General features: G+C 34.7%; 13 protein-coding genes, 2 long non-coding RNA genes and 1 other non-coding gene across 25 annotated transcripts in view; 8 read left to right on the plus strand and 8 right to left on the minus strand.

The window, feature by feature from the left end:
• LOC108996326 (probable inactive ATP-dependent zinc metalloprotease FTSHI 4, chloroplastic) overlaps positions 1-8,142 on the plus strand; it is a 14,453-nt gene extending 6,311 nt beyond the window's left edge. Inside the window, exons 5-18 of one of the 3 annotated variants that reach the window (XR_001996997.2) lie at positions 1,422-1,553; positions 2,298-2,372; positions 2,448-2,573; positions 3,138-3,247; positions 3,330-3,408; positions 3,511-3,648; positions 3,731-3,842; positions 5,038-5,201; positions 5,315-5,420; positions 5,863-5,939; positions 6,738-6,881; positions 6,967-7,130; positions 7,641-7,684; positions 7,801-8,142. Coding sequence is in view for 2 of the 3 variants with exons in the window: in XM_035692738.1 (XP_035548631.1) it covers positions 1,422-1,553; positions 2,298-2,372; positions 2,448-2,573; positions 3,138-3,247; positions 3,330-3,408; positions 3,511-3,648; positions 3,731-3,842; positions 5,038-5,201; positions 5,315-5,420; positions 5,863-5,939; positions 6,738-6,881; positions 6,967-7,110 (1,407 nt within the window). In the remaining variant the exon portion in view is untranslated. Of the gene's footprint in view, positions 1-1,421; positions 1,554-2,297; positions 2,373-2,447; positions 2,574-3,137; positions 3,248-3,329; positions 3,409-3,510; positions 3,649-3,730; positions 3,843-5,037; positions 5,202-5,314; positions 5,421-5,862; positions 5,940-6,737; positions 6,882-6,966; positions 7,131-7,616 lie in introns of all 3 variants that reach the window. The other 2 variants (XM_035692738.1, XM_018972159.2) reach the window with 2 other exon arrangements.
• A 498-nt stretch (positions 8,143-8,640) lies between these two features.
• Positions 8,641-11,632, minus strand: LOC108996102. Its single transcript, XM_018971877.2, has 5 exons — positions 11,071-11,632; positions 10,195-10,696; positions 9,900-10,101; positions 9,276-9,779; positions 8,641-9,176 (listed from the first exon to the last, which is right to left on the minus strand). Exons 1-5 carry the CDS (start codon positions 11,429-11,431, stop codon positions 8,742-8,744), a joined length of 2,004 nt encoding a protein of 667 aa, XP_018827422.1. The 5' UTR covers positions 11,432-11,632; the 3' UTR covers positions 8,641-8,741.
• Positions 11,633-25,221: 13,589 nt separating this feature from the next.
• Positions 25,222-29,406, minus strand: LOC108996348 (protein starmaker). Of its 4 annotated transcripts, none has more exons than XM_035683147.1 (3): positions 29,006-29,406; positions 26,252-26,545; positions 25,222-26,131 (listed from the first exon to the last, which is right to left on the minus strand). In XM_035683147.1, the coding sequence occupies exons 1-3, from the start codon at positions 29,270-29,272 to the stop codon at positions 25,619-25,621; spliced, it is 1,074 nt and encodes a 357-aa protein (XP_035539040.1). In that variant the 5' UTR covers positions 29,273-29,406; the 3' UTR covers positions 25,222-25,618. The 4 variants fall into 4 exon arrangements, with proteins under 4 accessions (XP_035539040.1, XP_018827745.2, XP_018827746.2 ...); XM_018972200.2 differs by having other exon boundaries at positions 25,222-25,735; positions 25,856-26,545; XM_018972201.2 differs by having other exon boundaries at positions 25,222-25,723; positions 25,844-26,545.
• A 12,889-nt stretch (positions 29,407-42,295) lies between these two features.
• Positions 42,296-44,394, plus strand: LOC108996204. Its single transcript, XR_004801295.1, has 3 exons — positions 42,296-43,652; positions 44,028-44,218; positions 44,296-44,394. It is a non-coding gene; the product is annotated as an uncharacterized LOC108996204 (long non-coding RNA).
• A 777-nt stretch (positions 44,395-45,171) lies between these two features.
• Positions 45,172-46,188, minus strand: LOC108996205. Its single transcript, XM_035682852.1, has one exon. The coding sequence runs from the start codon at positions 45,985-45,987 to the stop codon at positions 45,394-45,396; it is 594 nt and encodes a 197-aa protein (XP_035538745.1). The 5' UTR covers positions 45,988-46,188; the 3' UTR covers positions 45,172-45,393.
• A 6,084-nt stretch (positions 46,189-52,272) lies between these two features.
• LOC108996329 (trihelix transcription factor GT-2-like) lies at positions 52,273-54,879 on the minus strand. Its single transcript, XM_018972167.2, has 2 exons — positions 54,412-54,879; positions 52,273-54,002 (listed from the first exon to the last, which is right to left on the minus strand). The coding sequence occupies exons 1-2, from the start codon at positions 54,672-54,674 to the stop codon at positions 52,679-52,681; spliced, it is 1,587 nt and encodes a 528-aa protein (XP_018827712.1). The 5' UTR covers positions 54,675-54,879; the 3' UTR covers positions 52,273-52,678.
• Positions 54,880-69,545: 14,666 nt separating this feature from the next.
• LOC108996079 (fibrillin protein 5 homolog) lies at positions 69,546-71,259 on the plus strand. The gene is made up of 7 exons (XM_018971842.2): positions 69,546-69,906; positions 70,012-70,127; positions 70,272-70,394; positions 70,482-70,580; positions 70,670-70,714; positions 70,821-70,894; positions 70,989-71,259. Exons 1-7 carry the CDS (start codon positions 69,657-69,659, stop codon positions 71,074-71,076), a joined length of 795 nt encoding a protein of 264 aa, XP_018827387.1. The 5' UTR covers positions 69,546-69,656; the 3' UTR covers positions 71,077-71,259.
• Positions 71,260-74,279: 3,020 nt separating this feature from the next.
• LOC108996378 (receptor-like protein EIX2) lies at positions 74,280-77,776 on the plus strand. Its single transcript, XM_018972248.2, has 2 exons — positions 74,280-77,416; positions 77,581-77,776. The coding sequence occupies exons 1-2, from the start codon at positions 74,349-74,351 to the stop codon at positions 77,582-77,584; spliced, it is 3,072 nt and encodes a 1,023-aa protein (XP_018827793.1). The 5' UTR covers positions 74,280-74,348; the 3' UTR covers positions 77,585-77,776.
• An 865-nt stretch (positions 77,777-78,641) lies between these two features.
• On the plus strand, positions 78,642-83,907 carry LOC108996301 (50S ribosomal protein L15). Of its 2 annotated transcripts, none has more exons than XM_035689200.1 (4): positions 78,642-79,275; positions 81,871-81,954; positions 82,031-82,120; positions 83,219-83,293. In XM_035689200.1, exons 1-4 carry the CDS (start codon positions 78,886-78,888, stop codon positions 83,255-83,257), a joined length of 603 nt encoding a protein of 200 aa, XP_035545093.1. In that variant the 5' UTR covers positions 78,642-78,885; the 3' UTR covers positions 83,258-83,293. The 2 variants fall into 2 exon arrangements, with proteins under 2 accessions (XP_035545093.1, XP_018827665.1); XM_018972120.2 differs by having other exon boundaries at positions 78,650-79,275; positions 83,267-83,907.
• Positions 83,908-85,100: 1,193 nt separating this feature from the next.
• LOC108996302 (NAC domain-containing protein 82-like) lies at positions 85,101-88,438 on the plus strand. Of its 4 annotated transcripts, none has more exons than XR_004801310.1 (3): positions 85,101-86,165; positions 86,265-86,539; positions 87,639-88,438. XR_004801310.1 is itself a non-coding variant. In XM_035689202.1 (2 exons), exons 1-2 carry the CDS (start codon positions 85,994-85,996, stop codon positions 87,906-87,908), a joined length of 462 nt encoding a protein of 153 aa, XP_035545095.1. In that variant the 5' UTR covers positions 85,125-85,993; the 3' UTR covers positions 87,909-88,438. The 4 variants fall into 4 exon arrangements, 1 of the variants encoding a protein (XP_035545095.1); XR_004801311.1 differs by lacking the exon at positions 86,265-86,539 and having other exon boundaries at positions 85,126-86,165; positions 87,639-88,191; positions 88,348-88,438; XR_004801309.1 differs by lacking the exon at positions 86,265-86,539 and having other exon boundaries at positions 85,115-86,165.
• Positions 88,439-93,202: 4,764 nt separating this feature from the next.
• On the plus strand, positions 93,203-93,310 carry LOC118344423. Its single transcript, XR_004798198.1, has one exon. It is a non-coding gene; the product is annotated as a U6 spliceosomal RNA (small nuclear RNA).
• Positions 93,311-96,146: 2,836 nt separating this feature from the next.
• Positions 96,147-100,587, plus strand: LOC108996366 (carbamoyl-phosphate synthase small chain, chloroplastic). Its single transcript, XM_018972232.2, has 10 exons — positions 96,147-96,459; positions 97,275-97,407; positions 97,706-97,794; positions 97,875-97,935; positions 98,026-98,093; positions 98,266-98,394; positions 98,485-98,594; positions 98,680-99,027; positions 99,226-99,391; positions 100,328-100,587. The coding sequence occupies exons 1-10, from the start codon at positions 96,318-96,320 to the stop codon at positions 100,375-100,377; spliced, it is 1,296 nt and encodes a 431-aa protein (XP_018827777.1). The 5' UTR covers positions 96,147-96,317; the 3' UTR covers positions 100,378-100,587.
• A 383-nt stretch (positions 100,588-100,970) lies between these two features.
• Positions 100,971-104,211, minus strand: LOC108996239 (cation/H(+) antiporter 15-like). Its single transcript, XM_018972008.2, has 3 exons — positions 103,713-104,211; positions 102,496-103,491; positions 100,971-102,438 (listed from the first exon to the last, which is right to left on the minus strand). Exons 1-3 carry the CDS (start codon positions 103,935-103,937, stop codon positions 101,215-101,217), a joined length of 2,445 nt encoding a protein of 814 aa, XP_018827553.1. The 5' UTR covers positions 103,938-104,211; the 3' UTR covers positions 100,971-101,214.
• Positions 104,212-107,275: 3,064 nt separating this feature from the next.
• On the minus strand, positions 107,276-110,349 carry LOC108996275 (actin-7). The gene is made up of 5 exons (XM_018972062.2): positions 110,110-110,349; positions 109,055-109,125; positions 108,582-108,975; positions 107,884-108,497; positions 107,276-107,790 (listed from the first exon to the last, which is right to left on the minus strand). Exons 2-5 carry the CDS (start codon positions 109,112-109,114, stop codon positions 107,725-107,727), a joined length of 1,134 nt encoding a protein of 377 aa, XP_018827607.1. The 5' UTR covers positions 109,115-109,125; positions 110,110-110,349; the 3' UTR covers positions 107,276-107,724.
• A 9,456-nt stretch (positions 110,350-119,805) lies between these two features.
• Positions 119,806-120,904, minus strand: LOC108996186. The gene is made up of 2 exons (XR_001996962.2): positions 120,776-120,904; positions 119,806-120,207 (listed from the first exon to the last, which is right to left on the minus strand). It is a non-coding gene; the product is annotated as an uncharacterized LOC108996186 (long non-coding RNA).
• Positions 120,905-124,973: 4,069 nt separating this feature from the next.
• Positions 124,974-125,978, minus strand: LOC108996199 (RING-H2 finger protein ATL78). The gene has a single exon (XM_018971969.2). It carries the CDS (start codon positions 125,924-125,926, stop codon positions 125,228-125,230), a length of 699 nt encoding a protein of 232 aa, XP_018827514.1. The 5' UTR covers positions 125,927-125,978; the 3' UTR covers positions 124,974-125,227.
• Positions 125,979-142,788: the final 16,810 nt, after the last annotated feature.

Raw genomic sequence — 142,788 nt, forward strand, 5'->3', positions numbered from 1 at the left:
ACTCTAATGAGTTTAAAAACTATTTTATTAGTTTTAAATTTTTTTTGTATTTATAAATTTTAATTTACAATTTAAATTATGTTATAATTTGGGTTTAAAAAATATTTTTGGACCCATAAATAACTTTTAAACCGAATGGGCCATGGGGCAGTATTGACTTGGGCGGGGCGGATGAGGTGTTTGACCTTGCCCTCGGCATCGGGGCAGAGGGCCTTGCCCGCCTCCAGGGGGCGGGGTGCAGGGTTGAAAAGCTTGCCCCCCGCATGGTGCGGGGCGGGGTGTGGGGAAGGGTCCACCCCGTCTCGCACCATGCGGGTATCACTCCTAACCTCTCTCACCTTCCATCTGAAATGAATTCGCATCGCGCTTCATCATCCTTTGGTCCCAAATCACAACATCATCTCCTAAAATATCAAGGTTCCTCTCACTTCGTCATCTCCGGCATCATCTCCCAAAACATGTAGATTTGATGTAGGTTTGTGCTGGAGAAATCAAAGGAGTGGTTTCTTGAGAAAATCTTATCGCCGGAGGGAGGATAGACGTCGAAGTGCCCTCAGAGGAGTCGCTTGAGCCCGACGGTATTGTCTGTGGTGGTGGAGACATAGATCCGACGGACGACGGTCCGAGAGATCTCCTTGAAGATTCTGAATCTTGTCGCCAGAGGGAGGACTGACGTCGGAGTGCCCTTAGAGGAGTTGGCAGAGCCCGTCAGTCTTGTCTGTGTCGGGGAGGCCTTGGTATGACGGTCGACGATGCCTCTGAGAAATCTCCTCAACGTCTTTGTGGAATTTGAGAAATTCTAGGTCGCCGGAGGGCGGACCGACGCTGGAAGTGCCCTCAGCAGAGACGCCGAAGTCCATTGGCCTTGTCTATGGCTGTGGTAGGGTGTCTTAGGTGAAGGGTGACAGCGGGGTTAGCCTTAAGGTTTTCTCTCTTACTCTGGCTTAAGATATTAAACCAAAAATATTTTGAAAGTAAATCTTTATTTTGCAGCCAAGAACATGGCAATAGATATTGGTCTCCCTAATGTGAACAGGAAATAAATAGTTCTAAAATTGTGTATAGAATGATAAATATATCAGTGGGCATATGCTTTATTCTTATCTTGAGTTAGTTTGCAATGATTCGAAATTCATGTTAGGTTCCTTTGATTGGCTGATATGCTTCCATGAAGCATAATTTGCCTTCCTCTCTTGTTAGATTTGCTCCAATCTTCTCTATATTATTGTGATTCTTAGCTCCTTCACCTAAACTATTGGTTGCATCTGCTATTTATTTATTTTTATGGTCATTGAAATGAGCATTTACCAACCTGCATGCTAACTGCACTCATCATCCTTATTTTGGTTGAGTTTTTTTTTTTTTTTTTCTCCTACTGTTCGAGTTTGAACAAGAATTGGCTGACTGATTAGCTTTTCCAGATGTTTGTTGGTGTGGCAGCATCCCGTGTTAAGGATCTTTTTGCTAGTGCCAGATCATTTGCACCTTCCATTATTTTTATTGATGAGATAGATGCTATTGGTAGCAAGCGTGGTGGACCTGATATTGGTGGGGTAAGATAATTTAATTTAATTTAAGCACATGTTTACTGAACGTCACCAATTCGTAGTTGTGTTTTCTACTATGTTTTCTTTAATGCTGTTCCAAATATAAAACTAAATGTATAGTTGCTTGTGTGAATATCCTTGCTTTGTATTTAATTTTTTATGCATATTCTTCTTTGCTCTGGAAATTCTGGGTCATGGTTGGCTTGAGAGGGGTCTGTCCTTGCAAATGTATTGTAACACTAGGCCTCGTTTGTTTTTAGAGATGAGATGAGTTGAAATTAAAGTTAAAAAGTTGAATAAAATATTGTTAGAATATATTTGTTAATATTATTTTTGTTTTGAGATTTGAAAAGTTGAATTATTTATTTTATTTTGTGTGGGAATTTGGGAAAGTTGTAATGATGAGATGAGAGGTTTTCAAAGTTTTGGGTTTTAGTCTTGAAAGCAAACCAGGCCAATAAATCCTCAACTCCTGGGAGGGCTTGATTTACATCCACAATAGATATAATATGCTGGAATTTTAAGCCATATAAATAGGCTTCTTTTCCAAGTACAGAGAAAGCTACTTGAATCTTTCTCAATGGCTACGTCATTATATGAAGCTATGTTAGTGGAAAATCCAGATTTGAGTTTTGTGTATGCCATATCATGTTAACTTCAGAATGTACTAATGGTTTTGCCTATGCCTGCTCTTATTTTTCATAGTCTGCCTTCATATCCTTGCATGTGTAATTTGCTTTGTACGTATAGGGTGGTGCAGAGAGGGAACAGGGCCTGCTTCAGATACTGACTGAGTTGGATGGATTTAAAGTTTCCACATCACAGGTATGCTTTTGTATCTTCTCCTGGAATGGAAAGAAGAGATTATCTGGTTTTGACTGCCATATTCTGCATTGTCAGGTGCTGGTCATAGGTGCAACGAATAGATTGGATATTCTTGATCCTGCTCTCTTGAGGAAGGGTCGTTTTGACAAGATCATAAGAGTTGGTTTGCCATCAAAAGATGGTAGATTGGCCATATTGAAGGTATTTTTGCTCAATATGTTTATTCCATTGTTGGAGTGAAGAACACAACTGTTGCAAAACTGGAGTTTTTAACAGCAGGAAAAAAACAAAAGAAATTAAAATTCTAGCTTTCTTGATATTTCGTAGCAGTGGCATCAATCCCATCCTAAAACTGTCCATGCCGGCCAGTATCACTCATTATAATTTATATAGACTGGGACTACAAAAATTATGTGTGTTGGTTGTAGATACATACATAAATATATACATATTTATTAGCTAGAAAGATAAATAAGTAAAGAACAAATGGGTAATGTATGAACCTCTTACAATCAGAACTTCAATTGATAATGATGACTTGATACATCTTACTTGCTTTATATGTTTGAATGGATTATTTATCAATAAAATGTTGTTTACCAATAAAAAAAATTGTTTGAATGGGTTATCTTTTATCTTTGTTGTATTACAGTTGGTTTAAGTTACTTTTTGAGTAATACATTAACAAAGAAAGAGCTGTGCAGTAGAGTGGTCTGGTGCCCCGTTTGTTGTTTGTTTACTTAATTTATATTTTGTGCAACACAGGTGCATGCTAGAAATAAGTATTTTCGTTCTGAGGGAGAAAAGGAAGCTCTCCTTCAGGAGATTGCAGATCTTACAGATGATTTTACTGGGGCAGAGTTGCAGAATATACTGTGATAAATTCTTAGTCCATCTATCCATTCTCAATTCAACGCTATAACGTAGAATCTGACACTTTCTTCAATTGAATGACAGGAACGAAGCTGGAATATTGACTGCCCGTAAGGATTTAGATTACATTGGACGAGAAGAGCTGCTAGAGGCTTTGAAAAGGGTTTGTTGTGCCTCCCTATCTCTTACTGGGAAAGATTAAGCCCTTTTGCTTGGACATGTAATTAATGCATTTTCACTTCTCTGTATATTTAACGAGTTGCAGCAAAAGGGCACATTTGAAACAGGCCAAGAAGATAGTAGAGAAATTCCAGAGGAATTAAAACTGAGATTGGCATACAGAGAAGCAGCAGTTGCTGTTCTTGCATGCTACTTCCCAGATTCCTATCGGCCTTTCACTGAGGTCATTTTCATGTCATCTCATTTGGTCAGAGGTTCCCCATCTTGATAGAGTTTAAACTAAAGTTTGCAAATGGCTTTTGCAGACAGATATAAAATCCATCCGTAGCCAGCCAAATATGCAGTATGCTGAAATTTCAGGAAGAGTTTTCTTAAGAAAATCAGATTATGTGAACTCAATTGTGCGTGCATGTGCTCGTAAGTAACAAAATATTACCTTGTTTTGCATAATCATCTTCGATAGCTCCCTGCAGCTTTTGTTTTTCTTGCTCATTATTTCTGAGATTTTGTTCCAAATATGTTGCATGCTTCTTTTTCCTTTTATTTAATAGAGTAAATTGATGTATTATCTTGAGTATGGCTTCAGTTGAGTTCAAAGAAGTATGAACTTGTATTTGATGGAGAAGAGAACTATGTTCTAAACGATTTAAATCTTGGAAAATTTGTTGATTATCAAATTCTTTCATGAAAAACCTATGCATCCCTTTGGGGGTATTTCAATACATTTAAGGAATGCGGTGAATGTAGTTGGGTGACAAATATGTTCACTGAAATTGGTTTTTTCCCCCTTTGGGGAGGGTTTAGGATGATTCTCTCCAAAATTCCGTTGACTACTACCGCGTGATTGACAGCTGTAGTGCATGCTGGGTGGACTTTCTCCTCCATGTGGCTAGATAATGAGTTAATTGGGACGTATTGAGAGTGGGAAACAAATTTGGAAGAGGAAGCATTAAAGGGCTTTGTCAGAAGTCAGAATCCCACCAACATTATTCTGAATTCAACCCATGACATGTCAGAAGCCTATAGGTCTTTGGCCATCCGAACTCACATGTGTTGGAAGCTGACATGTCAAGTTGGGTCGAGATTCCAGGTCGATCTTGAGCACCCCTTTTCACACATGTTTTACTAGGTTTGATTTTATAAACCATTGGAAAGAGGTTCAAAAATTTCACAGTAAGCGTACAAACTGTATTTTACGTTACTATATTGCCAACTTTTTGGGGTATAGATTGTATGAAGTTTTGCTTTTGGATTGCATAGTTATTGATTTACTAGTGCACATAGCAAGTCTATGGCACCTGTATAGTGAATTTACTATTTAGGCCTGAAGAATTTTAACCTCAAATGTAGTTACTGCATCATGTGCAGAAAAACTACGCGCATGTTCAATTAATTTTATGGATTCCTTAAATGGTTTGCCATCAGATCATATTCTTAGCAGGTGTTTCTATGTGATTTAACCAATCCTGATTACTGAGGAAGAGTGATTCACTGAATATGCTATTCATATGTTTATTTCGATTTTCTTACTTAACAAAAAAAAAAAAAAAAAAATTTCGATTTTGGTTTCTAGTAAATGTGATTATTTCTCACTGATGGCGCCAATGTTTAGCAAGAGTAATTGAGGAGGAGATGTTTGGGGTTGACAATGTGTGTTGGATCTCTGGAAAGGCTACATTAGAAGCTTCAAAGCGCACGGAATTCTTGATTCTACAGACAGGAATGACAGCATTTGGGAAAGCATACTACAGGAATCAAGGTGATCTTGTGCCAAATGTACGTTGAAAGATCAACTCATAAAACTCCAATTGTGTGTGTGTATTATTTTTGGAACAAGAGCTTTTCTGGAGTACATATGTAATATCAGTTACTTTTCATCACTATAACAGCTTGCTGCCAAACTTGAAGCACTTAGAGATGAATACATGCGTTATGCCGTGGAAAAATGCTCTTCTGTCTTGAGAGAATACCATTCAGCCGTAGAGACAATCACAGGTCATGTTAATTTCTGTTTCGTTTATTAGTTAATTGAACAATGCCTTGCATTTGGTTGTCAGTTGAACTTGTTAAATTATCAGTTGTTCCAAAATCCTGAGTTAATAGGAAGGGGTGAATTCAATGTTTAATTATATTCTAGCACTCCCCTTGTACCTGAGTCAGAACTTTCCCTAAATAAGTATGCTTAGTACGTGGAATATTCAACTAAAATGGATATAAAGTATGGAATCAAAATTCGAACTCAGGCCCATTGCTCTTATCTATTTTGAATGATCAATTATCCAAAAAACTTAAGTTAATTAAAAGTGGTGAATGTGATCATTTAGTTATACTATGAGAAAATTGTAGCCATTTGTGTAGTTAAGCTCAAATATTCGATTGAATTTCAGTTTAATGTTATAGTTGGTGCTGATAGGCTGCGTGTTTTCATGTTGGGCAGATGTTTTACTTGAGAAGGGAGAGATTAAAGCTGGAGAAATTTGGGACATATATAATAGGGCTCCACGAATACCACAGGTATTTCTTGAGTTCAGGAAAAGATTACTGATTGTCACATTGTGCTGGTCTTCATCACATCCAAGTAGAATTCATGTTTAGTACATTCAGTATTCGTACATTTAATGTTATTCTGTGGTATAGATGTCAAGTTTATAATTTTTGTAATCCTTGCTGCCTTAACTACTCTGCGATAATCTATTATCAATCACTCTATGTCGGTTGCTTTAGGATCCTAGGATTTTAAAAAATCTCCCAACTATCAGAACTTCTATTGTGATTTTTTTGTATAGTTTTTCATGGTCAGGGCTAGTAAGAGGTGTGGTATATTACATATATGAAGTGAGAAGCAATGACAATTTATTTGTTACAGATTTTCTCTGTAAGTTTTTGTATGGTTTATGGTTGCATATTCAGTTACTAGTTGCAGGTGGACGGTGAAGTTTTGGGGATATTTTTTCTGTGGAAAAAGTTGAGCATAAAAGCTATGTATTTGGTCCAAAATTAAAAACAACCCCTCAAAAAAAAAAAAAAAAAAACTTATGTATATATAATATGTGCGCACACAGAAACCATGGAGACATGGCCATTGACAGGTATGCATCAAATAACATGGTCGCAGTTATTTTCAGACTAGAGCAATGATTGTTACTTTAGAGGCAGTTTTGCATTTTAATTCTTTGAACCTGCTGTGGGCTTGCTATGGCAATGATGCCGCCTTAGATTATTCTTCTAACTGCATACATTATACGGTTTTGTATTTTTGGGTCAAAATATGTGAAAGTTCCTGAGGTCAAAACTCCTTTGCTACATGTTCAGCCAGCTGTGAATCCGGCTGATGAATATGGAGCTCTAATTTATGCTGGACGATGGGGAATCCATGGGATTACACTGCCTGGAAGGGTTACATTTGCACCTGGAAATGTTGGATATTCAACCTTTGGTGCTCCCCGCCCAATGGAGGTATGTGAAAATGTATACTCGAGTTCTATGTTTTCATACGTTATCATAGTGCCAGCTTGTAACACTCATTTCAATCTTTGCGCAGACCCAAGTCATTAATGATGAAACTTGGAAGCTAATAGATGGTATCTGGGATAAAAGGGTCGAGGAAATAAGAGCTGAAGCCTCAATGGATGTCGAAGAAGACAAAGAAAACCCACAACTTTTGATGGCCAGCCATTTCCTTTGAAAGCGAACAATTTTTTCCTGGTTTGTATGCAAATTCTTCTTGTGTAAATTTTAGTTTTGTTAATCACTACCCCCACCATCCCAATTTAACATGATGTCTGAAAATTCATGTTCACGTTCAAAAAATGGAAGATCTTCAATTTACATTTTCTTGAAAACCAAACAAGATTTTTATTGAACTCATCTAGCCTCTAATATATGCTTAACTCACTATATTTTTACGTTTTTGTGAAGTGTCTCATGTTGAACCAAGATAAGTTGGGATGAAGAGGGTACCCTTAGCTTTTTTATTTTTGTTTTCTTGAGGGTAGGGGCACAGTCCTACATTTTAATTTTGGACTTTGCGCAAAGCCAAAGGTGTAGTTGCCACTGACTAGGGTGTGAAAGAGCCCCGGGCTCCTTTTCCTCGAGGGGATATGTAATGAAGGGAAACAAAGATAAAGCTTCTTCCTCACTTATTATTATTATTATTTTGATAGGTAGTTTTAATGCGTTTATTAACCATAGGTTGCCACCCTCTTTCGTGCACAGGGGGCGACCAGCCTACAACACTCCCAACTCAGAGAGTGAATGAGGTAGTTGAGCCTGCATTTCCTCGCCCTCTCTCTTTGAGCAAGTCAGTGCAGTTTTCATCAGTTTAAAAGCTTATATTTCTGTGTTCTTGTTTGGCTGGTGTCTGTTATTCAATAAGGGTATCGCAAATTGTCTTTAGACATGAAAAGGTCTTGAAGATTGTTTCATCCTCAGAGATTCGGGCTAGAGGCCGTGGCAGTGTGGCGCAACCAAGCCGGTTGAATTCCTTAAAAAAGTCTCACTTTTGTTATTCTATCATATTATATATCACTTCGGTCCGCTGTCAGCCATGATTTTTTTTTTTTTTTTCCTTTTACTTTCCTTTTATTCTTTGTTGGGGGGCGCACTAGATTTTCATTTATTATTTTTTTTTTCTGATTTTGAAGCCAATTAGTTTATGGCGATATCAATTGACACCAATTCCAGTAACTTCTAAATCAGGCGGTCTGTTACATACACACGTTTCCTTTTATATTTTGCATATTCTTCCTCATTGAGTCTACCATTTAGGTCTCGTTTGATACGAAAACGGTTTTATCTTATTTTATCTCATCATTATAATTTTTTTAAATTCTCACACAATATAATAAATAATTCAACTTTTTTAAATTTTAAAATAATAATAATATTAAAAAATAATATTTTAATAATATTTTATTTAATTTTTATAATTATCTCATCTCATCTCATTATCTAAACGGGACTTTAAGATTAGTTTTGGTGTTAGAATTATAATTTTTTTTTAAAAAAAAAATGGGGACATCCAAAAGCTTTCTTAAGTTATGCATTAGAAATAATATCATTGAATAATTCTACATACAATCGTACAAATTTTGCGTAATCGTTTTGAAAAAAATTGAGATCACTATTAAAAATTTAATTTTTTTATGTAGATTTTATGTTTTATTCATATTTATAAAAGAGATTATACGATAGTTGTACAAATTATAATTGTAAATATATTTTCTACGTTTTAGTGCCGAATAAAACTTCAGCAGTGAAACAAAGAATAGTAATAATGAAATTACCACAAGCATTAATCGAGAATGGGGAAAATGACTAGACTCGAAAGAGAATGAGGTTGACATCTATGTCCTCAGGAACTCTACGCTGAGAGGGGAACTTGGGGAGGAGACTGGCAATATGCTTAGCCGCTTCTAAATATGCTGTATACTTATCTATGTTCTTTGCTTGCTTAGCTCCTACATCCTCGAACGCTTTTGAATTGCGATGTTCTTGATTTGCTACATCCATGGCACTGGCCAACGGCAATACGTGTACATTGCATTTGTTTTCCTCCACGAGTAGTTCCTCGAGTGCTTTCTTCTTAAAAGCCCAGTTTCCTGTTCTAAAATTGAAGTAGTACAATGGAAGGAAACGTTGCCCATAAATAGCCACAAATTCCACTGCAGCTAAAATAAATTCAAATTCTTCCTCGGACATGTAGTAGGGAAGGCTGATCCTAGTCCATCCGGGTTTTAATCCAACATAACCCTGTCGAACAAAAAATGAGAAAAAATCAGCTCAAAACACAGGTTTTCTGCATGATATTTTTCAGAGCTCCATGGCAGGAACAATTTAAGAACCATTTACCTTGAGAAAGGCAGCTCTGAGGGCAAGTGAGTGGGACTCATCGATCTCAAGCAGAACGTGACCATAGGGTCCAGCACAAGCGCACCCACCTCGAGCCTGGATGCCAAAAAGGTCATTCAAGAGAGCTGCAACGAATGGTCCATGAAGAGGCTTGTCTCTCTTGTTCCCCGTCTCTCTCCACATGTATAGCTGCTCCTCCCATCTCTCTTTGCTGTCAATATTACACCCATTTTTTAGGCCAGCCGAGGAGGAATTGGTGGTACTGTAAACAAGGAAAGACAAGATAGCTTGTCTCTTGGTGCTTGTATTTCCTAGAACGCATATGTTCTGATTTGGGAGAAGCCTCTTAAGCGCTCTCTCTATATTGGTTTGCTCCAGTTTTTCAATCTCCTCGTAACCTATGTATTCCTTAATCCAGAAAGCCAAGGCTGCTCTAACTGTTTGGATTATTTGAGGAGTGCCACCATTTTCCCTTTCTTCAATGTCCTCCAAATATAACGTGTCCTGCAAAACATGTACTAGATTAACAAGTGAATATAGTAGGACTTTAAAAGTAAACCACCATCTCATGAAGTTTCCTCAGCATCTTTTTGCTCGGATCTTCCATGGATATATATAATTTACCTTTTCGTTGAAGCCGTTGACATAAATCACAGTTCCACCTCCACAAGTCGATGGTGGAGAAGATTTTAGCATATAAAGTGCCTTGCTCATCAGAAGGATGCCGGGCGATCCTGGTCCCCCAAGAAACTTATGTGGACTAAGGAAAATTGCATCGTAGCCATCAAGCTCCCCGGATCTCATGTCAATCTCCACATAAGGCCCGCTGAAAACATTGAAATTTTAGGCCAAGAAAGTCGGCATCTTGATGCGGTAAAGAAACATTTGAAAAATAAACTTATACACAAATCTTACGTACCTTGCTGCAAAATCAAAGCATGCAAAACCTCCATATTGGTGAAGAAGTTCAGCAATTGCTCGGGTGTCTGAATAAATTCCAGTCACGTTACTACAAGCAGAAAAAGAACCCAAAATTGGCCTGTTTGCAGACTGATATTGCTCAAGTTGCAGTCTTAGAGTCTCCATGTCTAATGAACCATTGGAATCTAAACCAATCTCTATTACTTCAGCCAAGCTTTGCCTCCAAGAAAGAAGGTTCGAGTGGTGCTCATAAGGCCCAACAAAAACCACCCACCTTTCTCCATTTCCAAGGCATTTTAGTAGCCTCTCTCTCAACGTCGATGGCACGGCAATGCCCATTACTTCTTGAAGCCTTTTAATAGCTGCGGTCGTGCCCGAGCCACAGAACAAGAGCACATCGTCTTCTCCACCACCTAAGCATTTCTTGATGTACTTCGTTGCTTCATGCACTGTTTTTGTCGTCCGGTGCCCCACATAACTGTCACTCGTGTGCGTGTTCCCTACACATCATGAGGAGGGGGGGAAGTTTTACCAGCATATTCCCAATGCTTGAAACAAAACATTTAACCAGAAAGCGAAATTAAGGAACTAATTAAAGAAATGCAACGGTTGATAGATAACGATGGATTCACCCATTTTCTTTCACATGAAGAAGTCACGAAGGCGATGAGATTCAAGTCAAACATGAACAAATTAAAATAATATTATCTCGAATAGAAATGACGGACTTGGAAGCAGCTAGCAAGCTAAAAGTTGACTACTTCAAACCTTTTTTTTATTTCCATTAGCCAATTTACGAATTTGAGCAACAAATCAATTAGATCCTAATCAAAGGAATGATAATGATTAAAAAAAAATAATAATGCTAATTTACCATAGGAAGGAAGGACATTGTTGATGAGGAAATACTCGATGTATCGAAGAGATCGACCCGAGGCAGTGTGATCAGCATAGGTGAGTCTTCTTTTCCCGAATGGAGAATCTATTTCTGCATCGCCCCCGATGATTTGAGAGCGCAGCCAGGATAGTTTTCTATCCGCCGATTCGTTCCTTGGCAGACCCATCTCCAGAGTCCTGGAGGCAGCTTGAGAGCCGTGGCAAAGATCACCGGGAGGCCGAGAAGTACTGCTCGGTTTAAGTGCGCTTCCGGTGCTCCCATTACCAGTTTTGCTATGGTTATGGTTCATATTTTGAGCACTAAGAGCTTCTCTCAACATGAGTTTCTCAAATTCCATGGTTTAATTAGGAAGATGAAAAAGAAACAAATTGAAGAAGAAAGTGAAGATGCAGTACTACTAGATGACGAAGATCAGAAGAAGATTAATTAACACAAAGTTTCTTTCATGGAGGGAGGATATGGAGGGAATTTAAATAGAAAATTAAAGAAAGCGATGACTTCCAATGGGTTGTTGCTAAAAGTGGTTTGTCTTCAAAATCAAGTGGCTCCAAAAACGTAGTGGATACAATTAACTCCGGCGACTGAGTAATGAAAATTTGAAATGCATGGTACCAGACCAGGATCGAGGGAGTTGCGAAAGCTATTAATAAGACATTGTATTTGACCGGCCGCCTGTCTATTGGCTCTTTGCCATTGGCTAGATGGCATGGCGTATGACGCATACGGACCTAGAATACCAAAAAGTATGGGCGTGTTCTGTTCTATTTCCACGTACACCCAAGTCAGGTGCATGTTGTCGGATGGATTACCACCGATCCATTCTTTCTGAAAAATGGTATTACTATTCGTCATTTTGGATAAAAAATTAAGTTTCAATTTACTTCAAAATTTAAAATTGATACTGATAAAATTTGAAATTTTTATTTTCTGAAAAAACAAAATATTTGAATTTCCTACAACAGAAAATCAAATTAAAAAAGATTTCAAAACAACTCTCTAATACTTTGTTTCAATAAAAAATCAGTGGTTTTCATTAAAAACTGATTGATAATATTTGTTCTGATCTTCCAAATGCCTTTTGGCATAGGAAGAAACATGTTGTTTCTTTACTTTATATTAAAGATTTTTGTGAGAAAAACATTCCAACTAAAACTCGACATATTCAAATGAATAGTGAGATTTTAGAATTTTGTAAAAATGAAATCAATGATTTGTTTTCTAAACAAATTATTAGGCCTATTAAATCTCCTTGGTCTTGTGTTACTTTTTAATGTCTAGAAAAATGCAGAAATTGAGTGAGGGACACCTCGCCTAGTTACTTACTACAAATCTTTAAACAAAATCTTAGAATGGATTAAATATCCTATCCCCAACAAGAATGACTTAATTCATAGGTTATTTGATGCAGTTGCCTTCTCCAAGTTTGACCTAAAGTTAGGATTTTGACAAATCCAGATTAATGAGTCAGATAAGTATAAGACTGTTTTTACTATCTATTTGGACACTACGAGTGGAATGTGATGCATTTTGATCTTAAAAATGATCCTAGTGAATTCTAAAATATTATGAATGATATCTTCAATTCATTCACTCATTTCAACATTGTTTACATTGATGATGTTCTCAAAATTTTCAAGTCTATTGATGAACACTGAAAATATTTGCAATCGTTTCTGGATATCATTAGACTAAATGGTCTTGTTGTTTCTGCTAAAAAGATTAAATTGTTTCAAACCAAGTCCTTGGTTATAATATTTCTGAAAGTAAATTCGGCCCATCAACAAGGTTATCCAATTTCTTGATGTTGTTCTTGATAAAACTCAGTTCCAGAGATTCCTTGGTTCTCTCAATTATGTTATCGAATTCTATCAAAATATGAGGAAACAATATAGCCCACTACACAATAATCCTCCTTCTTGGCCCGAAATTCATAATACTCTTGTTAAACAAATTAAGGCACATGTAAAGACTCTTCTGTGTCTTGGTATCCCTACTTCTGGTTCTTTTAAAATCGTTGATACAGATACCTCTGACATTGGTTATAGTGGCATTCTGAAACAAATTGTTTTACCAGGCTAATTCGAACAAAATTGTTCGATTCCATTTTGGAGTATGGAATAGTGCACAACTTAATTATAGTACTATTAAGAAAGAAATATTATCTATAGTACTATGCATTTCAAAATTTCAAAGTAATTTGTTAAACAAAGAATTCTTACTACGCATTGATTGCAAAAGTGTTAAATATGTTTTAGAAAAAGATTTTGAAATATTACATCAAAACATATTTTTGCCCGATTACAAGCTATATTAAGTGTTTTTGACTTTTGATAATTCAATTCTTGATTTTTTTACTCGTGAATTCTTGCAGCAACCATGAGCAAAAAGAAAGATAGAGGAAATATAATTGCTCCACCTCCACCAATTCCTGATCTCAAGCTCATTAAAAATGAGTCTGCTTCCCCACTAGAGATTGCTAATAGGTTTACTACTTTTGGGAGTATCCCTACTGTTAAATCTGCTCCATTTGCTTCAGCTATTGCTACCCCTTATGACCTATATGTTAAACCAATGTCTTTTGCTAAATCCACTCAGTATTCCTCTGCTTCGAAAACTGAGTATATTAAATTTTTTTTTTTCCCAAAATCCGTTTTATATTAAATCTAATCGATCGATATATACAGACCCCTTCAAAATAGCTTCCAGCTATTTTCCTTTGCTCTAGGTTTTTACTAGATTCCTGAGAATCCGGCCAAAAACCTCTAGTATTATTTTAGTATTCTGCTCAAAACAGAATACATTGTTATTAAACTCATTTATGATAAAATTGATAAATCAAAATTGATTTATCACAATACTTACATTTTGAACATTATTATTGAATAAGACTGAGATACTCACTCATTTACTTCAAAAAGACTTATAAATTCTTAAATTATTTATTGCTATTATGATTACATTGATGCCTGGTCCAAATTCATGTTGTTTCAGACTACAACATGTGTCACTTCTAATTTCTTAATTTTGATAAGAAATTTAAAGGCAAATTTTCCATTTGGTTCTTAAAATGGTGGAACCAGTTTGGCCCCATTCCTAAAGTTTTTCCTGAACAATTTCAGACATCTATTAAAGGTTTTGCTAATGCAATTGTTTTAAAATTGGATGTCCCTTGGATTCTAAAATGGAGTTATGAGAGAAATTGTGACATGTTGGTTCAATACTTTTCTTTGTCAAATGGTGAGATAGATATCCAGACTGCTCCAGATCTTAAAAATACTGAGAAAATCCCTGTTATTGTTCATCAATCGACATTACCTGGATACCCACTGATCCAAGCGACCACTATTACTGAGAATACTAAATAGAGAGAAAAAGTTGTTGCTTCCTCTTCTGTAACTATTAAATTTGATAAATCAGAAAAGTCTAAAAAGAATAATATTCTTGAAGGGCTTAATAAAAAAGATTTGATTTATTTGTTAAAGAAATCCATTGAAAAAGACAATTTTGATGAAGCTAATAAGTTGGAAGCATCATCCGAAATTTCAGTTGCTGACCTATACAACAATATATTTAGACATGATTCAGAAGATACCTTAAGGTTATCTGAAGATGAATTATTCGTTGGCACAAACTGACAAGAACTGTTGAAGGCGGTACGTCCTAAAGACTAATTGGCCTCCTCACTTGATTCGACATGGGTTGAAGAGAGACTACCATCCTTTTTAAGACTAATTAGTCTCCAACTATTAGATTCATGCTACTTTCAGTGCTTAGAAATGACTCTCCAGCAATTTACGCTGAGAAAGCCATTTCCTATTTTCTATTCACTATTCACTTTATCGCTTTAATAATTGTAATTGGTGCCCTCTTTATCTATAAAATAGGAAACCTTGATTCAGAAGAAGATCACTGGTTTTAGGATTCATTTCTTTCGGAATAGCTTCTTCTTCCTTTACTACCTATTTCTCCTTTCTCCCTTTCATACTATCCGGATTTCTCCAGAAAATCCTTACACGTTTTGTTAAAATTTATATTTGTAAATTATTTTCATCATGAATAAATATTGTTACTCTTATTAAGTGTTTTCCATTTATTTTTATTATTAATAAGTTTCAATTATCTGGTCCTATCCAGTCATCTGGTCCTGCTTTCAATTTATTTTTATTATTACTAGTTCCAATTATCTGGTCCTGTTATTTTCATTATTCACCAGTTCTAAATATTTGGTTCTGCATTATTTTCTTACTTTCTGCATTACTTTCATTTTCCACTACTTCCAATTATCTACTATCTAGTCCTATTCAGTCATCTGTTCTTATTTCTATATTTGTGCTACTAGTTCCGCCCCTCCTATATGCTGCTCAGGAGTATTCTCCCGACCCTTACCAAAATAATGGTATGCATATATATATATATATATATATAGATATATATATAATGCATCTCCTATTAAAAAAAAAAAAATAATATGCATCTCAATCGAAGGCGAACTAGCGAAAACACCTTGGGCCGACCGCCAACATCAGTAATTAATAACACGAATGTACATAGTTTGCATGGAACCAGATCAGGCAACCCTCGTTAATTAATGACGAATAGCATTACCAAATTAAGGACTGACTGAGATAAGTCATGAAGTGGATTGACAATGAAAGAGACTATCTATAAGAGGGTGGTGCACTGTCCCACCTAAGTTTGCCTACTTGTTGCTACTCGTGTAAATTGTCCTTTCTATTTTAAAAAATAAAAAAATATCAATATATTAATAATTATTTTTTTAATTATTAAATAAAAATAAATATTAAAAAATAAAATAAAATACATAAACGATCAAATTAAAGAGACATAGAATCATTTTCCAATATAAGAAGTCTCACATAATCTGTTCAAAGAGCAGTGCTACTCGCATTAAAAAATGTGTACCGATGAGTGCAAATTTTTTCTTATTTTTTTTTAAATATTTTTTAAATCACTTTAAATTTAAAATATAAAATAAAATTTACAAAATTATTAAAAGAAAAAATTCATTAACCATCAAATAAAAAAATAAAATAAAAATAAAAACACAATTCGGTACCCATTTTTATGTGAGACTAGTGTTTCTCTCGGTCAAAATCACATAAAATTTCCACGTGATTTTAGTAGCTCTGATATATTTATAAGTTGTGCAAGGCCACATATTTTTTTTCAAAAGGAATAGGATTCATAATTAAAAAATTAATTTTTTTTTATATAAATTTTATATTTATTTATTTTTTTTAAAAAAAATGCGTGGAGTTACCACAAATAGAAAAAAAAATTACATGGATGACGAATGTATTTTGAGACAAACATTGTTTTATTACTTTTACTTTTAAGAACAAAGACAGATATCACTCTGCATGTCACGTTATAATGAATTATATTTTGAGTTTTATTATTCATCATTTTCACACATTATATAATATATATATTTTTTTAAAATATTTTTATTTTATTTTATTCTTCTTAAATTTATTAAATTCTTCTATTCATTATTCATATATTACACATTTAATAAGAGAAAAAAAATGTAATATATAGTGTATATATAGAGATATAAATAAAAAATTTCTTTATATTTTTACCACTTCCGACTTCCGAGCCTTGGTTTTAGAGCGTTTCTGTTGGCAACAATTACAGTTAAGAACCTCATGTAGATTAAAATAAAGAGAGCAAATTGTAGCACTGTCCCAATATATATATATATATATATATATATTGGTCCTACTCATAATTTAGAAGGTCCTGAAAGTTGAATTAATAAACAGGGGGAGGTTGTAGTCGTAGACACGCCGCCCCTCGTAAGTTTACTTTTAAACGCGTGAATCAGTTGGCCCCTCTCCCAGTAATTGCATGCGATGCAAGTTTTTGTACATAGAAAACATGTTGGACGTACGTTTCCTAACTTTTTTTTTTTTAAAGCAACCTTTCCTAACTTGTAAACTTGGAAAGCATACGCATGCATGCATGTTATATGTTTAATTCCTTGCCTTCTATTATTTGGAGGTGACAGGTGTGGGTCTATCAATTCCCAACATATATTCGGATTCTAAAAAAGTCTTCTCACTTCCTTCATAATGGAAGGTTGAGGTGGAGTTGTGGGAACCATAAAAGATTCTAATAGAATTGAGGGGAGAATGTAACAGAGTGGTAGAGGAGTATGGTGGGGAGTGGTAGATGAGTATGGTGGGGACACGGAGGAGGCGGATTATGGGGCAGCGTTGCCACCAAAAAAGTTGTTTGTGGATAATGCAAAAGGAAGGCGAAGAAGAAGGTGCTTAGCTTAGTGAAAGAGATTAATGAAATAGAAGAGAAATGGGAGAGGCTTTGCCTAACGGAGGATAAGGGTGAGGCCATAGAAATCAATGAGAGAGTGACGGAAGAAATCATATATAAAGATGAATGTAGTCTGGTAGGGAAGGTCTATATGGAAAGGAGTAACAACAAGGAAGTGACAGAGTCCACGATGATGAAAGTATGGATAGTAAGTAAGCTAGCAAAATTTGTGGAACTTGGTAGGAATGTTTTCACCATAACATTTGTTAATCAAGTTGATAAGCAACGTGTATGGAGTGGGAGGCCATGACTATTTGACTCACATTTAATCAAGGTATGAGAAGCTGCCTAGGCTATGTTTTTCATGTGGCTGTTAATTCATGGATTCAAAGGATGTGAAGGGAAAGAGGAAGGGAATGTTCAGTATGGGACATGGCTCAGGGCTGATTAAAGAACAGGTACTATAATGAAAAAAAAAAGGGCTCTACAGATATAAATATGGGTGCAGATAGTTACCCTACAAATATAGAAGAGGGGGTGGGTGGGTGGGTATCTTAAGCTGAGGTAATAACAGCAGGTAATAAAAAGGATGAGAGAAAGAAAAACATTGAAGATGTGAGTTCTAATCTAGTAAGGGTGGACATTGAAGATGGGGGTGTGGATGAGAGTAGTGATGGGAGAGGTAAGAGTGTTGAAAAGCTAGCTATGAATTTTAAGCTATTAGATACTGTGAAAGAAAAAGAAATATTAATAGAGGTAAGGAGAGGAAGGATAGAAGAAGAGGAAGTGGCAAGAAGTAAGGGGATTATGCCCATTGAGATAAAGAAGTTAATGGAAGTCCCAGGGTCAACTGTTAAGGGGAGTAAAGAGAAATGTCTAAGGCAAAGGGCAAATAGAAGAAAAGAGCTAGATATAAAGGGGAGGGTATAGGCAGATCTGGTGGTTGTATCACTCGGGAAAGAATGAAAGATAATGAGGAGGATGAAGAGGCAGAGAGTTTGAAGTATAAAAAAGGTAGGCTGAGCAGTTATGAAAGTGTGGAAGGTTCACATCAAGTAACTACTATGAAAACTTTGAATTTGAATTATCGAGGGCTTGGGAACTCTCGGGCAGTTCAAGACCTATACCATATGGTGGATGAGTAGAAACTCGACTTAGTCTTCTTAATGGAGACTAAGTTAAGAGCTGAGAAGTGTACTAGATTGAAGAAGAGGCTCAACTGTGAAGGTTGCTTTGTGGTGAAGCCAGTTGGGAAAAGGGGTGGCTTAGCACTATTCTGGAATAGTATGGCTAACGTAGAAGTTATGAACTACACTTAGAGGCATATAAGTGCCTGGATCACAGAGGGAGAAGGGAATGAAAGGTGGGTGCTGACAGGTTTCCATGGTCAGCCTAAAACTAGCAAAATGGTAGGAGCTTGAGATTTGCTTTTAGGAGCTTGGGATTTGCTTTTAACATTAAGGCCAAGAGGCAATCAAGGGTGGTGTCTGATAGGGGATTTTAATGAAATCCTAGCTCACGATGAGAAGGTTGGTGGCAAGCCGAGATAGGAAAAATAAATGGAGGGTTTCATATCAGTACTTGAGAAGAAAAAGCTTTCAGACATAGGATGGAAAGTGAATAAATACATATGGAGCAACAAACACGAATATGAAACTTTCACAAAAGAAAGGCTGGACAGGGCAGTGGCTAACCCATGTTGGTCACAAATGTTCAGAGAGTATTGGGTGGAAGTATTAATTGGAAGAAGTTCAGATCATAGGCCAATCTCACTACTATTCACAAACTATCTTACTAATATTCACAAAATTTTCATATCATCTCACTCCTTAAACAAACCTTAATACTCTGTACAAAACATTGAGATCGAGTGACATAATTGCTACTACTATAGCATAGGGTACAACAGAGTTATGGCACTACATGCTTGGCCACATAAGTCAGAAGAGCATGAAGGAACTTTTGTCAAAGGGTAATCTATTGGAGCTGAAGTTAGTTGAAATGGACATGTGTGAGAGCTATATACTGGGAAAGCAAAAAAATACTAGTTTCTTGAAGGATGATAGAGCATGGAGATCAAGAAAGATGGAACTAGTATACACAATCTTGTGGGGGCCTTCCCCGGTGCCATTCCTTAGAGGCTCTTGATACTACCTTTTGTTCATCAACGACTATAATATGAAGGTATGAGTTTATTTCTTGAAATTAAAATCTAATTTGTTTGATGTGTTCAAGAAATGGAAAGCTCTGGTTGAGACAGAGACAGGCTTGAAGTTGAAATGCTTGAGGTCTGAAAAATGGTGGGGAATACATTTATGGAGAGTTTAAGAAGTACTGCACAGTGCACGATATCAGAATGGAGAAGACCATTCCCTAGACCCTACAACTGAACAGTGTTGTTGAGCGCATGAACATGACCATAAATGAGGCTGCACATTGGGTTACCACTGATATTCTGGGCATATGCAGTCAGCAGTGTCATTTATCTAATTAATCGGGGGCCATCAATTCTATTGGAGTGCAGACTATTTGAGGAGGTTTGGAGCCAAAAAAAGGTTAAACTTTTCATCTCAAAACTTTTGGTTGTGTTTTTTACCACAAATCCACTGCCTCGTCCCCGTCCGCCCCGCCCCAGCATGGCGGGGTGAGCAACTCTGCTCCACCCATGCGGGGGCGGGCCCTCCGCCCAGCATCTAGGGTCCCTAACGGGGGTAGGTGGCGGGGAAGGCCCTACCCCGCCCCCGCTTACATTTATATATATATATATATTATATATAAACATAAATATATATTTATATTTTATAAATTGTGTATATATAAATATATATTACAATTTGTTAGACTTGTTTACAAAATATGTACTGGTAAATTTAAAATCTACATAATTTAAAAACTAATACACTACAATTTATACAAAATATGCACTAACAAATTTAAAAATTACATAGTTTTTAAATTATAGTCATATTTTCAAAATTTAAATTTATAATTTGGGTATAGAAATGTATTTTTAATTACTTTTAGATTTAGAAATAATTTTTAAATCAAGTAAAATGTAGTATTTTTTTTTAAGTAAATGGAGGCGGGGCGGATTGGGAATCCGCCCCGCACCCCACCCACTGGGGCAGGTGACGAAGATGAAAACCCCACTCCCACCCCACCCCTCACCTCGTAGGGGGCGGGTAGTACCCCTACTTAGGAGTTTGAGGTCGTGAGCTTGGATGACCAACCAAAGGTTACAATGCAAAGTAGGGCATGAGTGACAGGGAGAGTGGGCCCAGTGTGCCCATTCTTATTATTTTGCAGTTAGATCTAGAGTCGTCCACACCCGCAGTTGTAGTTCACAAGTCTACCAAGACCATTAGACCCCCGCAATGATTCTCACCCACCTTGAATGACATTCTGCTGGCTGATGGTGGTGAGCCGCAGAGTTATGAGGAAACCTTACAAGACGAGAATTTGAGCAAGTGTGAGTCAGTCATGAAGGATGAGATGGATTCCTTGTTAGGGAATCAGACATGGGAGTTGACAGAGCTTCCAGTAGGGATGCACAACAAGTGGGTGTATCGGATGAAGACTGAACACAATGGCAATAAGAGGTACAAGACAAAACTTGTTGTAAGATTTTCAGTAGAAGAGCGGCATTGACTACTTTGAGATCTTATCTCTTGTGGTGAAAATCACGACCGTCAAGTTGGTATTGGGAATGGTGGTTACAAAAGACTTGAATCTTGAGAAGCTAAATGTGAAGATAACCTTTCTTCATGGAGATTTGGAAGAAGACTTCTATATGCACCAGCCTGGGGTGTTTGCAGTACAAAAGGAGGAGAGTTTAGTCTGCAAACTGAAGAATAGCTTGTATGGCCTTAAACAAGCTTTTAGACAGTGGTACAAGAAATTTGGCATTTTATGTGTAGTTCAAGGTACATCAGATGACAGGTAGACCACTGCTACTATGTTAGGTACTTTGAAAACTCCTATATCATTTTGTTGTTGTATGTGGATGATATGTTCATTGCAGTGTCTAGCATTGAGAAGATTAATAATCTAAAAATGCAGTTGTCAAAACAGTTTGCAATGAAGGATTTGGGAGTTACAAAGAAAATCCTTGGTATAAGGATCATTAGAGATAGAGTCAAGGGCACGTTGAGGCTTTTACAGGCAGAGTATGTGAAAAGAATGCTCTGTAGATTCAAACATGGATAAGGCCAAACCAGTGGAGACACCATTGGGCAGTCACTTCAGACTTAAAATGGATCAATCACCAAGTTAGAGGAGGAACATGAATGCATGAGTAAAGTTCCCTATGCCTAAACTATTGGTTCACTCATGTATGCTATGGTATGCACGAGACCAGATATTGCCCAAATAGTGAGAGTTGTGAGCAGGTACATGAACAACCTAGAAAGATAACATTGGGAGGTGATGAAGTGGATTTTGAGGTACTTGAGAGGCTCCTCAGAAACGTGTTTGTGCTTCACTGGAACATGTCTGAAAATACAGGGTTATGTTGATGCTGACTTAATTGGTGCCATTAACAGTAGAAAGAGTACCACATGCTTTGTATACACTTTGGGTGGTACTGCCGTGTCTTTGGGTTCTAAGCTTCAAATGATATGATTTGGTATGTTGAGTATGTTTTTGTGTCGTGTCAAAAGTTGAGTATGTTGTCGTGTCAGAAGCTTCAAATGAGATGATTTGGTTACTGAGTTTCTTGGAGGAGTTGGGTAAAAAGAATGAGAATGACACTCTCTACAGTGACAATCAGCATGCCACATTCCTTGACAAGAATCCTGCATTTCATTCCAGGACTAAACATATTTAGATTAGGTATCATTTCATTCAGTCCTTACTTGATGACTGCTAGTTGATACTTGAGAAGATTTGTGGAAGTAAGAACTCTATTGATATGTTATCAAAGGATGTTACGCTTGAGAAACAAAAGTTGTGCACAACTTCAATTGGCCTTCTAGCTTGAAGACGAGGCTATGAGGTGATGGTGATATGTTGGTCGTTCCAGTCCCCAAATGGGAGAATTGTTGAGTTTTGTCGAGCCTGGTTCATGACTTGAGCGAAGGAAGCCGAGAATTCGCTCGACTCTTGTTCAATGTAGTACTCTCGCTAAGACCAGATAGAGAGTTCACTCGAGTGTCGGTCTTCACTTGGCTTGAGCGAAGATCAGACAGTGCGTTCGCTTGACATCTCACTCGAGTGAATAACTCGATAAGTGAAAAATTATGACTTCTGCCAGGTAACCCTATGAATATGTATGTTATAAATAGTATGGTTTTTTTAGTATTGTAATTTTGCCCCATAATGTACTTTGACATTTCTAAAGAGAATAAGATCCCTTACAACTCTGTGGACATAATCACATCGCCGAACTACGTAAATATTTGTGTTATGTGATTGATTGTTTCTTTACTTTTACTTTTACTTTTATATTATCGTTTTCATAACAAAGAGTGGGCTCAAGATATTTATTCATTAATTATAGTGTCTTGTTAACACTTTTCCCTCTTCTAGTCCTCTTTATTCTTCGTCCTGTATGAGAAATTTTTGCTTTATTTGGATTTCTTCCTCAGTAGAAGAGAGAGAAAGGAAAGGAAAACCTTTTTATTTTTTATTTTAGATTTTTAAAAATTTTTCTCCTCATCATAAGTCCTCTTTAATTTTCGATTTTGTGTCAGTTATTATTATTATTTTTATCAACTCTAAGTTTTTCTACTTGTCATTTGTTTGGATACTGAGAAAATCAAATGAATTTATCGAATACATATAAAGAAACCCAAAGGAAATACCTAAAAAAAAAAAAAAAAAAATCAGAGTTTGTATACGAAATCCAAGTTCTTAATGCTACCCAAAATCTTAACATCAAATTCCTTTTTTCTTTTTTTATAAGTAACTTCACTTCTTTTTTTTTTAACACATTATTATTTTTTTCTAACACATATCATAAAACATCTTAAATTAAATTATTTCATTGCTATTTATAAATTATTTTAATATTATTTATAAATTTTTCATCTCATTTTATCTCAACATCCAAATAATACGAAATGTCAAATTAAATGCTCCCGTATTCCACACTTGTTCAGACGTTTATATGTATGTACAAGCACAGGGTCTGTTCGGTGCTCACTGATCATGTAGTCCAATTTCAACATACATGGCCCAAAAACGAATGATGTAGAATGTACACATGTTTCACGGTCAAAGTCATGACTCCCATAGACTGCCTCTTGATCCTTGCCCAGGACTCCATGATGGCCCAATGGATTCCCCCTTCCTTGTGCCCCAATGCTAAGATGATTCTCTTCTTTTAAATCTTGAAAATTTCGGTAATTATCAATCTCTTGCACAAAAAACTTGCTATGCATCCCTTTGGGTGTGTTTCAATGCATTTGACATATATCAAATAGATAAATTATATTCATCATCATTATATCATACACCTACTTCGATCTTATATATATATATATATATATATATAATATATATAAAGATATATATTTCTATTAGCAAGTATATGGCGCAAGGATGATGAGTCGAAAAATTCAATTAGTTAAATAGAAATAAAATAAAATAGATGTAGTGAGTGGTGTAGGCAGCTGGATAGCAAAGCCCATATGGGGGCTGAAATTGGTCTTTTGCCCCGTGCACACTGCCATGGGGCTTGGATGGACTATCTCTTCAAAGCACACGAATAAACAACGGAAGGTGACAACGCAAGAAATCTCTAGAGCCTTTTTCTCTCTACCAAGTACCGTCGGCATCCTTCTCTACCCAGCTCCACCCAGAGGTGGGTTTGAGCTTCGGCTCCTCTTCCCTCCTTCTGTCCGGCCAATGCCAGAGTTGTCTATAGTATTTTTTTTTTCCATTTATTTCGGTGTTTTATGTCCATAACACCAAGAAGCGCCGATCTACTGCCTACCGGCCCCCTACGACCACCACGTGCCACACTAGTAGATTCTCCAACTGCCAATATGTCGGATGGTCGAAGAAAACTGCTCAAAAGAGCAACGCGTGAGGATCACGCGCCACCATGTCAATGAGCGTCTGCAAGTGCCACGAGCGACACCACTGAGATCAGTGGCTTCGGCTCTCTCAAATGCGACCACCACTTTTCTTCCTAGAGTGTCGTGTGACCCACATGCGACACCACAGTTAGTGTTGGTCCTCTGCTAGTGTATCGACTCGTCCTCCAATTGCTATGTCCCTATGTTTATGCTTTCTCTAACCGATAATCAAGATAAAGCGGTCGTGGAAGACTCCTACTATCAGTCCATACAAACAAACTGCAGCACACAATCTCACTATGACTTTTAGTCGCAGTTTAATAGTCTGTTTATCAAACTATTCAAAAATTGCTTCAAGCGGCTTTCCTTTAGTGAAAAAATGGGTGGGAGCCAAATCTTGGCTTCATATCCCTCTTTTTTATTTTTATTTTCATTGGTGTTGCTTTTTGTTTACTTTGGGATGATTGTTAGGGACTCTCACCCTATTGAATCTTATATCATGTAACCCTTAGTTTATCTATGAAACTGCTTGCTTAGGAAAAAAAATAAAATAAAATAAAATAACGGAAGCTGACAGGTGTATTCTCCAGTTCAAGAAGTTCTACACTCGTATGTCCATGGAGATCCTATTCTCTCCTCCCTTTTTGGTCCTCACTCAATGGCACACATCAACAACCAACGTACGTAGTACTGATTTGCAAGTCCTCAAGTCTATTTGGAAGTCTCCTTCGCCTTATCTTCTCTTACGTAAGTACGAGTTCTAAATTCGTCTAACAAAAAATTTAACAGATTAGCTTGAACCCCATCTAACTTAACAAACATTATCCCCCACATTATTTTGACTACCGAATTCGCCAGCAAAAACTTAAACAGCATTCCTTTTATAGGAAGACAAGCAGACCTCTACAAAGTTATTACCCATCTATGTCTACATGCAGAAAAGATAAAACGAAAGAACCAAAAAAAAGAACAAGAAAAAAAGAAAAAGAAAACAGATGGGGAGGAAAAGAACTGAGGAAAGAAGAATGACATGTAACAAAAGGAAAAGAAACAACTCCAAACAGCGCCTCTAAATAGGTTGCCATATGCACCAATGAACTTATCTTTATTTGTGATCATGCGATCGCTAGGGCAGCCTTCCCTGTAGAATAAAGAGGCAAATGCATTGTCACCTTTCGCCTATTATCGTGCCAAGAAGACCTTTTCCATCACACATTGGCTTTTTCTTCAACACTCCCCTTCTCTTCTGTTTTCTTTTCTTCAGATGCATCATCGTTTTTTGCCTCTTTAGCTGCTTTAGTTTCAAGTGCTTCCTGTGTTTCGGCCTTCTCTTCTGTTTTCTCGTTGGTTTGGGTTTCAGCCTCATTGGCAACATCTGGGTCTTCTGTTTTCTTGTCCTCGGATGTTTCATTTGTTTTGTCCTCTGCAGCTGCCTGTGTTTCGGCCTTCTCTTCTGTTTTCTCGTTGGTTTGGGTTTCAGCCTCATTGGCAACATCTGGGTCTTCTGTTTTCTTGTCCTCGGATGTTTCATTTGTTTTGTCCTCTGCAGCTGCCTGTGTTTCGGCCTTCTCTTCTGTTTTCTCGTTGGTTTGGGTTTCAGCCTCATTGGCAACATCTGGGTCTTCTGTTTTCTTGTCCTCGGATGTTTCATTTGTTTTGTCCTCTGCAGCTGCCTGTGTTTCGGCCTTCTCTTCTGTTTTCTCGTTGGTTTGGGTTTCAGCCTCATTGGCAACATCTGGGTCTTCTGTTTTCTTGTCCTCGGATGTTTCATTTGTTTTGTCCTCTGCAGCTGCCTGTGTTTCGGCCTTCTCTTCTGTTTTCTCGTTGGTTTGGGTTTCAGCCTCCTTAGGAGCATCAGCAACATCTGGGTCTTGTGTTTTCTTGTCCTCGGATGTTTCATCAGTTTTGCCCTCTGCAGCTGGTGCCGTTTCAGTTGTTTTCTCTGTTTCGGCGGCCTTCTCGAGGGCATCATTGTCAGGGACGGCGATCTGTTCTACCAAAATTTCAGATTTCTCAACCTCCGAAAGCTTGGTCTCAGATTCATCTGTTGGTTCTTTTGTCACTGATAATTCTTCTTGTTTTAGTACTGGCTCCACTGCAGGTTTACCATCAGTTGAACCCTTCCCTTCTTCATTCTGCAAGTCAATAAAAAGACAAAAAGAATTACTCCAGAGGCTATGGAAGAAAATGTCATCAATAATCTCCTGTGATATATAATCATTAGGTCTTAAAAATTCTACAGTGCACCAATCAACAGCCAAACAAAAAAATAGAATCTAAATCATATGCCTGCAAATCAAACTATATGATTTTGAAGCTGAGGAAATAAAGATCAGAAATTCAATGGTCATCACCAACCACTTGACAAATCTCGTGCAAGGGGTCCCATTTTTATCAAATCAATAATACTCCCAACACAAACAGTACAAAATGGTCTTAAAATTAATTTGGTACATTCACCTAAACCAGGTTCAGGCCTTATTACGTCCCCACCAACTGGGCATGTCCTTGTATCATGTTTATCAACAATCATTTTCAATGCACTCAAAGTCCAGCTTTAGTACATTGAGTATGAGTTGCTGAATCTGTCTAATTTTGCCATCCAAGTTGATTTACTTATAATCTGCCTCTCCACTTATCATATGCTAATATTACTTCAAATATACCTCAAAAATGGCAAAAGAGAAATGCCACTACGCTTCACTCACTTTATCTATTGTGGTACTACAAAATGGTGTCGCTTGGCTTATTAAAATAATTGAAAAAATATATATTCAAAATAAAATAACGTCCAAAAACACAAAAAGAAGAAGATTAAAATCCGAAATTCCATCTATCCTTTTATGTTTGTACCACATTAAGATGATAAAATGAGTGGTATAAATTAGAGGGCATGGTAGCATTAAATGGAAAATTTTAAAATGAAGTACGAAGTTTGTGCGCAACTTCCCATGGTAAAATGAAACACAAATCCCCACTTTGGTTGAAGAGGAGATGAAGACACGCACAAGAAAGCTTTGAAAAGGCAGACAGATCTCATGGCTTGCCCTTCACAAAGGGTACGGCAGCATGAACCAACCGCGTAACTGCGCAGAAAATATCCAAATGGGGATCCAAAGAAGCGGGTGGGGCTCCACACTAGGACACGCTTCTTTGTCGTGAAATCAAAGATGTGATTCAATCATGAATATACCTAATATCGATTCTCTACCACTAAAAGATTCTAACCAAAGCAATCAACATGATGAAATCCGTCGCCGGCCTTGGCCTGAAATTTTTTTTTTTTTGGACTCGCGAATTTGACACAAAATCAATAAATTAATTTTTTTTTTTTAAAAAAACTGATCCGCTTAATTAAATAGATCATATTAAAGTTGACTTAAATATGAGACTTTACACAATTTAAACCAGACACATGACATTCAAAACTGATAATTTTAGTCACAAACGTAATATGCAATTAATATGAAAATAATGGATAAGGTTTGAGCGATTTGATCCATATAATTATATAATATTATTAAAATTAACTCATATACAATTGAATTTTTCTTGTCTCATCAAAATAGCGAATTACAAACAACATTTTTTTTTTTTTTAAAAGTTAACTTTGAGGGAAGAAATATTAAAAATTATATTAATTATAAAAGAAATGATTTGTACAAATCTCAAATAGACAAGTCTTATATAAGTCATTGTAAAAAAGTAGATTTCATCTAAAAAAAAATTATTCTTTATTAATGAGACTCATTGTTTTATAAAATGCTTATATAAAATTTATCTATTTAAAATTTGTATTTAGTATTATTTTAATTATAAATTGACGTGAATAAAATTAATCATGACAGCACTTGATTATTTAAATTAAAATATATTTTATAAATTAAATCCTTAAAACACGCAAATCCCACTTGGATAAGCATGGCGACAAAGAAGTCGGCAAAGCACAAAGATCAAATGGGTCAGCTTCGCCTATGGAGTATAGTTATAATGATTAATTTTCTTTTTCTGGGTATGGTAATGATTAATAAACTAGCACAAACTTCGCTGAAGTTTTCTCGAAATCAACAGCTAGCACTCTGTTTGGGACTCCAGAAAATGTTGTGGCCCATCGTGTTTTAAGATTATTACAAGGATTCGAAGATCAAAGCATGAGGAAAATATAATCTTTCAATGATCTTTCGTTTTCGTTCAGTTTATTGACAACCAAAGGGAACCAGAGAGATGAAATTCAATGACTAATCGATCGACCAGATAAAAGCATATTAAGGAACTACCTAGTTTGAAAACGCAACAACGATTTGTGTTTCTTGGACCAAGAAACTAGAGAAACAGAAACCAGACAGATCGCCAATCTTCAAAAGCTAAAATTTACAGACTTCTATGGGGCAGTTTAAGGAAAAAAAAGAAAGTTTTAAACCAAAAAAGGGAACGAAAGCGGGAGGGATTTTCACTTCCGTGACAGAAGTCAGAAGCAACAAAAAACCATTTCCAAGAACGTCAAACCAGATGAGATCAGAGATTTTTATTTCTTTATTTGCTTATTTATGGAACTTCGTGAAAAAGAAGGAAATTAAATTTGAAAACATGATTACCTCCTTGAACAAGTGGCTGAGAGAACGGCGCTTGATATCTTGGTCGTCAACTTTGTCATCATCAACAATCTCCTTGACCTTATGATCATCGTCTTCCTCCTTCTTATCAGTCTTCTCAGCCTCCTCCTCGTTAACGCTAACGACAACAACGGCCGCCTCCTTCTCGTTCTTAACCGGTTCTTCAGCTGCACCGGCTTTCTCCTCCTTCACCGGCTCCGGAGCCGACGACTCCTTCAAGACCTTCGGTTTAGTCGCACACCCTCCCATCTCTCTCTCTCTCTCTCTATAAAAAAACTCAGAACTCCTTGCTAATTTCTCTCTCTAGAGCTTGTAGAAGGCCAACAGAGAAGGCTTTTTATAAGGAAAGAATTCGGCTGTTGTGTACGAGTTCCGACATTTGTTCTGCGGCAAAGAAATAAACTTTCACAATACTAATATATATTATATATATAGTAAAATGTCATTTTTTTTGTTTGTAAATGCCATTTTCCTTTTTTATTTTGAGGGTCACAGCCACAGGCTGTTAATTTTTGGGGGTCACAGTTCTACTGACTGTTGCAATTAGTTAAAATCATACGGAGGATAAAAAAAAAAAAAACAACAAAAAAAACAAAGGGAAACTTGTTCGGATTGATTTGAGGTTTTGAGAACTGAAACATGGGAAGTGGAGATTGCCTGTTAAGAGTTTTCGACAGATTGTTTAGGTGGGTGAAAAAAACATACGGTTTGACCGAGGGACCTCTGGCTGGGGTGGTTTGGTGAGGTTGCGTGTGTGCTTTTCATTTACAGCGAGGCACGTGAATAAAGAAATGATACATGCACATACAGATTATAAATTAATATAATTTTATATAATTTGTAAAATTTATTTTATAATAAAAATATTTTTATAATCTGATATATCATATTAAAATATATTAATTTATAAATTTATTTTTATATAATTTTTTATATTTTAATTATTATTATTATTATTATTTTATGAATATGAGAAATTGGGATTGGAGGGTTGTGCACCTTTATAATGTGAGTTGGATGTTTTCTGTAAGTGGGTCCGATCCATCCTGGTTGGCATATGGTGGACTATTGGAGTTTGTAATTAGTCATGTGGACCCGCCTTGATGAACATGGGATTAGTGGTCCATTAGCCATTTAATTTAATTTTTTTTATAAACATTCCTCTTCTTTTGGTTCAATTATGTGATCCTTTCATGTATTTTTGGTTCAAGAAAATATACTTGTTAGTCTGTTTATTGATATATATATATTGAATATATTATTAATGTAAAAATGGAAAAACTTCCATATCATCTGCTATAAAAAAATATTGATATTTTGACATTTTTTATATGTCAATGACTCTAATATTATTATCTTTTTGTTCTTATTGGATTGATATTTTAATAGTTTTTGTGACTATATATATATATATATTAAATAATGTCTTATGGTCTGATGACATAAAAAAAATAAAAAATAAAAAATAGAGCCATCATGTGGATCGTTTTAAATGGGCAGGGGTTATGCAAGGAGCATTAAAATTTCATAAATGAAATGCAATACATTGAATATATATAACTTTGTAATTATCAATAATGATGTTGATAAATATGTAGAAATATGTTTGGGGTGACCATTCAAATTCAGTTTTAGGATGCTTCCAGATGCATAGATCTAAAAAAAATCCAATCACCTGCCCATTTGATGACTGTTCTTAATGACTTATTAAGAGATTATTCAACAGTCATCGCTAATATATGTTGTGACGATGATGACAGCGCAACTAAGTTGTCGAACCTAAGGCCAATGATTAAAAAAAAAATATGCTTCTTAAAATAATGGCTTTAGGATCTCGTAAAAGGGCATATTCATTTTTACCTGTAATTTTTTTGGAACAGGTCCAATTATACATACAAATTACAAGCATTTATACATATATAAATATATATATATATATATATATATAAAGTAATGCTAGGTACATTTTTTATTTGGAGACTGTAATGTAAATCTAGATAATTTTATTTTTAAAAATTTTTAAAATTAGAAAATTATTTTTCTTAAAATGATATTTTTTTTCATTTAATAAAAAATCTATACATATAGTCCTTATTTATAGACTATAAATAAAATTTCTCATATATATATATATATATATAAATATATATTGAGTTCTTAGAATGTGTGAATTGTCTGCATCTCGCATTCCCATCCTCTGTATTAATTATGAGGATTTGTACAGTTTGATGAACAAATTCGCTTAAACTTTTTTTTGTATTAACTAAAGGACAAAAAATACATCGTTACGGGGGACATTGTTAATTATCATTTTTCATGACTTGGAAAAAATGGAGAATATTCAGTGAGAGTCAGGAACAATATTGCAGAGCTGTGTTGTTTTTGGCCGGCGGAATATGCCGATATCCTATATATGCTTTGGTTTTTGGGATTATACATATAATTATGGGTGATGCTACAGTTGCTGCTAGGAGCTCCTGCTGGAATACAGTATTATTTTATATGTATTTTATTTAAATAATTTTTTATATAGATTTTTTAATATTTTAAAATATTTTAAAAAAATAAAATAAATTTAAAACATCATCAAGAAAATATTTTCTTAATTAGAAAGTAAAAAATATATATATTAAAAAATACTTTCTTAATCACGAAGTAAAATAAAAAATTATAAAAAATATTTTTTAATAATATTACGATTTTTTTTAAAAAATATATATTTAAAATAGTCATGCTACAGCTCTCGTTGGGCTTTGTTGGGCTTAACATGTACTTTTCTATGTGTATTTTTTTAATTTATTTTTTATATTTTTAAAAAATATTCAGAATAGGGTGAGAGCAAAATAAGGTGAAGGAGAGAGAGAATGGGTAAGAAGAAATGAGAAGGAAGAGAGAATGAGGCGAGCGAGCTCTTCAAACAAATTTGCCAGGGAAAGGCTGACCACATTATTTTTGAAGACTGACCGTCCAAAGACCATCTATAATCTGACATCTGATGACAGCGCATATTATTCAACTGATCGCTTACACGACTAGTTATATTTGATGGTGTTCCAATGAAATGTTTTAAAATGGTCTAAATCAAAGTGTTAATACCATCAGGTTGAGCCATCCCGATAGTTTCATCAAAAATAGGTAACCCTTCTTTATTACGCTTGACAGCGTTCTGAATGGTTTCCTTAGTGTCATTTTTATATTTTTAAAAAATAAAATAAAATAAAAATATTATTAAAAAACACTTCCTTAATCAGAAAGTAAAAAAAAAAATTATTAAAAAATATTTTCTTAATCACGAAGTAGAATAAATATTATTTTTTATATAATATTTATTCTATTTTGTGATTAAAAAAATATTTTTTAATAATATTATAATTTTTATTTTATTTTTTTAAAATATTTAAAATTATTAAAAATATCTATATAAAAAAAACTAAAAAAAAATACATATAAAAAAGTGCTAGAGCCCAACAGATCCCCAGCAGGACATCTAGCATTTTCCTATAATTAAAGAAGGTCGATAAGTGGTGGTGTCCCAATAATTACATCGTGTTGGCCATTACAATTAACCATCAATTTGTTTCTAATTTCTTTATTTTTCTCTCCGTTTGTATTCATGCTTCCACGTTCTGTACCTTTCCTTTTGCGTGTCTTATCATTACATTCACTTAATCCCAACATTTTTTGTTGGAAGTTTTTATATATCATATAATTTTCATTTTGTTTTTATTTTATTGAGGTGATATTTTCTATCAATTTTTAGATTTTTTTTTTAAAAAATAATTTAATGATAATAAAAGTATCACATTTTATATATAAAAAATAATATTTTCAGTCGCATGTATTGTGTAATTTTTTTGATAAAAATGAACAAATATATATAAAATTTATAAAAAAAAAATTAATTTTTTAATAATAAATCTCATTCTTTTTTAAAAGGAGTGCGCAATGCAACTTGCATAAGTAATATTTGTATCTAACATTACTCTAATTTATATAATAAGATTATCAAAATATTGAAACTTAAATGTGATATGTACCATTACTTTTTTTTCCCCTCGTGTAACGAGTAATTCGGAGGATTTTGGTCACTTTGTCTTCTCGCCAAGTGAGCTCTATCCTACACAGTAAATTCCATACTTTGTGTAATTTTTTACTTTTAAGTTTAGATTATCTTCGTCGACCCATCGGATATCATGCATCGATCGACCGTCTGGCCTGTGTAAAAATCGACATCAACAAATCTTATTCCTGACTATATATAAATTATGATCGATGTTTAGGAAGTCATACATATATAGGAAGAGAAATAATATTTATAATCATGAATGTATAAGCATCATATAATCACTTAAAAAAAATAAATATGAAATTTACATAAAAAAAAATTAATTTGTTAATTATGAACCTCACTTTTTTTTAAAATGACTGTACGATACCTATACATTTCACGAATGCATGTAGCATTACTCATATAGGAATATATCCATCTCTCCAGAATATAGAGATTTCGATGATTCCTCCGTTCCAACCGCGAGAGCTCTGATATTGACTTCGTCTATGGCCGGAATACTGACGGATAACGTATCTCAAATAGTGCGCGCGCATAAGGGTGTAAACTCAAACCAGAAAACCGAAAAATCGGTCCGGACCGGATCGGACCGAACCGGGCCGGTTTTACCGGTTTTGAACCGGTCCGGTCTGGAACCGGTTTTTAAAATGTAAAAACCGGCCGGTTTCGGTATTTTTTAGACCGGACCGGTTGATTAAAAAAAATAAAAAAAATATTTTTATATATAAGTTTTATACAAAATATTTTTTATATATTAAATATTAATATATATAAGTTTTATATATAATGTATAATTATAAATTTTTATGTGAAATTTTTATATATAATTATATATTCATATATGAAATAATTTCTTATTATAATTTATAAATTTTTACATAAAATATTAATACTAAATCACTAAAAGTTTTTAACTAATACTAATATATAACTTATAATTATATCAATAGTCTAATATTAATACTATTATATAATCTAATATATTAATAAAAGTATAAAACAGTTTTTTTTAAATTAATTTTTTTTTTTTAATTTTATAAAAAAAATTTTAATGACAAATTGTGAAACTTACATTTTAAAAAAACCGAAAAACCAGACTGGACCGGACCAAAAACGGGTAAAACCGGAAGTATCGATTTAGGAGGGTAACCAGTACGTAATCAGTTTTGAAAAATACAAAACTGGTACATACCGGTTCGATCCTAGATTTTACCTAAAACTAGATCGGACCAGACCGGTTATGCCCCTACGCGCGCATGATGAAATAATATTGATCATTAAAGAATAAATAAAAAGAGGGCAAAATCAATAATAATGTACACGACGTTAGAGTGCGACAGGACGACTTCCGACCAGGATCATTTATATATGTTTGCTTTGATGAACCAAGCTAACTTATGCTAGCCATGCATGTACCCTGTCTCCATTTTAGAAGCCAAAATATATAGAGATGTCTCTCCTCCAAACGTGAAAATGATCCATCACACACACACACACACACACACATATATATATATATATATATATATATATATATATACACTACAACATATATATCGTTGTTTTCCATGACTACATTTGGTGCAAAAAAACCCTAAAATATTCAGTGAGAAAATAGTATTTCCGACAAGAACCTCTCATGACTTACTCGGCAGAAATGCTTCGCCACAAAATGTATATATATATATATATATATATATATTGAGAGAATAAAAGGTATATATTAACGTATAAATAAAAGACCACTAATTTTTTCGCGCATTAATACATGCATGCATGCATGGGTTATTGTCCATCGGTTGGTCCATGCATGCATGCGATATTGTACCCTATCCGTTCAAGTTAAATATTGCAAGTGCATCATCAATCTACGTTTTAGGGCAGGTTTGGGGGCTAAAACAAAATACAAAATTCTCATCTCATCTCATCTCATCATTAAATTTTTTTTAAATTCTTATACAAAATATAATAAACAATTTAATTTTTTCAAATCCAAATACGCTTTTTTCAAATCTCAAAACAATAATAATATTAAAACTTAATATTTTAAACTTCAAAACAAAACATAAAATTCTCATCTCACCCCCCAAACCTACCCTTAATTTTCAAATTAAATGTACGACCTTATAAGATCACCCCAGCCGGCTGATAGCGTGACTTTTTTTTTTTCAAAATATATATACATCTCAAATAATATTATATATTAATTAGACAAATTTAGAATTTAGGTTTGAATAGACATAAGTACGTACGATCGACATGTGTGTTGCAACTTGCAAGTTAGCAACATTTAATAATATTGAGTATGTAATGAGCGACGTTTAATATAACTTATTCAAAGTGCTGTGAAAAAAAGATGTTTTCTCCAATGTTTTGGTTATGGATGCCATGTTCAACCATATTTTTCCACGCGAGTACTGTTTCTTTAAACAATATTTTTTAGCAGACTTTCGTGACCTGCCATCTCTGTCTCTGTATTTTTAGTTCTTACAAACTACATGAATAGCAAATGATGATACTCAGACATGCAAGTTGGCATCTCCATGACGATCTATTTCAAGTATGATGATACAGTAGAATGTGGATCCTCTTATTAAGGATTGCGTTGATCTTTAGGTTGATTAGTTTTTTCATTTTAAATGCCAAATACACGGAAATAGTGCATGATGGACAGTACTATTCACGTATTCATTCGGCACTCAACCATATTTAATTAGTCAATGTTGACGTGGCTTGTACATGATAATGTCTAATTGTTAATCTATTTTTTCTTCCGCTAAACTGTCATGTCACATAATAGTGTCATGTGTCATGGCATGACATGTTAGAGTAGACCGCTAATCGGCAAATAATTAGAGTTAATTATGGACGTGGCATGCCACTTGGCATTGTCACATAAGTTGTTAAATGATATATATACAGTATATGATAAACTGTTCACCGTGTACTAGAATTAGAAGTACCTTAATTTTCAAACTTATAAGACGTATCATGTAACACCTGAGTCTAGTACAAAGTTCATAAAAAAGTTTTTTATTTGGATTAATATGTATGAAAAGTTCACTTGAGATTTAACAAGTAATTTTAAAACAGAATACGGGCCCAAAATTTATTTTGTCAGAGTATGGATTTTATTGAGTTTGATAATTAGATTAAAATCTTTAACGAACCAAGTGGGAATTGGTCCGAAGAATTTATGGGACAAGTTGGATTATTTTATAAGTTGAGTCGAGGCTCATTAGTGATGGTTAATACTCAACGCATGAAAATATGGTTAAATCAAAAAGATTATTTGGACTATACTAACTGGCCCTGCCCATTTATTAATTCCATACACTATCCAAGATGTGGGCCTAAATACTTTGAAATGGGCCCAAAAATCCAAGTCCGTAAGAACCAAAGATTACAATCCACACCATGCACGTCTTCACGCCCATTTCCACTAGGGCTCATGGTAAGGTGTATATATATACATACGTAACCTGCATGTTGATAGTTTACCAAGTTAGTGTTGTCGCTACTTGAGTTTTCAGTGAAGCAACTCCTCCATGTAGCTGCCGCCAACCACTGCTCAAGGCTTAGCCTAGGGCACCTCCACAAGCTACCAGCCCACGTTACCGTTGACCCATACTCCTCTGCCGCATCAACCCACGTTCAATAGCTTCTCCACGCCTCTTTCCAGAGCCGCAGATAAAGCTAGCCTTCTCCTCAACCACTCGTGGTGCCATCACAGTAACCCACAAGTGGTGCCACCGCAGTTCATCACATGAAGTTCTCTATTTTTACCACACCGAAATAGAGCAGCCCCATCCTCCTAGCTTTAGATCCCATTAGATGCCACCAGCCACAGCACGGTGAAGTCCAGAAATGCCAGCCAGCCAGCCTCCCCTCACCCACATGCCAGTATTCCCGTAACCTCACATTCGACCTTTTCCCCCACTATTTTTTTTTTCGTCTCTTTTTCTTGTATCTCTCTTCCTCTCTCAGAACAACACCACCACCCATAAGGGAAGCCTTCATGAACTTAATTATGTTCGACCTCTAGGTCTACCATTGCACAACTCTGTCGCACGATTTGTTTTTCCTCTCAGTAAGCCACTGTCACTTCTATGTTCCTCCCTCTCACGTTATCTCTCTCTCTCTCTCTCTCTCTCTCTCTCTCAGTGCTCAGCCACCCAGCTCGCCAACATCTTTGCTTCACCACCCAGATCTGCCGTGTCTCCCTTCCCTCTTGGTAAGCCTTAGTCGTATCACCCTTCTGCTTGTGCTTGCCTTGTTTTCAAAATAGGAAAGATTCATTTGTCTCCCATAAAGCTTCGCATAAAATAGAGTAATTTTTATAGAATTACACATATGTCCTTTGAGTTACAAGCCAAAGCAAATTTGTTTTGAACTTGTATTTTTAAGTTGGGGGTGATTTTTCTCACTATGGGCCTCAGTTGGTTTGCAGAGAATTAATATAATATTTGAAGTGGGCCTAGTCTCACTTAATATTAGTACAAAAATTTTATTTTTCAGAAATATTTTAGAATTAATGTATTAGTTAGAGAAATTAAGTGGATATCGATGAATTTGGAAAGTAATTATATTTTAGGGTTAAGAGAATTTTAGACATTTAGGAAAAATAGGTTCTTTTAGTATTTTAGGTTGAAGTGTCGAAATACGTGTTTGATTAATAATTTACGAAAATTATGTGACTATTTTATAGGTGATGATTAATAATTACTCGGCACTGTTGTTAGAAAATTTTGAAAAAGCTAAAAAGTCAATATAAGCAAGGTTTCATATGTTAGATTTTGCATAAAAAAAATAAATTGAGGTTAATTTTAGAAAAATATGCATATTTTGTTAAATTTGAAACAATCTCAGTTATTTATTCTCTATTACATACGAAATCTGTGTAAAAAGTATTTTTGTTATGACTGGTGTAAATATGAGTTATTTTTGACATTTTTTTTCTGAACTGTGCAAAAAAACAAAAAAAAACGAATATGAATATTTGTGTATAATTATGTGAAAATGATATAATTCTGTTCACTACTCTGTCTTGATAAGATGTGGCATCTGAAAACTTTTAGTATGACATTCTGATTCTGTATATGATTTTGTTTATGCTCTACTCTGACCTTATCATGGATGTAAAACTGTGGTATCTGTTTGAGTTGGTATCAACTTTTCTATTTCCTGTGCACGCACTTTGGAAGCAAAGTGATTTTCTACATGTTCTTTCATGTGTGCACACTCGGAGCTCCGAGAATAATAAAGAGAATATTTCACATTCCGTTTCTACTCAATTTGCCGAATGGGTTAGCACAACCCTACTACGAGGGCTAAATGTGAAATTCTGTTCTGATATGATGCTCAGTTATGTTATGTCAAAGGATTTTTGAATATGAATGTTTTGATGTATCGCTCTGATATTTTGATAAAATGTTGCATAAGTCACCCATTATCTCCACAATATTCTTCGGATGATTTAATTGTTTCAGTTGAGAATCAAAATTAGAAAGCATGGGCGAGATGATTGAAGTATAGTGGATTAAGTACAAAAAGATGTTATGGTTATTGGAGAATATTATTCAGTAAATTTGTCATATTCTGATAACATGGTATGTTGAGAGGTTGATATTTATATTAAAAGTTTGTGGTATTTTTAGTTAATTATTTTGAAATAGTTGGTTTAAAACATTGAGGTTTATGTATAATTGAAAATTTGGAGCTTATATCTGGATAGTGAGATAATCTTTGACACCTTTGCTATTGAGAATTAGAGCATTGGCAATGCAAGTCTAAAGTTTAGCTAGATGTGAGAAAAAGCCTCCACATTGGACTAGCCAATGGTCCAAAGCTTAAGACTTGAGTTACAATAAATCTTGAGTCCTCTCCAAACATGGCGAGTCACTGTTCACATTGGAAAGACATATTTTATTATTTGATCTTCCTCCCTCTCTCTCTCTCTCTCTCTCTCTCTCTCTCTCTCTCTCTCTCTCTCCCTCGTTCTTCTCTCTTTCTACTGCCCAAAATCGCCCATTTCCCTCTTTTTTTCTTTCTTCTCTCGAAAGCTCCCTACATTTGATCATTCATCTTCTTCAGCCCGCAAGCACCCTTCTCTCCATCGATCGTCCACGTTGTCGTCTTCTTCCAGCCCATTGCCAATGCTAATGCTCTCACATTGTCTGTGGGTCGTAACAGGATACAGTCTGCTCAGAGTCTGATAATAGAATCAGTACTTCTGTCTTGGTGAGTCTAGAATGAAGATTCATCATAAGCTTTATCTCCTTCCAAAATTGTTTAACGTTATTTCTTCGAGCTGTAATATTGTGATTACCATATAAATCCTTCGATTTTTTCTCTTTTTGGATTTTCCTGATCTACTGGAATTTAGAAATGGCTGACTAGAGTTTTTCATGATAGAGTCAAATCAGTGCCATGAAAACGAAATTAAGTTGCAGATAATCAAAAAGCATCACATTTATCTATTGGGTTTCCTAAAGCTTTGTTTGTTTCCTGAGAAAATATTTGCTATGGAATTTTATGAGACAACTGTATTATTGGGGGTCTGTGTTTGTGTTTTTTTTTTTTTGGAAAGCAGTTCTTGGAAAAAATTTAGGGGAAAAGAATCATGCTTGTTGATAGGTCATTATTTTTTCATCTAACTCTAGAGATTGCATGATCATTCTCTTTCAATTTCCATATTGGGGAAAGACAACTTATAGTTCAAGTCTCTCTTTTCTTTTGCTTTTATGTTCTTTCTTTTGTTCTTGGTTGAGATGTACGAATTCAATTCTTGAACATTAAACATGAACTTCATTTTGGACTAAAAGAAGTTTTTTTTTTTTTTTTTTGGTGAGATTTTTTTTTTCCTTTTTGCTTTCATTTTCTCATTTCCTCTGTTTCTCCTTCGAATTCAAATTTAGGCTGTTTTTCAAATTTAGATTCAATAGTTATCCGAATAAAATTCCTTTCTCAAAATGGTATATCGTTGTGCATGTTTTTGGAGAATCTTTGCAGAGAACTTGAGTCTTTCATGTTGGAAGTGAACAAACTGAATTCCAAAAGTTCCCTCTCAATACTTGTCATCAATAAGTTATTTAGGAATATTTTTCATATTGCCATTATTTGACCCTTTGTCCAGTTTCTAACAGGTATTTCCCATTATTAGCAAGAACTGCAGCCATGAATTGCAGCAGAGACTTATGTATATGAGCCTTAATATAATAATTGTTTTTCTTCATCTTCAAGCCCCCACACTAAGAAGTATGAGACATCCTACTCCAGTGGAATCAATATGCACATATTTTTCCTTAAAACAATAAAGATAATAAATCATTTTCCTAAGTTTCTTGTTATGATTTATACATGTGAGAACTGCTTTATGTATGATTTAATTATTTCTTTATATGTGTTGAATGATTTACCGAGTGCTTTGTGGATTGTGTGGTGTCTTGTGAATTTGGACTTGAATTTGGAATCTTGTGAATTTGGACTTGAATGTGCTGGAATATTGTGAATTACTTTATATGAATTCAGAGTGTGAACATTAAACATGAAGTGAATTTGGACTAAAAGAATGTTGTTTTTTTTTTCACATGAAGTGCTCTTTTTTCACAGGTTCTTGAACATGCTAATTAAGTTGATGATCTACTTCTTTGAATTATCTCTATTTTTTTTTCTTCAAATATTATTAAAATATATGAAGTATATTTACAAAATATAAAAAAAAATTATCAAATAATATTAAAATATATGATATTATATTATTATTTTAACTTTAAAATAATTAATTGAACTCACATAATTAAAAATTAATACTATAGCTAAAAATTTACATTCCAGCCAAATTTTAAAATTGGCAATTGGCCATGCCAATGCTCTTACATACCAGTACATGTGCCAGAATAGTTTTCCACCTTCCCGTGCCCAAAGGCTAAAACCCAACTGTTTTAAATCCATAAATTAGATTGAAGAGGCCGAAGCTGAAAGGCAATGAGCGCACACAAAGTCCAATCCCATCCCTGGTAATCTCTGACTCTGTGGAGAGGAACTCCAAACAGAAAGGGTGGAACACGGTACACAGAGCGGTGAGGAGTGAGCCAACCTTTGCTGACTCCTAAGCACGGAACCGAGGCGTAGCCATGAAAATAGCCAAATCATCCTTTTACTTGAGAAGCAGCCCTACCTTCTTCATGAACATAGCCTAATAATTTCTTGCGCTATTAAAAAAATCCTTGTTTTTTTAAGCAAGTGTTTTTCTTTCTTTTTGATCGATATGCAATTTCAAATACCCAGATTGCGAAACTTGTCGATGATAAAAAAAAATTCATTGATTTCATCAGCTGCGCCAACTCATTTTTCTTCGTTTCTTTCTACACCTACTTTATGTCACAAGTGGAAGAACAAGGGGAAGTCAGTAAGTTTATTATGTTTCTTTCTTTCTATTCTGTTTCAAAGATTTTTTGTTCTGTGTGTATTAATGATGCTTGCTTATTATCCTTAATTTTCTCGGAAGTTCGTATTTTGTGTGGATATGAATGTGTTCTGTTTCTTCCATTACGTGTTTGCAGGCATGCATTTCTGTTTTACTTTTTAATTGTTTGTATACATGGAGCCGTTGCCATAATAAACTTGAATAAGAACCTCTCTTTTAGAATGGTGGGAGTTTAAATGGTTAAATCTCTTGAATTCTTAAAATGCTAAGATGGGACTTGTATCAAATTCTATTTAAATCTATGTATACCTAATTTTGAATATTTCGATCTTAATTTCCATTGAGTACCAGTGGTTTCGGTTCAAATTATTTTGTGGCCATCCATTTCGGTTTAGTATTGAATCAAGTGATAAGGGCTGATATATTCATCCATCGCCCCAAAGTCTGTCGCATTCAGTTAGATAATTTACATACCAATTGCTAAAGTATAGAATCTAGATGCCTAGCCATCTATCTCGTTATTAATTGATTGATGGTGAATACAGAAACATTCACAGATAAGGGGTGAATTAGTAGTGTCATCAAAATCCTCATTTGAGATTATTTAGCTCATCTTTAACATTACGAAGTAGGACAAAGGGCTTTGACACCAATTCTGAAGCAGGAAAGCTGCACAGTATGCTAATTATAGGTTACTTATAATAAAAAAAAAGGTAAGTATGCTAAATATTAAACCTCAGGAAAGACTGTGCCTGGGTTGAGTATATAGAGGCATTACACTTCGAATTGGGCTCAAAGAGATTTTTTTTTTATAGGTAAAAGTGAAATTATATTGATAAGAAAAGGCATAGCCCAAGTACACAGGGAGTATACATCGAATATTATGCCTAATTACCACTAAGCACTAGTGAGAGATACAAGCAAATCATGAAAATAGGAGGCAAATTAAAAATATTGAAGGGTTAGAGAGGGCTGAAAATAGGAGGCAAAGTTGCAGGATTTTCTGGACAGTGTAGGATCTAGGAAGGGGTTTGGGTTTTATGGTGGCAAAGGTAGGTGAAGTTTAGGAACTCAGTGTTTCGAATAGAGAAAGAAAAGAGGTTTGGTTTGGAGGCATAGCAAGGAAGAAATTTGAAGTTTTGGTGTCTAGCCTGTTAATGGTAACCCAGAAACTTTGTTTTCGCTTTGGAGTTGTTTGGGCGCTAATTAAATGAAGAATATTTCAGATTTTAGACAAAGAATGGTTCAGGAGTTTGTGACAGATAGAGCTATTCATAAAAATTGACTTTCAAGAAGATTGCATGTCCTCCATGAGCTGAAGGTCTTGTCTGGAAAGGGTTAGGTGGCAGCCCACAAATTGCAGTAGTGTGAAAAATGCTCCCCATTATTTACCTTTACCTTATTTGCTGTATATGGAATGAAAGCAATGATTGGATCTTTGACGACCACAAACAGTTGCTGGAGGAGCTCAAAACCCTTATCTTTTCTTTATCAATACAATCGTCCATTGGGACAGCTTCAACCGACTGTAATGGGCTAAAATTCCATGATTTTCTTGTATCTTTTTCTCCTTCTAGATAGGTGTCTGTCTTGTATCAATAAAGTTTTTGTACCTATCAGAAGAAAGGTGTCTGTCTTGCATACGTTTAGTGTACTTTGGTAGCTCCTTTTGCTCTCTTTAATAAAGATTTCTCACTTCTAACATAACAAAGAGCTGATCATATTTTTGTGAGGTGTGAGGGAGATTTGTGTACCAAAATGAAGGGTTTCAAAAGGATTTCATGTGCTCGTGGTTCTTCAGAGTTTTTGCTAAGCTGTAGGGTGACTCTTTATTGCCGTATGAAAGAAGACAGATAGTAGAACTTATTATACTTTTAGAAATTAAATCTTCAATCACTTTCTTACAACCACTGAAGTCCTGAGCAAAAAAAGGGGAATGCATTATTGATGTCATCAATTTGATAATTGAAGTTTGGCCTTTATTTCTTTGTCAGTTCTATGATTTTCCTTTAATCTTGGACAAGTTTCTTGTTTCCACAAATTTCTTCAGTTTTCAATTCAGAGTTACATCAGATATGCGGTACATCAAAAGCGTGCTGACACAAAGAGAGTTCTTAAAGACCTCTTCAAAAGTGGGTCCTCAAAGCTCTGGGTACACTTTGCCTACGTACACCTCTCCTTTGTTAAACACTACTGATTCTTTATTTGGTATTTTTGGTGGAATATCACGTTATCATAACATGGATGTATACAACTTTTAGCTTGTTGATTCTAATTCATTGAGAAACTACATTTAGAATGTGTGTTCATGTCATCAATCTGCTTGGATATTTAGTTTTTGAGTTGTAGTTATCATTCAAATTTCTTCTTGATGGTAAGTGGCATGCTTAGATTTTGCTTAAATTATTATGGCGCACTGATTTTGCTTGCTCGTTGAAATCCTTTGACACAATGAATGTCTTGGGGGCCTATGTTGACCTTAAGTTTTCCATTGTATGCATCACTAGGCCATTGAAAAAGTTAAAGTCATCTCAGAAGTGATGATGGCAATTTCACATTATAGATTTGGGTGCTTGAGGATGATGAGAGTTCATATGGGAACACACTCGTCTGCAGAGGAGAGTCATTCATATAGCTTTGATAAGAAAGGTCAATCAAAGTTCTCGCCAAGCTGAAAAAACTCACAAGAAACTAAAACGTAAGCTTCGCCCCTTTGACTTCTAATTCCCTTTTAGTTTTTTTTTTTTTTTTTACCAATAGTTGTAGTTTCTATAGGCGTATGTCGTGGAACAAACTAGTTCAGTGGTTGGGTTGAGGGCTAATGGGTTGAGGGCTAAAGTGACCAAGTAATTCTCCAATATTTCCCAATTTCAGCAGAAATCACCATTATGCATGCAAAGCCATTGGAGGGGATCATGATTGGGGGGTTGCTGATGGTAGGAGCCAGGAGGGGCGTAACCACACATTATGTAGTCACTGAATTTGCAGTTTAAATGAAGTATCCGGATTGACAGTTTTCTCTCATTATTTTTCCTTTCCACCATTACCATTGCCAAGTCTAAATTTTGACTAAAAGTTGGCTTTAACCTCTAACATCCACATTAGACTAGCCATTTCAAAATCAAAATAATAATATAATATTATATATTTTAATAATTTTTTCTAATTTTTTTTTTATATTTTACAAATGCACTCTATATATTAATTAATAATTTAATTTTTACTGTCCAAGCAAATTATTTAATTTTTAAAATTTTAAAATAAAAATAATATTAAAAAATTATTTAATTTTTAATAAAACATTTCATCTCTTTCTTATTTATATGTTACAACGAACAAACTGACATCATCCATCAGTACGCCCAGACTCGGGCTTCTAAAGTCCCGTCAGTGTCCAGCTCGAACGTTTTTACTTTCAAAATTCAAAATTTAAACGGCTTAATAGATTAAAATAACATTTTACCCTTTGATGGGTTTGTTCTGTTTTCACTTTTAATTAAAATAATAGAGTTTATTATTAAAAAATTAATTTATTTTTATATAAATTTTATATTTATTTATTTTTTTAAAACAATTGTACAATATTTACACATTTACGACTATAATCATATAATTTCATTTCTCGTGTCATAATAATAATATTTTCTAATCAACCCTTCTCTTTGGAATGAAATATCCTTACATGATGACTACTGCTGAATCAATTCAGTCAAACCCATCTATCTGCTCAGATTAAGAACATGAAATATAGCATTGAAATTGGAATCGAATCCCATCAAATAATTCCTTCCTACATGTAGAAAAGAAAAATAAGCATTCACACTCCCACAATTAGTGAAACACATCTGCCAAGACACAGAACAAGTTAAACAGCTAAAAACAGAGGAGGACGACAGAGGATGAGACCATAATCCCATAGATCAAGATCAAGAACCCAAAATGCAAAGCCCAGTTCCTCTTGAACTTACCAAAGTAACTCTCGGGAGGCTCTTGGTAATGAATCTCAAACTCATCGTCCCCAACCCCGTCGAACTGCTCGCCCCCGGTGGCGCTTATTTTCATCTTCATCTCCCTGAGCTTCTCGGTGGCCAGCCCAAGAGTGAGCTTGTGGCAGCGCCTCTGGTACTTGAACCCGTTGATGCACCTGAGGGTCTGCGCCACTGAGACGTAGAAGATGAGATGAGAGAGGGAGAGGATGGTGATGGGGATCCAGCAATGGCGGCACTGGAGGCGAGGGGACTGGGACTGGGAGAGAAAGACGATGCCCAAGAAGATGAAGAAGAGCTGGAAGAGCTTGTGAAGCTCCTTCTTTTGGAGGTCTATGGATCGCTTCTTCTCCAGGGTCTTCTCGAAGTGTAGCTGGATTATGGTGTTAAGGGCCTGGAAGGCTGTCTCTTTCGGGATTGCTTGGTGGTGTTGTTGCTGGTGATGGTTGTGGGTTTGGTGGTAGGGTTCGTACTCCGCCATTGATGGTAGAGAGAGGGAGAGAGTTCGGTGAAAGGGGCGTTTACAGCAGTTTAAAGTTCAGAATGGCAATGGAGTTTGGCTCAAATCTCGTTGCACTTTCACTCGGGATAGTAAGTGGAAGTGAAATGATGGCACTCCGGTAACTTTCTTGCCCTTTGGGCAGTGCGTACTTTGAAGGTTCAGCGGTACAAAACCAACGGTAAAAATTAAAATAGAGGTGATATGAGTCCTGTTGGTACTTCAAAGATGGTGGGTAAAATTATAATAAGTCATTTATTTTTATATTTATTATATTAGGGAAATTAAAAAACCAATACTTTTGTATTAATTGATCTATCATTAATTAATATATTAATAAATAAGTTTGGAATTCTTTAATCTTTGAATTCACATAACGGTCTTTTTTTTCCTTTTTCCCTCCCCCCCCCCCGGCGGGAAGTTTACCTATACTTTTGTTGATATACCAATACTTGGGTGTAGAATAACTATCATTAAAAAAGAAGTTTGAGAGTGTCTCACCTCAAAATATTTATGTGCGGTTTGTATAGTGAGTTGAAATGAAATAAATTAAGATAAAAGTTGAAAGTTAAATAAAATATTGTTAGAATATTATTTTTTAATATTATTATTATTTTGAGATTTAAAAAAATTAAATTATTTATTATATTTTGTATAAAAATTTAGAAAAATAGTAATAATTAAATTAGATGAAATGAAATGAAATATTTCTTGTATCCAAATGGGGCCAAGTTCTGTTTAGATATTAAGATTATCTCAGTTCATTTGTGAAAAATAGTAAAATAATTTGTAAATAGTAATGAAATAATTATGAATAATTTATTAATAGTAATGAATTGTTTATGGATAGTAATAAAATAGTCTAGAGATATCTGAGAACATTTATATTTCCTAACAGACCCTTAAAGCACTGACATTGACTTAGCCAATGAAATCTCTAATATGACTAATATCCTTTAAAATGAGGCTGCAATGGATTAGGCATCATTAAATTTAGATGATTTTGAGCTACAGTAAAATATTTTAGAAGTCATATTGGGCCGGTCACTTTAGAAAAATTATTTATTATCCCACTTGTTTATTATTTAAAAATGAGTTTATATGCCAACGGCCGCCTAATGGCACAAGACCCACATCTAATAGAGATTATGGATTCGACCCCACTCCCCCAATGTAAAAAAAAAAAAAAAAAAAAAAAAAAGTTTATATGATCCTAGATTATTTCAATTCATTTGTATGTTGAGTTTTGGGTGACTATTTTTAAAAATACAATTTTTCTAAACGGCTATAGGCTCCCGAAATGTGTCTATGCACTGGCCGGAGATTCAGTGGGATGAAGAGTGTACGGATAGAAAAACGAAAAATTAGTGAAAAGCCAAAAAAGTAACATATTAGCTAAATTTTGCATAGAGTTTTATCTAAACCAACTCATAACAAGTATCGTAATGGAGTTTCTAACTGACATTTTTTTATCTTTTCCCTCCCAAATCCCACCTCCCTTACACGTGGCCCCATTTTTTATTCTCGTGTTAATTTATGGATTTTAGGCTCCGATATTGAAAGTATTTTATTTCATTTTATAACTATAATTTTTTTAATTTTTTATATAAAATATAATAAATAATTCAATTTTTTCAAATCGTAAAATAATAATAATATTATAATAATATTTTATTCAATTCTTAACTTTTATCTTAACTTACCATCCAAACGGCACCTTAATTTTTAGTTGCCAAATCTACTTCTCAAGGTTGCCATCATCATCAAGTACACATCACATGGTTGGATCCTACGCCCAGAACTCTATTGAGAGAAAAAAGAAACCTAGGCCGCATCTTTTGCTAACGTGACCTAGGTTTCTTTTTTCTCTATGTTTTGCGATCGCGTGGTTTACCTTGCTTGGCCGCATGACGTCGGACTCTCAGCCTCTGGTGGCCCGCCCTTCCTTTGTCAATATTGTTGTGGATTCCCCGAAGCCTCTCCCTGAGGTTGCTATTCCTATGCGTCGACCTGGCTTCAAAAATGGAGAAATGTTCTTTCATTTCTCTCCAGAGGAAATCGAGCGCTCGGCCTCACCATTTTGATTTACAGTGGTTCTAAAATTCCTGAGGAAACTTCCCTCTCTGGATAGTATTCGGAAATTCATCAAGATGCGTTGGGGTTTGATGATGCAGCCAATGGTGGGCGAGATGAGCAAAGCTGCTAATGTGATGGTTCGATTGATGAATGAGGAAGACACATTCACAGGAATTTTTTGACATTGATGGTGTGCCCTATTGCATTTTTCCTTGGTCTCCTGCTTTTGATGAGAATATTGAACTAGTGAATGCTCCAGTGTGGCTATTCTTGTCAGGGTTACCCCCAAATTTTTATCACTTTTCGATGTTGAAAATCCTTACTAGGGGTTATGGAAGGTTTCTGAGGAGAGACAATGCCACTGCATGTGTCTCTCGACCGAAATGTGCTAGATGTTGTGTTGTGATGGACATCTCTCAACCGATCAGTGAGGGATTTTGGATTGGTTCCCCTGGTGAACTTGGTAGTCCATACCATGAGGTTATCTTTGAGACTCTCCCTGCATTTTGTCATCACTGTCATGTTCAGGGGCACATTGAGACCAATTGTAGGAAAACAACTAAGGCAGGAGAGGAGGGAGTTCAAGTGAATTTGAAGAGGTCTACGCCAGTATGGTCTCAGGTGGAGAGGCCTGAATTAGATCAGCAAGAGAAGCGAAATAAACGAAGGGAAGAAATTTTGAAAAGCAATAAACAGAGGCAAAGTTTAAGGGTGACTAGTGATCAAGTCTTGTATGCTTCCAATGAAGGTATCATGAGGAATTTTAGGGAAGGTCATGACTTAATAGATGGTGTTAATACTGTAGGTTTTGTTGAAAATTTTATGGAGGAGGATGAGGGGGATGTAACCCCTCGGGAAGCTTATTTGAATTTAGCTCAAAACCGGCAAACTCCACGTAGCTCCTTAAAAATGGTGGATGAAATTTTGGAATATGATGTGGCTCTGTCGGATTCTGAATGCATGTTTAAGGCTAGGAAAATTGCTCGAAAGGATTACGAGTCTGACCCGGAGATGGGGGTAAAAATACGAGAAATTTTGGAGGATGGGAACATGAAAGTTGGGGTGAGGCACGAGGTCACTACCCACTCCAAAAAATAGCGTTAATTTATGTTTAACATCCTTGCGTGGAATATTAGGGGTATGCGTACTTCTCACAATCATTTATCCCGTATCATGAAGCAGTTTAAACCACGTATTGTAGCAATTATGGAACCTTTTTTGGATGTAAAAAATATGCAGTTTTAGGCACGTCGTATGAAGCTTTTTAACTATACTTTGAATGCACATGTGGGTGGCAAAATCTGGCTTTTTTGGGATGAGGACGTTCAGTTTTCCATAGGTCTGGTTTCTAATTAGATTTTATTAGGTTGGTTCTCGTGTGGGGGTAACCGTATATTGGCTACTTTTGTTTATGCAAATTGTTTTAGGAGGATGCGGTTGGACTTATGCAAGTCTAGTTTCTAACTAGATTTTATTAGGTTGGTTATCGTGTGGGGGTAACCGTATATTGGCTACTTTTGTTTATGCAAGTTGTTTTAGGAAGATGCGGCTGGACTTATGCAAGGATATTAGCAACTTAGATAGCGACGAGCAGCCATGGTTTTTAACAGGTGATTTTAATATTATTCGGGAGGATGGCGAGAAGGTGAGAGGTGTATATCGGGCTGCTAGGGCTAAACAGGATTTTAATTCTTTATTCATGATTGTGGTTTGTTAGAGGTTCCTTTTACGTGATCTAAATTTTCTTGGTGCAATGGTCAATTGGGGCGTCGACGTATTTGGGCTAGGCTAGATCGGATTCTTGTTAATCTAGAATTAATGTGCAGATATCAGAATGCTAATATGAAGTATCTTCCTCGTACTTCATCTGATCATAGCCCTATGTGTTTTCAGTTGCTGCAGGAAAGGAGTTTCTTGGGTCCAAGATAGTTTCGATTTCAAAGAATGCAGGCTTTTCATGATGATTTTATCCCGCTAGTAGTGAGAGTATGGGACTCTAATATGAATTCTAATGCTTTGCTTAGGGTGGCCAGAAATTTATCAAAACTCAAATTTGCCCTTAAACTTTGGAATGTTTTAACTTTTGGGCTGGTGGAGAAGGAGCTTCAAATGGTTGAAGACCAACTATTTGGGTTGGAGAACGAAGTTACTAATAATTATTCTGAGAATACTGAAACTCAGCTGACTCTATTAGAAGAAAAGCATAAACAATGAGTAGATAGAGAAGAGATTTTGTAGAAGCAGAAATCGTGTGTTAAATGGTTGAAGGAGGGTGATGCGAACAAGCGGTTCTTCCATGTGAGTGTTTTGCAGAAGAAGAAAATGAACCTCCTAACTTCTTTAGTTTTACAGGATGGATCTTTTCTACAAATCTCCTGGGGAGATTCATGATGGCGTTATTAATTTCTATCAGAAGCTTTTGTCTTCCGAGCCAGTGGTTAGTGATGATAATGTTTTTTTCCCTCATTCCTAAATTGGTGTCGTAAGAGGAGAATGCGGCTCTTATTCAGCCTCCTTCTTTGGTGGAGGTTAAAGCGGCGCTTGATTCCATTTCGGATGATAGTTGTCTTGGACTTAATGGTTTTTCGACTATTTTTTTCAAAGCAGCTTGGAATATTGTTAAGATGGATGTGTGGAAGGCGGTGATGGAGTTCTTTGTTGGCTACCGTTTGCCCACTTTCTATGGTGCTACAAACTTAGTTCTTATTCCAAAAGTGGATAAACCAGATAGTTTTATTAAATTTCGGCCTATTAGCTTGTGTTGTGTGGTGTATAAAATTTTCTCCAAGATTATGGTAAATCAAATGTCTTCTATCTTAAATAAGTTGATCTCTCCTACACAATCAGCTTTCTTAAGTAATTTTAGTATTTTTTAAAATATTTCCATTGCTCAAGAATTGGTGACGGGGTTAGATAAAAAAGTTCAGGAGGGAATGTGATTTGTAAGATTGATATGGAGAAGGCGTATGATCGGATTAATTGGTGTTTTCTTCTTCGAGTGTTGAAGGGTTTCGGTTTTTCCACAAGGTGGTGTGACCTCATTCTCCAATGTATTTCCTCTCCTTCATTTTCAATTATGTTGAATGGAGTTTCCAAAGGCTTTTTCAAGGCTTCGCGTGGTATTCGACAAGGCGACCCTCTTTTCCCTTATCTTTTTATTTTATCAAAAGATATCCTTTCTAGATTATTGGAATCACAATTTGTTTTGGATATTATTAAGCTTTATCACTTGTCGGCTTCTTGTTTGAGGATTTCACATCTTCTCAATGCGGATGATTTGTTGCTATTTCTAAGAGGTGATACTCGTTCCATGCGGGGGTTACTGAAAACATTGAAGTTATATGAGGCGATTTCGGGACAAAAGATGAATGTAGAAAAATCAACTTTATTTTGTTCTAACAAGATAAACTATACTAGGAAAAATCAATTGCTACATAAAAGTATGATAAAAGGCTAAAAGTTGCACCTGACCAATCAACGACTTTTCATTATCAAGATCAAAGATCAAATAGTGAAAGAAGGTCATGATCATTCACTTTATTGCTCAAATCTTCTATCTTTTCGCAATCTATTACGAAGATCGGAATCAAACCTAGATACATTAGTCGAATAAGAAGCTGATACCGGACGAGTCCTTAAACCCCTACGAAACTCGAAGCCTGGGTGAAACGAAGAATCATTGGGATCAAAACAGGAGATCAAAGACTCGGGGTCTTTTTAGAAAAAAGAATGTGGGTACCGGATTTCAAATCCGGGTTTCAAGTTTCAAGGTTTCGGATTAACCCATAATATAACCGAGTTTCGGACCGGGACGGCCCCGATGCAGATGGATAATCCTAGGTTATGCATGTTCTACATATATATATATATATATATATATATACACACACTAACAATATATATAAGCAACTTTTATTACAACACTTTTCCAATTATATTTAAAATTGAAGATATTTTTAAAAAGTGTACAATGGGTTAATATTTCTTATATAATCTACGTTTCGTTTATTTTTATGGATGAGATGAATTAAAATAAAAATTAAAAAATTAAATAAAATATTATTAAAATATATTTTTTTAATATTATTTTTATTTTAAAATTAAAAAAAATTAAATTATTTATTTTATTTTATATAAAAATTTAAAAAAATTATAATAATTTGATGAAATTAAAATGATTACAAAAACCCAAAAACAAAAAAGAGCGGCTTCCACTTTTGCAGCATTACTGCTGGTGCTAAATTTTATTAGTACAAACAAATACATCCAACCACTTCGGCACTTCCAACTTCTACAGGCATGCCGGTGTTCACTGTCAAAAGAAAGCTGTATAAAATTACACACTAAGCTCCTTATTTTATTTATTCCTATCTCTGTCTCTGTCTATCTCTCTTTCTCATCCGTATCAACAAATGATGAACATTTACTACATTAGAAAGAAGATGCCATTTCCCAAGAGATGCAATCATATTGAATCAAAATGAATTTCTCAGCAACCACGATCTGACCCACACAGCCTGGGGTAGCCTCATAATGGACGCTGACCCACACCCACTTCGCCTTCACCTCTGAAAAAAAGGTTCTCACCGGTGTCTCCTCAACCCACAGTTGCCGTTGAAGAAGGATCACTTGCTACAACCTGATAGCCATGCCTATCTTCATCTTCCTTATCTACTTGAATCTGATCAGCATTCTCTCTATCACCGTCCTCCGTTACCGATTCCGTCCTCTGTTGCTCTTGTCCATTCATCATGTGCATCAAAAGCTCCTCAGGCTTCAACTCATTGCCAGAATTAGTTGATTTTTCAACCTTCGTAGTCTTCCCAGTATATAAAGCATCAAGCTGGTGAAAATAAGGACAGGTCTTTGAGTCCTCAGGCCTTTTCTTATTGCTTTCTTTTACCCTCTTGAAGTACTTGTTTATATTCTCCCACTTCTCTTTACACCTCTTTGCACTCCGATCATAACCAATCTTTTTCATTGCAATTGATGTCTCCTCCCATAGAGATCCTTTGGGCCCATTTTCTTGATACTGACAATCAAGGTTAGTCCTCAGCCTAATCAAAGCGTCAACTTCATCTTTAGGCCATCGCGCCGAGCTCTTCTGAATAGAATTCCCACGATTGTCATTTTCTTGCTTCTCCAAATTATATACACAACTGTTATCCTCTTGATTGTCCAAAACCTTCCCGCCATTATGTTTTCCTTGCCCCGTAACATCTCCACCATGACTATTGTCTTGCCTTTCCACAACTTTCTCCACTGGCATTGAGACCATTGTTGACTCCTGGGGCAATTGCACCGAGCTCGCCTGCTCAGAAAATTGCTTCAAGAAGGCAAGGACAGCAGCATCCTTTGCTGTTGTAATCGATCTTTCTTGAACCAAAATTTCGCGCTCTCTCTTAATTCTATCTAATTCTTCCATCCTCCATGCTTCTTCTCTTGCCATTCGATCTCGCTCACACTTATCCAATGCCTCTATAAGTTTCCTCTGCAAGTTCTCCTGTTTCTCGACAACCTCCTTCATTAATCCCTCAAAATACTCGGTCAATTTCTTCTTCTTCTTCTTCTTCCTCATGCCTTCCAACTCCTTAAGGGATGAAGATGTGGACGGAGTGGAGTTATCCACGAACATGATAGAATGCTGAACTGAATTTTGGATAGCATTAGTTGGCTCCGCAGTATTCACCACTATCCCCCCCGTTTCTGCCAAAGAAGCCTGGACCTTTTCTTGGTAAGGAGAAGGAGAAGGAAGTTGTGGGTTGCTATCTAAAGCCTCTAACTGCTCGAAAAACCGATAATGCTTGCCATTGGATCGGCCCGACCGAACTTCTTTGGTCCTCTTGTGGTACTTGTATATGTTCTCAAACTTCTCCTTGCACTTCTTGGCGCTTCGAGTATATCCAAACTCCGCTAATTTCCTGAACAACACGGTTCCACAAACTGCATTTTTGAACTTCAGCAAAACCCAAATTAACCAATACTAAAAGAATGAACTAAAGCAAAAAGGAGTAGAGCATACGTATGAGACCATTTCAGACCTTCAAACCCAAGGGCCATAAGAAGTTGCTGGATATTATTACTTCAATGTAAAAGGGATTTAAGAACACGATAAATTTAGCGAGAACATAAGAAATACATCATTTTTCAAATTGTTATTTCGGCAAGTTTCGATGATATAAGCAAAAATTTAATCCTAATAAGCATACTTGCAAAACTAAAGCCTTCGAATTTTCACGGGCAACAAATGTGAAACGCAACTACGCAAGCAAGAGGATGGCTTTTCTCGAGAAAGTACGAGCAAGTGAATGCTAAACTAATTTGACTGACCTGGAAACCGCTTCCCAGAGAGGAGCCTTGGTGGCAGAGTCCCTGAAGGTATCGTCCATGTCAGACCTTATCTCGAGCAAAGCCAGAGACTCTTGCCTCGACCACCGGGTACCAGACCAGTTCCGGTCACCCTCTTCACTTCCCACTCTCTCTTCATCCCCGGACCCAACCGAAACCAACGCCGAAACACCACACTCCTCGTTCCCCCGGTCAACGGCGGCGGAAGTTCCTGGATTTTCCGGTAAATTCGAGATTTCCGACATAGGACTTGGCTCCCGGAACACGTATTAACGGCCGAGAAAAAAAAAAAAGGATAGGTGAAAATGAAAACTTCTAGGGTTTTTTTTGGGGCGGGGGGAATTGAATATCAAACTTTCGAAGTGGGCAAGTGGTAAATAAAAAATTGATGGGGTATACGAGATGGAGCTTTCTTTTGGTTCTCCGTTCTCACGCTTCCAACATTTTTATTGGGGTGTTTTATAGGTAAACAATTACAGCAACAATGGTGTGAGATCTGGGGTCTTGTGGGCTACATCTAGCTAGGGTTGTAGACGTGGCAAGTTATCATCGGTGGAGTTTTCCTTTTTATCGTCTATTTTGATTTGACTTTTGTTGTTTGAAACCGCAATTACTGTTTGACTTCTGATCAGGATGAGTGTGCTTTTAAATTGCTGGATAAGTTCCCCTAAATATCTGGAGGAAGGAAGGGTGAAGGGTAAAATCGAAAAATTAATGGTGATATGTCTTTCTGTCTTTGTGATTCGTTTTTATTTTTAAATGAATTTGCGTAAATTATGATATAAATTTCATAAATTTTTTTTAAAAAAAAATAGATAAATTTAAAATATATATAAAGAAAATGATTTTTTAATAGTAAAAATAATTATATACTCTTTTTACTAAGATTTCTACATTATAAATTGTATTTTCTCTAATTTTAAGATAAATTTGATATTTTTTGAAGTTGGTTTCTTATCAACCCCTCTCCAATGACTCGGAAATTATCTATATGTTTTACTTTTTAGACCATTTAAAACACACATAAATGTTATTGTCACGTCCACTACATGAGTGAAGAGAATAATAATCTTCATATTCTCCACCTTATATGAAACTACTCATGTGCCCTTCTATCGATGCCCATGCTTTTGGACAATATTCTTATGTGTGGAAGGATGATATCAACACGTATGTCAAAAGGATGAGCCTCCACGTTGCAGTGAATATCTTTCCTCTCTTTGCTTTGCCTAACACAATAGAGTGAAATGTCATATTATCATTTTATTTTTTATTTTATTATATAAGATGTGGTATATTTATTATTATTTTTTAATAAATAAATAATAATAAATATATTATATCTTAAGAAGAAAGCGAGATGAGGGTCGGGTCGTATTAACTTATTTCATAATATTCACTAATTAATCAAAATAGATTGATACAATATAATCTGTTATGTTAATGAATCGTATTAGGGTTTGAGATTTTGACACGATAATTAAGCTTAACGGGTTATGTTCGGGTTGATTTATATGATATAATATACATATCTTGACATAATAAGAATACGATTCATTAACATAATTTGACACTTTTAGAGTTTGGTATATAATATTATTCTATTAAAAAAAAAAAAAAGGAAAGAGATAAAATCATGGGCACACGTAACCTCAGCTTAGAAGCAAGTGGCATAAAAAGAAAAGTTATAAGAACGCTGTCAAAACAACGGCCTTTCTTTTTTATCTTTTTATCTATTTTTTTTTTTTTAAACATCATTATCGTTATCGATGCTTCCAGACAATGGTTTTGAATCAGCTTTGTTGCTTTTAAAGGAAGAAAGAAGAGCCGAAAAGAAGAATGAAAAAGATGGAGCTTTGCTTTGCTTTGGTTTGGTAAATATCCAATAATTTAAGAGTGCAGAATTTGTACACGTAATTGAAATGGATGAATGAATCAATGACGTCCCTTTCATATTCATTACCCATCAACCTGTAATCTTCCAACGTTTATTTAACCCAAGAGTAAATAATTGCGGTCCGAAAGCATCCCACGCCGATCTATATGGGACCTATTGATTACGAGTGTCTTAAACGTGGAAGCGTTTTCATTGGACAAAAAGAAAAAAGAAAAAAAAAAAAAGTGTTTTAATCTTATCGTCATGGTTCGATCATTATAATATAGTTTAATTAATTTATTAACGTTATCTAAATTAAGTGACGGTGTAAGGTGCTTGCTACGTGGTCCAAGTTTGAAAGTTGGAGAGGAGAGAGGTGCCGTTCTAGCTAGAGAAGAGGGCTGGCGTTGATCCTATTGCTAATTAATTCCCTAATCACGGATAATACAGCGATGATTTGGGGGTTTAACTCTCATTCTTTAAAGAATAATGCTAATGTCACCCATCAATTCTTCTACTTCTAGAGTGTCTACCCACTTTTTTTTTTTTTTTTTTTTAACTTAATGGTTAATGAAGTATTTTTTAATGAGTTTGTATTTTTTTTAAAAAAATTAATATTTAAAGTTATTTAAAAAATACTTGAAAAAAAAAAGCATATAAACTAAAAAATTAGATTTTGCCTTATTGATGGGAACTGTTGGGGTCACTTCTTAGTGGTCCTAGCAATTTATTTTTTTAAAGAAAAAGTCTTGAGAGCAGCAACTGTTTGCTGCATTCAAATTGTACACATTACGTGTCAAAATGGGAGAAGCCATTGAGATATGAGATGAGAGAGCCTAAGATGAGAGAGAGAGCTCGAGATAAGAGAGAGGGAAAAGTCTGGTGCATTTGGTACGTTTTGCATAAAAAATAAAAAAATAAAAAACTAAAAGATTAGAAGTAGTCACGTAGTATATGCACACATTGCAGTGATTGTTTTGTAGCAATACTCTTCTTTAAAATAATATTAAATATAGCCTTAAAATGTACTAAATCATTATCATTTTCTATGGTAGGTTATGTGAGATTTTCGATCCATGTGTTTGACTTTCCCACCTTTGTTCCAAACAGATATTTAAAAAAAATAAATAAATAAATTGTTTTTTGATAAAATAAGAAAATGTCATTTTTTTTAACTCCAAGCGGTCAGCGCGCGGTGAGTAATAAATTTGATTTAAACAGATAAATATATTTTTAAAGGACATGTGAATATATATATGCCTTGCAATTTTAATAATAACTTTGATTGAAGATAATCATAATTATAATATTTGACTTTGGGGTTATATTAATAACTCACATTTGTGGCAAAGGTTAACCTTGGTCACGATAATTTTCCTTTGTGGGTTATATATCATCAAAACAATAAATTCTAAAACCAAGTGCGTAGAAAAAACAGCAATACAATGTTGGATTCTTTAGACTTCATGTCAAAACTCTAGATTATAAGAGCATTCGATGAACAAATTATTTGTCAAGATTTACTCAAAAGTCATCTGTTTTTATTTTAACTACTTATATTTTTAAAATCTCGTACATCTCACTCTTTATTATTATTTTATTATATTAAAGTAATATTTATCTGTTATTTTTTTATTATTTTATCTATCCATTTATTCGTACATCTTTAATTATTCAATTTTTTATCTTTTAGGAAAAGAGTAGAATAAAATTTTTTAACATATTTTTTTTTCACATTTTCGTAATTATTTAATTATTTACTGTGCCCGTATTTTCAACTTTTCATCTATAACGATTTTTTAAAAAAATTACTTATCTTGCTAAACGGTCATGTTTTCAAAATCATGGCTTTCGTAACAATAATATTTTTTTTTAAAAAAAATCATATTATCTCAAAAGGTCAAATTGTAACTATAAAAGTTATGAACACAAGAAATTGTAAATGATTAGAGGGAGAGTTTGTTTTATTGGTCAAATAAAATATTTGTAAAAAATGATTTCGGAATAAAATTGTAACCCTCCATATTTAGGAAGTTACTGTTCAAATGTAAAAAAATTTCTCAATAATAGTAGCTAGATGGAGAGGGTCTTTTTGTCAAAAGTTAAATATTTTTACTAAATTTTAGATAAGGAGTTCTTATAGTAAGTAGGAAGGGAACGCTGGATGAGATTGTTCTAAGTGAGAGAAATATAGATATTTAGTGGGTCAAATAGTATTTATTGAGCATTTAATGACGATTAAGAAATTCACTCGAACATCCATAAATATTTTTAGACTCATTTTATATATCTATCTATGTATCATTTCAAACTTTCGAATTAGGGCTAAGCACTGACCACTTCTGAGTCGGAGGCCCCAACCTCCGACTCCGACTCTGACTTTGTCGGAGGTCGAATTCGACCAACGAATCCAACTCCGAGATGTACAGAATCCGCTCCGCCTCCGACTCCGACTTGTTGGAGTGGAGTCGGATTTTTAGACTTTTTTTTTTTTTTATCTTTTTTAACTTCATATTTGACCCACTTTTTATAATAATAAAAAAATTGGGGACTTTCAAATTTCAATTTTCTCAAAATTACAATCTAAATTTATTAAACTTTTAAACTTTTGATTATAACAAAAAATACAACTAAATAAAACAAGTAACATACTAACATGCATTCAAAAATTAAAAATAAAAAGAAGGTCCTATTTTTACATCTACTCTCATCATCCATGATTCCATATCTACATCTAACTAATCACTACAATAAACAAAGGCACCGTATAAGAAATGAAAATTAAAAAAAAAAAAAACACTGTATAGTTACTATAATACACTATTATAATTACTATGAATCTATTTTTAATTTTATATTATATATATATATATATGAAGATTCATAAAAAATATATGATATATATTATTATATATGAATATTAAAAAAAAGGCACCAAAATGAAGATTCAAAAAATACTATTCTCAATCCTTGGCTGCAAAGATCCTGAAGGAAAAATACTTTAGGCATTCTGCCTTTTTGGCTTCCAAGTTGGGGTTTAGGCCATCAGCTATTTGGAGGAGTTTATGGGGTTCTTTGGATTTGTTAAAGGAAGGGTTGGTGTGGAGAGTAGGTGATGGGGAGAGTATAAACATCTGGAGAGATAAATGGATACCAAAACAGTCTACTTTCAGAATTCAAACACCCAGAACTGTTTTAGCAGATGAAGCAAAGGTCAAAGAACTTATTGATGGGGTTACTAAGACTTGGAAAACTGATTTGGTTAAAGGAATTTTTAATGAAGAAGAGGCAGCTCTGGTCTGTAGCTTACCTATTAGTTCATCAGGTCTTCCTGATAAATTAATCTGGGCTTATACTAAGAATGGTCAGTTTGATGTCAAGAGTGCTTATCATCTGGAGTTGTGCAGGAAAAATAGAGAAAAGGGGGAGGTATCGAAAGCTGGTACAAAGATATGGAAGAAGCTGTGGCAGTTAAATGTACCTGGTGTTGTTAAAATGTTTCTTTGGAAAGCATTAAATAACTGTCTTCCTACAAAATTCAACTTGTTTTGCAGGATGATTGTTAAAGATTACTATTGTCCAATCTGTAAACTGCAAAAGGAAACAGTTTCTCATGCCCTTTGGAGCTGTGGTGGAGCGATGGATGTTTGGGCAGAAAATCGTAGTCCTGTGCAGAAATGGGCATCTACTGAGAAGGATATACAAGAGCTATGGGCAGAGTGGTCTTATAAATTGGAAAGAGAAGAGTTGGAGTTAATGGCTGTAGTTCTGAGAAGGATTTGGTCGAGGAGAAATAGTTTTGTTTTTGAAAATAAATTTGAAGGGCCTGATGTGATTTTTAGGCAAGCCACTGATCTTCTGCTTCAGTTTCAGGAAGCTCAACAAGTTAAACACAGGAGCCAGAGAGAGAGACCTCAGACAAGAGAGTTGTGCAGATGGCAGGCTCCAACAGAAGGCCAAGTGAAGGTTAATTGGGATGCTGCTCTAAAAGTTAATGAAGGAAGGATGGGGATTGGTGTAGTGATGAGAGATGAGCATGGAGAGCTTTTGGTCTCACTGTGTGCTCAGAAGAGGATAGTAACCTCCCCTCTAGTTGCTGAGTTTCAGGCCCTTTGGCGTGCAATGCAACTGTGTGCAGATCTGAACCTTTCGAAAGTGGTCTTTGAAGGGGATGCCCTGAGTGTGATTAAAGCAGTGAATGAAACTGGAGCTAGCTGGGAATGGCATGGTCAATTAGTTGAAGACATTAGAGGGATTTTGAAGAATAGATCAAACTGGTCAGTAACACATACTTATAGGGAATGTAATAGTGTAGCTCACTTTCTAGCTAAATCTTCTTTACTTGTAAATGAGGAAACTATTTGGATAGAAGAAGGACCTATAGGCATACAATACTATGTTCAAAAGGATAAAGTTGTAACAGTTGAAGATGAATGAATACAAGTCTGATGTTGTTGATTCAAAAAAAAAAAAAATACTATTACTATTTTATATATAATATACTATTACTATAATATACTATTAGTCTATTACTATATCTTATAGTATAATTACTAATACTATGGTATCATACTATTAGTATGTTAGTGATTTAATATTATATATATATTAAATCTCTAATCTCTTATACTTGATATATATTAATATATATTAGTAATACACTAATAGTATTAGTATATTAGTATTAGTATTAGTTATTATTAATACTATATATTATACTAATTGTGATAAGTATAACTATATTTGTATAAGTTATAGTGATTTAGTATAGGTATAATACTATAAATTATAACAATAGTCTATATTAGTATTAGTACTAGTTATAGTGATTAGCATAACTATATATTAGTATTTGCTATAGTGATTTTAATTTAGTATAACTATATAATACTATTAGTATAAATCACTATACTAACTATATCATTGATAGTATTAGTATACTAATATTAGTATATCACTATAGTTAATAGTATCATATAGTAATATAGTATTAGCAATTAATACTATAATGATTTATATAGTAATTTATATATAGACTTAAAGTGGGTTGCTAATAGTATTAGTATTAGACCATAAATCTAATTAATATACTAATGTATATTAGTATTACTAATATATTTATCAAAATGAATATATTGAGAATTTATTAAGTCAAAAAATATAATTAATACAAGATATTGTTATATACAACTTATATGAATAATACTTTAGTTATTATACATTAGTATTATATGTTATTATAAATTTATAGATTAGTGTTTATCCATTAGTATTACATGTTGATGTTATTATGCATCTTAGTGTTTATAGTATATTATATATACATTAGTATGACATGTTATTATATTTATACGTTAGTAATATAGTGTTACAACTTACATGTAACATGGTAGTAATATTGTAAATTTGTAATAGTATGATATTTACATATAGTCATCTACTAAACCATTATTATTTATTAGTCAATTCAGTCTATATGTTATAGTATAAATATATTATTTAACTAGTATATTATTGAGTTTAACTAACTATATAAGATATAGTTGTATAAAATTTAAATGATTAATATATAGAAAAATACATATCTTTTTATAAAATATGTATAAAATCGGAGACGGAGGCAGAGGGCCAAGTCGGAGGCAGATCAGAGTGGAGTCGGAGTCGGTTCATCAATGACTCCGACTCCGTCGGAGTTGGAGCGGATCCGGAGTGGAGCCAGAGCGGAGTTGGATTCGAAGTCAGATTGTCGGATTTTTGCTCAACCCTACTTCGAATACCATCACTATTACAATAAGATCAGTTCCAACATATCATTTATTCAAATTTGTTATTCATTTATCTTATAGTTTATTTAGTTTGAATTGATGTTTATCCACATTACCACTCAATTTACGTGTGTATATATATCAAACTTATGTACACAAAAGTAAATAACAGAAAATATTCTTCAATTTACATTTTGTCATGGTATCAAAGAGTCGATTTCTATTACGATAAGAAGCCTTATCATAACCGAATCAGTTCCAACATATCATTTATTCAAATTCGTTATTAATTTATCTTGTAGTTTATTTAGTTTGAATTGATGTTTATCCTCACTACTGCTTAATTTACGTGTATATATATCAAACTTCAATACCCAAAAATGAATAACTGAAAATATTCTCCACTTTACATTTTGTCATTCACGAACTCTAAAGAATTTAAATCCAAGAAAGCTTATTCCCTTACAACTTCAAATCATTTTACAACAACGTGTAGCCGAACCCTATCTTTGACAAAGACTCCTCGCACGTTACATGGAAATTCAAATCTTAACCTCCGTATATTAAAAAAGAACAATGTTAAATATAGTTATAGAGTATTCAAACTTCACGTAATTTCTTTGAAAACAAAACAAGTTTTACAATTAAAAAGTTGATTTTTCTTACTAATCTCAGATTTGTTCACTTTTGCCTTACATACTTAAACTGTACAAATATTTTTTTATTAAAAAAAAAAGAAATTGTCTAAATTAAATAATTAGAATATCAAACAAGTATTGATCGTAGAATAATTTTGTTTCTTCAATGTTGTACTAGCGGGCCGGCGCCTGCGCAGAGGCATGGAAGCCCAAGCCCAAGCCCAAGCCCAAGGTATTAAAATGGCCGCAATCCACAAAAAGCACACTTTAAATGCACGACTCAATTTCTTGTTGGTTTTTTGGGTAAGTGAATTCACAGCTTCGGCCTTTCGGCGCTGGATGAAAAACATGCTCTCCTGCCCTTTCGCCTCCAAATTGTTTCATTCAGATTTCATGTGAAATTGAATTTATATTTCAAAAGCAGAAACTCCTCCTTATCAGAATAGAAGAACTATATGCATAGCATAGCTGTGACCCCTAAAAAAATTTGGTATTTTTTTGTTTGAAACATAGAAACTTTCATTTCATCAAACACTTGGCATTCAGCCATTACAAGATACATGGATTTACAAATCAATTTCCTTACAAAAATAAGGCAGCTTATAAAACAAGTCCTCTAGCTTCTGCTATCACAGGTTGTGAACAAAAAAAAGTAAAGGTTGCATTAAACTAGCAAGAACTTCCCCTTCATGATCTCTTATCACTACTCCAAATCCTATCTTTTTTACCTTCCTCTCTAACGGTAACATCCCAGTTTATTTTAAGCCAATTTATTGGTGGAGCTTCTCATTTTATACTCACTTGTTGCTTTGAGGTATTAATAAAGGAATTGGCATTTTAATTTTTTTATGCATGTTTGTATTTTATTGGGGGAAAATCAACTCAAGTGCTAAGCCTAGCAAAGAAGATTAATATGTCACTTTTTAGATTTTCGTTAATCACTTAAAACTTGAACTCCACATCAGATTAGCCATCTCACTTTCTATAATAATAAAATATTATATTTAAGAAAAATTATATCTAGTTTTTTAATGAATTATTTATTTATTTTTTTGTTATTTTTATTTTTATTTTCATAATTTCCAACAATCTATATATCAAAATACATCAAATCTATCTATCAACCTAAATTAACTTCATTTTCAGATATAGAACATTAAAATATATACAAAATCAACTTCATGTTAATATCCAACAACCTAAAAATCGTAATTAAAAAATATATATATGTCAAATTGAAACACCTATTTGAAGAATTCTGTCCAGCATATCCATTAAAACAATTTCTAGGTTTTCATTAACTTCATATATGTCATCCATTCTTTTATGACACTATTAAATCTAGTCTAATAGCAGACTTTTAAGTGGAAGATATATACAATCTGAGAAGATTTGATGAAACCACCACACATTGAAGTGGTGAGTAATTTCTTATTTATAGCAATTTACATATTGTATGAAATAATTACATATCAATTACAATTAATATGAAATGTAATAATGGAAAGTATATATAAAACAATCTCCGAACGATAGAGAAGCTCAAAAGGTGTCTTACCTCCAAGAAGTGATGTGGGCAATCGGTTGATGATGTAAGCTGCAGTGTTGAAGGCGTCAACCCAGAAGCGAGGAGAAATGTGAGAGTCAAATAGAAGGGCTACACCTATCTCGGTAACGTGACGATGTTTCCTTTCAGTGCAACCATTTTGAGCAAGTGTGTATAGACAAGAGAGTCGATGATGAATATCAGAGGTGCGAAGATGATCTTTGAAACGATGACTAGTGAATTTGGCACCTCCATCACTTTGAAAAATTTTTATACTTGCAGAATGTTGATTTTCTACAAATGTTTGAAATTGGCGGAAAACATCATAAAATTCAGATTTTAATTTCAAAGGATATAACCAAGTGAGGTGAGAAAAATCATTAATGAAGAGAACATAGTAGGCAAAACCTAAGGTGGATTTGATAGGAGAAGGACCCCATATATCACAATGAATTAAATCCAACACATTAGACGACCGTCGTTCATTACGTGAAAAAGGTAAACGATGATTTTTCGCAAGTTGGCATGTACCACAAAGTTTTGGAGAAGGCAATAAAGATGTAAGAAAAAGATGACCATTTTTATTTAAAAGAGAAATAACAGAATGATTCACATGTCCAAGACGAGCATGCCATAAATCATATGAAGCATGAAGATATTTATTTTTAAGAACATAAATAAAAGTTGAATGACCACGCTCCAGCACATGTAAGCCGCCATCTCTTTTACCGATTGCCACCACCCTTCCGGTTTGGCGATTCTGGACGGTGAAAAGATTATTAGTAAATGTAACAGATAATGGAAAATCATATGTTAATTTACTAATTGACAAGAGATTTTTAGTGAGATGAGGAACAACCAAAACATCAAGTAAATGAAGATTTGGATTTGGAGAAATAATACCCGTATGAGTTATGGGTAAAGAGGCACCATTCCCTACAATTATACAATCTTTACCCGTGTAAGTATTTGAGTGATCCAAAATAGATGGGTCGGTGGTCATGTGGGCCGAAGCCCCAGTATCCAAGTACCAATTTGGGGTTCACTTTCAGAGACAGAGCAAGAGTGATTGAAGGCCTCGGCAAGGTGAGCAGAAGACTCATGGCGTACGTAACGCTGATTGCAGCGATCGGCTTCAGTGCGGCAAATTTGACAGTGTGGGGTGGGGCGACGCCCATGACCAGAGGAGCTGCATCCATGGCCCCAATTTGAAGAGGAATGGCCATTGCTGCGTCCGCGTTGGGTGCGAGAGGAATTTCCTCTCTGGTTCGCACAATCATGGCTCGGTTGGTGGCTGTGAACACTGCTGAAGGTGAACCCGAAGACTCAAGAGATTTTTGAAAGAGCTCAAAGCTCTCAGCTTTTGAGATCAAATCCGCAAAATAGGGGAGGGGCGTAACAGCCATCTACGCAGTAGAGAAGGAAGAAAAATCAGAGCCAAGACCTCGGAGGAACTAGTGTACCTTATCGGTGCCGTCGATTGGACATCGCATGAAGCTGGTCACAGACTGCCTTGAAGGCAAGGGCATACACAGTGATAGATCGAGCACCACGCTTCATCAACTGAAGATCATCTTTGAGGCGAATCTCTCGAGCCTTGGAACGGTGGCTGAAGGTGTTTTCCAAGGCGAGCCAGACTTCTCGAGAGGTGGAGAGACTGACGACCTCAGCCATAGCTTCCTCGGTGAGGGAGGAGAGGAGAAGGCTGAGTAGTCGTTTGTCAATGATTTTCCACGCTAGGTGTTTGGGATTAGGCGTCTGTGAAGTGGCTAGGTCAAAGGGGATTCAAGGGTTGCATCTACGTAACCTAGTAATTCTTGGCTTTCAAGAAAGGGAAGAAGTTGACTCTTCCATAAGAGATAGTTGGTAGAAGAAAACTTGATAGTTACCATGTGAATCATGGTGTTGAAAGGGAGGGTGGGCTCGGTAGCCATAGGGGAGGATGAAGAAAAGGATCGAGGGATGTTAATCCATATTGGCTCTTGATACCATGAGAAGATTTGATGAAACCACCACACATTGAAGTGGTGAGTAATTTCTTATTTATAGCAATTTACATATCGTATGAAATAATTACATATCAATTACAATTAATATTAAATGTAATAATGGAAAGTATATACAAAACAATCTCCTAGAATTAAGATCTAAATTAAGTCACATATGGGAAGCCTTAGATTAAGGCAGAGTATCCTCAACACCCTCCAGTCATGCCAACCAAACTAATTGTAGAATTTAAGTGCACGATATTATATCACACCAGGTCAATCGAGGGAGTTTTCTTAGTTTTACAACTTCAGTTCAAAGGAAAAAATCAACACGTACGTAAAACTTGATATTTTATAGTTTTTCTCTAGACGTGAGTAAATTTTTACCTGTAGCCCAGATCTCATTTACTCATGGCACTTTTTGACATCTTTTTTATATCTCATTTCCTTCACGTCCCACATGAGGTCTATAGAGCTCGTGCACAGAGGAGTGAGAAATAATAAAATTCATTTGGCTAAGTTATTGTAGCTAAAGATTGTTGAGAATTTGTTCGGAGGTTTGTGCATTCATTATTTTATCAATATATTGTGATTATTTTAATAAATTCTTATAAGATTTCACATAATTATTATGATAAGAGCAATGATTCTCTCCAATATGATTCAAAAAGGCATAATGCTTTTCATCATTAATCTTCTTTCAACTTCTAAATCCTAGGACAGTAAATACATCTCATCTAGAACGTCGAGATGCTTTCATTGTAAAAAGATAACAATATAAACAATATGCAACATCTTTTGATAGAGAATACTCTAGCTAAGATGCAAATTGTACAATTCAATAATCTTGAAAGCGACAGGGATGCTTACCAGAATCAGAAAATGGATTTTTTTGGAGACGTATCTGATATGGACCCATTTTCAAGTAAGCTCTTCTTATTTTATCACATTGATTAACTGGATAGTCCCACATAAGAAGACGTAATCTTGGGTCTCGTTGTAGAGAAGATATATCAATCTCTTTAGAATCAAGTGTTGACAATGTAAAATGAATCTCTTTGAACTCCACAATTGGAGAGTTAAGATCAGGATTTTCCTCAGGTTCAATCATTGGAATTTTAGAAGAATTTTCTCGAATATCAACTTCTTTTCTTTTGAAGAATGAGTCAATAGTTTTTAATTTAGACATAATTATTGAACCTAAATTTAAAATCAAATTGAAACATATATAATAAAGTTAGATATATATAAATTCAATTACTCATGAAACATGAGTTTAAAGTTAATCTTTAAGTACAAAATAAATAACCATTCAATAGATATAATTATATATAAGCCAAACCAAGTAGTAATCAATCTATTTTCAAAAGAAAAAAAAAATCTAAACAAAAATACAACTGCATCAATACATGAAAGAATGGGAAAGTGAAAAAAAAAAAACTTCAAAAACAGCATCAATAGATTCAATACAATTATATATATGAAAGAAGAAGAAAATCGAAAAACAAAGGAACCAAAAATAATTGAGAAAAGTCAAACCGTGTATCATGCAGTGGCAGAACTATCATTATGTATGTAGGTAGCTAGGCTATTACAATGTTACTATAGCTTGTAAAAGAGCTGTAGTCTGCACCAAAACTTTGTTTCAAGACAACACATAAGCCCATGATCAAAAGCTCTCATTTTTTACCTTTTGGCAGACGGTAAGGACAAGACTTTTAGTAGTAGAAAGTTAGAAATTGCAAAATTGTAGGCGGCAACGAGCAGGGGAGAATAAAACCATCTAACTTCCCTTTTTATTTTTATTGATAGTAAAAACTTGTCATCATGTTATTAGATTATTTTATTTTATGTGAAATGTATTTTATTTTTAAACCGGATTAAATCTTTTAAAATTGGATTTATAAGTAATTAATCTGTAAGATTAAAATAATTTTGTAGAGGGACCAAGATAATTTTTTAGAGAGGGGGCTAACATAATATGAGATTAATATCATCCTATTAAATTATAAAAAATTAAAATGTATTATTATTTTTTTCAAAACTTTTGGGAGGGCCATGGCCCCCCGCCCCTTCATGGTTCCGCCACTATGCATAGAGGAGTGAGAAATAATAAAATTCATTTGGCTAAGTTATTGTAACTACCGTAACCCATTATCAAATTTATATGCCAATGCATAATGCAATGTGGGGGTTTTAATATGCATATTAGCTACATTTTAGCTAAAGTTAGAGTATGCCTAAGTCAATAAAGATGCTCTAATCAAACATAAAGAGAATCTGAGACAGAAAATTAAAGGATAAAATATAAAGTAAAGGGAATAGACGAAAAGATGGATGAGAGGCAATAAAGAGAGGGATCTACGTCCTTTGAGGTCTGGAGGGAGGGAGAGAGGGAGAGAGGGAGAAACATAAAGAAAAAATATTCGCATCATCTCGAAGCCGCCGCACACTCAATGCATTGAGTGAAAAAAAAAAATATAAATGTGAGGTGTGCTGCGGCTTCCAGCTTCTGGCTGATGTATAGCACAGCTCAAACATAAATGCTCAAAGCTACTTCTGAGTTAAGTGATTGTAGAGAATTTAGTGAGAATGAAGAACTTGTATTCAACCATATTTACTGTGGATATCACACGATCTGTGGACGAATGCCTCAATGTCAAACCGCATAAATACCTGTAATCATTAGTCACAACCATTAATCATTAAGCAAGTCATGAATCAACACTCCAAGCACAGCACCACCAAGAACCGCCATATCAAAGGAGAGTCAAACAATCATACTGTTGAATCCGAAAAACACATCAACAACAAATATATTATTGATGTAGAAATTTGTCACATCTACTATTATAAAAAAAAAAAAAACATTAATTTTAATGTTATATAATTATAATACATTCATCAACAAGTAGTGTATTTATAGACCAATTAATAAAGAATTATAAAATTATATATGAAAGCTCAATACAAAAAATTCTGGTTTTGTCCCAACTTCTATGTACTGTGTAGCTGGAATATTCCATTTTAGGATGAGATCTCTCCTTATCTTCACAGAGAAGAGGAATCCTTGCATGGGAGTTCCCAACCACACATGACTTTCTATCCTCTAACGTTAAAAAGGTAATTAAAAAACAAGAAGTTAGGGAGAAAGGAGATGTATGAATGTAGGGGTCAAGCAAGCAGATATCATTTTGCTTATTACTCAAAACGGGTTGGAAATAAAAGAAAAAGAAGAAGAAAAGAGAAACCTAAAATAAACCAACAACCAGACAGAGTCAAAACAGTAAAAGACTTATCGTTGAGGGACATAGAATAGCAATATCCATTCCTCCCGGCAGCTTGGGTGGTCATGACCTTGCGGCAAAAACTAAACCACGCACAACAGTGGAAACTAAACTTGTTATTGAATTTATGGCCACTGTCCCACCACCAATCCCTGCTTCCCAGCTAATTCTGCCAAAGCCAAGATCCACCAATATGATGCAGACTCCCCCCCAATTACTTCCGGCCACATATCCGAGGACCTTCACCACTCTATTTGGAAAGCTCCTATCTGGGTTTAGACCCGTTTCCACCACCAGAGTCGCAGAACCAAGATCTGATGTTCTTGGGGATGAAACACTAGCCGACATCAAAACAGAGCTTTACCAGGCACTACAAGGTATGCCAAGTCGAGTTTTGGTATGATTTTTGTTTTCTTTAAAATATTGCTCTACTTTAATGGATGTGAAGTGTAATATGGATTGCATCTAAACATCTTTCTAAGGAGTGAATAGAGGGATATTTGGAATCCCATCTGCAAAGAAATCCGAGATTGAAGGTTTGGTGAAGCTGCTAGAGTCTCAAAACCCAACTCCAGACCCTACTTCCAAACTAGATAAGGTATATGTCCAATCATGTTTGTGCAAATGCAGGGGAATTGTAGTTAAATGAATGGTTTTCTGTATTATTTCTATAATTGGAAGGAGGGATGCTGAAACTTAGTTCAAAAGTTTATTTATTTCCTTTCATTTCTAAAATTGGAAGGTGGATGGATGCTGGAAACTAGTTTACAGTACAATTACAATCTTGGGTTCCAAGAGAACCAAGCTAGGATTGAGAGATTTCATTTCCTTGGGGGATTTTTTCCAGATAATTGATACTGCCAAGGTATTTATCTTTCAAGATTCCCGTTTCATTATTGAATATTCCATCTGTTTTACCAAAATTAATCTTTGTTAATGTGCCAAAATGGAGGGAAAAGCAGTAAATGTGATCAAGTTCAGTGCAAAGGCACTAAATTTGTTGAATGGAACGCTCACTATCGAGGCCTCCTTCAAGATTGCATCGAAATCAGTTAAGAACTTTGTTTCTTTTCCACTTACTTTCTACATTTTTTCTTTGATTCAACATTAATTAATCTGTCTTTGTTTCCTATTGTGCAGAGAGTGGACATTAATTACGACAAGTCGTCAATCACTCCCGACCAAGTATGCTACTTAATTTCTTGTCTTTTCTTTTTTTCTTCTTCTTAAATGGGAAGTAATTGGTGGGTACAACCTTGAATTCGATTGTTTGTGCATGTGTTAACAATAGTTGATGAATCTGTTCCGGAAAAACTATGATCTTCTGCTTGGAATCTTCACTCCACAAGGCTGGCTCGAGATTACGTATCCTTAAGTACCATCCTTGTATATGGTTTTTTTTTTGAGTTACTAATATTAATTTTTTCAGACTTTTTCTTAATTCAAATATCCCCTTTAGATATGTAGATGATGATGGCATGAGGATAGGGAGGGATGATAAGGGCAATATCTTCATATTAGAGAGATCAGGAGAAGGAGAGCCTTGAGCCTCTCCATGTTAGAACGTCGTCACTTTGGCAGGATTTAGTTGCTTAATAATTAATTTGCTTCAAATATTTTTGATCATATGGTATCTGGTACAATGCCAAGCAAAATCATTTTATTACCTTGCCTTTGCGTTCAATAAATATTTTGCAGAAACTAAAAAAAGAAAAAGAAAAAGAAAAAAAGATCAAAATATGATCCATTTTTAACATCTTATTGTAATTAAATGCTTTTTTTTATATCTTGTTCTCATTATTTTCATCTTGTTCTCAGTACCAATGCGGATTAATTTGACCTTAACATCTGCCCTTAACAAAGCCTGGATTAACTAATTAAGTGTAAGAGTAATGTTGATGAATAGTCTCATATTTTTTGTGGACAAAGTCTTGGACATGTTTATAAGGAATGAACAATCCTCTCTTGTAGAACCGGTTTTATGAGATCAGTTAAACTCATGAATTTCTTCATAGTATCAGAACCTGCCACATGACGAATGAAGACCCACACTACTTTTCCCGTGATAAGGACCAGAAAAAATACTGGCCTGCATGTGAGGGAGAGTATTGCGGAATAATCTCACATTACCTGTAGACAAAGTTTTGGATGTGTTTATAAGAAATGAACAATTCTCTCTTATAGAATCAATTTTATGAGATGAGTCAGGTCTATAAATTTCTTCAAGTAAATCTTGAAAAAAAAGTAGCATTTCCTAGAGTTTGTCTACCAGAGTAGTTGAGAAATTGGCTTATCAAGTAGATTTTACAATATTTGTTGTTGTTTAATATGTAAGTTTTTCGTATTGTATTAAATGCTTGATAATGCTACAAGATCTATTTATGTCTCTCTCTCCCATTATATACTTTAGAGTTCGTTCATAAACTTTAGACTAGGGATTGAGGATCTTATTTTTTTAAAAAAAATGGAAAAATACAAGGAGGAGAGAGGGATTTAAAGAAGATATAGATTGAATCTTCACAACTTATTTAAATCTTATAGGGCTAATTAGAGTTAAAATTTAGTCTAATCGAGTTAAAATGAGTTGGGGGTCAAGTCTTGCTGACATTATAAAAGATTTACAGTAATTTGGTATATACATGCGAGACGGTGCTTGAATGAGTTGCTCCATTTGTAGTTGCACCATCACAAAGGCTTGAGAGTGTTGAACCAAAAAGTTTGCTGGACTTCACGCCAAGCCTAGTTTGAGCGAAAAATTGAGATATTCAGTTTGTGACGCGACAATTAAGTTGCGTTTGGTTATCAAGTTTAGTTGAGTTCATTTTAATTTTAAATTAAATTTAATATTTAAATATCAAACTCTCAAATTATTAAATTTATTCTAATTCAAAACCTTATTACACGTGAGATTTACAACTATTTTTAACTTAAAACATCTTTATACGTGAGATTCATTATTTTTTTTAATTTTTTATAAAAAGTATTAAACTCATCTTAACATTTAAATACACTTTAAATTCAGTTTAAATCAACCTCACATAACTCTATTCACTATTTAATTCATTACTATTCATAAAAAATTTAACTCTAACTTTCAAATGCAGCGAAATCGGTTCGTCAGCTGTGAATTAGACTTTTGCTAAAGCGAACATGTCATATTTTAATTCCCAAACCTCAAGGCAAGCGTTCTTCGGCAGCACTGCTTCTTTTGCTGCAAACCGGCCACTTTAAGAGAGAGCCAGGCCTGGTTGGAACAGCTGTTGATTTCAGTGGGTTACTGGCAAGTACAAGAAGAAATCTGGCCCGGATTAGGAAGTGGCCCATAAAAGGATTATGGGATCTAATTTAAACATGATTTGAATTCATGAAATACTTTAAATATTATAAAAATAAATTTATAAATTGATATAATACGTTAAATTATAAATATATTTTTATTATAAAATAGATTTACTATATCATATAAAGTCATGTTAATTTAACAGACATTTATAAAAAAAAATTTTATAACTGTAGCACTTACCCATACATGACTCTTATAAACAAATCGGACATTACTTTAGGCTTCGTTTGTTTTGAAAAAACATCTCATCTCATCTCATCTCATCTAATTTTATTTTAAATTAAGGTTGTTTTAAACATAACTTTATATAAATATTTTAATTTTAAAACATATTGTATAGAAGGTTGTAAAAATGATTATCTCTTCAACAATATACTTGTCATTTGGTCATGTTTGTTCTGCTAAAAAAATGCAACGTACATGTCAAGCACTTCAATATGAATAATGCTAGATTTAATCATAAAATATGTAAATACTGCTCATTTATTTAAAAAATAAATAAATATAAAATTTATATAAAAAAATTAATTTTTTAATAATAAATCTTTCCTAGAATTAGCGGATTCTTATAATTAGTGCAACTAGCAAGCACACTTCTAGAAGGACAGGCGTACGACGCATATATGCAGGAAATAATGATATGGTTATAAATTTCTTCGACGTCGTCAAGAAGGAATTCGATTTGTTTTGGTCCAAGTCCACGCTGGCCAATTATATATATCATCGTCAGCTCGGCACTATCTGAAAATAATTAATAAACTAAATCGAAAAGCCACAATATAAAGATAACGTTTCCATTCAGTCAGCTGGCTAGACCGATTTGTATTGATAAGGCTTCAACTTGTTTTTTGGATCCGAAGTGACATGAGTGGATTATATATAAGAGAAATGATTTGTATAAATTTTAAATAGATAAATCTGATACAAATCTCTGTAAAAAAATAGATTTATCTAAAAAAATATAAAATAAATTATTTTTTATTAGTGAGATCCACTTTTATTTTATAAAAAATTTGTATTTGTATCAAACATTACTATGTATGTAATAATTTTCAAGAAAATTTAGATAATTTACTGTACAACAAGACAGGATCACAATATTCTATAGCAAACTTGTACCAATTTTCTAACACTTCGGGCAGGTTTGTGGGGTGAGATGAAAATTTTGTATTTTATTTTAGTGTTTAAAATATTATGTTTTAGTATTATTATTGTATTGGAATTTGAAAAAGTTGAATTGAGATTTGAAAAAATTGAATTGTTTATTATATTTTATATAGAGATTTGAAAAATATGTAATGATGAGATGAGAATTTTGTGTCGAATCCCACCCCCAAACCTGCCCTTCAATTTTATATAGAAGTCGTCGTCCATTCCAAGCCATTGACAAACTTTGGTAAATGACAATATTGTTATCACACCACTCCTATAGATAAACTAGGTATTGCTTGATTCAGCCTTGAAAGTAACTTGATCATGGGGCGCTACGGCTCCCATATCATCCTTGCGCTTGCTGCTTTCTTCCTTCAAATCTCATTCTTGTGTTGGGGTGCAACCTCTAGTCTTGGCTGCATAGAAGCAGAGAGACTGGCTCTTCTGGAGTTCAAAGACAGCCTCGTCAATGGCAGCCTGAATCGGCTCTCTTCGTGGACAGGCAAAGATTGCTGTACATGGGAAGGAATTGGCTGTAACAATGACACCAGAAATGTTATCAAGCTTGACCTCCGCAATCCGGTTCATGCAGATTCGAATGGATACTTCATTGAAGTTTCCAATCAATTAAAAGCCAAAGCCGTCAACTCATCTTTGTTGGAGTTGAAATATTTGGAGCACTTGGACTTGAGCTGGAACGATTTCATGGGAAGCCCTGTTCCCACTTTCTTTGGTTCATTGCAAAGATTACGATATCTTAATCTGTCTAATGCACGCTTCAATGGAGTAGTTCCTGATCAACTCGGTATTCTCTCTAGGCTGCATGATCTTGATCTTAGTAGCGGTCCAAGTGAATATGATTTTCAGCTCTCAGTCCGTAACCTTCAATGGGTTTCCCGTCTTTCATCTTTGCGACGCCTCGACTTGAGCTGGGTGAATCTTCAGAACGCCTCTGACTTGGTTCAGGTACTCAACAAGCTTCCCTTTTTGGTTCATTTACGCTTGTCATCGTGTGGTCTTGGAAATCATGTTGATCTGTTCCATGATTATGTTAATTCCACGTTTCTTGAGCACTTTGATGTTAGTGTAAACAAACTTCAAGGTCCTATCCCTGATATTATTCAGCACATGAGCGCGCTCAAATTCCTTGATCTTTCAACCAATATACTTGATTCTGCAATTCCTCTGTGGTTGGCTGACCTGAAAAGCCTTGTGCATCTCAATCTTGGCTATAATAACTTAAGTGGTGAAATCCCAAATGCTTTGGGAAACCTTGCTCCTCTCCTAGTCCTAGACTTGTCTTTTAATTCGTTTGTGGGAGGCATACCAAGTTCTTTGTGGAATCTTTGTAGCTTGAAAGTGTTAGATTTAACCATGAACAGATTGAATGAAACAATACCAGACCCTTCTAAAGATGCATCTGGATGCATTGGAAGCAGTTTGGAGAAACTGAGTTTGAGATGGAACAAGGTTAGAAGTCCTTTGCCCGATTGGTTTTCGCAGTTTGAGAATCTAAAAATCCTTGATCTTGCAAACAACTCATTCTATGGTCCGATTCCAGCATCATATGGAAGATTGTCCAACTTGAGAATGTTGGATTTTTCTCACAATCATCTAAATGGAACAGTTCCAGAATCTTTTGGGCAACTTTCTTTGCTTGAGAAATTACTCATGTCCACCAATTCCTTGCGAGGAACCATGTCCGAACTCCACTTTGGTAACCTCTCAAGATTAGAAGAATTAGACATTAGTGTCAACTCTCTGGTTCTGCAAGTAAATCCTGACTGGGTGCCCCCATTTCAACTCAATTACATAAACATGAGGTCTTGCATTATTGGGCCTCAATTTCCTGCTTGGCTTCAAATGCAAAAAAGGATTACCACATTATATCTATCTAACACAAGCATCTCGGATGTTCTGCCTCACTGGTTTCCCAACCTGAAATTCTCCTATTTGGACTTATCCTTCAACCACATCAGGGGCAGGCTGCCAACATTTTTGAAGCCAGATTCTGTCTACATGAATCTGTACTTGAGTTCAAACAAAATCGAAGGCCCCCTGACAGCTTTTCCTTCTATTCTGAACAGATTGGATCTCACTGACAACTTAATATCAGGTCCGATTCCACAAGATATAGGCAACATGACACCTACATTGGACAATTTACTCCTATCTGGCAATCAAATAACTGGTTCTATTCCAGAGTCATTGTGCAAAATAAATACCCTGCGAGTTCTTGATCTCTCAAAAAACAGGCTATATGGTGATATCCCAGATTGCTGGAGCGATTTCAAGATTTTGGTTGTTCTAGATTTTTCAGCCAACAATTTTTCTGGGGTCATCCCAATCTCATTAGGAAATGCAACATCATTGCAGTCTTTGCACTTGAGCAATAACACTCTCCAGGGAGAGCTGCCATCATCCTTGAGAAATTGTACAAGCATGGTTATTTTAGACACTGGTGAAAATGGATTATCTGGAAATATACCTAGATGGATTGGAGAGAACATGTTGAGCCTTGAAATTCTTCGCCTACGATCAAATAAGTTTGATGGCACTATTCCTTTAGAAATCTGCCGCCTCGCTGAGCTTCAGGTACTTGACCTCGCGCACAATAATCTATCAAGAACAATTCCTACTTGTTTTGGCAATTTAAGGGGCATGACAACAGGGGTCAAGACAAGTGATATTGGTATCTATTTATGGTCAACAACGTATGGAGAAAACATGGTTCAGTTCATGAAAGGGAGACAACTTGAGTACACCAAGACGCTGAAGTACCTAATTAACATGGATCTCTCGAGTAATACACTGATGGGAACCATCCCAGAAGAGTTGGCAATCCTTGTACGACTACGTGGCTTGAACTTGTCCAATAATCAGTTGACAGGGAATATGCCTGCCATGATTGGCAACATAAGATCATTAGAATCTCTGGACTTGTCTAGAAACCAGCTTTCTGGCTCAATTCCACCAAGCATGTCTGCCCTGACTTCTCTAAGCCATTTGAACTTGTCCTACAACGACCTGTCAGGAAGAATCCCATCAGGCAATCAGCTGCAAACCCTGGATGATCCTTCCATTTACATTGGAAACTCTGAACTATGTGGCTTTCCGTTACCAAAGTGTGCAAGCGATGAGCCACCTCCATCTCCCAAAGAAGTTGAAGATGAAGGAAATGGATCTGAAATGAAATGGTTTTACATCTCTATGTCTGCAGGGTACGTGACTGGGTTATGGGGAGTTCTAGGTGTCATGCTATACAAGAAGAATTGGAGAGATGCATATTTCAACTTTGTGGATGACGTCAAAGAGAAGACAATCTCAGCATTTAGGAAAAAGGAAGCCACACCAAGTAGAAGGTCCAGGAGCAACCACATGGAATGGAGCTGGTAAGCAATTGTATTTACCTACTGTTCATAGGAGGCTGCACTCTTTCATCCTTTCTGTATTTGCTCCAGTGATGATATCTACCTCATTTCTTTGTCAATGATTATTTCTTAGAAGCACATCTGTAATCGGCCCGATCTCATAGTTCTTGCATTTTGATGTATAGGTAAGCATTCAGGATGAAGATCCAAGGTGAAGTATTGGAGACAAGGTATCATCTATCAATGAGGTAGTAGCAGCTGTACTGAAATTCCAAGTAAACAGAAATGAATGTATTCCAGCATCACAGTACATAGAAAAGCAGTGTATTGCCTGATTTTGGGAGTGTTAAGGTCAAGTGGGCAAGTACCCGTTTTGCTGTCGATTGGCATGTACTCGGATATTTCTGTCAGTAAATTATAGTTTCAATCATAAATTCAAAATTATCAAATAAAGAATCAGCTTCATGCATGATGAATAAGTTGTCTGTAAGCATCATGATTCATTCTTATCAAGAAGAGAGAAATAGAATGAAACTGAAGTATAGCAGCGTGACACCTTAACTGACAAAAGCATTGAGACAGAACAATTGAAAGTATGGAGTTTGAAAAGCTTTAAGATATTAACAAAATCAATCGAGTACTAGGCGTTCTTCTCATGAGAATGTTCAAACTCTTCTATTTTTGGTGGAAAGAGTGTATCACATGGAAGACCTCCAAAAGGACAAAATCATTCAAATCAATTCAGATGAGCTACTCATCTCTCTTTAGGCTATTTAGGTCTACAGGAAGAAGGTGTCTTGATAAAACACAAATATTATCCTAATCACAGGCTAAAAACTCATTTTTTTTAACCTATTACAGACTAATATCTATATATATATATTTATATATAAAATTTATTTCAGCTACTTAATTATGGTTTAGCGTCGGATAAAATCAATGAACAGATAATATCAACATGGCCTATCTTCCATGTTTAATATCAATATGGCTCAACATGTTCTACTCGATTCGGGTAGAGAAGAACCCAACTCGATATTCTTAAAAAAAATAGAGAAACTGTTCTAATTTTGTAGTTGTGAATGTATAAATATTTTATAATTATTTTAAAAGAAATAAATAAATACGAAATTTATATAAAAAAAATTAATTTTTTAATAATAGATGTCACGTACACTCTTTTTTAAGATGATATATAGTGTTACTCTAGAGATAGAAATTTCCTTGCCGTTCGATGTAGAACGATCACTGGTACTCAACGCAAGAGCAAAAGCAGTAGCGCACTGGATCCCAACCCATACGCAGCTCCCTAAAACCTCAGGACGCTCCTCCGCCATGGCTACTCAGCCTACGCTAGTTACACTACCATACCAGACTACCAGTTCACCAGCTTGCATCAACCCTACACCCCCGAAATGCCACCCACAAAAACCGCTATCCCTCAGCGAATTTACTGAAAAATTAAATTGAAACAGAGAGTGGAAAGAAACATGCTTAGAAGAAGACTCGCTTCCCTCGTCTCCTCCTCAATCCTAATTCCTTCATTACGCACCAAAACCATTCCCCAACCCCAGTCCCTGCAGTTCGTACAGAGGCCTCTGCGTATTTCTAGTGTTAACCATAATGGGCATCTGGGTTTTGACGGTTTTAGGGCTTATAGCCTTCTGAGCCTGAACGATCTGAGGGATAAGGTGCCCAGGAAGCAGAAGACGAGGAAGGGCCGAGGGATTGGGTCCGGGAAGGGCAAGACGGCTGGGAGGGGTCACAAGGGCCAGAAGGCGAGAGGGTCTGGGAAGCTCGGATTTGAAGGGGGTCAGACCCCGCTTCGCCGGCGGTTGCCTAAGCGTGGCTTCAAGAACCCATTTAGCCTTACTTTTCAGGTACATTTGGAGTATTTTGTTTGTTTTAGTTTTCTTTTAACGTTTGTTTGGTCGCTGAGAAAGAGGAGTAATTTGAGGAGAAATGGAATTTTAGGCGTGTTTAATGATTTCTTTGTATTTCGTATGCTAATACTTCTTTTTGTTTTTGGGGGGGGGGGTTTGATAGTAAATAACTTTCATTGATATTTAGGTTGAAAGTATGATGGAGCAGGTAGTAAGTTGAGCTTTTTTTCTTCTTTTTCCATAAGATGATCGGACATTTTGGTTGGTTGTCTTTCTGAGAAAATGGTGGGAAAGCGAGGACACTTGAAAAACTAGTTTTTTTTTTTTTTTTCCTTATAGTCTTCTCTCTTTTTGTGGATTTGAGATTAGTTTGGGGGGGGGGGATTAGTTTGATAGTAAATAACTTTCATTGATATTTAGGTTGAAAGTATGATGGAGCAGGTAGTAAGTTGAGCTTTTTTTCTTCTTTTTCCATAAGATGATCGGACATTTTGGTTGGTTGTCTTTCTGAGAAAATGGTGGGAAAGCGAGGACACTTGAAAAACTAGTTTTTTTTTTTTTTCCTTATAGTCTTCTCTCTTTTTGTGGATTTGAGATTTGTATTAATGATGGCTTTGGAATTGAACGAAAGATGAAAGTGAAAGAAGAAAACGGAAATGAGTGTAGTTGTTGCCTTTCTTTTTCTCTTTCTTTAAGCTCTATCATTGAATTTGTATGCGAATTTACAGTTTAAACATGAAAAATAATGAATGTAGATCCAGCTCAGGGTTGGTGAAATACTGAAATCCTGATTTGCGGATAATGATTCTTAAATTAAAGGGAGTGCTCTTGATTTAGTAAATATCACTTATTCTAGTGTTTTTCAGTGGTAGCATACAGTTGGTTGAAAATTTGGTATATGGCATCTTGAGCATTGCTAGTCTAAGATATTGAAATTTTCAATATCTCACATATGCAAACAGATGAAAATGTTATGACATATGGGAACAGTACCATTAAAACTTTTAGCATTAGAACTTATGTTTGTAATTGACACTTGTTTGGATGAATATATACTTATTTTACATATAAAAAAAAAAAAAAAAACTTTTAGTGGTAAAGAGGAAGTTTTTTTTTTTTAATTTTTTTTTTATAAGTAAGAATGAATTTTATTGAACACCTAGTTACAAATTAAGAACTGGGAAAAGAGGCAAGAAAATCATGAACACTAACCCATTGAATACAATAGCCAAAGCTCAGAGAAATAAGGTGTGGAAAAAGAATCAGTTTGTCCAAAGAGTGTTCTTAATTTTCAGAGTTATTCCCATTCCTTTTAAGCCGAATGCATCGCATGAGACATAAAGGCATCAAATTCTATACATAAGCAAAATGAGAATTACCTTGAAGACCTCTCCAACAAGCAAAAGCTCCGCAACCTTCCTAGGCATAACCCACGCTGATACAAACCTTCTAAAAATCTCATCCCATAACACTCTTGCCACCTCGCAATGAAGTAATAAATAATCCACCAATTCGCCACATTTTTTACACATATAGCACCAATTCATAACAATAAGCCCACACTTCCTTAGGTTTTCAATGGTCAGGATTTTCCCAAGAGAGGCCTTCCAACCAAAGAAAGCAACCGTGGAAGGCACTTTACTTCAAATGCACTTCCAAGAAAAGAATTATGATACTTAGCAAGTTATTTGTTGAAAACATGGGAAATAACCTTTTTTAACTTACTACCATTGGAATATGTTAATCTAACTGTAGTCCTCACATCAGTTTCTCATTCCTAACCCTTGGGTGTGTGTAATGGAAATAAATATGACCTGTGTACTTGGGCTATGCCTTGCATTTTTAACAATATTATTGATTATTTATATAAAATAGATTGGTCACTTTTTCCATGTTAGTTGATAAAAAAAATTGATCAAATTGAATGCTCAAATCCAGCATTTCAATAGCCATATTTGTTATCGGTCAGTATTTTAATAGTCATTTTGAATATGGTATTATTATATACAATACCACTCTTTCCTTATAGAAATTCACATGCGGGAAAACTCCTTGTTGAGGGCCTATGCACCCCTCCGGGTTTAGTCGGGACTTTTTTCTCAGACACATGGTGCCAATCAAAAAAAAAAAAAAAGAAGAGAAAAGAAATTCACATTACTGATACTTATAACCCTTTCAGCATTAGAATCTTCTTTGTAAATTCCATTTTCTTATTTTTGGAGTTGTTGGAATGTCAGATGTTTTGGTAAGCATAAGAACAATGTGCTATAAGACGGGATTCGGCTTGGCCTGCCGTGGTGCTTTTGGTTTGAGCCATGCCATTTGAACCTAAAACTTCTCTCTGGCTAGTAGAAAATAGAATAATACTAGAAGTGATGATGATAATGGTAATGGTCTCAATGTTCAAGGAATCTACCTGTGGAGCCTAGGGACCATTGTCAACTTCTCCTTTCCTGTATTATATAGAATAAGTTGATTTGTTTTGATCTCTCTCTTTGAAAAGAGGGTTACAGTAGTGTTTCTTTCACTTCACTTCCTAATAGCTGATTGTGTATAAATTCCAATCTTACAAATCTCTATTTTTTTGGGCAGCCAGTAGGGTTGGGGAAAATTGCCAAACTTATAAATTCAGGGAAAATAGATTCTTCTGAATTAATTACAATGAAAACACTCAAGGTACAGCGACTTCTTCTAGTTTTGAACCATTCCTTTCATTCTCTCTTGCTCATTCTGGCTATAACTATTACAATAGGATACAGGGGCAATAGGGAAGCAGATAAAAGATGGAGTAAGATTGATGGGGCGTGGTGCTGAACAAATAAATTGGCCAATTCATCTGGAGGTATTTCTTTATTTCAGGTTTTCTTCTTTGTATACCGACTATGCAGTTTCTGTTATATGGTTGAGGCGTCATTGTTGATTTGCTCTTCATTGGTTGATCTGCTGTCATTTGATGTTGCTTTTGTTGGTTGGACGATGCCGATATCGACCTGGTGAGTTGAGAGTGCCTTTGAATCAGTTGACTTGAAAAAAAATGATGTCATCTACACGTACATACGTACATCTCTTTGCTACTTTTGCATTGATGCTATATAGGGTGGCATCACGGTGTAGAAATAGATGGTTTCATTGCATTTGCATTGTGTTCGGAGAATCGTATATCAAATTATTTTTTATATAATTCTCGTTTTCAAATTTGAAAGGACTAGTTATCCCTCAAGGTGGGCTTGGAGTGAGCTATAGACTTAGGTTGCGTTTAGATGTTAAGCTGAACTGAGATGAGTTGAGTTCTTTATGAATAGTAGTGAGTTAAGATGGTGGTGTGAGTTTTGTAGGGGCCACCTAAAATGAGTTTAGATATGTTTGGATGTTAAGATGAGTTTAAATGTATTTATGAGAAGTTGAAAAATTTTATAGGTCCCGCATGTAAAGAGGTATTGAGTTGAAAAATGTTGTGGGTCTCATGTATAAAGAGGTCTTGAGTTGAGTAATATTTAGTGATTTGAGAATTGTGTGTTTAAATGTTCGACTAGGCTTAAATTTGAACTTAACTCAGATGAGCTCAGCTGGTTCCATGTTCAAAATGTAGCCACATCTTGGTTTTAACTTGCATTTGGAGTTCCTTGCATTATATAATATAACATTCTGATGGGTGAGGTATCCAGGGGTTACACCCAAGGGGGTAGGTCTGAAGGCTCCTGGCTTATTTTATTTTAGTTTTAGGTATCTGTTTGTGTAAAAGTTCTCAAGCAGGAGTGTTGGCGACTCTAGGGGTTTACCATAATTTCTTTTGTGTTACGATTTTCCAACAAGACATCACATGCTCAAGTTGGGTAACCTTTCTGTAGTTCATTAGGGCATCTTTATGTGTGACAAGTTTGTCAAGAAAGTATAAACACTGATGCATTTTATCGGGCATTTTTTGTTAAATCACATGTAGAGCACTCTGCATGGAATCCAAAATCATACTTACGTATGAAGTTCACAGGTCTCAAGGGTCACTTTTAGGGCAAAGGAAGCAGTTGAAGCTGCTGGTGGGTCTGTCAGAAGAGTTTATTACAACAAATTGGGCTTCCGAGCACTGCTCAAGCCCGAGTGGTTTGAAAAGAAGGGCAGGTTGTTGCCAAAAGCAGCTAGGCCTCCACCGAAACAAAGGGATAAAGTTGATAGCATTGGCCGATTGCCTGCCCCAACCAAACCTATACCGTTTTCAGTTGACGAGGACATATCCTCCAGTTCATCTGCATAATAAACCAACCAAAGTTTGTTGGCTCATTTGAGAATTTGTATCTTGATGCTGAGCAAATTGAGCAATTATGTTAGCTAATTTGTTCTTGCTGGAGTTTAGATGGAGTCCTTTCAGAATCTTTGCACAGGGCTAGCTTTTGCTCTGCAAACCAAATTCTGATCGAAGACGGGGCAAATATTTTTTGAGCAAATCAACAAAGCCAAGGAAGCTTGTACTCTATCATTTGTCTACATTATTTCAAACTTTTTTTTTTTTTTTTAATTTTATATCTTGGACGTTTTGTTGAACACTGGATCAACGTATCTAGACACATTTGGGTTCTTAGTTTCTTGATTAACTAAAACCAGTTTGATGTATAGAAACTAGAAAGTTTTACTTGAAGCAATTATTTCAGGCACTTTGGTGCCATTCATTTAAAATTGCCCCCACCAAAAATGCCTCATAGTCATATTGGTCTGGATTGTCCATTATACTGCTCTAACCTGAACCTTTACAAGTTTAAGGATATGATTAACTTGATAAGTGTTGCTTATGTAAAGAGAGCATTGGAGGCTATTTTGTTTTGTAGGGTTCTACCCTGAAGGGAGCCCTTCCAGGAATTCTCAGACGGTCTAAAAGCTTGAACCCAAGCCGAATAGGGGTTTGGAAATGGTTTTCAATTAGCAATAGACGCCCCTCTTTAGAACCTCTCTAGCTGTGTCATTGCCCCCAAGTGCAAAAGATTAGATCTGCCTTCAACTCAACACGATATCAACTTTGTTTCCGTGTGCCAAAAATTGCTCTCATCTTTGCGCTTGGGGGATGACGAATGGGCAGAGTAAAATTTCAAGACTTTTGTTTTTTCTTCCCAACTTAAAAGGAAATGTTTGGATATTAAAAGTGTTTGAAAATATTTGAGAATTGTGAGAATTTATTTGAGACTAGGTTTTGGAAATGAGAAAAAAAAAAATTAAATATATATTTTTTTAAATAAATATTATATTGAGGTTTGTGAAATTGAATAAATAAAGTTAAAAATTGTTGTAATATAATTTGTTAATATTATTTTTATTTTAAAATTTGTAAAAATTGTATTGATTTTTGTTTTTGAGTAATGATTAGATGATAATTTTAAAATTTTAAAAAGAATATACATATTTTTTTATATTTTAGTGATAGAGAAATTTTAAAAATTTTATAGTAAACACGAATTTACAAAAATTGCAAGACTAGTGTAAGGTTTGGAGGAGTATCCGATAAATTTTAGGATAGGTTTAAGAATACAATTGTTTTTAATTATTTAATTATTATTTATTAACAATTTATTATCATTCATAAACTATTTCACATTAACTATTTCGCGTTAGAGATATTTTTAAGTTTTTAACATTGAGAAGGAGTTTTAAGTTACGTTTAGAGAGTAGAGTCATCTCAAATAATTTATAAATAGTAATAATAAATAATAATAAAATATTAAATAATAATAAATAATTATAAAAGATAAATAAATAATATTAAATAATAATAGAATAATCCCACGCCTTTACGGTGGATTGGATGTTAAGCTTCCGAGGGCCAATAACGTTACTCTCTCTCAACTCACACAGCTGTCATATAAACCCTTCCATTCCCCAAATTACACCTCTCTCTCTCTCTCTCTCTCTCTCGCTTCAGGTGTGGTCTCTAGGGTCTCTTCCTAAGTTTCCTATTATTTGCTCTGATTTTTCTTGGGTTTTAGGGTTTTCGTTTCAATGTTTATGGCTCTCTCTCGAGGTTTTAGTTTCCCTGTTAAACCTTAGCTGGTATTTCATTTTGTATGCTAGGGTTTTCTTGGTTTTATTTTTTTCGTTTTTGTATGTGGGCTTACAATCTGGGTTTACTCTGTTAGGAACAAAATTTGATTTTTATTTTTCCTTTCCGTTGTTTCGTTTGAAGGTCTTATTTGCAGCAATTGGGTCATTTCGGAGTAGTTATCTGATATATATCCCTACGCGTTAAGTGACTCTGATTTCTCATCGATTTGGTGAAAGTTTATTGCATCGTTTGTCTGTTTTCCTTAATTTGATATTTTTCGTTGGGGGGTTTTAGTCGTTTTCAGGATATTCTTAAAATCTTCTGTCCCACGTTAATCTTATCTGGGGTTCCTTTGAAAAAAAATATTAGTTGGTTGATTTGTGTTCTTATTTTTTCCCATCAAACAATTCAAACAAAAGTCTAACACTGCTACTGTCTTCCACCAAAACAATCAAAAGACAATACTTAGAATGTGACTGGAATGGAACTTTACACAAAAATAAGGAAAAAATTAAACCGTCGAGTCCAGTGCCAAAACTAGATCATCCACTAGAGCCTCCCCCCAATGTCCAATGCCAAAAATTAAACCGGCATTGGACATTTCATTTTTTTTTTCTTTTTGGTGTAAAGCCTCTTGCATTCTATTTAGAGTTAGAATTGTTTTGGTGGAAGACAGTACTGTGGGACTTCTTTATGAATTATTTGATTGGAAAAAAATCGCTGCTGCCTCTGGGGTTTCGATTTCATCCAACCGATGTTGAGCTGGTTATGTACTATCTAAAGTGGATAGTAATGGGGAAAGAGTTCTGTTTTGAAGCCATTGCAGAGGTTGATATCTACAAGTTTGCCCCATGGGGTCTTCCAGGTACATAGGAAGAGTCTTACATGCATGCTTTTGTTTGCATGATGAACGTATTGTGCTTTCGGGGTGTTTCTTACTGTAGTTTGCCTTTTCCTTCATCAGATAGACCAAGCTTGAGAAGTTGTGATCTTAGGTACTTATTTTGCCCAGTGGAGGAAAAAAAAAAAAAAAAAACTCAAATGGGGCTAGAATGAATCGCTCAACTGAAGTTGGGTACTGGAAAATCATCAGAAAGGATAGGCCTGTTCATCACAGTTGGTTTGATAAAAACTTTGATTTTTCACTGTGGAAAAGCACCACAAGGGGAACGAACGAATTGGGTTATGCATGAGTATAGACTGGAAGATAAGAATATGGCTAATAAAGGAGTTATTCAAGTAATGCTTGGTTATTTATCACTTATACTCGTTTCTTGGATCAAAGTCATATATATATATATATATATATATATATATCTTTGTGTGTGTGGTTATACTTCGGAGCCACATTTTTTTACAAACCAAAGTTGTATCTGATACACACCCATGCACATAACCGCACACACATGCACATGGAAGTTTCCGTCCTTTTTAGTTGTTTTAGGCATGCTTCAGAAATTGGAAACTACCTTGGTTTTGGTTGAGGATTAAATACTTGTCAGTTTAATGCCAAGTTGTCAATTCTTTTTTCATCTTAATTGAAATTATCTCTACTTAAAGGTGGTTCCTGTCGATTGAATTTTTTGTTCTGTGTAACCCATCATAATATTGATATGCATTTAGGGGATGTTTGGAAAATTTTTCATCTTATCTCATCTCATTTCCTTCTCAAATATCATTCAAATACAAACACTTTCAAACTAATCATTACAATTTTTTCAAGCTAATCATTACAATTTTTCCAAACTTTCAAATAAAAAAAAAACAATTTAACTTTTTTAAATCTCAAAACAAAAATTATATTCTAACAATATTTTAATTTTATAATATTTTTTATTCCACTTTTACTCTCTTCTTTCCCGAAACCCAATAAATATTTAACTCAAACAATCTCACTACTATTCACAAACCATCTTACTACTATTCACAAAATTGATCTCATCTCATTCCCCATGAATCCCCTTATTCCATCCCATATTATCTATCAACCTTTCCTTTAGAATTCTTGTTCACCAATCAAAAAAAGTCCTAACTACCCTTTTCCCATCTGAAAATAAAAATGGAGCAACAAATACAATATAGAAATAATTCCATCTTGGCTTTACCAATATGAAAAAAATAAAACTAGATGGGAGTATCACATATTAGTTATCTTTTGAATCTTTTGGTGGTGCACTGGTGCTTTTGGTCACTGTCTAGACGTTATTTCTAGATGCTTTTCCTGCATATACAAAACTGATTATGGTGTTATGGTGCTTATATTTGAATTCATTCTTGTGATGGTTTTTGTCTATGGTTTTTGTCTGTGAACACGCAAGTGCTTTGTATGATTTTCCAGAAGGATGGCCTAGGCCCTAGGAATGGTGCCCAATACTGCGCACCATTTAAGGAGGAAGATTGGAATGACGACGATGAAGTCAACTGTGAAGAAGCTGGCCCTCCTCGTTGTTTTTCTACACCAACCTGTGTGCTGCCTAGTGACTGTAACAGCTCAGCTATCACGTGCAACCTTTTTTGGATAGCATTTTTTCTGAGTCATGTTTACCTCAAACTATGGCATCTGACAGCAAGGGTCTTCCAGCAGTTCCCACTAATGATATCGTTTTAGAGGAGTTATGTATAGTTCTTGGTGATGGTGATATTCTTCCAGCAGGGCATGCTAATATTGGTGATAATGTCTTATTGATCAAAAAAATATTGGTGATAATGTCCTTTCAAGGCTTGCTTCCTTTATGGAAGATGACACTTTGAACTCGAATGAAGATGACAAAAATAAGGTGGGTGATATTCTTCTAGCAGTGATTACTACTAATGGGGATGATGCCCTTTCAATGCTCGCTTCCTTTACGGAAAACAGCACTTTGATCTAGAATGAAGATGACAAAAATAAGGTGCGTAAACTTTTTATGTGTGATTTCTTGTAGGTTGGTTTTTTAGGATTGATCTTTCTATTTGGTTTGTAATTCTTTGGCTTTCTTAGTTTGTGGTTGGGTCTTTTAGTTTTTGATACTTGGGTTTTGGTCTTTATGTTTATTTATAACTCCCAGGTGTCTAGTTGTAACTACGGTTTTCCTCCGCCAAAAGTGAGGGTTATCAATAAAATTGGGGTACCGTCCTCTTCTTAAAAAAAAAAAAAAAGGTGCGTAAACTTCTTTTCTATTTTTTTCCTTGTGTTTTTCTAAAACATCCAGACCTTAAAAGTGTGATTTTATAATTATTATTATTATTATAATTATTATTATTATTATTATTACTACTGCTATTTTATTGTTATTATTTTATTAGATATGCTTATTGTTTTGAGGTAGTTATTTGTTTTGAATAGGATTTCTCTACTGTTAAACATACGCCTCTTTTATTTTCTATTTGGTCTCCCAGATTGGGTAGGTTCCTGATTGAAACTAACCTTCAACTCAAACACTTCAAAACTCTTATATCCTCTTAGTATTTCTTTTCTTGTGGGAGTAGTTTTCCAAAATTTAGTCGAATTCAAACCTCTCCAAATCACTCATGATAGCTCCCTACCCCTCATCTATAAAACGCACGAGACCCTTAGCAAAAACCATGAAACTCTCACACACTAGTCACCATAGCAGCCTCAGAAGACAGAGCGAAACCCACAAATTGAGACACCTACCTTCTCGGAAACCATCACTGAGCACGCCAACGGTGAGCCTTCCATCCTCCACTATGTGCGTGACCCATAAGTCCTCTGGGTCTTTGTTTCTCCCCACCGAGAATAAAAACAGCCCCTGCATCTGTTCCTAGCCACTGTCAACCACATCAGGGAATATCGGACCACCTCCCGGCAGCCACAGAGATCGCCAACTAGCCCAACCCTGTCGAGCTCACTCCTTTCTGGTAAGCCCACTGCCGTTTGCCACCCTCCCCTCCCTCTATTTTTGTCGGTTTGATAGTTCCTCTTTCTAAACTCTCTCTCTCTCTCCCTCTCTCGATGTCACACCACCATAGGGATCCTGTTAGGGACATCGGTCAAGTCCCTAAACACTATGTTCTCCACGCTAATGGTAGTCTTGAGGTAACCGAAATCTTGTTCCTCTCTTGCTTGGTTCTCGATCAATGGTGGCCACAATGACCAATTTGGTATGGTGAGGTTAAGTGTTTAGGCTTAAATGGGTGTATAGAGTGGTGTAATTGGTTGGGAAAGTGTATGGCTATTTTGGTGGAAAGTGGTGCACAGCAATGGAAGGGATTAGGGTTGGCGCCACTTGAGAGTAGGGTTTAGGGTTGGATGATGATGATAGACGGCTAGGGTTTGTGTTTAGGATTTGGGAATTAGGGTAATGGTGTGGTCGGCTAAGGTTGGCCAAACAAGGCTAAGGAGTGATTCTAGGAGGTTGTTCCTAGAATCTAGGAACTCAATTTGGAAAGTATTTGGCTATGTATGGTGTAGGGTTTGAGTCAACTAGGGTTCCTAAATTATAGGAACCTAGTTTGGCAAGTGTAGTGGGCGGCTAGGTCAAGTCCAAATAAGGCAAGTGGTAGCTGAATAGGACTTTGCACCAAGGAGGAAAGTGTGTTTCGGCTAGGCTAGGGTTTGATGATGCAAATCAATTATGGAAAGTTGACAAACAATGTGTTGGTCGACGTTTATGAAGTGTATGGATTGGAAGAGCAAAAAGTATGAAGAACTTCAAGAACAATGATGAACACTCAAGAACAAAAAGCAAAATACTTATGAACTTGAATGAACAAAAGTATAAACAATAATAATCCAATACTTGATTCACGAATTGCACAAGGATTGGATAAACCTCATATATTGATGAACACAACTTGGATTCATGAGTTTCACCAAGTTGCAAAGAAACAAGATAAATGAATTACGTCTATTCAATGAATTGCAAGATTTAATCCTCTCTTTGGGATTCATGAATTTCACCCAAAAAGTCTAAGTGCAAAGGCACCGTTGGTGATCTCTCAAACAATAGTTATCTCTCTAAGAGTTTTGCCAAAAGATGTAAAAGAAATTACTAAAGTTCCTATTTATAAGAGTTACAAGTTGAAAACTCCCAATAGGTCTCTTGTAAATAAATAATAATGAAATAAATAAAAAACAATAAGATAGTGGCATGGACCCATGGTGGCTAAGTGGTTGCATATTGGTCTTCGAGCTGGTCCATGGCTAGGTGGTACGGCATGGCTTGCTGATGGTGAGCCATGTGGGTGCACTGCGTGGCCCAGGCTAGTGGCCTAGGCGCTGGCTGGAGCCATGCGCTGGATGGCATGCCACTGGCTTGCTTTGCAAGGCACGGGCTGGAGCCGTGCACGCGGCATGCCACAAACCTCGCTGGTGTGCGGCAGGATGGTGGGATGGGCGTGCACTAGCGTGCGGCAGGATGGTGGGCATGGGCGCGCGCGTGCTGGCTGGGCTGGTCGTGAGCATGGCCGTGCGGCACATGGGCGCATGCAGGGTCGTGCGGCCCATTAATGTGCGCACGGGCCTGTGCATTGGAATGTGCATGGGCGCGTTGTTGCGCGCAAGGGCTGTGCTGCACGCATTGCCGCACGCATGGGCTTGCGGTGCTTGGCTGTGTGCCTGGGCAGACCTCCATTAACCTCGCTAGCCGTGCGGGGCCAAGGCATGTATGCATGCTGGGCGCCTCGTGCGTGTCCCCTCATGAGCCAAGGCATGGTTGTGGGCTAGCCAATGTGTATGTTCCCACCATGACTAGGGCATGTGCGGCATCTCTAGAGACAACTCGACGTGGGGGTCTAACTGACCCTCCAGTTGCGTCGTCGGTCCTTCCCAGCCACCTAGAGCCGCCATGCATCAGCTTCTCCTCTCGGTGAGCATCACAAGGCCATTCCATTCATCTATTAGTCTTGTGTGTTTTAATTTCCAGACGAGTAGACACCCTTGAGTTCATAAGGGGCCCTTAGGCTTAGCCCATTCGGCTAGTGTTTCCTTGAGTTGGTACTGGGCCTAGTTTTTAAATGACCTTGTTGGGCTTATTTTAGAAACTATAATAATTTAAGTAGGTGAATTTTGGGTTGATAGAAACTGTTTTATTGTTTTAAAGTGGGCTGGTGGTGCTTTACAAAAACCCGTTTTAGTGATTTTAATTCGGCTATTTTTCTTTAATAGGAGCTAGGCTGGAATTTAAGCTAGCCCAAAGTTTTACATGAATAATTATGTGGCCATTAGACACAATTTTTATAAAAAGTATTTAAGGGATTTTAAAGTATGCTATAAAGCCTATTATTTTAGTTAAGTTCCATTATACGTATTTAATTATCTAGAGTATTATGACTCGCTTTTCTAGAAAATTAATAATGTCTAGTACCTTGTATAGGTAACACACCACAAAGTGAGAATCAGGAAGCGGTGTTAAGAGGTAATTAGTATGATCATATAATTGCATGTGTACTGTAAATGTTCTACTTTTATATGTAATGTGATGTTTGTCTACACTACGCTTCGAGCTAAGTCAAGGTTAGATCCCTTCCATGATCTTCGATGAAATATAATGATATGCATGTGAGTGAGCATATGTATGTTATGCTATTATGGATTGTGATTTGATGGATGATATGTAATGAAAATCACATGTATGTCATGCAATGTAATGTCATGAAGTATTTAGATCATATACGTCATGTAATGTTCATGTAGTTCTCAGATCATGTATGTCATAGAATGTTTATGTTATGTTATGTACAAGTATATGTCATGCTAGAAAAGTTCATGAAGTTCAACAAACTTCTCATGCATTAAGAAAGACAAGATGTTAAGGGTGAAACAGACCTAAGTGTGTTCACCAAAAGTTATGATAAGGATGACTCAGACCTAAGCGTGTTCACCATAAGTTATGATAAGGATGACACAGACATAAGTGTGTTCATCACAAGTTATGTTAAAGATGACACGGACCTAAACGTGTTCTGATAAGGATGACACGGACCTAAGCGTGTTCATCACAAGTTATGTTAAGGGTGATACGGACCTAAGCGTGTTCACCACAAGTTATAATAAGCGATGTCACGGACCTAAGTGTGGTTCACTATATGTTAGTTGAAATACGGACTAAAGCGTGTTTTATTTCATGTTATTACAAGTTATGAGGTGTCACAGACTCAAGCGTGGGTCACCATATGATAAGTGAAAGACAAGATGAACAAGTCATGTATGATTGTTAGAAAATGCATGAAGTCAGTCATTTATGCATTCACGTTACATGTTTGCCTTGATTATGTATGATTATGCTCATGTTAATGATGAATAGATATGCTATGTGAATTGGTGACGATATATGTATGTATGTAAAGTTTTTCAGAAATTAAGCCTATGTTAAATTAAGTTGTGTATGGTATGATTGTGAATTTGTGATGATGTACTCATGTTAAAGTCTTTCAAAAATTAAGTCTATGCTAGGCTAAGATGTATTTTACTGTATGATGTGCTATTTACTGAGTATTTGACTCATTTTTGTTTGTTTCTATATTTTCTTCTATGTTTAACTATCACAGATGATGAGTATGAGGACGCAGAGCTGGAGGACTAGGAATAGATCTAGTGTAAAGACTTAGAAATGAATAAGTGTTATTTACACAAGAATTAGTTTAGTTATGTTTTTAGTTTCATGTTTCAAAAATAGTTATGTTCAGTTTAGTTGATGTTTCAATAAATGAGGTATTTCAGGATACGAATATTTTCACTGGGCACTATGTTATGAATGTTAGTAATATCTCTATTCTACGGGAAGAGGGTGTTACATTTTCATCTAGTGACATTTTTAAAGTATGACATATTTTCCAATGATCATTGTCTAGTGTAACATTTTTAAAGTATGACTAGTCCTTTTGGAGTATAGGTTCAGATGTGGCTTGAGATTTCAGTAGGGTGTTACAAATGGTAACTGATTCAGGTTTCAATCCTAGGACTTGTGGGTTCGGGGACATCCGATAAAATTGAAACAATACAGAGAAGATTAACATGGCCCCTATGCAAGGATGACATGCACAAATTGAGAAATGATATCAAAGCTTATCCCAACCAGAAATGTGAGACTTGAGTCATGCTACCACGGTGGTCTACCCTGACGAGGATGCTAAGAATATAAAGGAGGAAAATTGTGGTACCCTATATTGACGGATAAGTGATTAGAGCAAGTGGTGCATGAGATATCACATTGTTTGAGAATAAGAAATTCTTTGTATAATGGTTCCAATAAGACTCTAATTATATAATTGATTGATTATTTTAGAGTATAGACCCAGATGTGGCTTCGGCTTCCATTGAGGTGTTACACATGGTTATGGAGTAAATGATGTAGCTGGACTTCATTTTGATGGATTTGATATTTACAAACTTGGGAGATCTAGGAAACTCTGGGACCGGTGGAAAATGTATACAGCTTCTTCAACTGTGGGGAGCTTATTTTCCTTTGGGCTGTAGTTTTAATATATCTGATCTGGATTAGCCACTGAATTTTCCCATACTTCCCCCGTAAGATTGTCAGTATAATTATTGTACAACAGTGTATTTTGTATTGATCCAATTTTGTTCTACTGTGAAATCTGATCGGTTGAAACTTGTTATTTTCTAGGATTGTTGGTGGCATTGAGTTTTGATTAACTTCTGTATTCATTCATTTGAGTTGCAGTCGGTAAGCAAGCCTTGCCAGCTTGTATTTCTTTGGATTATGTTCTGTAAAACATAATTGTAATTATATGTTTTAACAACGGCTCAAGTTTTCAGGGACTCTGTTGTAAATAAAATCATTTGTAGCTATAACCGGCCCAACTACAGTACTGCTTCTAGTTTCCTGCAATATGGTGGCCAATTGGAACACAACTAAAAAGAGAATAATCCCCAAGATGAGCTGTGGTTATTCTGAACGGCAACATGCCTTATGCCAGCAATTGGAATATCATTTGCCTTTAAAAAGAGACTGATTACATGGATGCATGCATTCCCAATTCCCATATTTCATCCCATATTACTCTTCGGTCTATTTATTACTTTCTTTCTTACTGTACTTCGTTCTCTTTTAAAAAGGAAAAAAGTTAAAAGTGATGCTACATTTACGAAAGAATTATACAAAATAATATGTGGCTTTATCTGTTTTATTAGATCTACTTTATAATAAAAGTAATTTTACAATCTGATGAAACACATCAAGTTATATTAATTTATAAGATTGTTTTTGTGTAATTTTTTTGTAGCTAAAGTAATTTTCAAATCGAATGCAAAAACAAAAGGCTTGTTTTGGATTGTTTTGGTATGGATGGCTGGTGGGATCATTTCAGTGGTGACTTCATTACCGGCACCTGTAACTTTTAGATGTTGTTTAGATAGTGAGTTAAAATAAAAGTTAAAAGTTAAATAAAAGAAAAAATATACTTACAATCGTGAATTGCGTAACCGTCGCGTAATCGTTTTGAAAAAAATGAATCAAACATGGGACTCACATGAAAAAAATTAATTTTTTAATAGTGAATCTCACTCTTTTTCAAAGCGATTACGCGACGGTTACGCACTTTACGGTTGTATGTAGAATTATTCTAAATAAAATATTGTTAGAATATTATATTTTAATATTATTATTATTTTGAGATTTGAAAAAGTTGAATTGTTTATTATATTTTGTGTGAAAATTTAAAAAAATTATAATAATAAGATGAGATGAAACACTTCTTATATCAAAAGAGACGACAATTTGGTCGAACTAAAACGATTGATTTGCAGTTAATCTTTATCTCTTGTGTGTTAAAAGATGATTTCTATGAAACTTAAAAAATAAATGAAATTTGACACCCACCTTGTTTTCTTGTCGACATCGATTGGCTTCCCTAATTTTTATAATATGGAGATTAGGAGTTGCATCAGTTTTTCCTCCTTGGAGGAATATGATATTTCCTATCACTCTCGTTGGTTTTGTTTTAAAATATCTAGAATCAGTCGACTCACTTTTTTGTCCTCAAAGAGATTTTTTAAAAAAAAATAATATTTATAGTCGTAAAATATATAAATACTACACAATCTCTTAAAAAAATAAATTAATACATAATTTATATTAATTTTTTAATAAGTAGATTTTATTCTTTTTTAAAATAATTATATGTGCTTGCACATTCTAAGACTGTATATAAAATTATTCTTTTTTTTATCCTACTTCCTTGTCGATTTCAACAAATGGATATTATTTTATGGGCTGGTTTTTGTTTTTAGTGTAACTAAAAAAGAATATAAAGGTTTCTTTTTAAAAATTGTTATTTTTTGTATGCATTTATTTCTCAAGTTTATCTCAAATGACCAAAAATATAAAAAAGACCTCTCACCTAGGTTTAAATAAATAAATTAATAACTCAAAGAAAAACCCTTCTTTGGGCGATTACTGAAGTTAGAGACTGTCCTACTAATAGTAAAAAAAGATAAATAAAAAAATATATTTTGAAATTTCTGTAATTATTGAGAATTTTTTATATGTATCTTTTTATGGAATTTTGTAAAAATGGATAAGTAAAATGATAATTTATTTTGGATTAAATTTTTTTGAGATGAATTTTATGTTGGGAAAAGTGAATATATAGAATTGAAATTTGATTGGATAAATTTATGACAGATATTAAAAAATAAAAAAACTTCACGAATTTTTTTTATGACACAGCCCATTTGGATAATAGTTATTTATCATCTTCACAAATCACTCATATATTTTTTTTAATTATTTTTAGATTTATTTTTTTTAAATTAATTAAATTTTTTATTTATTATTTATATATTAAATATTTGATAAAAATAAAAAAATATATATGATTTGTAGTGTAGTGTGCGGAGATATGATATAATAAAATTTTTCTTTGGGTAATGATTCATGAACGCAACCAAAGCTTCCCTGTGGTTGAGTCAGACTGACTGAGACAGCCGGTGCCTTTATAAAAACTCCTTCCTCCACCTTCAAAGTTCGTAGTTTCATCTCGGCGAAACCTAAACTCTCAAAACTCTGAACTGCCGCGCTCTGTGCGACTCGACTTTGAAGTAAAAGAGAGAATGGCGACGACTGCAATGGATTTGACGCTTACCAACCAACTGTCTTCTTTTGCCTCGAAGGCTCAATTAAATCGTTCTCCAAAAGCTAGGGCTTTCTCGGTCAGATGTTCCGTCCCTCTCTCATCCGACGGTGCCGCTCTCGGTATGCCAACGTTTTCTCCTCCCTCCTTAGATTCTCTTTGTTTTTATACGTGTATATATATTTGTTATTTTGTGTGCATGTGTGTGAGTGAATGTGTTTAGCACTAGTTCTAGTATATAAGACCATTCGCTTCATTAAGCTAACTTATTTGATCTTTGCAAATGACTAAATTTTAATTTTGAATGGCTCGACTTGATTCTCGCAGTCGACTGTGATTCTTTCTTGCTTTTTTCTTTTTTTCGTTTATTGGGTTATTGCTTACTCGATAATATTGCGCACATAGGGGTCATGTCTAATCTTTTAAGTTAATGTAAAATCTTGGTCTTTTGTTTTTCTTATTTCCATGTCCCGAACCTTTGCTATCTACCATTACTTGATTTTTTTTTTTTTTTAAAAAATTATTTATTCCCTTCAGATATATTGATATTGAATTTAAGAAACTTGAGGGTTTCTTGGCTAGTGATCTAGGATAATTAAGAAATTTATATATCTACATTGCTCATGGGCACTTAATCCTTTACTATTTTCCATTTGTATGGCAACATAGATTTGGATTCTTCCTGTTGGCATCTCAATATGGCTGTTAATATGTTGCTACGTAATACGTAGACCTCATTATAAATCCATTTTTCTTGTTCTCTTATCATGAATCTTAATATTCTTTCCATTCTTTCATTTATCTTTTCAAGCTGATTTTCTAGGAAAAAGATCAATTACACGTTGATCAATCTAGCCATCATTATACATATTCTCATGTGCCTGCACATGCTTAATATACTTTAAAGTTGATTCATATCTAATTGTGTGAGCCTTAGGGTTGGCGGAAAGACCCTGGAAGACTTCAGATGCTAGACTTGTGCTTGAAGATGGTTCAGTCTGGACAGCCAAGTCATTTGGTGCTTCGGGAACTCAAGTTGGTGAAGTGGTCTTCAATACATCTTTGACAGGGTGAGTTGATTTCTATAATCTTTATAACTGGATGAGTGATCTTGAATTCTTCTTTTCTAAAGAATTCTCTACACAACACAATAAGATAGATAGCAGGTAATATTAATGCATTTGTTCATCTAAAAAATGGGAAGGCAAGCTTCACTTGCGCCTAAAACTCTCCCTAGAAGTGTTCACTTTGTGATCGAGTAGTGCTTTTCCTTTGGTGTTTGCTTTAAACTTTTCTAAGCGCACTACACTAGGAGAACCTATTAGTAAGGTTCATGAGTTGATAAGTTATGCATGATCACACATGCAGGTACCAAGAGATTCTTACAGACCCTAGTTATGCTGGCCAGTTTGTTCTGATGACAAACCCTCATATTGGCAACACTGGTGTAAATTTTGGTGGGTTAAGTTTTTAGTTTTAATCATTACCTACTCTGATGTATTGCTATTTTAAATCTATTTGATGTCTTTCATGTCAGATGATGAGGAATCAAGGCAATGCTTCCTTGCTGGTCTAGTCATTAGAAGTTTGAGTATCAGGTGCGCTTGTTAAGGTTCCTTTGGGAACTTTCATGTTAGCAACTTTGTTGATTTACCCATGCATACTTATTATTTAAAATATATCTCCAGTACTTCAAATTGGAGATGTGCAGAAACACTTGGTGACTATCTAGCAGAAAGAAACATCATGGGCATTTGTAAGTTATTTATAGCAAGAGTCATTTAGTTAGGGGAGAGTTATTGAGTCGTTAATACTTATGAGATGAATAGTTATAAAAATACCTTTGAGATGCTCCAAGTTTGATTATTGAACTATGCTCTCTTTGTAGCTTCTGACTTGACTTTTTTATTCTGGGAATTATCCTACAGATGATGTTGACACGCGTGCAATTACCCGAAGATTGAGACAAGATGGAAGCCTTATAGGTGTTTTGAGCACAGAAGATTCAAAAACCAATAAGGAACTATTGCAACTGTCCCGCTCATGGGATATTGTGGGTAAGGATTTTATCCGGGTTTGCAAATATAAAGGAAATTTTCAAAGCCTAGAGATATTCCAAATAAAAAGTTTTCCTTTTAACTTTGCAGGTGTTGATTTAATAAGTGGTGTTTCATGCAAGACCCCTTACGAATGGATTGACAAAACAAAGTCAGATTGGGAATTTAACTCCATTGAGAGAGATGTAGATGCTTTGCATGTAAGCTTTATATGAGGTTTGTTGAAGGCACTTTTTCATTATTTAGCAACTTCATGCTCACCCCTTTTGTGTGTGTGAAATGAAGGTTGTTGCATATGATTTTGGGATCAAGCTTAATATACTTAGGCGTTTAGCATCCTATGGCTGTAAGATTACAGTTGTCCCTTCAACATGGCCAGCATCGGAGACTCTAAAGATGAAGCCCAATGGGGTTCTTTTCAGCAATGGCCCTGGAGACCCCTCTGCAGTTCCTTATGCAGTAGAAACAGTGAAAGAAATACTGGGAAAGGTTCCTGTTTTTGGAATTTGTATGGGTCATCAGTTGCTTGGTCAAGCATTAGGTGGCAAAACCTTTAAGATGAAGTTTGGTCACCATGGAGGAAATCATCCAGTTCGTAACCTTCGGAGTGGCCATGTTGAGATTAGTGCTCAGGTGTGTTAATTTTCAATATCCATCTTTCTTTGAAAATTGTGAGGTGGACCCTACCTCCACCCTCACCCCCCAACTGCGAACTCACACAGTATCTGTGAGAAAACTGAGTTAAGAACTAGTTAATGTGATGAAAGAAAATTTATAAAATATATTTTTTCGCCATGCATTATTTCTCAACATAAATGTATAATGTGGCAGAATCACAACTATGCCGTTGACCCTGCATCACTTCCAGAGGGTGTGGAAGTAACTCATGTCAATCTTAATGATGGAAGCTGTGCTGGCCTTGCATACCCGGCACAAAACATCATGTCTCTTCAATACCACCCTGAAGCATCACCAGGACCTCATGATTCAGACTATGGTAATGGAACTTCCTTTGTTTTTTCTTGGATACATTTTTTTTTTAAAAAAAAAAAAACTGCAAATTACCATCCCACTCTCAAACACACTTTCAAACTATGACTTGTGATGAAGACCTCATCCCAAAACCTAACTTTGGTATAAGTTGCCTCTGACTTTGACCGGTACATTAGGCCTTGTTTGGATGTGAAAATGTTCTCATCTCAATTTCAAAACCCCTCTTAAACACAAACACTTTTCAATTTCAAATCTTCAACTTTTTCATCTAATTATTAATTAATCATTATAACTTTCTCAAACTTTCAAACAAAACATAAAAAAATAATTTAATTTTTTCAAATCTCAAAACAAAATAATATTATAACAATATTTTAATTTTATAATATTTTTATTCAATTTTTCACTCATTTCACAAAACCTTATAAAATATCTTAACTTAAACCATTTCACTATTTTTCACAAACTATTTCACTACTATTTATAGATTTTTCATCTCATCTCATATCAGCATCTAAATTTAAAATATAGGTAACATATCCACTAAAACATTTAAAAAATAATCAGGGGTGCACCATGGGATCCATGGTCGTGGCTCCTGTTGCCATCAATTCTTTTTTTAAAAAAGAAAAATTGTTAACTACGATATTTTGTTATCAGATCATCCTGATAACACATTTCTATGGGACTTACAAAACATTACTATTCCCAGATCATCTAAGATAATCTCAGCACTAAAAACAGCCGCTTTAAATTAGATAATAGCTAATGCACATTTCAAGGAATTCCATAGTCTTGACAGGTGAGAGAGTGCGAGAGGAGATATTATCATATCTTATTTGATGCTTCTTTCTATCCTCTATACTGTTCAACAAACATATGTATACTGACGGTATGAGATTAATCTATCCCGGTATTGACATAAGGTATTTTTGAACAGCTTTTCAGGAATTCATAGAGATGCTAAAGCGGGCAAAACAAAATGCTTAAGCACAATCCGTACCAATGCACAGTTATTATAAGCTTGTGAGAGTTCAAAAGGTGGTAGTTTAATCTGGCTTATGCTACTACTGTCCATGAAGCTCATATGTATTTTATATGGAGAAGACTAGTGCTTTATTATTGTCAAATTTGTTAGTGATTGTGGAACAGATAAAAATAATGGAAAATGCTACTTTGTCCCATGGTTTTGTCACTTCATTTTGATGTGTGTATTTTATTTTATTTTTTACTTAATGGTTAAGGAAGTGACTATCAGCGAATTGATGTACTTTTTAAAAAAATGTTTGAAAGAAAAAGGAAAAAAAAAGAAAGCGCAAATACACTAGGGGGCACACCCTACATGCTAGGCAGCTGGGTAGCATTGTCCAAAAATAATTGACAATTTACAAGATTGATTTGGTACAAGAATGAATATCTCAAGGACATGCCATGTGATGGCCTAGAGGAAGAGGAAAAGGGAAAAGATGGTGGTTGATCACGAATGAATATTTACTTGGTTTAAAATATGTTCAACTATTTATTATGATAAAACATTTAATTATCTTAAAAGAAAAAACAGAAGGTCCTGAATAAAAGAAAGGAAGCAAAAGAAAACCTAAAATCCACAAATCTAATTAGTTGCAGAAAGACTGAACATTAATTATACATGCTTCTGTAATCAAGAATGCCCTTGAATTGCAAACAGGGAAACAAAAATGGTTTTCCAAGTTGTGATTCTCTCTCTTTTTTCTTTTTTAATCTTCTCTTTTCCCCTGGAATGGTTTCTTGGGAGTCATTGAGGCACCACAGCTTCTGACCAACTAGTATCACCGGCTTACCTACTCGTTAGTGCCGAATTACATGTCCTGTGCTATCCGGCGTACCGAGCCCCTCCCCTTGCGGCCCAACGTACTGTTGAACTACTAAAACTGAAACAGTGGATGCAAAGTCTGCCGAAGCTAGCAAATCCCCTATTGCACCGAGCTCCGGACACTCACTCCAGTCGGTTAATCCTGCCGTGAGGGGTGATATAATTCCTTGTCCTCTCCCAACAATGAACAGGTCATGAGCGTTGTCCATTGACCTTATCACAGCCACTGTCTCCTCCCCATTGCTCACCACCTTCTCGGTATAGACAACGGTTTCATCATTCATGTTTTTCAATCCGAAATCGTTTACAAGCGCTTCATCTAGTTGCTTCTCTCTTTCATCCTCTGTTTCCACTGTTAACATTCCTGAGCCGCCACCCTCTAGCTGAGATGCTGCATGCCCATCTACATCCTCACCATGAATGAACCGCACTACTGTAAGGGTTATTCCCTGATGCTCGGACATCCTCCGTGCATAGGACAATGCTTCTCTATCGTCTGGTCCTCCAAAGAACAGCACAGCTACGTTGTGAGAGACCTGGTTTGCAGTCAAGCGTGTGGAGCCGTTCAGGCCTCTGTCAACGAGAACACCAACTGAGCAAGGTGCATTTGCTAGCACATTCTGATTCACCGTTCGAAAGGCCGGGTTTGTAGCTTCCATTCCACCATCAACGGTCTGTTGTTTGTGGAAAGGGATGATTATGAAGGCGACTCGTTTATCTTCTGCTAAATTGCAAATGTCTTCGTGCATGGTAGAGTAAGGGGAAATGGCTGTAAGGGGATGAACAGAGACGCACCCAGCATGCTGCTCGTAGTTCTCAAATGCATTGATGATGTGTTCGGACTGAGCTTGGGTTCGATTGAGAGCCGGTCGTCCAAATTTCCTGGTGTTATGGACAATGAGCATGGCAGATGCACGGCCAGTGAGTTCTACTAAGTGGACCACGTAGACGCAAATTGGAGACTTTTTGGAGGGGTAAGAGGCTTCGAGGAGGTTGATGATTGTTGGCACATTTCTGGGTGTGTGAATGCAGACTAGCACTCGTAGTTCTCCATCTGGTTTCGAACTCTGGATTGTACGTCGTTTGTATGGCAGCAGCTTCCTTGCCGGCCTGTAAATTGTTGTTACAATAGGTGTGATGATTGCTGTCATAACCACAGCTACGGTCACCATGATTGCAAACGACTCATCATCTAACACCTGCATTTATAATTGCTGTTAGAGAGAGAGAGAGAGAGAGAGAGAGAGAGAGAGTACCTCCTGATCCTTGCCAACATTGAGGACAATCATTTCAACAAGACCCTTTGCATTCATGAGCAAACCGAGAGTGATGCCTTCGCGTATTGGCATCTGGTAGAACGTTGAAACGAGGACAGTTCCAGCAATTTTTCCGACACAGGCAAGAAAAATGACGAGCATTAAAATCCCCCAGGTGGATGCTTTCTTTATTGCTGATATATTAGTCTTCAGCCCGCTAATGGCAAAGAAGAGAGGGAGCAAAAGTCCTGAAACAAAATCCTCAAGCTTTTCTATGAGAGTAATTCCAAGCGGTCCGTTTGGAATTACAAGGCCAAACACGAAAGCTCCAAAAACAGAATGTGTACCAATGGCATCTGTAATGAAGCCCGAGATCATAACCCCAGTTAGAATGAGACATATATAGAAGTCACTGAAATTTTCTCCCTCTGGGGTTCTCCGAATTATCCATGCAATTGCCGGACGGACAACAAAAATGCAAAAGGCAACAAAGGCCACGCTCGACAGTATCACCCAGAGGGAAGCCAAAGAAGTAGATTGGTTCTCAGACAAAGCAATTGCTAAAGCTAAGAGCACCCAAGCACACATGTCATTGATAAGAGCAGATGACAAGGCAATACGGCCAAGCTCCGTGTTGATGAGCTTGAGCTCGGCAAGGATTCGAGCTAGTACCGGGAATGCGGTGACAGAGAGGGCAACCCCAAGGAAGAGGATAAAAGTTCCCCGTGTCATACTTTGACCTTTTTGGTCAAGAACGAAGGAGAAGGCAGCACCAATTAAGAATGGCAAAACCATACCAGCAACAGCAACAAGCATGGCCCTTCTCCCTGTGCGCCGGACTACTGTTATGTCCATCTCTACTCCCACCAGAAACAGAAAATAAAGCAGACCCACATTCGCCATTGTCTCAAGCACCATCACACTTCTTAGAGGAAATATTGCGTTTGAAAATTTAGAGCTCCTCCCAAGCACTGAAGGACCTAATATTACTCCACCCTGTTCACATATATAACAACATATATAGGGAAGAATCATCCTTGTTTATGTGATTCTAATATTCAGATGAAAATATGGCTTCCTATTCCTATTAGCTAGGTTCAAACAGGGACTAAAGAATGCAATATCTGAAAAAAAAAAAATATATATATATATATATATATATATATATATATATATATATATATAAAGAAACATCCGTGATAAAGAGGTAAACGTACCAGAATTTCAGAGACAACACGAGGTTGGCGAAGGGGTTTGAGGAGAAAAACAAGAACACGAGTGGTGACAACAACCAGAGTTAATTGTAAGATGAAAAGAGGGAGAGAGAAATCTAAAGGGTTATCGCCCTGCCATACACCATTCGTTGTTATCATGGTTGGTGCATAACAGACAATTGTCTCGTCTGCACTTCTGTTCATTGTTGCCACCAGCTTCTGCGCCATTCTTCTTCTTCTTCTCCACCGTCTCCAATCTTTAAAGCCGCAAATTAAGCAATCGATCACCACTGCAATCACCTCCTCTTATTCCCAAACGCAAGGTATCACAACTTTCTGAAGATATCTATATATATATACACTCTGTGTATATATATATATATTGCTCACACAATTGACGTCGGTGTTGTTATCATCATCATGTCCTCGCGTAAATCTTTTTTCTTCTTTGATATGCAAAACTAGAGTGAAAACTTGAAACAAATAATCACGCTCTTGTTTTGCAGATAATGGATACTTTTAATAATTATATTTCTTCTTTCTTGGATTGTTTAGGTTGCTTAGCCATCAGGTATGAGAACGTTCGAGAGGGAGATATTCAGATTAGTTAGTTGGCTGCGCACCCCATTTAGGGGGGGGCTCTCTCTCTTGTATGGTCCAAAAGTTTAACAGATTGGACTCTATTTTAAGAATGTTTATACTGCCTCTCAACTTAGATCTCTAAGTTATATGTTGGGCATGTTTACGAGCCAACATGACTATCTTTAGCTCCTTTGAAAGAGGAAAGACCAGTTGGCTTTGACTGTATCTCCAAGGACAACGTACCATATCTTATAGAAAAAGGGGAGGGGGGAAGGGGGCAATGGAAATTGCCAAAACATTGATATGTTACTCAAATGAAAGGAATACAGGAAGAAAAGGCTAGTGCAATTTTTCTTTCTTTCACTTGTTTTTCTCTTCTTCTTCTTTTTTTTTTTCTTACTTTATTTCAGGTTTTTTATTTTTTATTTTTTAAAATGGAAATGTGTTTGGACAACATATTCGAACCCTGTCTGAGCCCTCTGAGATCAATAGATACAAACGTACAGAGAGAAAAAGACCAAATAGGAGTAGAAACTACACATACAGTCAAAAATTTCATGATTAATAATTGTGTTCGAGTTTTAAAACATCATTAGATTGGGAAACGGAGGTACCATAACCAATTGATGCATTTAGGTTTTGAAAAAATAAAAACATAAAAAAAAAAAAAATCTTAGAGAATTATTTGGGGTGAACCGAGCCAAATGTAGAGGCTGAGAAATAGCATTTTATTTAGCCGAAAGGAGGTTTAGATTGCAAATCAGGTTAAACATGTATCATATGCATCACACCAGAAACGGAAAAGCTTTAAATCCAACGTGGTGTATTTTGCATTTTAACACCTAGGAGATTTACATGTCTTACAATGAATGCAAGTTGAAGGTAGCGTGTTTCCTTTTTGTCTTCCTCTCTCATTCTCCCGAGCTCTCCCCTCTCCTCACCCTTCTCCCTTCCTCTCTTCCCCCCCCCCCCCCCCCCCCCCCCCCCCCCCCCCCCCCCCCCCCCCCCCCCCCCCCCTAATCGGTCTCTCTCTCTCATCTCTATCATCACCCATTTCGTTGCAAAGCTCTCTCACGACCGATCTTGTTGTCGTGAATCTCTCTCCTCTCCTCTCTTCTCCATTCTCCTTATCCTTGCAAAACTCTCTCTCAATAGATTCCGTCATTGCGATCTCTATCTCTCTCCCATTTTGTCAATTCTTTTGTATGAAAAATTATCATTCAAATATCAAATAGAGATTTTAGTAACAATTTTAGTAGTAAAATTGGCACTCCTCTTAATGCTTCTTATCTTTTCTCAATTGCCTATGATCTTAGATTTTGTTGAGATTCCCATGATGAAAGAGTGGAATTTAGGCTTGGGTTTCTTAGATGCTAGAGGTTAATCAAATTGTTCACTCTGATGTAGAGTGAATGAGTTCGTTTTATTACTTCAATATCAAACATCTTTCAAGGCTTTGCTCACATCTCTCTCCCCTCATTTTCCCTTTATTTTCGCCACATTGCAGAGAGAAAAAGAAAAAAAGAATGAATGTTAAGAGTTACAATGGCAATGAATACCCATCTTATGTCATTCGACGTTGTTTTGATCATTTGATGAGATTTTTCATCAAGGAGAGCCACATTTTTCAATGTCGTGTCTTAGTTTCAGGGAAATAGCTTCAAATCCAAAGAGAGAGATGGGAGCAAAGAGATTGTGGGAAGAGGAGGTATACGAGTGAATTGCCTAAATGCTCTATTCATCATTTGGCTAAAATCCGTACGTGTCATGCGTTTATTGCTAAGTATAAATCAAGCTTTCTCACAAGTCCGATTCTCAGCATTTCCAATGCAGAAATGTTCTCGATTACTCTTTAGATTTTGGAAAATTGGTAAACCATGATAAAGCGACCTTTATGTTTTATAACTTCTATTTAGTATTTGGTAGTCAAGACTTTATAGTTATCTGAAATTGAATGAAGACTCAACTAGAAAACTACAGTAGATAGGACCTCAATTATATCTCTTTACTATTTTTCCCCCTTCAGCAATCAATCATTCCTTACGTAGATTCCAAGAATATGCACACAAGATGACGCAAGTTGCAATTCTTAATTGTTCTCTCTCTCTCTCTCAGTTTATAGCTTTTCTCTCACGCTTTTTCAGATTCTCTTTACTAGAGACCTGAGCTCGAGCTAATGTGAATGTCTAAGGCCAATGCTATCTTCTTCCGATTCTGTTGATCTCGACCACTGCCATTCCACATACTCACTCCACTTAATTGCTGTATTAACTTTAATCAGCAGCACTCCCTCACCTTTTATATCTACCTTCCAAGTTCTAAGTCATTATTATATAAAATACATATACGTGAGGGGAAATTCAAAATTGGGGACAAACCGTTTCATTCAATTAGACCATGTTTGCATAACCAAACATTTTTTAATTTTCTTTGAGCCCCAAAATAAATTTTCACAAAAGACAACAAATAAAAAAAAAACATAAAAACAAACATCAATCACTTTTATGAAAAAAAAAAAAAAAAAAAAGAATATCAACTTTACTTTAAGAAAATATTCAAATTTTAAAACCACATTGGCTTTAATGCGCTGAGGTCAAGAAACCACTGGCAATAAAGTCGGGCAATAAGTTTTCTGCAGTCCTTCTAAGATGAACGGCCTGAAATAAGTTTTGAAATAACTACCCAAATAACATTCAACACAATAAAATTAGAATGAGACGGACAGGCGAGAAAGAAAACCTATCGAGCTCAACTGTAAAAAAGTACCAAAAGGCCGGTACAATTTAAAATAACGTGATGAATGATTTTGAATAAACCCACCAAATTACGCCGGGTTGCAATGAAGTATGAACAACCCCGTGAGGTTTGCTTGGCAGCCTTTTTGAGGCGTACATGCATGCATACCCGGACAAAGAATTTACACGTGGCTGGAAAAACACCAACAACGATTCGCGCGAAAGATTCTTCGCAAGCTTTCAAGCCAGTAATTAAATAAAATTTTCATAGAATGTTTTATAAACGCAAACTGATACTAGCATAAAATTTTCTCATACAATAGCTATTAACATTAATGTTCCAATGGGAAAAAACCGTCAAATATGGTAGGAGAAAAAAATTAAAGAGGAAAAAAAACATCACAATCACCCTCCAGCTACAAACATCCTACTGAAGGACATGGTTGAAACACAGATGATGCATGGGGAGGAAGGACTTTGAGGACCAGTTTCTGCTCACCACATCCAGAGGACACGTATAGGAAGCCTCTCACGCGCAGATGAAAAGCTAAGATACATCAAGATCAAAATACATAACCTCCTTCGGTGATTCTACCTCGACATGTCTCCACATCAACCAGAATGAGTTCACATGACACATGACACGAAAAGCCAACTAAATGGAAATAAAACTCACCATCAAAGCACCTTTGTAGAATTTAGAAGCACTTCCTGTGGACGATGGATGGACCGGACTCGTCGTACTCACCCTTGGAAATCCACATCTAATACAGAACAAAGCAAGCATGTCAGTCCTACCAAAAAAAAAAAAACAACAATAAGCGGAAAAGAACTAATAATGGGCAAGTGGCATTCACCTGCTGGAAGGTGCTGAGGGATGCGAGGATTGATCCTCCAATCCAGACACTGTACTTCCTCTCGGGTGGTGCCACAACCTTAATCTTCATGCTGCTTGGAGCAAGAGCAGTGATTTCCTTGCTCATCCGGTCAGCAATACCAGGGAACATGGTTGAACCACCACTAAGAACAATGTTTCCATAGAGATCCTTTCTGATATCCACATCACACTTCATGATAGAGTTGTAGGTCGTCTCATGGATTCCAGCAGCTTCCATTCCGATCAGAGATGGCTGGAAGAGGACTTCTGGGCATCGGAACCTCTCAGCTCCAATTGTTATGACCTGACCATCTGGCAGCTCGTAGTTCTTCTCAACAGAGGAGCTGCTCTTTGCGGTCTCAAGTTCTTGTTCGTAGTCAAGGGCAACATACGCAAGCTTCTCCTTCATGTCACGGACAATTTCCCGTTCGGCAGTAGTGGTGAACATGTACCCTCTCTCAGTAAGAATCTTCATCAAAGCATCGGTAAGATCACGGCCAGCAAGGTCCAGACGAAGGATGGCGTGGGGGAGGGCATACCCTTCATAGATTGGCACAGTGTGACTCACACCATCACCAGAATCCAGCACAATACCTATGCAAATTCAAGGTTAGAGACCCAACAAGATACTGAGACAAGTGTGGGAAATTTATTTTTGAGATAGTGATGGAAACCAACCAGTTGTACGACCACTGGCATACAGAGAGAGAACGGCCTGGATAGCAACATACATCGCAGGCACATTGAAGGTCTCAAACATGATTTGAGTCATCTTCTCCCTGTTGGCCTTGGGGTTGAGAGGAGCTTCAGTGAGAAGCACTGGGTGCTCTTCAGGGGCAACACGAAGCTCATTGTAGAATGTGTGATGCCAGATCTTTTCCATGTCATCCCAATTACTGACAATGCCATGCTCAATAGGATATTTCAAAGTCAGGATACCCCTCTTTGATTGGGCTTCATCACCAACATATGCATCTTTCTGGCCCATCCCAACCATGACACCAGTGTGTCGGGGTCTGCCAACAATACTGGGGAAGACTGCCCTGGGAGCATCATCACCGGCAAAACCAGCCTGTACACAGCATTTTTTAGAAATGTTTGAACATCATTGCTAGAGACAAACAAACAGAATTTGGTCCAGATTGACTAACCTTCACCATTCCAGTTCCATTGTCGCAAACAAGGGGCTGGATATCCTCAGCATCGGCCATTTTTTACAAAGCTGCATGAAGCATTACAATTTTGAATGTGATAAGATATACATAACATTTTTTTATAAGTAAAAGCAACAGAAACTAAGATATACATAACATTCAGACACAAGCATCTTTCAGTATTATAAATCTAACACACATCTCCGCAATCTACCTTTGCCTTTTCAACACAGTTTTATATCAGTCCACAAACAGAAAACTGAACAAAAAGCTTGCAATATTTCATCTACCATTATAAAGAGTGACGTTAATTGATGAGAAAGACAGAAAAACAAGGAAAAATACGAATAAAACCCTCCTTTGTTCAGTTCACCGGGAGAAGAAGGGAAGCCCTTGAGTTGATTAGGAAAGCACTTCTCCTATCATTCAGCGTTTAAGATTTACACAGTTAACAACTAATTGATCTAAACCTCATCGTTATACATTATGCGATATGAACGACCGAAGGTATGTTCCTGCGTGAAATAGAAGTTAAAAGGACTAAACAGTAACTGATAGTAAAGAAATACGAAGATACGGAATAACGTAGTTCTCAATGATCTACAAGCTACAGATCTAAGAGCATGAAAACCAGATCAAACGATCAAGCCAAGCAAGACTACGAAAACGGCCTGCAAACATAACAAAATGCAACGATCGGATGAAATATATGATAAAAAAAGGAGGCTATATTTCAAATTCATCCGAAAACTGAATGTCATGCGTTCACCACTTGTAGATCTCAGCTCTTTAGCCACGAAAAAATTAAATAAATTTCATTTAAACTAGATCGGCTACATACATACCACAGTCAAACTCAACTTCAGCAATTAAACCGATCTAATCGCACAATCTAACAAGCACCGAAAATTTTATCACCAAACCAAAAGCAACCGAGGTAAAAACAGATCGAGAGGTTGCAACTCAAAAGCAAGAGGCAAGCCACCAAATCTAACGAGAAAACCGAAAAGGAATGCAGAAATGTAACGGATCGGTGACAGATCGGAGCTCACCTTAGATTTAAGGAAACGGCGAAGAAGTAGATCGATCGAGGACGAAGAAGAGCAAGCAAAGCACCAAAGACGAAGGCTCGGCGCTCTCAACCTCTCGCTTCGTATGTCGCAGTTAAGAGAACGAGAGAAAGAGAACGCAGAGACGATGAAAATGGAGGAGAATAAGAGTGGAGAGCTAGAAAAAAGGGCGTATTTATATATGGAAGTAGGAGAGAGTGGGAGTATTATTTAAAATGCAAATGAAATTTAGACCAAATTTTAGAGTGGCTTTACAGCCACACATCCGACAGTGCAATTTTTTTTTTCCTTATTTTGTTTTTTTATTTTCCATTTTTTTAATATTTTTAAATATTTAAAAAATATTCATAATATTATTAAAAATATTTTATTAATTACTAAATTTTAAAAAAATCCACCGTCGTTAATCCAAAGCCTATTTAGCATTTCTCCGAATTTAAATCTTAGATAAAAAATTTATTTGTTTATTTTATTATTTTTGTTTTTAATTTTAAATATTATTTGAATAATGAGTTAAAATAAGTTAAAAATTAAAAATTAAATAAAATCTTATTTTTTAATATTATTATTATTTTAAAATATAAAAAATTAAATTATTTATTATAATAATTAGATAAAATAAATTAAAATAGTTATAGTATCATTTAAGGAGGAATCATTTGCACCACGAGTAAAGATAGGGGTGACCTGTGCTGTCTGACAGCCTTTTCTTTTTTTTTCTGCGCTTTCGCCACTGGATTTTAACTGCTAATAATTTTCATTTTTGCTATTTTCATTTGATTATTGCCGTTGGATCTGTCCTTTTGGATCTTTGCCACGTGGAGAAGATTTGGACCGGCGGAGCCGAGTTAGGAGAGGTTCTACCGCCAGGCTCGGGTCGAATCGGCTGGGTGGCGGCATTCCAATAGTTTTGGACCAAAACTCATTCAAATTTCGAAATCAAAACATTTTTATTTTATTTATATAAACATCGTGAGGTTGCCATTCTCGACACACCTACCCTATCACAAAACTTTAATAAGAAGAAAGGACCCATAAAAATACCCCCTACAGAAAAGGGCCAATGTTAAAAATCATTCAGATTAAAATATACTGCCAATAATTCTTACGAGTTGACTCGAGTGATAAAAAGGTCTTGGCTTGAAAATATGCTTCTTAGATCTGAGGTTTAAATTTTCTTGAGTACTACAAACAATCTCGAAGACTATCATACTTTACGAATTTTTTTACTGAAAAGTTGGAATTTTTTTATTGTTCATGTAATAGTACAATTTCCTTCAAAGCTCAAATGACTGTAACTATTTGGTGATAAAAAATATTATTTATCATCTTCATACTACACATTAATATATAATCTGTCATTTTATTTAAATACACATATTTATATATTAATATGTGTGTGTTTAAATAAAATGATAAATCACATACTAATGTGTGGTATAAGAGAAGATAAGTAGAATTTTTATCGCCTATAAGAATCGACAATATTATTTAACTCTACAACTTCGTTTTTACTAGTAGTAGTAAAGCAAATGAAATATAGGACCTGTTGTAATAAAAATATTCTTTAGCAAGAACACCAATAATAGAACCACGTACCAAGATTGATTCAAGAAAATATAAACAGAAAACGCATCAAATAGAAAATAAGAGAATAGAACGAAAATACCAAGAACACAAGGGTTTAACGTGGTTCGATCCTTTAGGATCTACGTCTACAGGGGAAACTGGCCAGAGATCGTCTTATTCAAGCTTCAAAACGCAAGGATATATAGGTTACAAGATTCAGGTAATCAATATGACATTAACTCTCTCAATCTCACTAGATTTACAAGTTTCTCTCTCAAACAACCCTCCTCTCTATCGAAGCCTCTCTCTGTCTCTCTGTATTCAATTTTTCATATGCGGCTACAATGACCTTCATATGCCTTTTATACGGCTATAGCTTCATCAATCCTAATTACACAGATGCAAACGTGTGGAGATATGCTAGCCGATAGATTACAACAAAGGACTCAGAATTACAAAGATAGATGAAGGCACGTGGTCACTTCTTTGATCATTATAGACACAAACCAGAGAGAAATTACAACTTTATTATTTTAAAATAAAATTGTTGACACACATTAGTCATCAGGACCCTTCATTTTTTGTGATCCAAATCAATTGTTTTCCCCTTAAAACCAACTTGTAAATTAAGGAGGAAGTTTTGCTTAAGCTTTCATTATATTACAAGGGACTAAGATTTAATTAAGATCTTATGCAATTTGCTTTAAGAAATAAATCCTATAAAAATAATTAAAAAAATATATGTTCATTTGTTAAATTTTTTTCTATCAATATTAACTGAAAACGCATTATAATTTATGAGATTACTAAATTCTGGTCATTGGGGTGGTCCAAATCAAGCGATGAATTAAGGTAAAACTTTCGAATGGGTAGTTGCCAATTGATGTGGGGAATGGCATATATATAATATCTGGTATGTTATTTTGTTGGCCAAAGATTAGCTAGCTGATCACCCTTTGGTTAATTCTATTGCTCAAATGTTATGGGGCAAGTTGGGGCTTACGGATGTTTTGTCATCCGATAATAAATTCTACTTTTAAAAATGAAATAGCTCATTTCTTAGCTTTATCAATTCGTTTGGATAGCGAGATGAGATGAAATAAAATTATTTTAGATGAGTTGAATAAAATATTATTAGAATATTATTTTTTAATATTATTATTATTTTAAAATTTTAAAAAAATTAAATTATTTATTATATTTTATAAAAATTTAAAAAAAATTATAATGATGACATAAAATGTGACTATCTTTCTATCCTAACAAGTCTATAAATTACTGGATCCTAATCGTCTTGCGTGGAATGAGCCAGATGATAGAGACTATATATACTATTAATTAGATTGCGTCCGACGACCACCCGATCGATGAAGACTCAAACCATTGTAAACCACCCCGCTTTTGGAGATGACAGTGACTATATATATAGTCGACGTCTTGGTGTCCGAATTCTAACCACCTCAAGGAGGTCTAGATATATAGGGGTCAAAACTTAATAAATTTGTGGTGGTCAAAACTCGACTATGATCACGTTTTTAGTTAATCAAAGTTGATAGGCAGAAAAATCAAAAGAATAAAATCTTATAACAAAAGGTACCTTGAAGAAGTTAATTATAAATTATTTATAAGTATCCTGCATATATATAATATAAATGGGTAGTTCAGAAGAATTTTCTTCAAAAAGACTAGTGATGATCTTATTAGGTCGTTGTAGGGAATTAATTATTAGGGATGGGTATAATAAGATCATGATCAGTTGTGAGACTTTAGCACAATTTATTTAGTTCTTTTAATTAATGCAATGCATGCAGAATGATCTGTTGATGATCTAGTCATGTATGTATAGATAATTAACCAACGAAATTTGATATCCATCACCTTATACCCTGGCCTGGCCTACAACACCAGGTCAGCCACGCACTTATATCTTGGATAAATTTCAGAGCTTCTGTTTTACATGATCATCAAAGGTTCTTAATTTCTCAGCTTGTTACTGATTTTGTCGGCTCCACCAGCCTGCATTTCTCGTTGGTTTTGGAATAAATGTTTGGATTCAGAGATGAGTTGAGATGGATTGAGATAGTTTGAGATGGTTTGTAAATAGTAGAATAAAAGTAAAATTATTTATTATATTTTGTGTAGAAATTTAGGAAAATTGTTTTGAAATTTGAAAAAGTTGAATTATTTATTATATTTTGTGTAAAAATTTAAAAAAATTGTAATGATGAGATGAGATGAGTTGAGGTGAGTTGAGATGGGTTTTGAATCCAAACCTCTCCTTAGTCAGAGTACGTAATATCGTGGTGCATGTACTCTTTCACGCGGTTGGTTTGAAAAATAAATTAAAAACAAAAAAAAAATGGCCATTGATCAACGAACAAATTACTTAATTAAAGAGTTATAAGTACTTGTAATTGGGTTTTCTTCAAACTACAACGAAACATTCAGATGATTGTAACATTATTAATTCGAAGTCCATTTCCTTCGAATTTCCTAGTCAATTTTATAATTCCCATGCAGTATATATGTACGTAGCTGGCTAATTTATAACTAATGTTAACACTGTAAAATTAAGGAAAGGTGGTAAGAGCTAGGAGGATAAGGGGTTTCGGCCTTCTTGTGCTTCCAAAAACAAAGGATTGCATGGCAAGAAGCTGGCTGGGCTTCTTGATTAAAGCTAATAATTTTTGAAAAAATCTACACAATTTCTCACTATTCACACAACCTCTACACACCACAACTTTTTAATTTTTATTATTTTTTTTATCAAATATTTAATAAATGAATAATGAATGGAATAATTGAATTAGTTTAAAAAGAATAAACTCAAAAAAATTTTAAAAAAAATATTAAAAATTTTAAAAAATATGTTTTATGGAGGTTGGGGAGGTTGTGTAGCATTTCTCATAATTCTTATACTCTCAAATCTTACACCATCATTTTACTAGAAAGACAGGCATAGATTGATTCAAGGTGATGGATATGTCAGACAGACACATGCGTATAATTTAATATGTGCTAGCTTAGCTAGCTAGGACATGACAAGGTAATTTACCAGATGGCAGATACACATGCCAATTCAACCTTCTCAAATTTTCATCTCAACTCATTTAATTTTATTATTACAATTTTTTCAATTTTTCACACAAAATATAATAAATAATTCAACTTTTATTCTACTATTTACATACTATCTCAACCCATATCAACTCATTTCTAAATCTAAACCACTATTTTAAGCTCTTCTTCATCAAAGGTTGATAAAAAAGTTGATGGATAATAGAGAACGAACGAACACACGCGCACATATAGCTTACTCGAAACCCTTCTGCCTAATTTTAAGCTTTTGCATGTGCCAAAATACACCATGCATGTTTTAATTAATTACTTGGTATAATATTAATGAAGTTTGAGGGCATGCATGCAGTTGGAATGGGTATGGTTGGTGATCTCTAATATTATCTCTATCTTCAGTACTAATTTGTAGATCTATGACTTGAATCTGCATATTGCTTTGAATAAATATTACTACGTAATTTAAATCTTCTTTGTTCAACAAATTAACATCATGTAAAAACTAAGCGGTTCCATGCATAAAAATCATGTTCAAATAATCAAAACTATATATATTATATGTAGATCCAAATCCATTAATAAATATCAGTCAGGTGTGATTTTCGATCGGTTTTTTAAGAATTGAATTAAACCTAACATATCTCCTCATTAAAGAGGTTGAGAGCTAGTGTAATTAGATCGATACAACTCTTGATGATGATGATCAGCTCCGTACAATAACTAATTAGGTTTATTAAAAAACTTAGGTCATGATCACGTACTGCCATTTTAAGTAATATTTTATGGAGGCCGGAAATATTGGAATAGATCAACTTGTGGTAATTAATATATGGTCTTTAGGATCCCTTTTAATTTAATTTTAATATTTTTCAAGCCGGACATGGGCCGGGGCCACCACCTTAGCTTTCACAGTTTGATCATCACGTACGTATACCAGCTTACATTCAAACTTGGACTCGGCCATTTGAATTCTTCCCAACTAAGTTATTAATTACAATAATTATATTATATTTATTCCATCTCCAAATAATTTTCCTAATTCTCCGATCCTTATATATATGTTGCATGGCATACACACGTGACGTTGTTATATCCGTTCGATCGTCGCTAGCTGATTTGACCATAGAATATAAGAGGGAAAATGATAAAAATAGTGCTACATATACTTATACTTTTACTTACAGTTTTAGTTACAAGACTCATTTTTGTAATTTTATTTTAAAATTCAAATTTTATGATTTTCAGCGTATCAATAACTGACATGTAGAGAAATAAATTTTTTTATAAATTTTTCTTAAATACATTTAATATTTTTCATAATATAAATCAGAAGAAAAGCTAGCTGTAGCATCAATCAGCCTGCATGCATTCACAAACAAGCAGCGCCACACAGCTTGTGGTGAAGAAAAGTGATAATATCCAAAACAAAGGATCGGCTTAGCTACACATGAAACAGACCCTTTCATTAACCAGTGGTGGAACAAACTCCAAACCCAACACCTATATATATATATATGTATATGTAGTTTTCAATAGAAAGATATTGAGAGTGGGGCATGATATATGCATGGGCAAAGCTTTAGGTGTTCATAAATCCTCATCATCGGGGGACCGTTAATAATACCCCGATCGATCGAGCATCCCGGCCACTTATAATATAACTTTCAATTAAATCATTTTCTTTGTGGGCATGGGATTTCATGACAGTGAGAGTTGTTAGTCTTGATGACCCGGTCTGTCTACCACATGAAGATTATATTATTAGATCTAGTTCAGTCAGCATGCATGCATGCACCCAATTATATATATATATATATTTATATTTATATATATATTTATATATATATATTTATATATATATATATATTTTTATATATATATATATATAAAATTGCTACCCTAATTGGACCAGCTATTTAATTGTAGTGCTAGCTTGGCTGCTGTATATATACTAAATAATTATTTATTTATTTAATATAAAATATTAAAAATATTATTTGAGAATTACTGATCTTTTTGCTTTTTTTTTTTTCCTATACGCAAAAATAATTATCACAACTTTAAATTACTTCATCTTTATGTTCGTTATACACACAAATATATATATATATATATATATAGCAGGCTATATATCAGTAATTTTCTTTATTTTCATAAATATAAATGTACAAAAATTTTATGTGTAGTTATTTTTGCGTACTCATGATTTGTGCACTCCACTAATGTGATTGGCTGCGTCAATTTTTTTTAAATATAAAATAACTATTTTGACCAATCATATCAGTAAAATGCACAAAAAATATGCAAACGTAATTGTACGTAGCAGAACTAATAAATGTATGCATATTAATTATAAGGTCTCTTAATCTGTCCCTAGAAATTATTCTCGAATTACGTACGTTTTCATGGCCTATGCTTGCGCTTCTTTTAACTGATGGCACTGCTAAAAAATAGTGACACCAACATATATGTGGGGAGTCATGACCGACCAAAACATGCATTTTCACTTTTGTGATTATGTTAAAATTATGTTTATATACATTTAAAATGTGAATTTCTGCTTCATATATATAATAATCTGATGTACTTGGACAATGGACATAATAATACGAGTCTTGCATGCGCTCATAGAGTAAACTTCTTTGCTAGGGTTATATGTGGTCGCATTAATTTTAGACGTGTATATATAGATTTTATGATGCCAAAGTATTCGGCATCTTCTTCCTGTAATGGGCTGCTCTAGTACTAGCCCATGCACTTCTTTTTTTCCCTCTTTTCCAACTATGTGGGCTTCGTTAATTATCTATTAAGGCCTTTTGACATAATTGTTTTGATATTGGGCATGTTCTTTTGCGGTGGTAGCATCATCATTAATTATTATTATTTTTTAGATAGTTTATGCCATCTAGTCTAAAAGGCATTGACGTTATTATAATTATTTTAAAAATTCGAAAAATAGTGGACCCATCTATTCTAATTAAAAAGTTTATAAGACAATAGTTTTTAAAAATTCTCTATTCATCGACACAATTTTGTGTTGCTTTAAAATATTGATTTTTTTTTTATAAAAAGAAATTGGTATTTTGGTGTGTTTTTATTGAAATCCATTCACCCATAAGAGTCGAAGAAACACTCTCAACTTATCTTATTTTATCTTATCTCATCTCATCATTACAATTTTTTCAAATTCCTACACAAAATATAATAAACAAGTTAACTTTTTCAAATACCAAAATAATAATAATTTTAAAAAATAATATTATAATAATATTTTTTTCAACTTTCGTCTAAAATCATTTCATCTTACTATCCAAACAACTCCATGTGTTTTTTTGGGATTTGTTTCACTGTATTTTCGATTATTGTTGTGGTTCCTAAGATAAGATTTTTTGTTTTTTTGAGGCAATCAAGATAAGAAGTATAAAATAGAAGATATGATGACTAGATAAACATGACTACAAGATATGCACCACTCATGCGGATCATAGGTTTACCTATGTACTGATTATTTGCTGCTAAATAAAATATCATAGATTCATAGGTATAATGACCTAGTCTCTATACACCCTGATTGCTCTTCACAAAATACAGTGTTAACCATATATAGCATCCTAACCCCAAACAACCTTGTTTGCTAGCTTTTAGTTAATGCCGTTAATTTTTATTAATGCCGATAATCTTTATGGTTTTTCCTTTTTTTCCTAGAAGAAAAGGATCTCAAAATTTATTCCAGAATCGACCAGTAGTAAGTAAAAAAAAAAAATATAGTTCATATATGTATCAACAAACTAGCTAGGCATCATCTGATCATATTCTTTTCCATTGAGGTGATCTTATTTTACAGCAGTCTCTATTCTAAGAAATCCATGGTTATCTTCTATGAAATTCTTCTCAACTCATTTACCTGGAACTAAACAAAACGAGTTTAGACAGTTGTTAACTTCCATGACTCAAAAGTTTTTCTAATGATGTTTTTGTTTCTATATGTCAAATAAGTTAATTTTCCACACACTTCTCTCTCGAGTGTACACAATTTTATATCTTTATTTTTTTTATAAGTAAACGGCTCTTAGCAAAATATTTCTTGATAAGTAATAAGAGATTTAATTGAAAACGAATGTATAGGCGAAGCCCATGTAAACAGCTCTTAGCAAAATATTATCAGCTACTATTGATGGAGGTTCTATCTCTCACATTTCTATGGAGGCTAGTAATCTTGGAGTGCTTCGCATTTCCGATCTATTATTTTCAATTGATACCTTCATAAATAGTGGGACAAACCTGGGCAACCTGAGGGTCCATTTTTATGCTGGAGTTATTTCTGAGTTAAAAGTGAATGTGGCTTAGCCAGAGATGGTTCCTGGAGGTAATGTTTCTAATGTGGATAGTCTGACTAGCATATTGGCATTACCAACAAGAGAGAGAGGCCTTGTGGACAGCCGTAGTGGATTCTAAATTTGGTTGTATTTGGAATGAGTAGTGTGCATGGAGTGGGTTATGGAAAAATATCAGGAAAGGATGACAAGTTTTTTCAAGTCATACTAGACTTGAGGTGGGTGGTAGCTTTAGAACTAGATTTTGGCATGACTTGCAGTATGGTGACAGGGCTCTTGAGGAAGCTTTCCTGAGGTGTATAGTATTGTGCGTGTAGAGGCTTCAGTAGCTGATTTATTGAAATATACAAGTACATCTATGTTTTATAACACTTCTAATTGCATCAATTATTACTAGAGATGAAAATAGTCCATCAAATCATGACAACATAAATTGTGTAATTTTGGAAGAGATCAAACTGTAAGAGGAGGGCCGGGGAGGGGGGGACTTTAGGGAAACTTGGTCAATTAGAAGCCCACATAGAGATCTCCAAAGGTGACCATGAGCTACAGCGCATGGTCAATATATTATAATATCAATATATTATGATTTGTTCTATTGCTACTATGAAACAAATTTTATCCTTTGTTAGTTCCTTTAAAAACCCTAGGCTTATGCTTTTTACAACAACATAAAAAAGGTGTCCCTAGAAGCATGATCGAAGAAAGCTTAGGCTAATACCACTGCATTATATAGTGCATATATTCATGCTACATAACATTCAACCAAAAACCCATCCACCCGCACTTGTCAGGATACCCACTTCTTCTCTTATCAGCCAGCAAGTCAAAAGCCAACTATGAAATGTCATAAAGCGGAAAAATATTTCTGTATCCGAGAAACAACCAAATAATCAAAATAGTTCTCTTTTTTCAAGCTTTCCACAGTGGTACACATACTAATAATTTCTCCCCACCAGAGATTTTGCTGGTAGGATTATGAAGGGAAAAAAAATACCTTAATAAAACCCGAAATCTTCCAACCCGTCGTCAAAGCACACTACAAATCGACCTCTGGATGTTCGTTGCCCGCTTTTGGATCCTTCTCCATCATACAAAGTCACTGAAAAGGGAAATTCATTCCAAAAGAAATCTCAAAGACCAACCCAAATTAAAAAAAAAAAAAAAAACCACTGTCAAAGAAATCTCAAAATACTAATCCAAAGTTGTCCAACGCCATTTCTTTTTTGAGCTTCGAATTGTAAATGTTTATACTCCCACTTAACAATAGAATGGATACATTTTGAAGTTGGCAATACTTCAGATGGTAGAAACAAATTCCACATCCTCAAAAATGAAGCAAAATAGCTTATAAAATCAATTATCAAAAGATTTTATGACAAAAGAAGAGGACCATTTTGCCAAAGAAAGGTCCTGACAAAGGTTATTAAGATCTGACAATATCATTCCAAATCCTACGTTACCCGTATTACGGTGCAGAGTCTAATGGAACACAGAAGAATTTATGAGCACGGCTTAGCCAAGCCTAACAAGGAAAACAAACTCAGCAAGTGATTTGTCAAAGATGCAAGCTTCACTATTATGAACGGGGCTTGACAATGAAATTCTGACGGCGGTTGGGAACGCCATATGAAAAGACGAGAGAGAGAGAGAGAGAGAGAGAGACTTACCGTTGAAATAGAGATCTTGCTGGAACGAGGATCAAGTTCGGTAAGGGCTTTTGGTGGGGATAATCGAAACATTAAGAAATGGACGTAGGTTAAATCGAGAAGGGGATGTTGGAGACCAGCCCAGAAAATGCCCAAAATGTCGCTGGAAGAATAAAGAATAGGCTGAAGGTTATTGCAGCGGAGGATTATTATCGCCGTAATAGTAGTATTTCTGTGGGAAACTAGTCGACGCACTAAAGTATGGGCATTTGTGACGGTAAAATCCTCACAAAATATCAAAACGTCGCCGTAAAAATACTGTTCATTAATTACAATCAGTGTAATTAGCGATGGAATTTATCAACGACATAGAAATCGTCGCTATTGAATGCTATTCCCGGCAATGTTTTTTGCGGCATGGACAAATTGGACGTAATACAGGGTTTTCCTCGTAGATATAGAATCATAGATCAACCAACCACTGATCACTTGATAAAATATCATTGTACACAAAATCTATAGCAATTGTTAATTACTTGTCGAAAGAGCAGTTTCTTTGATTCAATTGGTTGTACGGACTCATATCCAAATAAAATTAGAAAGTTTTGCAGATGAAAAGGTAGAAAAGGATAATCAGACAGCGAATTTTAAGACAAAATTATAAAGAATAATATTAGTATGTCCTCTTATTTTAAGCACTCATGTATTTAAGTTTTAATTTTTTTTTATTTATTAATTAAGAAAATGACTGTTAGTGTATTGATATTTAAAAAAATATTTAAAGATGTTAAAAAAATGTGAAAAAAAAAATTAGAGTTTTACCTAAGCAGCACACCCAGTAATCATTGCTAGACGGCAACCTAGCATTACTCAATTATAAATAATTAAATATGTTATGCTTAAAATTAACAATCGAAGAGCTCTCATTTTCTTTAGTTAACATGTTCCCTCCCCCTCCTCCTCCTCTTTATTCTTAATATATTATAGTTTACTTATGAGAAAACTACTATTATCAATTTGAGTCATATCGACTACGTACTATCGCACATTTAAAATCATTCTCCATTTAAGTTATTAATGTATGAGATTATTTAAAGGAAAATGTGAAAAAAGTTATTAAGGGCCGAGAATGGTGCCTTTAAAGTGATCGATACTGTTTTTTTTTTTTTTAAAAAAAGTGATTTTTAGTGCGTATGTAATTTTTTTTTTAAATATTTAAAAGTGTTTAAAAAATAATTAAAAAAAAATACATTTATACTTATCGATTCAATGCAAAGACATCTTTCTCGATTCCCTAACATTGTCCTTACTTAAAATCTAAAATATATGATGAAAGATAAAAAAAAAAAAAAAAAAACTTAAGATAAAGATGTGCATGCATTATTGTACCTTGTGATACAATTGATCTTGCCTTATTGTAGGCTGCTTGTGTGACACCATTTTTATGACTTTTTACTTTTATATGAATTGCTATTGTTCATATGGGTATGTAGGCAATGGCGTTAATAGTGACCATAGCCCAATATTATAGGAAAATGCTGGAGCTCCCGCTGGGGCTCCCGCTGGAGCTCTAGTGTATTTTATCTTATGTATTTTTTAATTTTTTTATATAGATATTTTTAATGATTTTAAATATTTTTAAAAAATAAAAAAATTTATAATATTATTAAATAATACTTACTTAATCACGAAGTAAAATAAAAAATTATAAAAAATATTTTATATTTTACTTCGTGATTAAAAAAATATTTTTTAATAACTTTTTTTAACTTCTTGATTAAGAAAATATTTTTAATAATGTTCTAAATTTATTTTATTTTTTAAAAAATATTAAAAATTATTAAAAAAAATTATATAAAAAATAACTTAAAAAAAATACATACAATATATGTTACAGCCCAACGAGAGCCCAGCGGAGGCTGTAGCACGATCCAATATTATAAGGCAGCGATTTTTGTAGATCGGATATGCATGTCAGTGGATTTCTTGTCAGGCTGTTCTTTTTTTTTTTTTTTTTTTTTTATCAGCTCTTTGACTTTTGGCCTTAATGAGTCGGCATTGTCATGCACATAATTATATTATTCTATGTTTGGATTTGTTGTGATTTTGATATCACCTTCCAAAACCCAAGAAAAAAACAAATATTTTAACAAACATCTTTTCAAGTTATATACTTTTCATGTTTTATATAGCCACGCCTGTTTTAAAATGTGCTCCTTTGGCTGGTGGAAAATATTATGAAATGAGAGATTTGGATTGTGATAAGTTGGGATAAGATGAGTTGATATAGAGAGTAAGTTGGGATGAAAATTAAATAAAATATTATTTTTTAATATTATTATTATTTTGATATTTTAAAATATTATATTATTTATTATATTTTATGTAAAAATTTAAAAAATTATAATAATTAAATAAAATATTAATTTTTGTATCCAAACTTAGCCTTATTGGCATTGATCTTCTTCCGGAAGCATCTTTTAATACATACTCTAATCATTACTAGTTTTTTTCTTTCTTTTCTATTGGTTTTTTGGTCCACCGGAGGTGCATAATCATTAGTTTTTATCCGATTTGATCTCGAGACTATCCTAATTTACCCTCCTCTTAAAGGAAGAAATTAAGGACATAACATGACAAATGCAGAGAGATAATTATCAGGCCAATGCAATCTGTTAATGGTTTTAAAATTTTTTATTTTATTTTATTTCATTTGCTACAAAAGAATGTTTTTGGGTGCTTGTTGGTCTCCAACCTAGCTCTCCTATTTTACCTTAATTTTAGTTTATTTTATTTTGCCACAAGAAAAAATACTGCTTTCCTGGCTTCTATTTTATGTTCATGCATACTTTTTTTTTCAGTTGATTGTGCATGCACGTAAAATGTCAATGGGGATTGATGACAAATAGAAACACATAAAAAAAAATATAAAAATGGTTCGGAATCAGAATCATTTCAACTTCTTGAGTGGCTGTAAGATTATCGGCTTAGCCATGATCTTCTATCTTTTCATCTCTTTTGTTATTAACATGTGCATGATTTTAATCTTTTTTACTCTTAGCCGTTGTCATGCTGTTGCAGAGACCAAGAACATAACATTAATAAATAAGATACAAGATTCTTATTAAGCTGGCTGGTTTCTGACAAACATTGCCTCTGCATGAATATGATTAAGCTCTCTCTCTCTCTCTCTCTCTCTCTTCCCTTCTCCATATATATCCACCGCCACCAAAAATTCAAATCCGTATAACTGGGAATATGGAATTATTTTTGGTAGCTGAATAGGGAAGTTGTACAGGAAAGAAAGAAAAGGGATAATTAATTAAGAGGTAATGCTCTAGTTCACCTATCACTGTCCAGCAGCAGACCCTATCGATCATGCTGCAATTATATATGGAATGGTTGGAAGAGGCATAGCAAATAAAAAGTATGGCTGCTGGGAAAGTGCGGCTACTCATGGCCCGCAGCGAAACACTTCACATGAATACTATGATACAAAATCTCCCTTTTGGTACATCCTCATTTGATTCGAAATCCATAGTGGTTTCACCCTCATCCTCCACATCCAATTTATATATGCTCTATTGACTGGATGATCAACATCTTTTCTATGATCTGTGTTTATCTTCTTTCCAATCTAAGGCGCATTTGGATTTCTATTGGGAAGCTTATTTTTTATTTGAGATCATGAGCACATTTCCTTTGCAAATGGTTCTGAAATTTGACACCATCATGTGTTTGCATGTGTAGGCTCTATGCTCTCTGATAATTGCTTGAAATGGCGTTGTTTCTTTAAAGATCTTCTGGGTGATGGAGGGACTTGGGTTCTGGGGAATGAATTAAATCAGTGCATTGAGGATGGTCTGAAGAAAATAAGATGACATGAGGCTTTTTATCTTATTGGGATATCCACACACACCCTTGACGAAAACTATTATATATAAGGTTAGATTGCTGCATAATGGGAATGCCCTTTGGAATTTACCATTATAAATGTGCTGCAAAAAGCACTAATTTTAAAATCTTGGTGTTTTCTTCTTTCTATATTAAAGAAAGGAAAATAATTTAGTTTGTGACTCAGCAGATTGGCCATCCCATTGCAGACTGGGAGATGTGGAAGTGATTGCCCTCTCAGATCAGTCCTATAGTTGGCTACTTGGAACTTTGCCTTGTTGAATATGCAGAATTGTTGACAGAACCCATTCAAGTTTGGGGTTAAATTATCCCTAAACATGATTGAATGAAATTCTGATTCAAATTGCAGTTTTTACACTTTCAGAGAGAGTATAAGACAAGCCACAAGCCCATTCTCTACAAATTCACAATTAGGAGGAACACTACACAATGATTTCTTGCGTTTGCTTGTGGCCTGATGAAAGGCTTTAACCAGAAATGAAGACTTTCTAGAGCTAACTATTAAGGCACAGTGCTAAAACTACGCTACCATATCATACAGACAAAGAATATATACATCTAATTAAGTCCCCTATAATTACGTATCAAACCTTCGGGTTCAAGTGGGGCGATGCTTACAGTTACACTACTGATTTCTTGCAGTACTGTTGCAGGCGGTCCTGAAGAGCTGGCCCGGCCGCCGCCGACGATCTTTTGGCATGTCTCCATAAGGCAGTGCCTGCATTTTGGGCAGGAGGAGTGTGAACTTAGCCACTTATCGATGCAGCGGGCGTGAAACCCATGGTTGCACTTGGGTAGAAGGCGCAGACGCTCACCCGGCGTGAACTCTGATAGACATATCGCACACTCAGTGTCCAAGCCTGTCAGGTTCAGTTCAGCCGAGAAATTCACCAACGTGAAAGTCCTGAGGGCCTTTTTCTTGATCCCAGTGTTGGCCGTCCGAGCAGAGATGTTTCCACTGCTGGACTCGGATGCTACTAAATTTGAGCACCTCAATGCACACCTAATGATGGAATTCAACCCCAAGGAGCAAATCAGGGCACACAAGAGGACTGAGAGAACCATGACAACATTTGTATCGAAACTATTGTCACCCGGGTATGTTTCCGGCGACCCGTGGCCATTTCCGGGGGCTGGAGGAGATGCCGTGGTTGGTGGCTGGTAGAGAGGGTTGTGTAGAAGCAATCTTCTCGAGTAAAATTCGGCTGCAAGTGTTTGATATCTTGAGCCTAGATTGTTGGAAGTAGAAGCAGACATGTTGTAGCAAGTGTTTGATATCTTGAGCCTAGATTGTTGGAATAGGTGGATACGACTTCTTTGAGGTAGATGCAAAGTAGGAACTATATATATAGGAAAGAAAGATTAAAGGGTTGAATTTGCTTTTTCACACAGATTACTGTTAATGTGTAAATAATAAATATCACCAATTTACTGGAGATTGGGAATTGCATTATTACAGAGATAGAGAGATGCAACCTTGTGGATCCTCCACTGAACCTTTTGATAGTTTATTAATGGGGTTTCTAATCACAAATGGCCCAATCCCACTTTCTGCGCTGCAGGAGGTGACACGTGGAACTTGACTTTCATGAAACTACCCTCTCCCAAATGCTTCGGGGACCCACTGACCTTAATCGGTTCTCGGAGCTTCTCAGGCTACGTTTAGAGATTCAATTGCGTTGAGAGGAATTGAATTTTTTTTATAAATAATAATAAATTAAAATAAATTTTGCAATAATTATTTAAAATAAATTTAGATATATTTAAATATTAAGATAATTTTAAATTTATTTATGAAAAATTAAAAAATATTGTGAATTTTATGTATAAAGAGATTTTGAGTTGAGATGAGTTTAATAATTTGAGAGTTAGGTGTTTGGATATTAGACTTAACTTAAAATTAGATTAAACTGATAAGTTCCAAACAGGACAGTCTAAATAATGGTATAGAAAAAAATATAAGGCCTCTATTGTTTTCACAGCCATTCTCATTTTATTTCATCTAATCATTATAATTTTTTAAAAATAAATAATTTAACTTTTTAAAATTTTAAAATAAAAATAATATTAAAAAATATATTTTAATAATATTTTATTTAATTTTAAACTTTTATCTCATCTTATCTCATCTCTCTGTAAAAACAAATGAGGTCTAATTAATGGGACTTGTCAAGAGAAAATAGTTTTCTTTTGTGTTTTCTTTTTTAATAATAATTCTTGCATAATATTTTTTATAACATATTTAATAATTATATTTTAAGATGAGGATATTTTTAAAAGATAAAATTATTTTTATCAATTATTTTACAAAATATTCCTTATTTTATATATAATTATGTAAAATATTATGAAAAATATTGCGTTTATAATTTTCTTTTATTTTTTCCTTTCCGTCTATTTTATAAGACTTTTTCCTAATGATGTACGGACCAAAATCTATTTCTATTTGGTACTGAACCCTAACACTGTTCGGCTCACAGCAAAAGTTGAGTATTTAGTACTCACTTGGTCCATCAACACTATTTCCTTCTTTTCTCAATTTTCTGATCTTTTAACAAGAATGTCAACAATGAAAACGCAGCAATCTAGGAGGGACCAACCATGTGAACCAGCCGTCGGGTCAATCTAGGGGGTTAAGTTCTCGGATCCAACTCTAACCGAACCAAATCGAATGATCTTTCATCTTTCTTCGTGTCATAAAATGGTATGAATCAAATGAATACCTCCATAAATGAGTTATTATATTTAAGTCTGTGCGTAAAATACACAATTTACATCATTTATAAAATAAAATTTAATTTGTAAAATTTAAAATTTAAAATTTATCTTCTAAATTAAATTAGATTTAATAAATATATTATCCATATTAACTTATAAATTTAATTCTTGTACATAAATATTTACATTTTTAAAAGAGAATCTACTTTTATTACAAAATGCTGCATATGTATGCAAGAAAGGATGATGATGGAGGCCTGGAGGGGAGGCGTGCGGTAGGGGTGAGATAAAATTCCGCCCTTTGACCTTTGTTCGAGCTCTAATGAGGCTCCAACTCTAACTCTAGTAGTCGGAGTCAGAGTCAGAGTCGGAGCCATGCGAGCTCCAAAATCCAAACTCCGAACTCTCATTGTTTTGTTTTTTTTAAAAAGAACATAAAAACAAAACAACGTCGTTCTACTTGAAGTGAAACAACGTCGTTTCATGAAGGAAGGGGTTCTTTCCTTACTTTCAAGTTTCAAATTTCGCATACAGCAAGTCCTCAGCTTTCGCACGAGGAAGTTTACCTTCGAACGTCGTCTATCGTCACCTCCAGTCGTCGTCTGCAACTCTGCCGTCACCGGAGTAATTGTAAGAATGATTTCTAACTTTCTCCACCAATAGATTTGTTGTTCCTCCGTGTAATTGTAAAATGTGATTTGTGATTCCCTTTGTAAAATGTGTATGATTTGTTGTTGATTTCAACTTTTTTGTTGTTTTCATTTTAATGATTTCGATTTTTAAGCTGTTAAATTTAAGAATTGGGGGATTTAGATTTGGTAAAAATCAAATTTTTTTGTTCCAGGTGAGGTTCGATCAAGTCTTTGCTCGAGTGTAACTCGAGCGAACATCACACAGATTGTTCGCTCGAGTGTGGCTCAAGCGATCATCACACATATGTGAGCTCGAGCCTTTGCTCGAGTTTGGCTCGAGCAGACATTCATTTTTTATTTTTTTTATTTTTAAAACCACAAACACGACTAGACACATGTTTTTTTCTTTTTAATATGTTTCAAATTTGTAGAGAATTATCATAACATTTAAAATGATGGTTGTTTGTTAATTGTTTCAGATTATTTGCTCAAATTATGGATACTACAACATCTCATTCTCACCGCGAATCTCTACGAGGATGACGAATAGCCGTTGGCGTCACCAATTGGTACTTCAAGCCATAGACTCCCATCTAGAGCAGCTACCTCCTGTGCAAGTAGTTGAGTCCCAATAGATCTAGAAGATGTTGATATGCTTAATGAGGAGGAGAAGTTGATGAATGTTAAGACCAATCTACTAGCACGACTAGGGTGTAACCGGTCCGGTTCGGTCTGGTTTTGGATAAAATCTAGGACCGAACTGGTATGTACCGGTTTTTTATTTTTCAAAACCGATTACGCACCAGTTACCCTCCTAAACCAGTACTTGCGGTTTTACCAGTTTCTGGTTTGGTCCGGTCTGGTTTTCCGATTTTTTTAAAATGTAAATTTCACAATTTTTCATTAAAAATTTGTTTATAAAAAAAAAAAATTTGATTTAAAAAAAATTGTTTTATACTTTTATTAATATATTAGACTATATAATAGTATTAATATTAGACTATTGGTATAATTATAAGTTATATATTAGTATGAGTTATAAACTTTTAGTGATTTAGTATTAACATTTTACGTAATAATTTATAAATTATAATAAGAAATTATTTCATATATGAATATATATGTTATATATAAAATTTCACATAAAAATTTATAATTATGCATTATATATAAACCTTATATATATTAATATTTAATATATATAAAATATTTTGTATAAACCTTATATATAAAAATATTATTTTTTATTTTTTTTAATCAACCGGTCCGGTCCGGTCCAAAAAATCCCGGAACCGGACCAGAATCGGCCGATTTTTACGTTTTAAAAACCGGTTCCGGACCGGACCGGTTCAAAACTGGTAAACCCGATCCGGTTCGGTCCGGTCTGGTCCGATTTTTCGGTTTGAATTTACACCCCTAAGCACGACCTAGTAAAAAAAGGCCGTAGACATGAAAATATTTCACCAAAATTCCTAGTGATCGTGAGAACCCGAATGCTTGATGCCACTATTGTGGGCAACTATGCGGTTCTCATTCGAAGAAGCAAGACACATCAGTATTAATAATACATCTTACGGACTACTAGCAATATAAGATACACAAATGTATGGTAGCAACTTATCAGACGAAACTGAGCTACAAGACTTTTACGGCCACTAATGACACATAAATTAAAAAGCTATCAATCCCTCAATACAATGAGAAGATGTTGAGAGATGTTCTTGCAGAAATGACCATCACTGATAAGATGCCTTTTATCACGGTTGACAAGGCAGGTTTCTGCAAATTTGTGTACACTTTAAAGCCACAACTTTCACGATATATTGTGATGCACGATTGTTTGAATAGGCACGTCAAGGAGAAGGCAGCAATGAATGAAATGTTTGTCGCCACTGAGCAGAGAATGTCATTTTTCATTGATACATAGACCTCCATACAGAATGTGGGCTACATATGTATCACAGCCCACTTTATTGATAGTGAGTGGATGCTACAGAAGCGGATTATCAAGTTTAAAAAAATTGTTGATTACAACGGTTCATCCATTAGCAAGGAGATGGATAACTATATAAATGATTGAGGGATTAGAAAAGTACTTTGTATCACGGTTGACATTGCTAGTGCGAATGACACTGTTATTGATTGGTTCAAGCGAAATACGATGGTAAATGAGGATATCATTCGTGAGAACCAATTTATTTATGTTTGATGTTGTGCCCATATCATCAACCTTATAGTTTTTGTGGGTTCAAGGAGGTTGATGAATTCATTATTAAAGTTTGGAACCTAGTGAGATATGTGAGGAGTTCCCCCAATGACTTCGCCAATTTAAGGCAATAATCGAACAACTTGAGATCCCATCTTTCAGTATGTTGCAACTGGACGTCCCAACTCGATAGAATTTTACATACATGATGTTGGATGTAGTGCAGAAGTATCAAACAACGTTCAATCGGATGGAGCTCGAGGATTGGGGCATGAGATATGCTTTGCTGGAGTTAGTTGGGGGGAGAAGGGGGGCTTGGTGCACTGGACACAATTGATTGGGTCAATGTCAAGTATTTTATTCAACTTTTAAAATTATTTTATCGCATAAATATGCGGATATCTTGGACAAAATATCCTACTACGAACATGTACTTTGAGGAGCTCTCTGGAAGAATATTATGTAATATAAGTCTGAGGTTGAGCGTTACTTTCTGGAAGATGTCGAGGCACATAGTGATACATTCCAGATATTAACTTGGTGGAATGTAAATTCTAGCAAGTTTCCAATCATTTTCCGAATAGCCAGGGATGTACTAGTCATTTCTATCACTACAATTATCTCTAAGTCGGCATTTCGCACCGGAGTTCGTGTTTTGGATGCTTATTGGAGTTCATTATCTCCGACCACCGTCGAGGCCCTCGTTTGCACACATAATTGGTTAAATTCAACGCTCATTGGAATAGATACCATAAATACTGAGAGCTATAGGCTTGAATCAGGTAACTTTATGATTTTAAATGATTATTTATATAATTTTAATGTTTTCATTATTTAATTTATAATTTATATGATTTTGTAGACCTAGCTGTGAACCCTAGACTAATTATGGATGACAAAGAGTTTGAGACCGACACACCGTGGGATGATTACCATAACGCAAAACTCGTCAGAGTTAGAATTAGAGGTGAGTTTATAATATCACTTGGAGTCTTGGATGATGGTTTAGAAGTCTATAATTAAATGACTAAAGAAAAGATAGTGTATTTGATCAATAAAAGTTAAAACTTCATACAGAAAAATTGGAAACCACTATCGATTCATCGACTCAAATGCATGGACTGTCCAAAACTAATGTGGGGCATTGGCTGGCTATTTCACATTTGAATGAAATATATGACATTATTCAATATTTTTGTGTTGTAAATTTAAATTTATTGCGACTTGTAGTTTTAAATTTAAATTTATGGTGGCGAGTTGTAGTTTGATTTATTTATTGTATTTAAATCTTAGCTTTTTAACTTCTTTTTTTTTACAGTATTTTAGATGTTTTAATTATTTTTTTACATTATTAAACATGGGTTAATATTGGACCAATCGGAGATTCGAAACCCATTTTCTCATTAGGGCAACTGGGCCTGAGTAGGGCAACTGGGCTTAAAAAAGCCCAATTGCTATTCCGATAGGAGCTCCAAGCTCCATACTTCGATCGAAGTTGAACTCCGACTCTGATCGAAGTTGGGGGGGTGTTTTGACCTCCGACCCGAGCTGGAGGTTGGAGGTGGGCACTCCAACTTCGACGGAGTCATAGTCGTTGTTGGAGCCCAACCCTAGCGCGCGGCCTCTCACATGCTCATCAAAATGACATGAAATTCACAAAGCTCATTTAATGCAAGCTGCATATCAAAATGACAAGCCAGCTAGGCCAGTGCTATCTCATGAGTAAGGGTGCAAATCAGTCGGTTCGGTTCGGTGATGGACCATTTTAAGTCTATCATTTTCTCGGACTGGACCGAACACCCATATGGATCGAACTGGTACATTCGGTCCAGCCTAATTATTTTTTTTTATTTTTTAAAATCAATTAATAAAAAATTTTATTTAAAATACTAAATTAAAATTAAGTGACTTATTAATGTAGATTATGTAACCAACGGACCAGCCTAATTATTATTATTTTTATTTTTTAAAATCAATTAATAAAAATATTTATTTAAAATACTAAATTAAAATTAAGTGACTTATTACTGTAGATTATGTAACCAACTCAATAAAAAAATATTTTATATGGTCAATGATAATAAATTAGATGAAAATTATATTATTAATTTATATAATTAACTAATTGATATTATATATTAGTTAATTGATAGAATATTAACAAGTTTTACTAATATATTTAAAGTTTTATATCGTTAATGGTGATAGATTAGATAAACATTACATAATAAATTATACAATTGTTATATAAATAATATATATAAAATATATTTTTATTTTTATTTTTCATTTGGTCCGGTCCGGGATGGAAAAACCTTAGACCGGAACCAGACCAAAACTTTTCAATCCTCTAAAACATGAAACGGTTTCAAGTCCAGTCTCTTACTCCGATCTGGACAAACCGTTTATCACTCATACTCATGAGTAAAATAAATGGATTTCAAGCACGTGTTCTCTATTCACTTAGCGTGTGAATAATACACACTAACTTGAGTTCTAACCTCCATTTAACTAGCTAGTAACTACCTGCTAATTGACTCTGTTTTAACTTCCAATTAATTAATATGACATAATTTGCATTCGTCACGGTCAGTGATGTCAAGCTGATGATCTGAGCGTATGCATAGTGTTCTTTTCTTCATTAATTATATATAACAATAAATTAAAGAAGCAGAGTAAATGAAGACCATAATCCTTCCCTTTTCGCTTTTAGGTAAGAAATTTCAATACAGACCATGATGATACCATATAATAATAGTCATATGGTCAAACTCAGACCCACTTCAATGAAATGGAACCAACAAATTAATCCACCTAAGGGGGAAAAACAAACCCAAACACACTTGTATGAGTAACATTCCAAACAAGAACGTAGAGTATAACCTTCAATCTACTTGACTCGCTGATAATAATCTCACATCTTCTATCATCATGTACAAATGAATTCTTAGAAAATGATGATCGAAAACTTAGATATACTTATTTTGGTTCAAAGTTAGGCAATTTTAGCCTCTATCTGCCTGCTCGTAGGGAGGGTGCTAGCGATAATGCGGGGGACAAGGACGGAGCTACACCCCCTGCTTGGGTATGGGTCGGCTGGGGTGAAAATATGCCCGTATAAGACATACGAGTAACACTTCTACTTGCATACAAAAGATATAGGGAAATACTTTAGATATAAAGGAATTGCACAAAGATAAATTTACAAATTGATGTGATTTGACGTGATACGTTAGATTGTAAAGTTATTTTTATTGTAGAGTAGATTTAACAGATCCTATAAAACCACATCAGTTTGTGGGTTCACTTTTATGTAATCTCTGTGTATGTAGCAGTTCTCAAAGATATATGAGAACTGCTATATCTACAAAAAAAATTACACAAAATAATTCCACAAATTGACGTGGTTTTATATGATCTTTTAGATTTACTTTACAAAAAAAGTAATTTTATATGCTGACGAACCATATGATCAAGACATATCAGTTTGTGTGATTGTTTTTGTGGAATTCTTTTGTGGCTAAAGGATTTCACAAGATATATATATTTATATGTATCATAACCAAGTAATTTGCTTCTTCCAAATCAACTCTCTCATGTACTCTAAGATATTTGATTTCCTAATAAGAGAAACATATCCACTAATTAAGAGCTTATACTGATTTAGTCATCGAAGATACAAATCCCGCTAAAATCACCTCATTCATTGTTTTATAGGATACACCATGTCAGTTGTACTCAAGATCATGACCTCCTGGACTCAATTAAACCTGCAAAGAAGTCTTCAAAACATAATTGTAACTGAACAAAAATATAATCGAGATGTGTTAATATTATAAGCAAGATCACGATGATCACAAACTCATGATCATCACAATCTTTCATATATCCATTTCTATTTACCGCGTGTTATGCACGTACTTATTCAACTGTAAGCACCCAACTACTCCAAATCTAATCGCAATCTGATACATATATACGAAAAACATTCATGTGCCCCTAAGATTTGATCATATTGTGATGTAAGCAATGAAAACCAAGTTGCAATCTTTTTTATATGCAAGTAGCTGTACGTACGTACAGTCCGGATCACCAGATCTTTATATATATAGTTTAGTAGTAAAAATTACCTTTTCCTTGTGGCTCCTAATTAAAGCCAGCGTTATCCGGTCACAAGATCTATAGAGAATCCCTGATAATATATAATTAAACACCAATTTGGCTTAATTAATGCAGGAAAGTGCTTATTAGCCTATTATATATCATATGATCAAAAAGAGTTGCTTTTTGGTATTATTTCATTGGTAATACAAGTACGTGTGTGTATATATATATATATATATATATATATATATATATAGCACTAGCTACTTGGAGGATCCATATCTCGATGCTTGCATGCTGTCGTGGGGTTAAGAAGCAAAGAATATTATGGATAGAGAAAGAGATTATGTTCATGTTGTGTAATAGTGTGGTGATAACAACAAACAAATAAATTACTCGAAATATAATATATAAAACGAAAATAAAGGTTTTATAAAATATAATGGTTGTAATAAAGTAAATATGATCCACGTGCTCGTCTGCTATACTTAGAAGTGCGAAGTAGAGTTGGCCTGCATGATTATCGGATCGCCTTTCTCAAAATATTGGGTTGTCTGGTGAGGCACTACCACACATGCAACAAATAACGGCGTTTTAACCTATACTGGCCTGCAAATTATCCTGTTGGTGAAAGTTCGATGGCCTTGATTTTCGGTTGTTGGTAGCGATATTTATGCTGTAGATTTATCAACTTTCGAAGATTTGCTTGGCACATCACTTCATATATATATATATATATATATATATATATATATTATATGATAGATCAAGATGACGAAAAAAGATGAAGATAGAGAACAGATAAATAGAGAACAGATAAACACCAGAAAGGGGCGGAAGTAAGATAACGAAAACAGATAAGATAAAGAAAAGATAAACAAAGAACAGATAATTAAACAGATAAAGAAATAAGGACTAGATGACTAGAGTTGAAGTAGGGACAAGATTGTTGAGAAGTCCCACACGGCTTAGGAATAAACTCATCCTGGACTTTATAAGGAGTTATCTCACTCCTCCTATTAGGCTTTTTATGGAGAGAAATAAGTATTTCTACAAAGATGATTAGAGTGATAGTGCAAGTGAATTAACAAAAGAAATGAACCCTAGACCAGATAACTGGAATTAATAATATAATGAAAGTAAGAAGGTCCACATAATTGGAAGTAGTGAAAATGAAAGTAGAGTAATGCAAGATTAGATAACTGGTAATAATGATAAATGAAAAACAAATGAAAATACTTGGTAAGAGAAATAATAACTTTTTATTTTTTATTTTTTTTTAGGAAGAGTTAGGATCACATGTCCAATAGTGACCTCTACTCCAATTTTATTAATCAACCCTCATTTTTGGCTTAAGAATACCGTGGACCAAAAATACACTTGAATGGAAAAAATTAAACAAAAAAACAACCCGAACCCAATGTTACTAAATACATTATCCTTATACTTCTAGCACAAACCTTATTCTAAAATAAGCCAAAAGAACAACTAATAACACCTGAAGCAACAAACAACCTTCCAAATTATGATCTCAAAGAGGGCAGACCTAATTTATCTACCTTTAAAATACCTCTGAGCTTCCACGGAATATCATTAAAATTAATCCACGTACCAGACTGATGATTTGAGGCCAGACGAGCAAGAAAATCAGCATTTGAATTTCCTTCTCTATAAACATAACTTATCTTGACTTGCAAACTTGACAAGATCTTTTGGATATCATCCCAATAGTTTTCAAGATACCAAATGTCACATCTACCTTTTTCCAACCAATTTACTATAAGTAAAGAATCAAACTCAATCTCAATTCTAAGCAAATCCAACTCCTTACAATGTTGCAGCCCATAATAAAGAGCTAATAATTCCGTTTCATTATTAGAGCCGTGAGTCAACTCTTTAGCAAAAGCCAACCTTAAACAACCCTGATCATCTCGAATAAGGCCACTCGCCCCCATGCAACCTGGATTTCCCAACGAACTCCCATCAACATTCAATTTAAACCATCCCCTATTCAGTTTATTCCACTTTACCAAACAAACATGCTTACGTAAAGGAGCTTTAACTGGAATAGAAAAGGCAGCCAATATTTTATCATCACCATCTTTTAATTTTTTACTCGCCCTCAAGCGTAATCTCACCCATGCAATTGCTGCCTTAATTGCACCCCACAACAACTGCACAAAAACCTTTTTCCCTTCCATATATACGAGCCTTGCACCGCCACACCCAAAGGGACCAGGTTAAAATAATTGGAACTAAACCAATCAACGTACATTTATTAGAAGAGTGTAAGGCCCTTCTAAACCAAAGCTCCATAGTAGCTTTCCAAGGCCGGGATGAGTCATGAGGCATCCCCAAACTCAGAGACGCCTTGCGTTAAATTTCCGCTACAAGTGAACCTATGGCCAAGACATGATCTTGATCTTCCATACAACCTCGTGCACAACATTCACATTTAGAAACTAAGAGAATGCCCAAATCTTTAATACGTGCATCCACACTAAAAAATTTAAAGCCTTCCACAATGTAACCGAATATTTCTTTAGAAACGCTGAGTGCCAAACCCAAAGAGCCCATTCAGATTTTGGGGCCCTAACATGAATACAATCCCAAGTCAATTTCGAAGAGAAATTATCATTCAAATTTGGCTTCCAAATCAGGATATATACCCGTCCTTATACTCACCTAAACATGCCAAAATTTCCTCAAGCTTAGAATCTCCCACCAGTCTTCGTAGAAGCTCCACATCCCATCCATTCTGAATTCAACACTCCCTTATTGTGAGAAAAGAAAGTTTCGAGATCTCATAGGAGTCGATAATAGCACCAGATTTCAAACAGTTATCCCTCCTGAAGGAATAACATTTATTCTGAATAATAACGTTTATTCGTACTGAAACAACTTACAAAATATGTTTCTTAACAAACTCAAAGGCGTAAGGATTTTTTGGAGAAATTTGGATAGTATGAAAGGGAGAGAGAAGAAGTAGCTACTAGAAGAAGAAATTGTTCTTCCCCTGAAGCGAGGTTCCCCTTTTATAGGTGAAAGAGGAGCCTTTAACAAACCTTTAACAAAGTAAACAGTATAATAGTACAAGTAGCAGAAAGAATTTTGTCAAAAAAGCAGGCGACCAATTAGTCTTTTAGGGACGGTAGTCATTTGGTGCTTCTGAGTATTTTGTTGGTTTTAGCTATCGGATTAGTCATTAAATAGTTTTGGAGTGTCTTCTGAATCATGTCCAAAAATATTACTGTATGGATCAGTAACTGAAACTTCATAGGATGCTTTTGACTCAGTATCAGAATTATTCTTATCAGTTTTATCATTGTTCTGCAATTGCTTCTGTGGTAGATAAATCAAATCAATTTTTGCTAATCTTTGGATTAGGTTATGTTTTTCTTTGGATTTGGAAGATTTGCTGGATTTATCAGATTTAACAGAAGTGACAGTTTTAGCAGAAGTAGTGGCTTGCAATGTTTTGAATACTGTACCGGAAGTCGTGCCGGTCAAGGCATTGGAACGAAATATTTCGGTATCAGTACCGTTTTGTGTACCATTTCAGGATAGTCGATATATGAATAAATTATATATATAAATATATATAAAAATTATATTCAAAAATAATAGTCTCTATATGAATAACTTATATATAATACATATATATAAATTATAAATAGTCTAGTATGAATTGGGGGTCAATAAATAAGCTTGTAGTTTGAAAAAATGAAAAAAAAAAGTTTGAAGGCTGAAATATCGGCCGATATAGGCCGGTATTTTGGCCGGTAAGAAACGTATATGGTACCTGTACCGGCCCAACGGTCGGTACGGTACGAAATTGAAAACAATGGTGGCCTGAGTGTTTGGATATTCAGGCAGAGCGATCTGTTTAACAGGTAGAGATTCCTCAATATTCTTCAAGTCTGAAGCAGTCTGAGTAAAGTCTCGAGCAACATTGTCAATAACATTTTGTGTATGGGGAAATCTATCCCACCACTTGACAAACCAACATCGGACTAACAAATCACCATTCCGATCGTAGCTCCACTTTAATATCCAAGGGATTTTGTATCTCTTGCAAAAATGGAGGAAGTAGGGGAATTTTTTATTATGCCAATCCATTTTAAAAACAGTGGCAAAAATCTGATGACTTTTTGAAGTTTTTCAAGAAAGACTTCGAGAATAGAGAAAGGGGCAGAAATAAGCAAACAGGCTAACACTCTTGATAAAATTAATCAAATGTTCACTGATTTAAAGAAAGAACAACTCTCTACAGTGCTTTAAATAACAATGATAAGGAAATTGTTTCTGATTTTTCTATCGAAGAATCATTTGATACTGATTCTTCTGATAAAGATCTTGTTTTACTTTAAACGAATTTTCAAGATATTGATTTGGAGAAACCTGGGATTAAAATATTTTCTTCAAAAAAGCCCAACCCAATGAGAAGAATTGGTATCCCAGACCAACTCCACCTAATTTACAGTTTGAAGAAATATTTTTTCAAACACAATTTTATGTTTCTTCTGACAAATTTTATAAATGGAATATTGATGAATTATCTGAACAAGAAATTCTCAATATCATGAATGAAATATCCATAGTTGCAAATGCTTATGTTAATAACAATAGTCTTAGTCAAACTGTGACAGTTGATTTATTAATTACAGAATTTTCTTGTATGCTTCGATATTGGTGGGATAAACATCTACCAAATCAAGCAAAGGAAACCATTCGAAATGTTGTTAAGCATGATGATGAATGTTTACCTATTTTTGACACAACCATAAGAAAAGGCATCCGTGATGGTGTTAATATTTTGATTTATACTATTCTTAAACATTTTGTTGGAACTCCCTCTAATATTACTAATCGTATTAGCGATTATTTAAATAATTTGAAATGTCATTAAATGTCTGATTATAGATGGTATCAAGATGTTCTTATATCTAGAGTCATGTTTAGAGACGATAGCTATAAATATTACTGGAAATAAAAATTTATTAATGGATTACTTCATTTATTTGCTCATAAAGTTAATGATGAACTTACTGATATATCGAGACTCCTTAATTATGGTAATTACACTTATGGTTATATTATCAGTTGATAAGTGTAATTTTTACATAATTTTTATTACTCTTTTACTTATTAAAATTGTTAGTTTTCTTTTATTTCTTTTGATTTTATTTTGTTTTAATTTATTTTTCTTTATTTGATTGTGTTTGAAGGATTGAGGGAAGATGAAGGTCGGATGTGAGAAGTAATTTGTTGTAGAAAGGATTGCATAGAAGTTTGAATATTTGAAGTTGGCATAAATGGATGGAATGCTAGTGGAGGGTGATGTCATCATGTTTTCAAGACTTGAATTCTGGGGTCATTTTCAAAATTTGAAGTGGGTCATCATCGGTTTGGTGAGAAGAAGTGCTTGCGGCTCGTACAAAAAAATCATAGTGGTGCCGAACTTCAAGTGTCGTAACAAGTACAAACTAAATATATGAATTTAGTCTGGAATCTGAATTTAATTTTGAAAAAGTGATTGGTTTGAGTACAAGTTCCTAGGCTCCCCATCTACAACGTGCACAAGGACATGCCGTGGGTAATTTTGAGTGGCTAGCTTCTCATACATGCACGTATAAGAACGGCTACTCAAAGCATGACTTTTTATTCTTCTTCTTCTTCTTTTATTTATTTATTTATTTATTTATTTATTTATCCTCTTGGAAGCTATTAAAGAGCCGAATAAAAAATACAAAAAACAAAAATAGGAGAATGAATGCTGCTGCCAAGTCTCAATGAAGAGAGATCTTCAACAATCTTGAATGCTTCATCAACCTATTTCAAGCAAAAGAGTTTTATTCTCTACTCTTCAATTTTCTTTTGATGTATTCCAATAAGAACATGGTTGATTTCAGATTTTTCATGAACTAATTTTATTTTTCTAGGGCTTTAATATAGTCTAGCTTTGAACACACAATTTAAATTCCAAATTATTTTATTTCCAATTTTTTTCATGTTGAGTGTTTATCCTTGATCTTATTGCTTACAATTTTCTGGCCACTTATTATTTGATCTATTGAATCATAATGAAAATGAGAGGTAAGTTGTGATTAGTAGCTTTTATGATTAAACACCATTAATTGAGCAAAAGATAGAAATATTTTACAACAATTAGTGTGATTTTAGATTAAGAAAAATCTAAAGAACTTAATGAATCTCCACATAATTTAATTTACATAGAGATATGATGAATTATTAGGTGAAGATATTTCTAATGTTATTCAGAGAAACAATTGAATAATTAAGGGATTTGTTTTTCATCAACTTGAAAAATTGGAATTCAATAACAAAGAATAATAAATTGTGTGAAATTAGTTAGGTAAAATCAAAAGCTCTAAATCTATTTTTAATATCTTTACAACCTTAAGTTTTATTCTCTTTTCTTTTAATTTATTTTTTTAAGCATGTTAGTTTAATTTAGGTGGTAAAATCTATAAAATCTCGACTTTATTTCCAAATAGTAAATAATTTGATAACTTTCAATACTCAATAAGACAATTAGTCATTGTGGGTTCGACACTCTTTTCTTTAAAACTATACTACTTGTTGCGATTTTGTTCACTTACAAATATTTTCACACCATCAGTACAATTAAGAAGTTTGGTATTAGTATGTGTAATGATACAAAATTGTTTCGTCAACAAATGAAGAATAATAAGGAAGCCAAATATGAAATGAGAAATTTCTGTGAATAATTTGGCGTTCCTCCTATTACTCCTTCTAGATAAAAGCACAAACACTCTGATAAATTTGCTAAACCTTATGCTAGGACAAGAAGTCATAACAGTGATGACTTTAATAAAAAAAACCTGGTAATTTTTACAAGAAAAAAATCATTTGGTAGGATAAAAAGTTTTCAAAACCCTCCACAAGAAAAATGTTTTAATTGTGACAAGTCTAAACATTTTGTCTCTAAATGTACCAAAAAGCCCAATAAGTTTAAAAACAAGCTTAATTAGTTAAACATTAATGATAATGATCAAGAGGATCTGTTTCATCTCTTAGAAAAAAAATCCTTTGCATCATCTTATGTTAATCAATTCAGTTCAAGTGATTTCGAGTATCACTAAGAAACTAACACTTCTGATTCTCCCAATATTAGACTTGGTTGTAATGATTTTTGTTGTAAAATTTTGGGTAAAGCAATCAATATTCTTAACCGAAGCTTAAGAACAATAAAATCTTTTGTTAACCTTGATTAGTCAAATTACTAATTCTGAGTTCAAAGAATAATATATTCATAACTTCAAGAAGACGATGGTTCGCCAAGAATCTGAAAGTTCTAAATCCAAAATTAATTTTCAAGAAACTTTGGGAAGATTTGAAAAGAAAAAACTCAAAAAAATTTATATTATTGATTTACAACATGAAGTTGTTTTTGTTAAAAATTAAATTGTTGAACTTAAAAATGAGATTAACAATCTCAAATCTGTAAATGATTCTTTTAAATAAGAGTTATTATGTTTAAAAATTGATAAACAGTTTGATCAAGATATTCTTTCTGATAATGAATAAATGATTCAGATTCAAATCAAAAGGAAGAAAAAATTCTCCTTCTGAACAAAATCAAATTTGCTAGATCTATCATATTGTTCCTTCCAAGTGGTTTTCTAAAGTTACTATTATTATCTGTCATGAATATGATTTTACTGTGAATTCTATGATTGATTCCGGTTCAAATATGAATTGTATTCAGGAATGAATAATACCTAGTAAGTATTATGAAAAATCTACTGAAAATTTATTCTCGGCTAATGGATCTTAGATGAAGATCAAGTATGAGCTCAACACTGCTCATGTCTGCCATAATAATGTTTGTTTTAAAATTCATTCAGTCTTTGTTAAAAATATGACTGATAAAGTCATATTAGGAATTCTTTTTATTTTTTTCTTTATACACATTCCTTTTAGAAAATGATGGCAATACTACTGATCCTTTTGGTCAGAAAGTAAAGTTTAAATTTACTTCAAAATTTGATATTGATACTGATAAAAGTTTGAAATCTTTATTTTCTGCTAAAACAAAAAATTTGAATTTCCTGCAACAGGAAATCAAATATAAAAAGATTGCTGAACAATTGTTTGGCCAATTATTAAAGTCAAATATCAGTAATTTTAGCAAAAAAATGATTGATGATGTTTGTTCTGATCTTCCAAATACTTTCTGGCATAGGAAGAAACATGTTGTTACTTTACCTTATATTAAAGATTTTTCTGAGAAAAATATTTCCACCAAAACTTGACATATTCAAATGAATAGTGAGACTTTAAAATTTTACAAAACTGAAATACGAGATTTGCTTGCTGAGAATATTATTAGTCATAGTAAGGCTCATTGGTCTTGTGCTACTTTTTATGTCCAGAAAAATATAGAAATTGAAAAAGGGATAGCCTACCTTGTT

The sequence above is a fragment of the Juglans regia genome, chromosome 1 (genome assembly GCF_001411555.2).
Source record: "Juglans regia cultivar Chandler chromosome 1, Walnut 2.0, whole genome shotgun sequence".
NCBI lineage: Eukaryota > Viridiplantae > Streptophyta > Magnoliopsida > Fagales > Juglandaceae > Juglans > Juglans regia.

What these genes read in the sequence shown, in the direction of transcription:
- LOC108996102 (XM_018971877.2), bottom strand. Translation starts at nt 11,431, where the DNA reads ATGGAATTTGAGAAACTCATGTTGAGAGAAGCTCTTAGTGCTCAAAAT. An exon ending in TCAACGGCTTCAACGAAAAG is followed by an intron (nt 9,780 to 9,899) that starts GTAAATTATATA and finishes CATGTTTTGCAG; the next exon opens with GACACGTTATATTTGGAGGA. An exon ending in TCAGAGCTGCCTTTCTCAAG is followed by an intron (nt 9,177 to 9,275) that starts GTAAATGGTTCT and finishes TTTGTTCGACAG; the next exon opens with GGTTATGTTGGATTAAAACC.
- LOC108996348 (XM_018972197.2), bottom strand. Translation starts at nt 29,272, where the DNA reads ATGGGAGGGTGTGCGACTAAACCGAAGGTCTTGAAGGAGTCGTCGGCT. An exon ending in TCAGCCACTTGTTCAAGGAG is followed by an intron (nt 26,546 to 29,005) that starts GTAATCATGTTT and finishes ATTGACTTGCAG; the next exon opens with AATGAAGAAGGGAAGGGTTC.
- LOC108996205 (XM_035682852.1), bottom strand. Translation starts at nt 45,987, where the DNA reads ATGGCGGAGTACGAACCCTACCACCAAACCCACAACCATCACCAGCAA.
- LOC108996329 (XM_018972167.2), bottom strand. Translation starts at nt 54,674, where the DNA reads ATGTCGGAAATCTCGAATTTACCGGAAAATCCAGGAACTTCCGCCGCC. An exon ending in CTCTGGGAAGCGGTTTCCAG is followed by an intron (nt 54,003 to 54,411) that starts GTCAGTCAAATT and finishes CGTGTTGTTCAG; the next exon opens with GAAATTAGCGGAGTTTGGAT.
- LOC108996079 (XM_018971842.2), top strand. Translation starts at nt 69,657, where the DNA reads ATGGCCACTGTCCCACCACCAATCCCTGCTTCCCAGCTAATTCTGCCA. An exon ending in CGTCAATCACTCCCGACCAA is followed by an intron (nt 70,715 to 70,820) that starts GTATGCTACTTA and finishes TGTTAACAATAG; the next exon opens with TTGATGAATCTGTTCCGGAA. An exon ending in CAAGGCTGGCTCGAGATTAC is followed by an intron (nt 70,895 to 70,988) that starts GTATCCTTAAGT and finishes TATCCCCTTTAG; the next exon opens with ATATGTAGATGATGATGGCA.
- LOC108996378 (XM_018972248.2), top strand. Translation starts at nt 74,349, where the DNA reads ATGGGGCGCTACGGCTCCCATATCATCCTTGCGCTTGCTGCTTTCTTC.
- LOC108996301 (XM_018972120.2), top strand. Translation starts at nt 78,886, where the DNA reads ATGCTTAGAAGAAGACTCGCTTCCCTCGTCTCCTCCTCAATCCTAATT. An exon ending in CATTTAGCCTTACTTTTCAG is followed by an intron (nt 79,276 to 81,870) that starts GTACATTTGGAG and finishes TTTTTTGGGCAG; the next exon opens with CCAGTAGGGTTGGGGAAAAT. An exon ending in ATTGGCCAATTCATCTGGAG is followed by an intron (nt 82,121 to 83,266) that starts GTATTTCTTTAT and finishes TGAAGTTCACAG; the next exon opens with GTCTCAAGGGTCACTTTTAG.
- LOC108996302 (XM_035689202.1), top strand. Translation starts at nt 85,994, where the DNA reads ATGAATTATTTGATTGGAAAAAAATCGCTGCTGCCTCTGGGGTTTCGA. An exon ending in TGCCCCATGGGGTCTTCCAG is followed by an intron (nt 86,166 to 87,618) that starts GTACATAGGAAG and finishes TGAACACGCAAG; the next exon opens with TGCTTTGTATGATTTTCCAG.
- LOC108996366 (XM_018972232.2), top strand. Translation starts at nt 96,318, where the DNA reads ATGGCGACGACTGCAATGGATTTGACGCTTACCAACCAACTGTCTTCT. An exon ending in ATTAGAAGTTTGAGTATCAG is followed by an intron (nt 97,936 to 98,025) that starts GTGCGCTTGTTA and finishes ATATATCTCCAG; the next exon opens with TACTTCAAATTGGAGATGTG. An exon ending in ATGTTGAGATTAGTGCTCAG is followed by an intron (nt 99,028 to 99,225) that starts GTGTGTTAATTT and finishes ATAATGTGGCAG; the next exon opens with AATCACAACTATGCCGTTGA.
- LOC108996239 (XM_018972008.2), bottom strand. Translation starts at nt 103,937, where the DNA reads ATGGCGCAGAAGCTGGTGGCAACAATGAACAGAAGTGCAGACGAGACA. An exon ending in GTGTTGTCTCTGAAATTCTG is followed by an intron (nt 103,492 to 103,712) that starts GTACGTTTACCT and finishes ATATGTGAACAG; the next exon opens with GGTGGAGTAATATTAGGTCC. An exon ending in ATGTTGGCAAGGATCAGGAG is followed by an intron (nt 102,439 to 102,495) that starts GTACTCTCTCTC and finishes TTATAAATGCAG; the next exon opens with GTGTTAGATGATGAGTCGTT.
- LOC108996275 (XM_018972062.2), bottom strand. Translation starts at nt 109,114, where the DNA reads ATGGCCGATGCTGAGGATATCCAGCCCCTTGTTTGCGACAATGGAACT. An exon ending in ATGGAACTGGAATGGTGAAG is followed by an intron (nt 108,976 to 109,054) that starts GTTAGTCAATCT and finishes TGCTGTGTACAG; the next exon opens with GCTGGTTTTGCCGGTGATGA. An exon ending in TGCCAGTGGTCGTACAACTG is followed by an intron (nt 108,498 to 108,581) that starts GTTGGTTTCCAT and finishes GAATTTGCATAG; the next exon opens with GTATTGTGCTGGATTCTGGT.
- LOC108996199 (XM_018971969.2), bottom strand. Translation starts at nt 125,926, where the DNA reads ATGTCTGCTTCTACTTCCAACAATCTAGGCTCAAGATATCAAACACTT.